The 144,179-nt window shown below is 42.6% G+C and overlaps 1 long non-coding RNA gene across 1 annotated transcript; it reads left to right on the forward strand.

The window, feature by feature from the left end:
- The first annotated feature begins 5,752 nt into the window (after positions 1-5,752).
- Positions 5,753-75,503, forward strand: LOC147602264 (uncharacterized). Its single transcript, XR_015261032.1, has 3 exons — positions 5,753-5,863; positions 73,070-73,191; positions 74,972-75,503. It is a non-coding gene; the product is annotated as an uncharacterized LOC147602264 (long non-coding RNA).
- Positions 75,504-144,179: the final 68,676 nt, after the last annotated feature.

Consider the following 144,179-nt stretch of genomic DNA (forward strand, 5'->3'; position numbering starts at 1 on the left):
TACGTTGGCCTCCTTAGAAAGAGGTTTTGTGTTCTGAGCCCCTTGCGGTTTTCCCAGTATCGCCACTTGAATGGCTGTTCCAAAGCACAAAGAATCCAGTGTCTAACACACACTTTTCCACAACTTTATCTCACTCTTAGAGGAAAAGACAAAGGGATGTTGAGTGTTTTTCTGCTTGCATTTTTCATTAAATAAGTTGTCTTTATTAGAATGCCTAGTAAAGCATCTGTGCTAAGTAGTAAAGCAGGTACTCCATGAACTTTCATCCCCAAGCTTGCCCTGACTGATGAGATTACATGTGGTCTAATACCTACTTTTCATTATTAGCAGCAGTTCTTTTGCCACTGGAGCAAAAGGGCATCTAAAAGATTAAGCGAGATTTTGTTTAAAGATGCTAATCTTTTCCTGTTACAATAGGAAAAAATTAAAAGGAAGAGGAAAGTAATTGAAAGGTTTTAATGCTTGAGAATTTTTAAAATGGATTATATTGATTAACAAAATTGCTGCATCTTATGGTAGAAACTTTTTAGAAGAAGGCAGTAATTGTAATTAATTTTTAGTCTGTGCCACATATTTGATGATAGCTCTGATTCATGCTATTATATTCTCTCTTCCTTCACCCACAGCAAAACAAATTTAATTTGATTCATACCCTTAAGAAAAAAAAACATGCAAAATTACTCACATGGTTATGATTCAGCTCTTGGCATAAAATCCTGTCCTCCTCCATCCTCCCCTTCTCCCACCCAAACCACCCCCGCCCTCACCCACTGTATATTTCTGTCACTGTAGTCTGAAAAAATTGAGTAGCTCTTTAAAAACAGAGCAAACGAAATCCTTCTCCAAGCTGCTGTATTACTTATGTTGATGCGACTCTTTAATAAGACTTCCTTTTCGCAAGTCGTATGGAGGCAGCAGCAGTGCTCTGTTTTTCGTGTTACTTTAACAGTCAACAGTACTGCATTGGTCTGGAGCCGTGCTTGCTTTTGCAGTTCAGGAAAGCTACAGCAAGCGATGCTAAAATTGCTGAAGTTCTTGTATTTGTGAGTCTGTCTTTCCAAAAAAAAAAACAAAAAAAAAAAAGATTTTTGAGGAAACCGTATATAGGGATTCTTGTTGGCACGGAATACCAGAAGAGCTTACCTTAATATTATTTTTGCCTTTTTCTTAGTAACTCTGAATTATCTCATTTTTAGAGCTTAACAAGCTTTTCCCCAAGAAGAGATAAAAGCTGCACTGCTGTCATTACACAAATTTACAGCAGTGTGTCCTGTTTCCTACAGCTTGTGTCAGATACCTTTTTGAGTGGGTGATGGCAATCTTCTGTCTTCACCTGCCGCTGGAAGTACGAATGTTACAGCGGTTCTGCTCGCCGTGGTATCTGACGAGCCGTGGTTCCTAAGAGCTGAAGGCTGAACACAGCTCAGGTTCTGTGATCGGACACTGGAAGCATTCAAATGGGATGTTTTATACATGAAAAAGAGATGTTTACAAAGATTTGGTATGTAGAGGTGATGCTGTACAACAGTCCCTTTGGAAGTTAGAAGCAGCTCAGTGCCTCTGAAAGCTGACATGTGTGTTTATGTATAGAACACTGAGCACAGAGGACTTCCTGCACGCTGATGCTGTGAATCAGTCACAGTAGGTACCACAACTTGCATAAGTTGATGGGAAAGTGTATTTTTAGCCAAGGATGCTAACACAGCCATTCCACTCAAAAAAAAAAAAAAGACAAATAGGTGATACCTGAAGAGTAGGTATCAAAGGGGATTTTTTTTTTTTAAGTTCTCAGATTGCTTGTTTACCCAGAAAAGATAAAGTTACTAACTTTCTAGTTAAATGATGCGTGTTTCATTAGCTCTGTGCTTACAAGCTTTACTTTTTCAATACAGGCATGATATATCCAAAGCAAAGGAAAGGGGATCTATTGGGGAGAAAAGAGAAAATCCGTTTCTTCCTCCTCTCCCTAACATCCTCTGCTTCTGAATAGGTAACTGTAGATATATACGCACATGTCCATGGTCTGTGACTGTGTGCCTGGTTCACACAGGCCAGTGATGCTTGGTGCTTCCCTGTGGGCTGGGCTCTTCCCCTCAGGCAGAGGAGGGCCTTCAGTGCAGTTAGCATCAAGGGTGGTGTCGCTTTACTGTGGAGCTCACTCCCTTCCTGGGGCTCTGAAACCTTGGCTGGATCAGGCTGTCTTGCCTGTGTCTTCAGATGGGTGGCCCCTGCGTTCGATACCAATGACGAGCATCTTAAAAGGAGTCAGGCCATTCACCCCTTGTGTTTGGACCAAGACACAGAGGTGAGAAAGTGAAAAGGGAAAAACAGGGAAACTTCCCTGTTGGGAAAGGAGAATTCCTGAGTATGGCAGGAAACAGGCTCTGCTGGAACAATAAAGAAAAACAGGTTTACTGAGGAAACAGTTACCAGAGAAGAACGTAGCAGAAGAGGTGGGCACTTTTGTCTGTGAGGGTGCATGGAGCAAGATGAAGAGAGCAGCGCCTTCCCTCTCACATTCCTCATTCTCGCCCTTCCTGGTTTGATTTGGTTTCTGTGTTAAAATGAAGTACCTCTCTCCCAAGAAGTCCAACAGATGAAATACCAGCTGAACGTCAGTCATGTTTGCATAGCCAAGTTGCCGAAATTAGACCATCACTGCCAGCAATTCAGTGCTGCACCTTTCTGTGTTCCTTTTCTGCAGCAGGACAGAAGTCTCACCGTCTGACCCTAATCCCTCTAATGAAGGCTAAAATGTTGTCACCATAAAAGATACTGGTAAACCCAAAAAATCTTTCTCAACAATGAGGTCAACAATGCAAGCACGTCTCTTCCCATTAGACACCAGCTGCTGTCATTTTTGAAGGTTATGTTTTAGCCACGTAGAAGATGACTGCAGATCATCCAGCTCGGCACTAGGTTGGAATGAGATGCACAGTGTGCTCCAGGAGATGTGGAGTGGGACAGGGAGCCAACAGCTCCTTAGGTGCAACTCACTTCCCAATGGATGCTTCTGTGATGTTGGTCAAGTCATCTTAAGTATTCCTGGCCTCTGTTTTCTCATTTTCTAAAGGAGAATAGCGTCTACCATTTCACAGGGATATTGTGAGGATTTACCTTAAAATGTACTTCTAAGGTATTTATAATGGTTAATCAGCTTTTCCGTTATGGAGTACTTAGGTTTATTTGGCCAGCTTCAGCCACACGAATTCACACAAATACTATACATAGAATACTTTGGTGGAATATTTTGTGTTTGGCTCATCTGAGTCACAGTTTCCATTCAAAAAGAACAGTAAAATAATTCAATTACTTTAATCTAAATTATTTTAATTAAGAAGCTCATAATAAATGCTTTGGTAAGAACTCCGAGGTGAAGCGTGATAAAATATTAGGCTTAAATATCTCATCAGAGTCAAAGGTGAATGTGACTGCTGTCTACCAACAAGCTGCAGAATGGAGGACTGGGGGCATTTGTGGTATGGCACGAGAAAAGGAAGAGAACTGTGTTAGCAGAGAGGGGACAATGCTGATAATTTGATGTTGTGCAAACAGCTGGCCCTTCATAAGTTTAAGATGGAAATTTTGGAAAAAAAAAAAAAAAAGGTCCGCACCATCAGAAGTGACATCTGGAACAATCTTCCAATTGCAGGAGCTGAGGAGGAGCTGCAGCTTTTTTTTCAAGATGGAGGTACGGTCACGTTCAAAAATATAATCAGAGGTGTTGGCTGGTTTGCGTTCCAGACCCTAATTTCTTCAGCTACACTTGTTGTCCTAGGTCTCTTTTTCAATTCTGTTACCTATCATTAAACTTCCAGTAAGAGTGGGCAGTTCATCTCCTGTTTTTTATGTTAGTAGAAAACCCATGGCCATTTTGAGAGAGATTTATTCACTGTCCGTCAAAAAGATGGAACCTGTAACTCTCCGTAAGCAAACCTGACTCTCTGTTACTTAAAATCACTTACCGGCTTAACGCTCGTGACAGGATAAAGACTAACATTTTGAAGTATTCTGGTGTCTTTATTCTAATCAAATCACTTCAATCAAAGATAAAAAGTACTACCTAAAGGTTAAAACGTATGATCATTTTATTTTTAAAAATTGCAATAGATGAAAGACCGATACGGAGTTTTATATGCACACCGTGTGAGTGTGAAATTTTTATTAGGTCATCTGCCTTTAATTAGACATAACAGGTTTTGTTATCCTCATGCTATTCTAGTATAGGATGTTTTTGTCGTTTTATGGTTTCATTGGGCTATGGAATATTCCAAACAATTTGAAAATGTGGTTAGGTTAGTTTTCCCTTGGGTTTGACCTCAGTAAACTTATCTTGTGGTAAAACTAGATGCCTTTGTCTTCTTTGGGTTCATTACCTTGAGACAGTTGTTGTATCTTTAATTGATATAACATGGAAAGGGGTGGGGGGAGAGGGAAATTGGGTGTTTTCTGTTCTGTTGGGTTTTTTTTCACCACTGCCCCCGAGAACAGCTTTGAGTCATTCCTCCGAGAGGTCCCACTCCCCGTCGCTAAAGAGGGCTGTTGTTCTGTGGAACAGGAGGGTGGGGGAGAGGCCATTTGAGTCATCTCCACTCGTTTGTCCTGGCATACGCTTCCTGCCCAGAAATTGGGCTTGGCAAGGCTCGTCGGTGGCAGGCAGCCTCGCCATCGTTCCGGTTGCACCTCGGATGGCGTTCGCTGCGCCCGTGCGAGGGCCGTGGCTGCACGTGTTTCTTTAGGGGAGGGAGATGGAGATGAAGCACGACACAGGCTGGAGGTGCTCGGAGGTGTTGGCTTGTGAGGGCTCCTTGAGGGTTCCTTGAGGGCTTGTGAGCAGGTGAGGCTTTCAGCATTGCTTTTGAGGGAGAGTCTGCTTCTTACAGGCTGTTCATCCCTTCTTGCAGCGATTCCTCAAAATCAGAGCGTAAAGCGTTATCACGGGTGCGGTTTTTTTTCTTGTGGGGAGCCTTTTCTGGCATGGTGAGCTGCTGCTTGCTAATCGTTCGATGCCTTTTGATAATTAACCCCCCTCCTTTTTATTTTTTTATTTTTTTTTTTAAATTGACCCATACCATCCGCTGCGCACCAAAGTTTCTCAGAGTGATGCCGGCACACCGGTCACCACCGGCCTTTGCTTTGCAAGCCATTTCCAGCTTATACACTGGAAATACGTCTGCGTGTGTATGTGTCTGTCTGTGTGTATATATATATTTAACAGACAGGGCTTCTTTCGGCGGTGAGGCGGGAGGTGCTGGTTTTCGCTTCCCACCCCCCCGCCCCCCTTTGGCAGGGGGAAAGAGAGGGAGGCAGAGAAGCCGTGCAAACCCCAGCTCGGGGGAGAGGATTAGTGTAATGTGCGCCAGACATTCCTCCCGCGGAGATGCTGGCCGGTGCTGAATGCGGCCGTGTCTGTGTGAGGCGAGGGAGTTTCCTGCTTTAAATCACCAGCAGGCTCCGGCTGGGCGTTCCCGCTCCCGCTCGCTGCCCCCTTTTTTTTTTTTTTTTTTTTTTTTTTTTTTTCTTTCTCCTTCCCCCATCACCGCCCCCCTCCTCCCCCCCCCCCCCCCCCCTTTTCAATGAGTGTCCTTTGTGTAACCCCGCGGTAATTCAGAAAAATTCTCCGCGGTAATTGGAACGGCCCCGTCACGTGGCCGCCGCCCGCCGATTGGCCGCCCTTAATTGGCGGGTCGCTATAAGAAGCGGCGCGCGGCGGCTGGCGGGCGCGCGGCCCCGCTCCGCTCGTGTCCGTGGTGCCGCCGCTTCTTCTCCTCCTTCCGCCGCCGCCGGGACCGGTTGCGGGTTCGGCTGGGCCGCAGAGGAGCCGCCTGTCATCGGGGAGCGCCGCTCCGCTCGGCACGGGTGGGTGAGTGGAGGGACGGACGGACGGGGGGAGCGGCGGCGGCGGCGGCTTCCCCCCACCCCGGGGGGATGGTTTGGCCCATCGGCCGTGCGTTCTCGGGTAACCGCGCCGGCTGGAAGGCGAGCACACCTGGAGCGGGGGGGGGGGGGGCCGGCGGCATGTGTCGGCTCTCCCCTCCTCTTCTTTTTGGGGTGGGGGGGTGCGGGGAAGTTTCCCGGGCGTTTCTCGGCACCCGGTCTGAATAAAAAGTCAACTCCAGCCGCTTCCCTGTGGCGGGGAACCCTTCTCTCCTCTCTCTCTCTCCCTCTCCTTTCCCGGCAAGGTGGGAGCGTGGGTCGTGGCGTGCGTGGGGGGAAACGTTGGCGAGCGGAGCGTCCCCGGTTGTGCCGGCCGGGGCGGCCGGCTGCGCTGGGTCGGCTTGGCTATTGTTTTTCCTGCATGGAAAGTGAAGTGACTTTTAAATAGCCAGCTAGGCACGTCTGTGGCCACATCGCTGGCTTGCTGCGTGTTCAGAACGAGATAGAACTTCCCACGTGCCTGCTGCTTAATTTCCTCTAAGTAGTTAGAAAAAACGTCATATAGTTCAGAGATTACTCCGTTCAAGGTTGAAATACAGTTTTATTTCTCTCTCTCTCTCTCTCTATATATATATGAGTATTCAGAACGTTGTTTTTTATTAGCCTGCTGCATATGGCATGATCCTAGAAACTCCAGAGAAACCAAGTTACCGTGTCAGTGCATGTAAAAATGCTTCTTTCAATTATATTTAAATATGATACCTTAGTTGTTACTGTGAAAACTGCCTGCGAGTCAGATGGGAAGCAGTAGTGCCTGTAACGTATTGTAGATGTTGCATATTGGTCAGTAAAGAGTGGATATAGTATGTGGAAATTGTAACTTATCTTTCAAATCTGCTGTTAGCTTTGTGAGCTTTATTTTTACTTTCTTTTTGAGCTGCAACTTCTTCAAGATACAGTTAAAAAGCACTTCGGTTACAGGTTAAAAGGTGTCATCCAGAGTACGCTCATCTCTGTTGGTGCTGATGCATAAAATACTGGTTTTCTTATTTTTAAATATCTTACTTTCATCTGTCTCGGTTCCCCATAGGAAGAATTTTCCAAAAAGGAAAAATAAAGAAACTAGCTAGTGTGGAGGTTATGTTTCTGTTACGAAGCTTGTCTTAATTGTTCAAAGGCCTTTCTCTCTTTCCTAATACAATTTTCGGAAGCTCTTTGAACAATGCTGTATATAAAAATAGAGCTCAAGGTTGTGGTGTAGCTAAATTTATTGTAAAAACGAGTAGGAAATGTCTAATAAGAGAAGCAATAAAAGGAATAGATTTTGAGATAAGCATGTCTTCTAGAGGCACTATGCCTTTGCAGATCGGGAAGAGCGTAACCCAGCTTCTGCTATCGGAGTCTCCTTCTTAGCTCAGGTGTGGCTGGATGCCACCTGAGGAAAAGGCTCAGTTTTCAGGCTTGAGCAAACAGCTCCGAGGTTCTGCGATTGTGGTGGGGCTCCCTGCAGCTGGGTACGTTTTTACTTACAGATTTACCAATTAAAATTCCAGAGGAAGAATTCATAAGGTTAGCATTCTTGCCAGAGGTCCCCCCGCTCCCTTCCCCCGACTCTCCCGAAAATAAAAAGCACATACTACTCTGCTTAAATAGTCACGGCTTGAAAAAAATGTAACTGTACTCGATTTGTTGTCTATTAGTAAAGTGATCAGCCACCTCCCACTGGGTTTCACTTACCTGTTTTGAAATACTTGTATGAGGTGAAGGCTGACTGATTTAAGCATAAACTGAAGTTTCGGGAATTAAACAAACATGTTCCAGTCTAATTCTGTTTAGATCATGTCTGTTACTTGTATTTTGGTTTGTGTCATACTGTTGACTGTTCCAGTTTATTCATTAAAAAAAACCCCTTACATTTTGTAGTATATGATCTCACGCAAACCCACATTTTACGCTCATTCTGTTAGTATGTTTTTGCTGTCTGATTTTTTTTTTTTGTGAGCATATATAATGAAAACATTTGTTCTAAAAGAAAAACACTTAGAATTAACAAAGTGCTAGGAGGGGGGAAAAATCTGAAATTAAAACTGCCACAAGTAAATTTTGCTATGTATCATAATGACTGTTCTTATTAATTATTGCAAGCGATGTTGCTTGATGACTGATGTAGAGAGGGGCAGACATGAGAAATGCATAAAACCAGCCTTTTTTTTTTTTTTTTTTTTTAACACTGACAGTTGTAGTCTGTGTCAGCTGGCATCTTAGATGCTGGAAGGGTTACGTGGCTAGTTTGCTTCTGTCCCTGACTTATTCAGTTTGTTCAGTAGCACTTCAGTGGTGGATGGATTCTGTAAAATATTTTGATTGCGTGGATGGCAAGACAGGACGTACATGTGGAAATGCTTGCGTGTGTGATACAGCAGCGCTGCATAGTGTTACCCAGAATTGTCGGATAGCAGCAGATTCTGGAGTCCTTATTAATTTTGATATTGCTAAACAATGTGCTGGTGCATGACGTATCTCTCTCCTGTTTCACGCACGTATATATATACACACACACACACCCCCCACCCTCACCTCCTGGATACAATAGCCTTTTCCAACCAAATTGGTTTTTGAGTGAGGGAGATCAGAAATTATTGGAATAGCTACGGTGACCTATGGGAACTTCCAGCGCATGGTGTGTGCCCCCCCCCCCCCCCCCCCCACCTTGTACCATCTTGTATTGGTTAATTTACAGAGGGAATTTCAATGTCTAAATAGACTTATTTTTTTCCCCCTAAGCTTTTAGTAGTACTATGATTCACTGCGTCTTACGACGTTACTTTTTCCCAAGGAATTCTTTTTTGGGTTAGCTGTTGTTATACCTCTAATAGCCTTCACTTAGGGATGGCTTTTAATAGGCAAGGAAACATGTTTCCAATCTCTGGAGATATGTTGCATTTATTATATAGTAAGGGGAAGCAGTTGCCCCTTAGTTTACTTGTCTTGCCTGCAGTTCTTTGAGCAGTAGGATACGTTTTCCCCTTTATATTCTTCGTGTGCCAAGGTTTGAAAACTAGATTCTTTACGTGGAAGTCATTCTATATAAATGCAGAAACATTTTGTTCACCCATCTGTAACTTTAGTACTGCAGATAGTTCTTCTGCACCTATACCTGTTAGAAATGCGGAGTAATTTGACTGCAGTAGTTTTCCTAAGCCGTGATCAGGCTATTATGTCTGATTTGATTTGTTCTTACAAATTACTTATCGCAGCAAGAGCTAAAAAGTTGAACTGTTGTTACTGATTTCCTTGGGATTTGTGAGAAAGAGGAAACACCTTTCAAAATACATGTGTAAGATGTGGCACATGTATGAGCTTGTGATAGACTGCTTTAAGTATCTTACTGAAAATTCTCAGCACCAAAAAAAAAGCTAAACCTAAAAAACCTTAAAACTGGATGGGCAGACTGGAGCGTATGTCTCAATCCTTCTGCTTCCTACACATGTAATAAACGTAATTATAGTGGCTTTGGTTCAGAATGCCAAAGCATCATCACTGGCTCATTTCTGTGAATGTCTTGTATTGCTCATAAAGGCTGATGAGCAGCAAAGATATCAAGTGATTTACTGGTACAAATAGCAGTATCTTAGAAGTTCAACAGTCACAGGACAGAAAATCTGCTTTTATGGCTCAGATGGGTGAAGCAAAGTTTAAGAATGAGTTGATTCAAGAGACCTTACAGAGTTGCTGCCTGGCTTTGAAGCTGGTGATGGAAGTGATGACCCACAAATATAAGGTGTGAAAATGAGAGAACTATATGGTACATAGGAGGTTCTCTGGGCCATCATCCTGTCCCCAAAGGGTTAGGCAGACTGTTTTTAAGTGAGTCCTGGTGACTGTATTTCTGACTCGTTCTTAAAGATTACCGACATGGGAATGTTGTGCAATTCCATGCTGGAAAGCTTACCTTCTGAACAATAAAGATACTGCCTAACCTGACTACTCTTAGTGATAAAGTTGAACTGTAGCTGTTTGCCCAGGAGGTTTATATCTCGTTTTCAAGCTGATAGTTATATCCCCCCACTGTCTCAAAAGAATCAGGTCATCTTGTTGCCTGAATAGAGCTTGGGAAAGGTGGAACTCAGTAGGGCTCATAGGAGACTACAGACAGTGCTCTCCTAGAAATTATTCTGTTACTAGAGAGACCATTTTCTTTTTAAAGGTGAAAATTTTTGTCTTAGATGTGTATTATCCAGCTGTTGTATACTATAGTCAAAGTTTAGGAAAGAAGCTGTAGCCATTCTTTTAAAAGAGAACGCTATATTGGCACAGCTCATACTATGTATTGTAAGATGGGGTATTGAACCAGGGAAACTGATGATCTGACAGAATTATTGCATAGAAACACTGAGCAGGCAGTATTTTTTCTGGAGTGGAAATACTCGCCTGCTTGCTCAGATTCTTACCTACTCCAAACATATGCTTTATTTCTATATTAGAGCACGTCATGGCTGATCTGTTCTAATGTTCACTCAAGAAATAAAATAAGTTTTCTACACCGGGGTAGTTCTGTTGTAGGTTTTTCCTCATCTTATTGACCACACTTGGAAGCTGTGGTTTTATCCTAGTGTCATAAGTGCATAACTTAAAATATTTTTGCATCACATCCAGCCATGCCAAACTCTTATTAGTGCATATATCCACGTTGATAATTTCTCGGTGTCTCTAAAGATCTTTGTAGGTGAGGGTGGAAAAAAACCTGCTTAGTTCTGAATGTGTTAATGCTTACTTGTTACAGCAATATGTGCTTGCTTTTAGTACCAGATAGTGATGCAACTCTCCCAGTCAATGTGTGAATTAGAGTTATTCTCTCCATAATGTGAAGTTAAAGTCAACAGCTTGAAGAGAATTATGTTGGCCTTGTAACGGTCATTCTAGATTACATCTTTGCAATAACTATGCCAAGGCATATGTGAGTATCTTTCTGCAGACTTTTGGGTTCCTTCTTGCCCATTGACTTGTGCTGTTGAAAAGCTGTGCTCCGTAGTTGTTATGTGATGAGGCTTACCTGTTTCATAATCATCTTGAACCAGATGTTTCACTTTTCTTCACCATCAGAAATACCTACCATAAATAGGTGCATACTGCTGTGCAATTTTGTAGCTGTCTTGGTCATGGTGAAACTGCGTGTTTGAATCAGTGCTCATATTAAGAGCAACATCTGGTCTAAATTTTGCAGCCAGCTGTTCACACCTTAAGGAAAACATCACAGGTCTGCATGATTTGTGAGTAATTAAATATTTGTGTTTTACTAATATTTTGCTGCCCTTGCTTAACAAGTGTGTGGTTGAGCAATAAATGTAAAATGGTTTCTGGTAGCAAATGTTGCCTGTATCTTCACTGAAAATACTTTGAGTAGTTGTGGTTTTGAGGGGCCTGTTTTGTTTTGTCTTTTTAATTTGTATTGGGAGGGGTGAACAAATTAAACAAAACCCTTAATAATACCATTGAAAATATTTTAAAAGAACAGATTTATACTTTCATAATGTTTGGACACAATCTTTAAATTTCAGGCTTAGATAAAAGCTATGATACGGTGATAAGGAAGGTTCAGCATTCAGAGGTGTACTTTACAGAATAGAATTTGAGTGCTTAGAATGGGAGATGACCATGTGAATATGATCATATGATAACATTCCTAGTTTTGTATAAAAAGGGAGATATTTGCTGGTATCCATCTGCAAGCACAAAAGGGAAGTTAGTGTGCTAGCAAACTGGCAAAACGGGGGTGGGGGGCGGGGAATCAAGTGTGTGTAATGAGATGGGATATTCTGCTATCCTGGTCATCTCAGCAGGTGTCTAAAGAAATTAAAAGAATTTATGATTTGATCTTTTTTGAGCTATTTCCTTAAATTAGTTAACACGTGCAAAGATTAAACTTTAGCCAAGTCTTGCAAGTTGGAAAAGTTGTCACCAAATTCACTAGTGAGTAAGATGACAGCTTTTGCATGGGGGAGATCCTCAAGGAGCATCAGCAAGTACTTAACTCTTCAAACATGGCCTTAGTTAAACTTCTTAATGAATTAATGAGAGGTATAATATGCAAATGCACATAATTAATGGCTACATTTGTAGTACCAATAATCACTTATCAGTGCATAATTCTTTCTAAATCGATTGAATATGTCTCTTCAAAAGCTTGAGGGTACTTCTTTAGGTGCTCGATAAAGCACTGACTTCTCAACAACTGTTCTGGTTTAACCCTAGGTGGCAACTAAGCACCACACAGCTGCTCACTCATTTCTTACCCCTCCAGTGGGATGGAGAACCAGAAGGGTAAAAGTGAGAACTTGTGTGTTGAGATAAATACAGTTTAATAGGTAAAGCAAAAGCTGTTCACACAAGCAAAGCAAAAGAAGGAATTAATTAACTCCCTCCCATCAGCAAGCGGTTGTTCAGCTATCTCCAGGAAAGCAGGGCTCTATCCTATGTAACAGTTACTTGGGAAGACAAATGCCATCACTCTGAATATTTCCCCATTCCTTCTACTTCTACTAGCTTTATCTGCTGAGCATGACATCGTATGGTCTGGGATATCATAGAATCATAGAATGGTTAGGGCTGGAAGGGACCTTCAAAAGTCATCTAGTCCAACCCCAGCTGTCCCAGTTGTGTCCTCTCCCAGTTTCTTGTGCACCCCCAGCCTGCTTGCTGTGAGAAGCAGAAAAGGCCTTGACTCTGTGTAAGCACTGCTCAGCAATAATAGAAAAATCCCTGTGTTATCAACACTGTTTTCAGCGCAAATCCAAAACAGAGCCCCATACCAGCAACTATCCCAGCCAAACCCGATACATTCTCCACCTTTTATTCCGTACCTTTTACATCATGCTCAGGTCCTACTCTATCCAATACTTCCTCATTAACCATCATCTTCCTTCCCATCCTTGGATACAACACACAGATATCATTCCCTTAGTCTATGGACCACCCATGTAAAATGTCTGCAAAATGTCTATTGAATTAATTTAGTCCATGACTTTGGGCTCCATCTCTTACAGTGGTCGCTCAGGACAGGAGAGGTGGAATGTTGCATGGAGTTATTGGGGCACCAAAGCCGCCTCAGATCAGGTCACTGCTGCACTTGCACTGCTTCTTGTACTGCTTGTCCTCTGTTGGTTCAGGTGGTTCCTGTTTATGCTAATTCCTCTAACATTCAGCTCAAATCATGAGCTATAACAATTTAAAGGTATACCCGTTACAATCTCCACCTCTGCTCCCTTTGGACCAGACCATAAGATTTAGCATTGCAGTGAAGTCCTCTCCTTGCCCCTGCTCTAGCTTGGACTTATCTACAGACTGCAGTCCCTTAGGGGTCTACCTGCTCCAAGTCAAGCCTCATCTATGAGACACAGTCTCTTCAGGGATATACCTGCTGCAACGTAGACTTATCCACAGACACAGCCTCTGTGAGGTGCATGTGTTCCAGCATGGCCTTATCATGGGCCACAGTGCCTTCAGAGGTATACCTGTTCCAGCATGGCCTTACCCATAGCTGCAGTTCCTCCAGGGGTGTACATGCTCTGTTGTGGGCTTACCCACAGCCATGTGCTTTGAGGTGCTCCAGCATGACCTTGTGCACAGCCACTGATGCTTCAAGGTGTACCTGCTGCAGCATGGACTTCTCCACAGCCACAGATGCTTTGAGATGTACTTGCTCTGACATGGGCTTATCCACGGCCACAGATGCTTTGGGTTGTCCTCCTCCTGTGTGGACTTATCTACAGGTTACAGTCCTGGCAACTCAAGTTCCAATTTGTCCAGCACAGCAGTAATGCCCTGGCCATCTGCCAGCCCAGGTGCATCGCCATTGCTGTTATCAGAATGTTTCCAGGCACAGCAGAGTAAGATGATCAGTAGTAAAGCAGCACAGCAAGCAGCGAAAGCAAAAAGCAGTCCCTAGCAAGCCCTAGACTCTAATGTACAGTAAGGCAAGCAAGCCCCATGGCAAGCACAGGAGTCAATTAATAGCTAAACAGCAATAATAGCTATAAATTCAACCTAACACTTTCCAATCAAACCTGTTGTTATCTTGAATGCTTTGTGTCCTATGTTGGGTGCCAAAAAGGAATGTTATGGTTTAACTCCAGCTGGCAGCTAAGCACCACACAACTGCTCACTCACTCCCCCTTGGTAGGATGGGGGAGAGAATTGTGAAAGTGGGAAAACTTGTAGCTTGAGATAAATACAGTTGAATAGGTAAAGCAAAAGCTGTTCAGGCAAGCAACGCAAAATAAGGAATTCATTCACTCCTTCCCATCAGCAGGCAGGTGTTCAGCTATCTCCAGGAAAGCGGGGCTCCATCCTGCATAATGGTTACTTGGGAAGACAAACACCATTGCTCTGAATGTGTTGTCCCCCATTCCTTCTACTTCCTCTGGCTTTTTCTGCTGAGCATGACATCATGTGGTATGGAATGTCCCTTTGGTCTATTGGGGTTCAGCTGTCCCAGCTGTGTCTCCTCTCAGCTTCTTGTGCACCCCCAGCCTACTTGCTGGTGGGGTGGTGTGAGAAGCAGAAAAGGCCTTGACTTTGTGTAAGCACTGCTCAGTAATAACAAAAAAAAAAAAAAAAATCCCTGTATTGTCAACACTGTCTTTAGCATAAATCCAAAACATAGCCCCTTACTAGCAACTATGAAGAAAATCAACTCTACCCCAACCAAAACCAGCACATCAAGCAATTCAGAGTAATAGTGTTCTGCTGGATACTGCTTGTGCTTTGAATGTGTGTGCTAGTACTAATCAGTTTGCACCGTGGTTACTAATGAGACTCAAAAAATGAAGTCTCTGCTTGATGTAGTCTCTAGTGAAGAGAAAAAAGTTAGGTTGTTATCAATAATTGGTGCTTCTAGCTTACCTCTAACAATAGCAAAACTGGCCTTTAGGATGCCAGCTCCCTAAACGGATAGGTATTTTGTCGTACAGAATGACCCGTGGGCGAAGTGCCTGATGCGAGCGGTGGGGTTTGGCGGGCGGCAGCTGAAGTCGGCACGCTGCGGCACGGGCTGCTGCGGCTGAGCTGGAGCCCTGGCTGGGAGAGCTCTGCCCCTCTGCTGAAATTCCTCAGGGGAGGAAGGATTGTGGATGGGAGGCCTCCCTCCCCACAAGCAGCTGTGGAATGAGAATGAAATCCAATGTTTATTCTTTCTTCCGGAAGCTATAGGAAATGTAGCGCCCATCTCAATTGCATAATAGTGTTTGCAGTTGCGATAGGGAGAGCCCGAGTAGGGCGCGAGGAGAGCGAGGCGTTACAAACTGGGATGCTCCTGGAGAGGGAAAACTGCAGTATGGGCTATGGAAGTGTTAAATTGCTTTATCAGGGAACTGCTCTGATCATTGCTTAAGGGAATTTTTTTTTTTTCTTTCCTGATTTTTGAGCATCCTTCAAAGGTTTTTGACCTTCGGTTGGTAGGTGCCAGCTAAACCGTGCTGGGGAGCAGTGTCGTTAACCCTCGGGAGTAACTGTTAGTGCAAGTAGACAAGAGGATGTGCACTGTGGCTGGGGTGAGGAACTGGAAGTCAAGTGACTGGTTTGTTTCCACTCTGCTACTGGTCTGCTGCCTAGTGTAGGCAACTTTTTGGTGGAAGTTGTCTGTGACTTTTTTTTTTTTTGGCCCTTTTTCCATTAAGGGAGTTGCTCACTTGAATGCTGTTAGTTGTCCTGTCCCTTCCACTGTTGTCAGCTCCAGGAGTCTCTCTCTGCTTTGTGATGCTTGGATGTCTGAGAGGCTGAAATGACTGGATACCCAAGCTCTCCATCTTCACATATAGAACATAAAAATGCTGCCCTTGGTCAAACAGGTACAATGTGAGCGAGCCTTTCAATAGTAGCACCACTTTAGCTGCGCGATAACCTGCATCTCTGGAACTGCTTAGAAACTGTTAGTTGAGGAATATCAAACAGGTCTTGTTTAGACCTCCTGTAACACAGCAGCTGGAGAAGGCAAAAATCTCACTTCACATTCAGAAAACCGAAGTGCTTTCTTACAGCTCATTTATGGCTGTGGGAAGAATGAACCTCTGTGACTTTCTCTGAAATCCATGTGTAATCTTAGTGAAAGTACAGTGATGTCAGGATGATGCTCAAAGTTGCAACTGCCTTCCTGGTTTCGTTCAGCCATTTTCGGTAGGCAGAGTGATGGGGAGGAATCGTTCGCTTCTGAATATGAAAAGCCATGTGTTGTCTTCTAGTAGTTATATTAGTAATAGCAGCAAGGCTATGGTAGATGATACCTTTAGGTAATGAAAACTGAAACGCGTCACTTGTTTCTTACGCCACAAAAGAAACCTCTTATGATTGTTAACCTGTCTAGATGTCCCTTTCTTGGAAATGATGTATTTTGGTAGCACTGTTATATACCAAAAATTCCTCTGAAAAAGATATATGGATCATGTACTAGAAAATGAGTACAGAAGGTGGCATTAAGTTTGAATAAGAAACCTCTGATTGCCTCTTAACTGTGAAGTACCATGACACATCTTGCTCTCTTCTTAGGCGCAGAACACATCTGCTCCATTATCTGATCTGGTAGGGAGGGGAAAAAAGCTGTGTTAACAAGCTGAGTGCTGCCTTTTGCCCGGGAGTTTCTGCCCAAAGAGTTTCATGCTGTAGCCAGAATGCCCCTCGATAATGTGTAACTTCAGAGATTATGACCGATTTGGTTTGGATACTTTTAATATACTTCTGCTGCCTGATGAATTGGCTTACTGGAAGTTTCTAATTTCTTGGCTGAGGTTAAGAGCATGTAATTCTGTGGTGGAGGAGCCGTATGCAATTCAGTACCACATAAGTACACATCAATTAAAAAGTGCCTAGATATGGGCAGGGAGCTTAGTCAAATATTCCTTTAGGGGAGAACAAAACAAAACACTTATACCTTGTGCATAAAGCTGCTTCTTCATGACAGCCTGCAGAGCCAAAACCATTGGGAAAGCTATTCCTAGTATGTCAAGTTAACCTTTTTTTAATGGGTTGCGTTCAGAAGCCCAGTTAGATGTGAGCAGCCAAGGTGCTAATGGATATCTTGAGCAGCGTAGTTGTGTAGTCAGACCAAAGGTGTTTTCTTCCCGGAATTGAGCATTTGCCTTCCCTAATTTGTTTGCTGCAGAGTTGCTTCTTTGGTATCTTGTGCTGTTAAGTGCAATTTTTATGGAATTTAGGAGAATACATCTTACTCTTCTGGCATGTGTTGATAATCAAAAATTGTTAAAAGAACTTGCTTAGCAGACACCTTGATTTAAAAACAACACACCCACTTCATTGTGATGCTATTCAGGGAAATGATTCAGTGCAGTTTCGGTGGGTTTAGACAATGGGTTAGTGGCACACCTATTTTGTAGAAAGCTGACTTTTAAATGGGATGGCTGTTTTCTGCAAGTCTGTACATAGCTAATAAGCCACTAGTAGTAGACATGTCCTGTACAGAGCCTCCTTCATTGCATACTTATTTTCCCATGCACCGAAGATTGCCAAGTGAATTGGAAATACTGGAGTGGTTTGTTGAATCCTTCAAGTTTGACTGTTTTATCTTGCAGTAAAACATAACTAGGAGTGAGTAGATTCACACACAGTATGTACAGTCAAGTCTGTTTCAAATGGTACACTTGGGTTTTTTTTGCACACTACACACAGATTGTAATAGCGTGCTAGCTCATTTATCTTTATCTCTTTGTTCATGCCAGTTTGAGTTGCAAATAGTAAAATACACTGCGGAGAGCTCATGGTGTTGAGCTCAGCTCAGTCTTCAGTTCTGTGCATAAATTCATCTTCGGAAACAGAAATAGCAGAGCTGACACTGACAGTGAGTGGCAGCCTGTAGTAATAAAGATGCGTTGCGAGCACACCTTCATGCAGAATGCTGGCACGTCGATACAAAATCCCGAACTGAAGTCTGTCAAATACAATGTGAGTTTTGACTGCTTTATCCTTGCCCATGTGCATCTTGGGCACGCATGTGAGAGTGACTGTGCAGTGGATGGGTACTATACAAATGAGTCAGTTCCTGTTCCTTTGGCTGAAGCTTCGTTAGGAGTTCTCAAAAAAGTATTTCAGAATGTGGATGTGGTCAACATAGTCATTTTCCAGGCATCTTAAAGGAAACCCACATCAACTGTGAAAGTGAACTTTGAACTCCTCTGTCCTGCCACTAACAGAACTTGAGCAGTGCCAAACAGGAATACTTGTTTGCTCCAATCTACATCTTCCCTCACAGTTTGTACTTCTTGCCGTTGAGATTAAGCACTCCGTTATTTTTTGGGAGAGTTTCCAATGATGCTTATGTGTACGACTGATTCACTACTCCACTGGTGGTATGCAGCTAGACATGTAGTTAGAAACAGCTTCTGACAAATTTTAGGCCACATTTAATTGTTCAGCACACTTAAGTAATACTGAAAGCAGTTAAACCCACTAGAACCTGTAGTGTTATTTCCCAGTTATTATGGCAAGATGTGGTCCAAAACTGTTTACTTGTACTGTACCTTCTAGGATTTAATAAAGCTCTGGCTGAGTAAGTTCTCTTGAAGGCATCAATTATTAAAAGGGAGTGTCTTTTTTTTTTTTTTGAGATGTCAGATGGATTACTTTCACTGAAAATGTATTTTACTCTGAATCTTTGCCTATTTACGATGGCTTATTTTTAAACAACTTTACCATAGTCTTCCTGACTTATGCAGTGGCCTTTTTGTACATATAGTACTTGTGTTTGTGTGTACATTATGCAAGCTATGAATATGACAGGATCTGGACTCTGAATGGCATTATCTCCAATATGACTGTTTTAAAACACTTCCTTTAGTTACCGATATGTGCAACTCTGCCATCTAATTGTTATCTTGTGCTGATGTTTGTATTCGTATAGTGCCCTGGATTTCCCCGTCGGTTACCCAGTGATGCTGCGTGAGGCATTCTGCCAACAAGAGGGAGATACTTCCCCTGAGAGCCTTTAGAAGGCTACTCCAGTGGGATGGCAAACCAAGTCTCCAAATGGCAACATACACTGCATTTAGAAGAAAACGCTACTATGCAGATGATGGGAAAATGTTTTGAACATGTGTTGGAAAATGTAACTCCCAAGTCTCTTATCTAGAAATATGTGCATTATAAACAATGCTAACTGTGCTGTGAAGGTAGGAAACAATTATAGTGGAAAAGCTGTGTTGTCCATAACACTAAAGGTCATAAATGAGTGACTCTGCTTTATTAGTAATGTGTCAGCCTTCCTTACAGTTTTTGACAGGAAAAATGAGTTGTTTCATCCCTTACTTCATGTGTTCACAGCAGTAGTGAATCTCTTACGGGCAGAGAGATAAAAAGAAGTAAGACCTTGTCTGAAGTTGATCATGCCATTAGCAGACATAGAATGGAAAGTCAAGAGTAGCTGTCATCCTCGCTGCCTATCAGAAGTGTTCGTGTACGCATTTTTATTTTGGGCTTCCCCCCTCACCTTTAGAAAAGAGTGAGGATTAATGAGACTGGCTATTTGATAGTGTTGCTGCTGGGCATGACAAAGTACCAGGCATATCTAGACATTAACAAATGGTTTATCAGGACAAATCTACTTAGTGTTTTTAAAATAGGCTTTAATAATAGTTAAAATTTTAAACCACTATTATACTACAAAGACATCTTTCCTTTTTCTTTATCTGCTATTAAGAATTAAACTATACAGTATGAGATCTAAATTTAATATGACCAAGTTTAAGTTTTCTTAATGTCATCTTGACCCTGTAATAAGAATCTAGTTCTAAAGGTTTTGCTTCAAAGATTAAATTTAATTGCAGTAATGGATCTGACACATTCCTGACTGTTATGCACTTTATTTTGCAGTGACTGTAGCTTTCCTTCTTCGGGTAACCTTGCTTTTTAGATAAACTGCTTTACTGTGAATGAATATAGAACTCTTTGATGCTTCTCTTCAGTGCTTGTTACAAAGGTTGCTACTGACTTTTTTTTTTAAAACACACGGAATGTGTACTGATATGCATATGTCAGTATTTCCTGCAGCTGTAGAGAAATGGAGACCACCTCACTCATTGAACCATCTCTGTTCTGAAGCGCAGCCTTCATTCACGGTGCTGACGAAAATGCACATGTGATATGGTTGCCCTGTATTCTCTGCTTGCTAAGTCATACATGCTCTTAAGTTGGTCTTGAGTTTTGTGCTCTTGAAATGCTTATAGTGTTCAGATGTACAATAGGTTTTTGGTTTGGTTGGTCGTTGTCACTGTCCTGCTTGGATGCCTGATCTTTAAAGCTCTGCCTTTAGAGTGTAGTCTGCCATCATTTCTTCATTCTATATCTTTGGTAAGAAAAGAACTCCTTTTGGGTAGAAAGTTACTGAGTTGGAATGGGCCTGATTCAAAAATGCTTTCTTGTTTACTGTAATGTTCTAAGGATAATGTAGCTACTTGAATACCTTAAAAATACTTGGAATAGAAATGCAAACAATCCCACGGAACTTATAAAACTTCCCAGAGGAATACTTGGGACTTGCTCATGCTCTGCAGTGGTATTCTTAGAAGTAGGAATAGATAATACTTGCATTTAAGATAAGATGTCCTATTAAGCAGCTGAATTTAACAATGACTAATGATTGACCATTGCAGTAAATCAAACTGGATGAAGTAAGTCGGGTATGGATGTTTCTGTAACATATCCTGTAGTCACAGTCTGTTTTGTGTTAGTTTTTTTGAGTATCTGTAAGGAGCTAGGAATAACGGCTTCTCAGCAGAGTTCTCCACTTGGAGACTGAAATCCTTTCTGTGTATGTCATGGGCACTTCACGCACCCTTGAAGTCGTGCTTATTTGGACCAGGTTGGGAGTCCTCATGAGAAGCTCCAGTTAAGGTCTGCTGTTGTAATGCAGGGTTCATAACTCTCCAAAAAGAAATTCTCACATTGCAGAATGAGTTTAATCAATATCCACCACTACTGACTGTAGTAGTAGAGTGTTAATCTCAAAGTTTTGGTATAATTTTGCTTAATATACAGTTCCAATCTGAGACCACCTTGTGATTGGTGTAATCTACTGTTCTGTCGTAACCTGAACCTATTAGCCATCCAGACAAGATTAAATATTCCTGATATTTTGTATTATTCAATAGAATTTCCCTTCAAGAGTCCTTTTTCAAACCTAGTTCTTATCCTTTTCTCAGTATTGTGAATTCCTGTCACCATAGTCTCTGCCTGCCCTGAATAAATTTGCCTCACTTTAGTGAAGGACAATATTGCTTCCAATTTGTCTGTCGTGGATATACTTTTGAATCTCTGGATATCCCTGTGATTCTTGAGGTATCTCATCCCATGGAATTGGATACTCAAGTGAGCTTCTTTGTGGTTCTTTCCAGTTACATTTCATACAATGACAGTTCTTGGCTAATTTTTGTCTGTCTTGGAGGTAGTCTAAAACCAGTTTCTGCTATGGAAAACCTAGAGGATAATCTTGGCAAGATTCTGAGTGGGTAAAACAGCCTGGAGATTCTGTCTGCTGTGGGAGAAGATGCTTCTCCTGCTGGTGCCACCTCTGTTCTGTTTCATGGTAGTTACATCACTTGCACAAAATATTTCCACAAGTTCACTCTTCTCTTCCAGGTTTCTTATTTCTCTTTTTGAGAAAAGGATAAAGTAAAAGTTAAATCCTCATACTACAACGTGGTCACATACTTTTTGACCTATTAAGTTTGTGGCTTTATGGTTTATCTTCAGTATGCCATTTATCTCCCTCTTCTAGTATTAGGTTGCTAAACCATGCCAAAGTCATCTTTGTATGTTACAAGTTGCCTTTAATTTAGCAGCAGTAGTTGTAGTAGTGTTGTCAGCCTCTCTTGCATCCTCGAGACTTGCCCCAGACTTTTGTGCCTTTTTACCTTAGTTATTGTGACATTTTCTAAAAACTTACCAATTAATGGTCAGTATGTACAGAGTGCTTTTGCACTGATGGATGCAGCCACTTGTTTTGCCTACCTCTTTATTATCTGTATGGTGTAGAGCAGCAAGTGGTCTGGCTTTGACTTGTATGTGTCACTCAAATGTTAATAGCCTTATTAAACAACTTCGCTGATGGCCTGTGCAGTACAGTCCCAGATCCAAATAGGTATTTCTACTTAAGTGCTTGAAGAAGGTAAAGTAGTGCTGACAGCAATCTCTCTCCTCTGCCAATGCACTTTTCTGTCCATGTTTACCTAATTTCATCACTCCAGTGCAAGTGTGTGTATGTGTCTGTATATTTATATTTGGGGAGAGGGCAGGAGATCTTCATTTAAATGGTTGTTTCAGTAAGAGACGAGCTTCTTGTTTCCCTGTGGACCCTCTGTCCTCTGTGTATTTCAAAACTTCTCTGCTGGTTAATTTGTAAAGCTATATCAGTGTGACTTCTTTCACAATATGCCTGGAAGTAGCAATTTGGAGTAAGAAAATTTGTATCTTTAAAAGCATTTATCAGCTTTGGTGCCACTGTGTCCCTCACACATCACTATTTCTGCTTTCTCTTAAGTTAAATATAGGATATTACCTATTTAGAACTGTGTGAATTGGTGTTTGCAACCTGCATGTGACTTGCCAGTGTGTATTACTTCATGCAGATTTAACATCAGTAAATATTAGCCTTGGTTCTATAGAATAGATGGCTATTTTAGGAAGCTTTTTAGTACCTTGTACCTGTTGCTTTTCTCTTGGGCATGTTTCTCTTCACCATTTGTGGTCTAAAGGAAGCAAAGTCACGTGAGCTGTGGGATTAAACATATGCGTTTAAGGTTTCTGTGGCATAGCAGCACACTGTTGTCAAGTGATAATCTTCAGGCAAGGTAAAATGTGTCCCTGGCATAAAGATTTCTTAAAGAGTAGCGTTTCTTATTTTTTGTTGTTGTGAGAGACTTTATCTTCTAAATAATTTGGAGAACACTTATCTAGAATACTAGTTCTGGTTTAATTTAAAATCTTCTGAAGACCTTAATTGCATCTGTACTTTAATCTGGGAGTTATGTTCAGATTTCCAGGCTGAATTATTAGGGCTCTAATATTCCCTAATGATTTTTTTTCTTTAGATATTCACCTTAACACTACTTAAGATACATGTTTTTGTTGAAGTTGTAGACTCTGCATTTTCTTAATTTATATGTGAATAATGTAATACTTAGACCTTCCTAACACATGTAACTTGCCCCTTGTGTTTCCAGTGTAAAGCTTGCTCTCGTTGCATAATGTAAGAGGTATGACACCTTGGGTGGACTTGCTCTCTTTTTTTGTTGGGATGGTTCTAGCATTTGGCAGAGGAAGGAAGGTGGCTATCCTCTTGCTGCACGTCTCGGGGGGGAAAGTGGGTCCTTCTGAGTCATAAGGCAAAACAATGCCCAAACCATGCCTGTAGTCCAGGTTCCCCTTCCTACAGGCTTGCAACTAATTGATTTAAAACTCATATCTGGGTGGTAGTTGTATCTTCTTCCCCAGGTCTGCTTGGGGGGCAGAGTTATTTTCCCTGTAGAATAGCAAGGTGATCAGAAACAGTTTAAGTTCACAGCATAAATGCAGTAAACTTCATACTGTGCTTGGTTGACAGTGGGGTGTGGGAAGGTGTCTACCTCTCCCAGTTGAGTTCACTTCAGTGGAAGGCAATTAGGAGGAGAGGGTTGGGAAAACAACAGCAAATGAGTTCATATTGACCACCTTCCTATTCCATATTAGGGTGTGATACAGGACCAGGTGGCTTTGTAGCATCATCTCCATAATTGAATAATCAAATGTTTTATATTGCAAAGTTCAGGTAACACATGAACACTGTTCTCCTCTAAAGTAAGTACTAACTGCACTTGAAAGAGTTATTCTCTTTAAAGTAGATCCTTGAGGACTATACAGAAAGATCACGCTGTCAGTGCTGGGAACTAGTCTTAGGAATTGTTGCCAATCGGCTTGTTATCCAAGTTCTGGATCAAACTTGTCTCATCCCTGTCATGCTTTCACTTATTCACTAGGTTGCCATTTCACATTTGTATTTCCTTTCCCTGATACTCTCTGTGTGTAGGTTATCCACCATGAATAAGTGACAGTGTTACTAGAGATGTGGGCTTCTATTTTCCACATAGACTGGGTGCTGTGCAAGCTTGAACTGCATGGTAGCTTGAATTGAATTGCATAGTAAGGACATAGTAGGCTTACGGAGCCCAGCCATCAAAGATCATGTGCTGTAGGGGTATTGAGAGAGGCTTGTTTGAGTAACTTCAGCTGGCATCAGAATTTAGTAGTATTTAATCTTAAAGTCTCGGCTGAATCACAGCTGCATTAAAAATACAGTATTTTGTGCATTTAGTTTCTACTCGTTTTTCAACTGGATTGCTAGTCAAATTGTTAATATATGATGTACAGGGAGTTGCAAAGTGCATGCATACTGTTTGGAAAAAGAAAATCAAGCTAGCTAAAGATCTGATAAAATAATGCTTTGACATTTGTTAAATCTTGCTTAGCATCTCTGCTACACCAATATTGACATGCTGTGAGCACCAACCATTGGCCGCTTAAATGGCTGGGTGAGCCTCTTCCATAGATATACTATACCCTGATGGGAGCTGCCAACAGTGTGTGACTCTCACCCTGCGTGGGTCTGGGTTAAAGAGGAGCCCAGGGGCACACAGGGTGGGGTGGGGGTCCGGGGGTGGTGTTTTTTGCTTTCCCTTCCTGACTCTTTTCTGCTTGGGCATTTCCAATCCACAGCTTCTCTGGATAACCTGTTCCAGTGCCTCACTACCCTCACAGTAAATAATTTCTTCCTTGTATCTAATCTAAACCTACCCTCTTCCAGTTCAAAGCCATTATCCCCTGTCCTATCGCTACATGCCCTTGTCAGATAGTCCCTCTACAGTTTTCTTTTACCTTGGGGTACTGGAAGGCCACTATAAGGTCTCCCCAGAGCCGCCTCTGCTCCAGGCTGAACAGCCCCAACTCTCTCAGCCTGTCCTTGTAGGAGAGGTGCTCCAGCCCTCTGATCATCTTTGTGGCCTCTTCTGAACTCGCTCCAACAGGTCCATGTCTTTCCTGTACTGGAGGCTCCAGAGCTGGACGCAGTGCTCCAGGTGGGGTCTCACCAGCACGGAGTAGAGGGGCAGAATCAGCTCCCTCGACCTGCTGGCCACGCTGCTTTTGATGCAGCCCAGGAGGCAGCTGGCTTTCTGGGCTGCAAGCGCGCTTTTCAGTGAATGGTTTGCTTTTACTTTGTATCAAATCTGTTTTATTTATGCCTGTATAACTTATTTTGAGTTATCTGTAGGATTTTAAGTACTAGAGTAAATAATTATTTACAGCATCCTGTATGAGTTTTTGCAACCAAGCCAGTTTCTTATCTATTTGTATCAAATCTTTCAAAGACTGTGTCTGTGAAGTCAACTCAAAAATAGGTCCTGGTTAAAGGTAACCGTGTTTGCATTTATCAGCAATTAAGTTTTAAAAACAAGTTAGTTGGCCTGTGAGAATGCAAGTTAGGAAGAATGCCTTTAGGAAGTTGTTTTAGAAAGCTGTGCCAACTCTATACCTCCCTAGGCTTGCTCATACTAGTGTTCTCTGGCAAAGCAATTTAAAAAATGTCTTGGGCAGGATTTTCATAAATCTATTCAGCCCAATCAGAAGCTTCACTTAATGGAGCAATGTATAAATAGTGTGGAGAGTCAAGTGACCATCAGCTGGTCTGAATGGGTTTGACCACTACAGTCACAGGGTCTGAGGTATGCAGGAGCTGGGATCACTGAAAACACGCTTTGCTGCAGAGATATCCTGGTTCCAGTGTAATTATGTAACTGCAGAGGAATTCATGTGCTAAGTGTGGTTTAATTAGACACCTGTATTTAATGCTGGTTTCACCTTCTGTATCATTAGTGTGGGCTTTTTTTAAAAAAAAGTTACTGCCTTGGTTAACTTTCCCATTTCATTAAGTAGTGCATATTGCGATGCATAGTTCAACTCCACAATTATTCATTTCCGTATATGCCTACTCGGTTGAAACAATGCACCGATCTGTTTTACTGAATTCAGAACTTAAGACATAATGGCTCTTTGCCTAAGTTCATATTAGGTAATTAGAAGTTCTTGGCATGCTTGGTAAATGCTGAAATTCCATTGTATTGTGCATTAAGCATGCAGAAATATTTCTTCAATTGCAGTGCCAGTGCACTGAAATACAAGCGTTTTGGCTGTCCCTGGTGATGGCTTTATTAAATCTCGGTGAAGCTGTCAGCTCTGAACTTGCAGAGATGCTGGCTTGCTTTCTTTTTGGGAAGTTACTGAAGCCAAAATCCAGGTAATGACTTCTTTATTGAACGCATCCCCCTGCCCCCTTGTAAGTATCTCAATACAGATTCTAAGCAAACTAGTAAAGAGGCATATGTTTCTTTGTGTTCGGCTCACTTGACACCTGTGGCCACGCTGTCCAGAACATAAAAAAAAAAAACAGAACTACCAAATTCCGTAACTTCATGGGAAGAATTACTGTTCAAACCCAAGTAATTGGTATTTCCCATCTTCCTTGGTCTTTATACTGAATAGTTTTCCCCACTTCTCATTACAGATTTTAATGTTTTGTCAGTGCCATCTGTATCCTTGTAATGTATTAGCCCATGGTGTGACTCTCATAGCAAAGCCAGTTGATGAGAACCTATTTGTTCTCTTTCCTGTCAATTCAACAGCTAGGCCTTTGATTAAAAAATTGAGTTATTTGCTTTATTCAAACTGGAAAAAGTACAGTAGTGTATGTATCAGTTACCTTTCTTGCCTTGATTGATCTACTTAAAGATCATTCAATCGTATTAAACATATCTTGATTCAGCAAGTAAAGGTAGGAGTCTGTTAGGACATGATTCACAAGTGTTCTAGTCAAATGCCTTTGTATTTGATGCACAACACACATTCCAGTAGGTTGTTTTTTTTTCTCATTTTCACTTGATGTGGTGATGGGCTTATTTACCTCTTGCATTTTTGGCACTAAACCTTCATATTCGTACAGTTCACCAGTGTCAAAAGCTTCACCTGTTGGTTTTATAGATGACAGATGGTGGGTTTTTTTCTCAGTAACTTGGTATTTCTTGCTTTCATGAAGCAGTAAGACTCCTGTTTGCACAAATGCCAAACCCAGGCACTGCTCACCTGGATCTGAGGATTCAGGACCCAGGCGTGTGGCACAGCTTGAGATTTCACGTTACGTTACATGCAAGGAGCTCCCACATCTCTGAGGTGTTCTCAAACCACCTCCCTTTCCTTTCCTGCTCCCGCTGACTTCCCTGAGTGGCCACAAGCCAGAAGTGCCTGTGCTGGAAGAGCTCTGTCCCCATTTGTGGTAGGGTAGGATGACCCTTGCCTCCTGCGCGCTGCTAGGCCCTAACTGCTCGCTCCCAGGCTGGGGATGGCTAGCCCTCGGCTGGAGTAGTAGTTGCAGTGTAGTAGAGGGTTGTGTTGGTTTGTCTTGAGGAGGATTGAAGCAACAGCAGTGTAAAAGTGTTGCTTATGAAAGGAAAAAGGAGAAGGGGATGGGTTGCAGTAAACTAATTATGCAAATCAACCTAGGTGAGTTATCCAGCAGAGAAACACCAGTATTTGTTTCCCAGCTTTGGCGCTGCTGCTCTTGTGCTTCAGTGTTATGTATTTATTCCTGGCAAACTCCTGTTTGTTGTGCAAGCTCCAGCAGTTAGCATAGGTACTGTATAGGGATTAAATAATGTTGATTCATGCTTAATAAGTGTTGTTTGTGAAACGGTATTGTGGAAAAGTTCAGCAGGGTATGCATGCAGCTCTTGTGCTTCTCTTACAATGGAGGCGTAACAGCAACCACTCTTTCCAGAAGTATTTGACAGCAAGCTGTTCCAGTTATTTCCTTTCCTATAGACCTGTCTTTAATCACTGATATTATTGCTATAATCTAGTCAAACATCAGTGGTAAAACTGCTAAAAAAACCCTACATGATAAAAATTATGTTAAAACGCTCTTACGACCAGTTATGGTTCTGTGTTTAAAAAAAAACACTTGTCAGGCCAGTGACAGTGTTAAAATACTCTGTCACTAAAGTTGAAAGCCTTTCCAGTTCCCAAGTAAATGTTTTATTTAAACAAATACTTGAAATACTTAATGAGCAATTCTAACTTGATGGCCATTTTTTGTTTGTCTTTACTGACTGACTTCTTGCAGTGTAAAATCTTAATGCTTAACTCAAAGACTTCAAGGAGTTACTTAGAGTATATTTCCATCACCACTGGAAGGCCAAGCTAGGTCTGTATCCACTGAGATTTCTCTCAGATGTGCTATGCTATGCTATAGCAGTTCCTGAGCTGCTGGAGTAGAGCTGGGATTCCTTAATTTGACACCAGAGATGAAAGGATTTCAAATTGCCATGAACGGGAGCTTTTATGCGAAGACTTGAAATGCTACACTGATTTCTAACAGGAGTTAACTCTAAGCAGCTCCCCTCCTCCTCTGCTAAATTACGTAGGAATTTTCTCACTGCAAAGTGGGATACATTTCCCCATTTTAGGATTACCTCTGTGCATTTAAATTTACTTTTATTTGCCTGAATCTTCTTTTTGACAGCATAAAAACAGGCTGGTTTTGAATAATTCACAGCTTCTTGTACAATATTGTCTGAAGATTAAGGAGAAACTTAAGGTGACTTTGGTTCTTCTATTATTCTGCTTCACATTTGCAAGGATCCTTTATTATCTGCTTTTGGGAACAGGTCTTCACTAACACATGGGGATATGAATCAGGTTGTTTCAGAATAAAGATATGGGAACACTGAGTGCTTGTTAATTATAAAAGCTAATGACTGCTAGCTGAGGTGACTCTGTTCTGGCAACACACTTTTCTGTTTACTGTCTACAAGAAACCTGCGTAATACCAACTGTAGAAAATTCTTTAAGAAGGCTTGTGTACAGGACTACTTCATATGCTGATTTTTTTTTTCTAATTGTTTCTGCAGGTCTTCTCGGATTAACGCTGTGGATTGGTCAACCTGGAACCTGTAGTTGCCCATCAATCGCTCAGTAGTCAGTGTAGATTCTGTCTTTACAATCAGCAGCTACATCTGGCTACTGGGTCTCTGATGACATCTCACAGCTTCTGTCTAGACTTTTGGTTGGATTTTTATCTTCTCTCCTGGGTGCAGAGCAAGTTCACAGTGCTAACAAATTAACGTCTGAAGTGTGGCCTTAAATAAAAGATTGGATATCTGTTGGATCTACTTCACAGTGGGAATCAGATTAAATACCTGTATGTTGCATATTGGAAAGCAACAGTATTTTCCATAGCCTAGTTTTGGGGCTTGTAGTAGTCAAAACTGATGAGAATATTTGCGAGTTTGAGCTAAGAAGATAGTTGGATTTCACTCTTTTCAGTCAAGAATCTTTAACCTCTCCTGCGAAGAATAAGTATTGAAACAGGCATCTTGGCTGATCCTATGACTTCTATGCATTATGGGAGGAAAACGTACTGTGAACTGTGATGTGCACTGCTGTTTTTTGTCGTTTGTATGGGAAGACTGTCCAGGTTTGGGGCATGAACCTGGCATACAATGTAGATTTCTGTGTTTGTTAAGCAACAGCTACATTGTCTGCTGGGTTTCCAGCTGCCTGGAAATACAAAGTGGAGGGTTATCTACACTTGTTTTTTTGGTCAAGTTACCTCTGTTGTATCTCTGAGGAAGACAATGCAATTGATGTCTAATTGCTGCCTCCCCCTCTGTTCTGACACAAGGGATCCAGCTGGTGTCAGCTAGAGCTTGGAGCCAGGGTAGATCTGAAACTAGTTAAGGAAAAAAAAACCTCAAAGAATTGAAGTGTTCAGACACCTGAGCATTCGTAGCTCTCAGACAGAAGCTAATGCCTGTTGCCTGTATAACCGTTAGCTTGCCTTGGTAATGGTGCTTCACTCTATATAGTTAGGGAATTCTTTTTGGAGAAGGGAGTAGGGGGGAGCTGTTTATAGGTCTGACTTTCTTTAAAAACACGTGCTGCGCATAGCATGGCTTGTACACACAAAGTGCCTAGAAATAATTGGGAAGGAATAAGATAATGTCTTGAGTGCCGATACCAGCTGGATCTCTTGTTTCTTGAGTGGCATCAAAACTAGTGTGCTTCGTTTGTGCACTGTATCCAGCCACACAGTGACAAAACAGTTTCAGTTTGAGAAGATTAGGCTTGGAATAGCAGGGCACTGTTGTCCTTTCAGACCTGAACTAGGGTCACAGTAGTAAATGGGGAAGCTTGTACAGTGTATGTTTGTACTGTTAACCCTTCATTGGCAAGTTCTGTGCCATTTGCACTTTCACTGTGGAGATCGTGAGAGTTGTGATGGTCACCCAAGTAGCGAAGGAATGTATGACTTGGCTAAGCTTTTCTGGCTGTTGGACTATACATGGGTTGTTTTAGATCAGCAAGCATCCAGAACTCTTCCTCTTGAATGGCAATACTTCAGGAGGCAGAAGGGTTCCTGGGTGAGTGCTGCTGTTAAAGACTGTGCTTTTGTTAAAACAAATAAAACTTAGAGTGTAAAGAATTGTGTGTCTTCTCCTGTTTACTGTATCAAACTAGGTTTGCACCAAGTCTTCTAAGGACCTAGGGAATCTAAAGCTGTTCATTACAGTGTTTAGTGTAGACAGCCCCTCAGTATTTGCATCAACATGACTCTGCTCAAGAAATAAGCATTCACTTACACATTTCTACATTCAGTAAAAATGTACAGACAATTGCCTACAGGCCATAGTTGGCACAAATAATCACTCTCCATTGAGACAACAGCTGTGGATTGCCTTCATAGCTTTGAAAACTGCTTGTTAAGGTTGAACAAGTGTTTGTCCTTTGCTTTATGTGTTGTTTTCCTCAATGCCAGTCTGTTAGCATCTAGGTCTCTGACTTTGCAAAATTGGTAAAGACTTAGATATAGCTGAGTCTTTTTGTTAAATTAACTGGCACTTTCTCAGTGCTGTTACTGATGTTTTATTCCATATGACCTCCTCAGTCTTGACCAGCATATGCACGACAGTCATAAAAATGGCAATCTATTACTCTGCAAAGTTTCTGTGGCTCATTTAGCTTCAACAGTATTAAAATATCAGCACTTTTTATAGCATTGTTTTGTTTCTGTGTTTATAGTTGTTCAGCTCAGCTTTTACGGATTCATGTCAGAATAAGGTATGTCTACCCCAACTGTTTATACAGCAAGCACCATAAAGTAATTCAAAAGCAGATCAACCCAATATTTAGCATCAAGCCCCTCTCCTATTAAGTTTCACTTCCCCACTGTGTTTCAGTTAAACTTACAATGTTGAAATCCCCTTTGTGGGCAGGTACTTCTGGTTCCTCTTATTTTTCTGTCATGCTACTTGCTTTTGTATACAGACACCTTAAAAAAAAAAAAAAAAACTAACCCAACCTACACACTCTCCCCTGTTACCTTATTCTGAGGTTCTTGCTTTATTTTTAGTGTCTAGCATAGCTCATGGAAGCATGTAAAAGTGGTTACTCTATTGTGATATCTATGTTTTAGTTCTTTGTTCCTTCTCTTCTATATGGATTTCAGTAAAACCTGCATAAATAATTGCCTATCCCTTCCTCTCTCCTGCTGAGGGTGCCACTACTACTCCTGATTAAACTGCTGCTAACAGCAGCCTAAAGTCCTCCTTCAGCTTCAATGGAAGTAACTGGATCCTCTAACGTACTGTTTTCCGCATGTCCAACCTTAGCGCAGTCCTCAGAGTTTCCATTTTCTTTGAGCTCTCACTCCCAGCAGTAACCTTGGCCATATTTTTATCATGTTTCTACACTGTGATGCTCACAAGTGCAAGGACTCTGACTCGTGTGCACCTTGTTTCTTGGAAGGGGAGGGGAGATGAAGGCTCTTGCCTGGCCAGAGCCGTCCCTCTCATTACAGCATCTCTGAAGCCAGGTCAAGGCAGAAAGTGGTGAGAACACAACTGCTGAATTAATCAGCTATATCTCTTCTCCAAAAGGCAGAGCTTGGAGTTTGGCATTCAGCCTTGATTGTTTCTTTCCTGCATGTTTCACTAAGCAAATAGTGGGCGCTAAGGCGACAGTAGCAGTTGGATCTGTTTGGACTAAGATTGTAGAAGATCATAGAACTTTCATAATTTTGTATTTTCTGTTGTGTCTCAGATCACATAATACCTTCCCAGGCAGATAATTCTTCCAATCCTCTGATTCTCTTTTAGCATTGACTTGAATATCTATTTAAGTCTTAATATGAAGAAGAACAGTATTTTTACTTTCTGGCTCCGTATAACTACTAGGAAAGCCTCACTGCCTACTATTTCTCTATTGTGTGAAGGATAACTCTCTGAACTCTTAACTTATATTTTCTTGGCTGTGTTTATTCTTTCTATGCAAATCAATATTCAAAGAACTGAAAGGATGCATCTCGTCTGATCTTGATGCACTTACAGCACGTGCTGCCCTGTCAGTACACAGCAGTCACAAGTAGTTGACAAATACATTCTGTAAGTTTCTTAAAAAAAAAAAGAAGTCATTAAGTTTCTCAATCTGTAATAACTAATTTAAAACCTGAGGGGGGGAACCAAAAAACAAAACCCTGCTTTAAATAGAACAGAATAGTGAATGGGTTGCTTTAATTACCCAAAAGTGTGAATAGGCATTCCTGGTGGGAGAGCTCCATCCATTGGGCAGATGGCTTGTAATTAAACTATGGAAACCCTCTGTAATTTGGACCTCCCTTGCTGTCCTGAATAATTGAGCGGATTCTGTGTCTTGTGCGTAACTGCTTTCTGGGGCTGTTTGGTCAATAGGGGCTGACAGGGCTGTGGCTGTCTTCCCAGCTCTGCTCGGCACAAACCAATTCCCTGAGGAGCTACCTTATGGAAAGTCAGGGCAGAAGGAAGGTGCTGAGGGTTTTGGCGCAGTCTTTTTGGAAACCTTCAGCACTTCAGCAGGCACCTTTTCTTTCCCCCAGCACGAGCAAGGAGTTTTCCAAAGGCACAAACACGCCTGGGGTCCTCACTACAAGTACCCTATTAACAATATACTTTGGTGTCTGACTGGAATGACATTGGTGTGCTTGTGCATTTTCACTCTGCAAATACCCCTCTGAATTAACAGTGAAAATTTGTCTTCTGAAATGGTGTTTCAGGCAAGATGGACTGCCCTGGGACCTCTGGGTCTTTCACATAGGATTGTAACACAAGTCCTGTACCATGGAGGTGCTTATACGCAGTGCTACAGCATTTGCAGAGCCTGACTACCATGCAGTTGTTTGTATGGTGACGTGTCGGTTTTTACAATAAACTGGAAAACTAGACCTTGGTTGTGGGTGTTTGCAAAACAAAGCTCCACTAAAGAGATCTTGAGGTTAAGTGGTCCCTGGCATTGGAGACCCCCACAGCTTCTGAATCTGTCCTGTCCGTGCCTAGCCAGCTACTGACGGGAGCACTTAATCAAAATTGTAAAAGTCTTTGAGATCCAGTTTAATAGATATTTTTCTCTTGCTGCGTGGCTTACAGCTTCTAGTAGCAGCTCAAAGAAGAGGCTGAATTGTTTTAGGAGATGAGAGGATCACTCTTAATTTTAAGGAAGTGGCACACCCTTAGCTTGGCTAATACTATAGTTGCTGTCTGTGCGTAGAGCAGTAGCTTTCAGTTCGAAGGCTTTGAAGAACAGTTGCTGCTCCTACACATTAACAAACTTCATCCTTTTAAGTTGGTAATTTTTCTAGCTGCTCTTAAAGTTTTGTTCTGTAGGTTGCTAAGTAACACCCACACATACTCGGTCTTCCATGCAAAACACCTTTCCAAAATTAGCGTCTGTCAAACTCCTGAAAGGTAGTGGTGCTGTGATTCAAGTCAATCATGTTGCCTGCCTGCAGTAGGTGTTAATTCTCCCAGCTAAGGACACTTGCAGAATCACTAATACGATGAATGTCCAATTCTTTTTACCTACAAGAAAACAGTATCTTCTGAAACAATTACATGCTAATTCCAGAAAAAAAGTCAATTGTAGGAGGCATGCCTATAATATAAATTTGTTCATCATGGTGGTAATACATATCTTTAAAGCTCATTTTGGTTTAAAATGCAGAGTTCTGAGGGGAGCTGGGCTGAGTGATTAGGTAGATGGTTTTCCTGTGCCCCAAGGCTGGCTGACCAATACCTGAATGGGTAGGTGCTGAGGATTTTAGGGAGGGGCAAGTATTGGAAAGATGTGAGGGGAAGGGCTGATGAGGAGCAGAGGAAGCTTTCCCTTTCTTTTAATCTGTTTTATCTCCTAGAAGGAAGGATCTGTACCTTCGGTATACTGTTCCACAAGACATATTTGCTCTACCAGACACTTTGGGTATTTTTCTTCCTATGTACACCTGTACTTGTTCCCTAGTTGTTTGCGTAGTCTGGGCAGGTGAGCTGTGCTTGTTTTGGGGAGAGTAGCAGCAGCAGCTGAACAGAGTGTTATGTATGCTGAGTCCAGAAGCTGCTGTTACTTTCCTTGAGCGTGCCTTCTCTGTTTCCTGAAGCTCACTTGGACAATACACACATAAAAGAGTCTGTCTTGTAGACATACACGGAGCACTGAGGTAACTCTAGATAACTGCAGTCTTTCCAAACCATCCATGTAAAAGACATTAAAACCCCAGCAGCTCAGACAAGAATACCTCAACTTTGTAGCTGCAGCCCTTCCAATAAGCAAAAAATGAATGAACACAGAAGTAAACAAACCTGCCACTGCCTTTTGTCTTATTCTATAAGCCTAGGTAACTGCTGCAAAGCATGGTGGCATTGTTTGTCATGGTTACTATGGAACTGACCCCTGAGCTGTAGGTTTAAGAATTGTGACAACCCTTCCTGATGTCTCCCTGTCTTTACTTGTAGATGGATAGATGAGCTAGAGGGATAAAGAGGTGAAAGTAACTTGTACCTGTGGCTGAATGACCTATCTCTGTGCTTTGCAGAAGGTTCTCTGTCCTTTCCGCCACATGGTTAGTCCTGGCTCTGGTGGCTTCCGAGGGGTTTGACTTAGCTGCTGCTCTCAGCTGTGGGTACAGCTTCTGCCAGCCTGCTGTATCGCGTGGTTTGGGATGCTCTTTTTGTGCAGAGTTCGGTGGCTTGCTAAATGGAGCTATCAGCTTTTAGACTAAAGCACATTAAGTTGTTAAGCTAAATTAGCATAGGCATTTAATCACACTTGGTTACCTGCCTGTGGCTTACCTGACACAGTAAGAGAAATATAACTGAAGTCCTGGGCTGGTTGCTGTATGACAGCAACATGGAAGTCACTGGAGCTTCCTGAGGAATAAAGGATGTTCATTGCACACTGTATATCCTGTTGGGTTTGTTATCAGTCCCCTGAAACTTTTCTGCCACTCTCAAAGGATAGTGGTACCCCATTTTTTTCTTCACCTACAGTGGATAAAAAAAAAAAAAACAAAACAATTTGGGGTAGCAGTTAGAAGGTATTTCTGAAGCCAAATTTTCACAGAGGATTTTCACCTCAAGTGAACTTTCTAGTAATTTAGAAAGAGAAGGATTTACATGGTGGAATAGGCTGCCAAGCTTCAGGGTTTCTTTGTATTTAATACTGTTACGAAAAACAAAACCCTTCCAGTGGCCAAACTTCCTTCATTTCTCCCCTAACAACAAGGACAGTGTGATTTAATGTGCTCTCTTGGTTCCAGACTTCTGCTGTGTTGTGGGACCACAAAAGAAAGTTGCTGTCCAGAATACGTCCCAAGTGTGGAGGATCTTCCTCTGCCGTGTAGTGTCTCTGTTTTGTGGATGGGGAGTTGAGGCCCAGGGAAATTAACGGCTAGCCTTTCCCCTCTCTCCCCTCCCCAAGTGAAAACCAAGTTTGCATGGAAGTCTGAAATGCTGCGTCTCTTGAGTGGCTTCTTGGCCCTTAGGGAAGGAAGGCACTTCTACAAAACCTGCAGAGAACTGAAAGTGAGTTTGTTGTCTGTGTTTAAGAGAAGTTGGAAGGTAGAGGATGAGATCTGAGTTTTGGAAGGCTTTGGATGCTGATCAGAAGGGACAGTTCTTACCTTTAATGCCACAGCCTGTATAAATTAGACTACAACCCAAGGAAATGGGAGACCCAAGTTCATTACCTGCAAATTGCCCTCACCCCGAGGTTTGAGACTGCTTGGCAGCAGCAAGATGCGTTCCTTTAATAAAGTAGCATTGCCCTGCCACAAAGAAATGGAAGTTCATACATCCAAAGAGTAGAAACACAACTATAGTTTGGTGGTCAAAGCATACAAGACTGAAATAGAGGGTGGCTTGAGGTAGAAAATCTGCTCCCTGAGACTGGTATGCATGTTGCATCAAAGAGCTACTGGATGCAGCAGCCCTAGGACCATAATTGTTGCAATTGTGTTTTGCTTCTCAAGGACCTCCTCCTAATGGTACGTTTTGTTTTCACCTCTGAAAGGGTGAGATGAGCTTGGTCCCAGTGTTTGTAATGAGGGCGTAGGACTGAATCTTTCTTCTTGTTCCTTGTGGTCCTCTGAACTTTGCTATTCCCTACTGTAGAACAACCGAAGTGGGAGTATGACCTGCCCCCACCCCCAAATTTAGAAGATACAAGAGATTGAACCTGAAAATTCATCAATTCATCAGGTTTTCAATCAGTTGAAAAAGTGAACAAAAATATTAATTTTGACAGTTTCTTTTGCAAAACGCAGTCTTGAGAAAATGTAATACAAAGTTTTGAGCTCAGCAGATAACGCTGCAGGATGTTCTCAGGCACAGCTGATGCTTTGGCTGCCCATAACTGGGACCCCAGGAACTCTTGCTGGAGTTTAATGGGATGTGTTGCACAAAAGCAAGCACCTATATAGGTATTCATTATGTGCAGTACTACCAGAACAAGAACATAAACTTCCTCAGAAAGGGATTTAACTGCAGATAGAGGCTTCCTTGAATGCTATGTTGACATTCATTGTTTATCTGCTCAGACTAGTCATATTTGGAAACACTGGTCTATTCTGACATCTGACTTTTCCCAGGAGCAGCAAGGCTCACAATGAAGATTTCACAATAAAGAAAATTCTGTTCCTCTTTGTGGGAATGTTATAGTAAAGCCATGACAACTCATTTGGCACAAGATTGTTTTGTTTTCAGTAAGGATTCTCCCTCCCCCCCATCCCTACACATTTTTGATGTGTTTCTCTGTGTTGGGGTTTTGTTTAGATTTTTCTATGCTTTTTTTTTTTTTTTTCAGGAGGGTGGGGGTGGATCATTTTACATTTATCCTCCCAGCCATCCACTTAGAAACCATACAATAGGTATGGAGAATCCAAGTCCAGGTTTGTGTGTTTCGGTGTCACCACCAGCAGTGGAGTTGCTCCTAATTTATGACGACGTGAACAAGTTCAGCATCAGGCCCTTAAGAGCTGCTCAGCTAGTGCTTTGCCAAAGTTACACATCCCACTCCAGGCGAAGGGGGGCATGATGGTGGGAAATATTGACAGGTGACACAAACACATAGGCAATAGCTTAAATATAAGGTAGCAATTCCAAACGTGCATGACTGGAAAGGCTGACACATCTGCAGTCACTAGTGAGACCAGTAAAGATCAGATTCAAGGCCAGGTTGGACGGGGCTCTGAGCAACCTCATCTGGTTGGAGATGTCCCTGCTCCTTGCAGGGGGGTTGGACTAGATGGCCTTTAAAGGTCTCTTCCCACCCAAACCATTCTATCATTCTATGATTCTATCATTCCCTGACTCAGTGCTGATGACATGTTAGTGCAGGGTATATCTGGATGTCGGTGGTACTTCTGGAGGGTGCAGTTCATATGTCAAATCTTTTTGGACTTTTTTTTTTAACTGCACTGCATACTTTTGAAGCCAAAATTATTTTTACCCTATTACACCAGATCTTTTTTACAAAATACCAAGCTAATTAACCAGATCACAGTAAGTTACACTAGGGATTGCAGTCTAACAGCTGAAAAGTCATTAGGCTTTTTTGCAACCTACCCTGGAGTTAGAGTGGATATTTTGAGCAGAATAACACATATGGTGAAATCTGGCTTTCACCGTAGTTCTTGGAAATTCTCTCCATGATCACAGTTTGCACCCACCTAAAATTCCTAAGCTATAAAGAGGGCGGCATTTTCCTCCTTCAGCGTCGACTGCCCCATCCAGATCCTCTCTATATGCATTTTGGAGCTGGAGTAGCACAGGGTTCTACTTTCAAAGAAGAAAGGAGAAAGACAAGAGGTTTTCAAAGCTGTGACTTTGTGAAGATAGAAAGTAAAATCACAGTGGCATTGCCAACACCTCCAAAGTGTTTCTGAAAAAGCTGGTTAAGCCAGGCTTAGTCTGAATGTGCTTGCTGCATGTTGCTGCAACTACGGTTCAGGTTATGCTGCTGTTACTATTATAAACCCTAGGAAGTGGGTGTTTATAAGTGCAGTCAACATTCCCTCTGAGCAAAAAACTGGCCTTAAAAGGGAGTTGTCCCAACAGCAAGAAGGATTATTTAAAGAAAAAGAAAATGCTGAATTTTTGCTGTTCAGAGAAAGAAAAAGGAAGCAACACCAGGGATGGAACATTAAAGCATTGCCCACACACAATTTTTTTTTCTTTTCTTTTGTGGCTTTTATCCAAAATAGATTATTCAGTAAAGCCAGTGACAATTTTTGATGGAAAATGAGTGAATTACCTTTTTAGCATGTTTAACTAGTTTTGTTTAATTAGGAAAAATTACAGTAGCACATCAGCAGAAATGCATTGTCACTGCTAGCATTAGAGCATTCTACTGCTCATAGTCACTAAAGTCAAGAGCAGGCCTTAGAATTTGATTTGCATCTCTGTTTTGTTCAGCAGCACCCTAATGCCTTGCTGCCTTAACAGAGAGAGGTGGTAGTGAGTATGCACAGGGGAAATCACCCAACCTGCCACTCTGGGAGAGAGGGATGCTGGATCGCGGCTGGGGTGGAAGGCAGGAAGGAGGTAGGCATGGGCAGAACTAGAACTGTAGGAGCCTACAGAGATAGCTGCCTCCAAAAGCAGGTAACCACCAAGCAAGGTTTGCTAAGTCACAGTTTTTACACTGGCATGGACTACAACACAATTCATAACATAACAAGGACTTGTAGTCCACTTAAACCCTGCTTCAGACCTGGGTTTAATTAACATCGTTAATAAATCACATGCTTACCAGACATCTCCAGTTCCCATGACATCTATTTCTCTACTTTCAGGTCTGACACTTTCTGCCTCTTCTAATCTTTCTCTTGCTCCTTTCCCACAGAGGGATACTCTTAAGGAGGTTATTGTCATCACACAGAAAGTGAAGCTGCTGCTGGGATTTCTCATTCATGCCTGGCATTTCTCTTTCCCTCCCCAGCTGCTACGTATAGCAGATGCTGGCACTTTCTGTCTGCTTCTCCTGGGTTTCTTGACAAATTGGGTGCTTTCAGAAAAATCAAGTGCAGTACTCCAATTGCGTGGGTGTGGGCGCACATGTATTTATCCACCCAGCTATCACTAATGCACGTGTACAGTGCGACAGGATGAAGCTGAGGAACATCTGCCTAGACAGCCAGCACTCAAGTCCTATATAGTACGTGCCTTAAATTCCCAGCACTTGTAGTCCTCTTAACATAACATCCTTTGTAAAAAACATGCTTTGAGCCCTTGGGATTGTAAAGCATGAACAAGCATTTTTTTTCCTTCTTAGACATGAAACAAGAAAAACCCTTCAAACTATAACAACATATTTTAAAATGTATTGAGAAGCATGAGAGGGCGAAGAAATGAGACAAGATTTTTTGCAAAGATCGCTGCAATATTGAAGGGCTGCAGTCAGACTGTTTGTATGGCTGTGGTTGCAAATCAGTCTCTCCTACCCTCCCTCCTGCCATTGCAAATTGTGTTTGCATTCCAATTGCTTAGGTTGTGTTTGCCAGCGAAACTTTTTTTTCCCCAAAAAAGAGAAGAGCAATGGCAGCCTGTACTCACCAAGGCAGGCAGAGCGTTCTGCAGGGCCAGCTCTAGCACCACACTAAGGCTACGGCAGGCTCTCATGTCTCAGCCCCATTGTGGCCTCGTTGTGCTGTGGCTGCAGTTCCTCATGCAGGATGGTTCTAGCAGACAGGACAAAACCCAGGTGAGATGCACCCAGGATTACGTAGCCGACCTTGCTAAATGGCTGCAATTAAAGCCAAGTTGATGCGGCATCTTTGCCATCTTTGTATCACAGTGCTACCTGGCTACAGAGTGATGCTGCAGTTGGAGCTTTAGAGTCAACCCGAAGGAGCAAGAGTGAGCCTTTGTGCCTGTGCATTGAGGTTTCTGTCTAGGTTGCTTTAAGTTTTATAAACTCTTTTTTTTTGGTTTGTGCTAGTCTGCCCATCACAACGGATCATTATGCCTGTTGTTCCCCCAGAGCTGTGTGTACTGGGAAGCCAAAGGATATCATTGAACAGAGAAAAAGTCACAGGCAAGAAATGTAGAGAAATGTAGATCTCTGAGAATATCTTCTCCACTGAATATTGAAAGTGGGGACATTGAGGTGGAGAGGTCGGGGGAGGACTGCAAATTTCCTGTAGTAACTCACAAGGGGTGAGGCTGGAACTGCTACATCGTTTTTGCTCTTTTATGATCAATTGTGATGTAAATGCTGATGGCTGCTTAACAGGCAAAACAAAGCAGGGAAATGATGAGTCATATGTACTCATAGCTTGTCTGAACAAGTAATGTGCAAGTCAAGTTTCATTTTAGTGCGGCAGAACTTTCCCCCCAAGGATTGCGTTCACAAGGCAGGGCAGCAGGAGGCTGGCAAAAGCTTTGGATCGGCGCCTGTGGACCCCTCAAGCAGACGATTTTCATGACAGCGAGATGATGCAGGTTCACACCGATTGTCCTAGAGATACTGAAATTCATATGATAGTAACCTTCACTGGAGTATGTTGTGAATTTTGGATTTTTTTCTATTGCTCTTCAAGAGCACGATTGTATTTCTCCTGATGTGGGAGAATATATCCTCCCTATGGAGAGAAAGCACCTACAGCTCTCCGGCAGTTGGGAAGAACTGGCTGGCTGCCCTACCCATCTGAGAGGTTTGAGGAAGATTCAGTCTCCCTATCCTCACACTGAGATAACCTCAGGAAGCTTTCCACTCCAGTGACTCCAGCTCAGATGGCAAAAGCGCTCTTAACATTTGCCTTTCAAAGCATCATCTAAATTATTTGTCTATTGATTGTCTTAGGTACTATGGCAATATTTCTTTGCTTATTTCCTTTAGTAAAAAGATTTTCTTCAGTGGTAGAATACTTTCATTCTCCACAAAAGGAGGGATACCTGTACTGGCATTTAAAGGTGCAGCACTCATTAGGAAGTTGGTACCACAACTCGCAGTGACTTCAGCATGCCCAGGAACGAAACCCAAAGTCCATGCAAATCACTGCAGGTTTCTGTAAGTGCAGTAGCATGAACCTAAAATGCAGCAGTCACAGCAAGCGTACCCATCAGAAATATTGTCCTTTTCCCCACAGCTGTTCCGAAGGCTGATGTGAAACCTGGTCCAAGCTGCCTGCTCTCAGCTGCTGGGATGGTGTTGAAATAGGTGTGTGGGAAACAAGTCGGGGTTGTTCAAACCAGCCAGAAACCGGGGGAAACCAATTTCAGAAACCAAGGTGCTCTGTGTGTGTATATAGAAAAGGCACAATCCTTCGAAACTGTGCACTGAAAAGGATACAGTTAGAAACATGCTGCAGAGGGAACAAGAACATAGTTTTGCAGTTTTGAAAACTACTGTTTGAATAGGTAATCCAGTTCCCAATTCAGAACTAAAATAGCCTTCCTGTTAGTGCAGTGCTGCAGTCTGTCACAGTTGGCAACGAGAGTTTTCCCTTTCGGTTGACTCTAGGTTTAAGTAATAATGAGGATATGCCTGAAGTGCAGCTTCCCTTCACAAAAGGCCTTTTTTTGCCTGTGATTTATTAAAGGGCTGCCCCATCATTTCAATATTGTGCAGTTACATGTTTTTGTAAATGCCACCTAATATGAGGTGCCATTTGAAACATATTTTCTACCTAAGCTTTGGTAAATGTGTCTCGGGCATCTGCTCTCCCTCCCAGAAAGTCATTTGGTACTTAATCATGTGGCTAATAAAGATTAAAGGTCTGATTCAGATCTTTCTTACAACTGGTGACATAAATCAGTAGGAGCATTAGTGACTTCAGGTTTTTATTTACTTCTAATTATATTACTAATGAAAACTTTAATATTGCTTAATGAAAGCAGATGCCAAGCAAAGCAGTGGGAAATGTCCTATTATTCAGTTAATAGGGCTTCAGTGAGTCAGTCAAAGGCTGCCACTCCTGGAACAATTTAGAAAAAGTTGATTGAGGAACCCGCGGAGGTTTGGACGGACCCAGTGTCGCTGAGCAAGCACGTACAATCAACCAGCATCAGCCAGCAAAATGCCGGGGCACATGAGTGGCAGGGAGGAGCTCTGAACCACATCTGGAGATTTATGGGAACAGGCATTTCGTGAGACACAACTGCAGGGTCGACCGTGGTGCAAGAGACAAGTTTTGAAAGAGCAGAAATAATCAAAAGCACAGCTGATCCCAAGGTGAACCTGGAGCAGTGCAGCAAGGAATCTCAGCCCTCAGCATCCACATACCTGAAATAGAAAAGTTATTGGGAAAAAAAGGCAGCAATCACTGTCCAAGCAATGCTGTGTGTGATGTATGAGTTGCTTATGAAGGAAGCCAATTCTTTCGCTGAATTCAGCTAGACGTGCGAAGCAATCCATCAGATTTGGAACGAGCCATTGGATTGATTAAACACAAGTGTAATTAGTGCTTTCTCTTTTGCTTGATGCTTGTAATTTAAAATGATGAGGAAGCAGGAGAGAGCTCTACTGAAGAACTACTATATTACACTTGTGAAAAATGCATGGTTGTTCTGTTTACAGACTGCTCCGTAGCTGTAATCTTGAGCAACCAATAAGGAACTTTACCATCAGCAAAGCTAAATAAGAACAACCTAGGCATTGTGTCTTAGCAGTTTGCTTATTGCTGTAAAAACACAAAGTGCTTGTATTTATTTATAAAGGATCTAGAGTGTGCTCCGGGCTCCTGTGACTAAAGGAGCTGTCCTCCAGTGTAATTTAAACTTCCTTGCTCATTTGTAACCACAACCACAAGGTTAAACTGACCTTCTCTATTCTTCTGAGTTTCATCCCTGAAAAATGCACTGAACTCCCACCTCTGCCAAAACTAAGGATGTTCCCTTCACATCAGTTTTAAGGCCAGTTCAGAACCCTGTCCCAGGTATGTGACTAAGTGTTAGTCACATAAACAGAAGGTTTTAATCTTGAATAAGCTAGTATGTGTCCTTCCTTCTCTCACCATATGACAGATTTCTCTCTTGAAAACTATATCCTAGTGGTATGAAAATTAACATATCAGCCTCAATCCTTTTCGATGACACTGCAAACACTCAAACCAAAAGAATGAAAAGCTTGAAGGAGATAACATTGTTCTCAGACCAATACAACGGGGAAGCAAAACATTGCACGAGATGTTAGAGCACGCCTCGTGAAGGGAGCCAAGAGCTCCAAAGAGAAGGCTCTGTCTTCTCTGCTCCTTGAGTGTCCGGGATCTTCCAGCATGCTGTCCTCTGGGAAACACCAATTCAGGGCCATCTGACCCAGTGCAGAATTTTTGACTGTGATAGACAGTAAAGAAAGGTGTTTAGATAAGCTTAGAAAATGAGGTTTTAAATTTGGGATTTGGCAAACACTGCTCCAGTTTCTTACTGTTAAAACTCTCTGCTGTGGGACGAGCATCAGAGGTTCCCAAATAAATCAGTCCAGTGGCGTCTGATTCCCAAATAACAGCATTGAGTTGCCACCGCAAGTTAGGTACTGAGGCATACTAAGCCCTGAACAGAAATTATATATATGCATATACACATGCATATACATCCTTGGAGAAGAAGCTACTGTACTGGCTGTGCTGACACATCTCATTTAATGGCTGTCATACAGAAAGGGGAAATATACCCGTGACAAACCGGCACATATTAGTTATTTTCAGGCCCCGTGATGTAATACGTTTTTTCAGGCACTCTTGCACCAAGTTTCTTTTTCTTGAGTTTCTTTTTCCTCTAGGAGAAAAAGAAACTTAGCAAGTGCTACAAAGTACAGTCAATCAATGCCTGGATTGTGTCCAACTTACCCAAGTACATGAGAATGCATGGGAGAAACGGGTTGCTTATTAAAAAGTCAAGCCTTATAGAAAGCGAAGGAAAAATATCAGCAGCTATTTTAGATGTTTTTCTTACGTACTCTCAGTCCTTTAACCTGGCTGTTTAAAGGCACATTAAGCTAAGTGTGAAATGTATTTCTCAGTTCCGTTACACTGCCAATTTAGTGTCAATAGGATATTCATTGTATCAGAGACAAGATCTTCATGGGTTTTTCAGAATAATCTGCAACAAAAGTGTAATCCATCACCATTGAGACTGATAAAGAAATTTAGAAAAAAAATGAGAAGGAAACTTGAAATGCCAAATACCTATGTTAGCACGCTCTAGTCTATGATTTACAATTAAAACATTTGAATGTAAATGGTAACAAAATGGTCTTGAAATATCTCCAAGCACCTCTGTGTCCTTAGCAGATACTGCATGTATGTTGCTCAGTGTAGGAGAGCACAAAAGGTGTTCCCAGCACCAACCTTACCCCGTTCTGACAGACTTGCTCTCTTAAGATGAGCAATATGGTTGTTTTCAATTATCCGTCCTTCTGGTGCCAATTTCATAGTTAAGGCAATTAAGGCTACACCAGGTGGGACAGCAGGGACCATCTGAAGAACCCTGTCTAGCTATGGGTGATGCAATAGGTCCATTTATCAATTTCAGCCTTGGTATCAAAGGGGACAGATAAGGCAGAAGACAAATCACGGTCCTGCATCTCTGCTTCTCAGCCGTGAGCTCACAGCCGAATTTCTGTCCACATTTAGAGTACCCAGCTCCTCATGGCAATTTCTCATTCTTGCTCCACCCCGCACCTTGCCTGCTGAGGTGTTACTGCGCTGTGCACGAGCAGGGCCGTCTCAGCTTGAGCTGGCTACCCCGAGGGACAAGAGCAACAAGATGAGGCCATGCAGGCTTCAGCACAGGTTGCCACCAGAGCATAATGATGAGAACTTGTGTTTTTATTGTGAACAGTGTATTAAAAGCCTATGCTAGTACATCCTCACTGCTGCTCTTACCAGTGCTAGCTAGCACAGATTTGCTCTCGCTTCATTTTACTGTGTAGATAGATTCTTTCCACATCTCCCTTCCTCCCACTGGCCCTTCCATAATGCAGTAGGATTTTCTCACATTCTAACATATTTTTCTCCCCATCCTCACGTTTTTCTTTGAAAACTCTCATCACAGGGAGCGGTGGTGCTGAAGCTTAGTGTGACACCATCTGTTTAGCAAACCCAGCCTGGTTTCCAATAGCCCACCTGAAATGCATGGTTGCTCTCAGCTTCTCCTTCTGCTGGAGCACTGGCTGAGCAAACCACCTTGCTTCTTGCTGGTGGCAGCAGCCATGGCCTCCCTGAGCACATCGGTAGGGAGAAAGCCTTATTTCACAGACAACACTTGCAGAGTTTCTGTCAACTTCTGCAAAGCCAAGGTTTCACCCAGGATGTCCCTGCTTCCCCCACGATGTACTGCAGAAGCACAGATGTAATCCCAAGGTGGTCGGTAGGACTGGTTAGCGTAGGACTCCCCTGTGACCACACTGGCTTTCTCCAGGCCTGAGCCAAACTGCATGCACTACAGTGACATGGCCAAGTCTTGTGTAGCATGGTCGAGGGCAGCAACAGCAGAGCAAATTTTTCAGATGGGCAGCTGGATTTAGCCCTCCCGTCAATGGGACGGGGGGGATGGAAGATGAGGGATATGCAGCTGCTATGACAACGTGTGCCCCAGGAAGCCTGCAATGCGTCGAGCAGTGCTAACCGAAAGGAAGGGCTCCTCAGTTATTCAGCCCACACAGTGTAAAATAAACCCTAGGGACATATAATATGGCCTTCACTAGGAAAGGAAGGGAAAAGATCAAGAGCAACAAAAACTCCGTACGCTAAATATCTTCTGCAGATTCCCCCACAGCCTGGCAAAGCACGGTGCCAAACTGACCCACTAACCACAGCCAAGCCAATCTCCAAGCGCTGGGTACCAATTCATTCTGAAAAGCGACTGCCCCTTGTTTCAGACCAAATATCCCTCTTTCCCATTAATGCTCTGTTGTTGGCTCCGTCTTTTGCCATCATACACCACGAAAAGCAAGCAGGAAAAAATAAATCTCAAGGAAAAGTTAATAGCATGTTATGCTAATTAGCAAGTGTTGCTGAGAGTGTTAGCCCCACATAATAACTACTGACCCGTTTGGGTACATTTTCAAGTACTCTTGCCTTTCTGGTGTTGGCTTGTTCTGCAGCTTCAGATTAAGCAGTTGCCTTAAAGCCTTCATTTTAAAGCCTGCGTCGCACTCACCCATCTGGCAACTTTATGTTGTATAATACAAGGGAGTGCTCAGTATGTGGCATAAATTACAGGCAAGAAGAATGCAATGGCACAGCATGTAGGGTAAATTAAAGCAAGCATTCTTCATGGCCCATAGCAGAGAATGACAGAACAATTTTGCATCATAAATACAGGAAAAACATGTGTTTTAAAATGAGAATTTTAAAAAAATAAATAAAAAATATATGCCCTCGGAGGCAGGCAACCTGTTCCTAGTGGCAGCATCAACCATGCAAGACCACATGAAGGAAGAAAGAAAGGGATAATGCTAGATAACAAGAGGTAACAGATTGCAGTAGGAGGTAAAAGAAAGAAACCAAATGCTGAGATGGAGCAAGCCCCAGTGGACTTTTAAAAACAAGAGCGCAAATTGAAAATGAAAGGAGCAGAAAGCACATGCAGATCTGAGGGTGGAAACCATTCTGGTCCTTTTTGTGGTATGAATGTATCCAATGCACACCTTTTGTTACTGACATAGCACTTAACATCAAAGGGCTCCTAGATGGTATCTACTGACCATGGCCTGATGAACTCAGCATAGCCCCAGGAATCTCGAGTTTCTGCTCTGAAGATCTAAAAATGCTGACCGTCCTATGCCACTCTCCAGCCTCTGTACCATCATGTGGGCACATATGTATATGTACGTGCATACATAGGGGAGAAGGAGTGGGACAAATTGGCTCCCTGAGAAAACTCAGGAAACGTACCAAGGCATTTGCTGGGTGCCTTACCTGTCCAGTTCTAGGTTATCCTACTTGTTGTTGTAGGCAAGGGCCTGATCGTGGCTGCAGGATCCTTCCTAGAGTGCCTTGCTGTCACCAGGCTTTTAGGAGAGGTGAGGTTTGCAGCATGGTGCAGAGCGTGATGTGGTGGCACGGAGCTGTGACACTGCACAATGCTTTCTCCTACTCAGCACTGAGCTTGTAGCGATGGGACCGGTGCAGCCACCCCAACATGAGCTTCCACGGCAGCTTATGGCAACCTAGGGCAGGGTTGTTGCTCTTCCACTGTCCCGCCACAGCCCTTCCCTCCTGCCAGCACTGGTGCTTGTACTGCCACACTGTGAGTCGCTTTAGGGAGGTAACTCTGCTAAACTAACCTTACCAAAAAAAGGTGATTAGTTTCAGAACAGTCCTACTCTTCTTGCGGGATGCAGTTACTCAAGCCGTGAGCCAGTTTAAGCCACTGAACGGGCAGTCGGAGGTCTGGATTGGAGGTGTGGGGCTGTGGCAACTTCAGTTTAGAGGAGGTTAAGCTACCATGGAACAGCACTCTGGCTCTGTTTTCCTTTCCCACCCTGAGTTGTTTTTGTCAATTTAGAGTATGTTTTTCTCAAGGCAGGGAGTGTTTCCCATTATGTGCTTGTGCATTGCCTAGCAAGTTGGAACTCTGATCTGAGGTGGAAACTTGAGGCCCCACCATCGTACAAATAATAAATGTAACACAGTGAAGAACAGATGCGTTCACATATGGTGTATTATAATTCAGACAAATAAAAATTCTTATGTTGTATGTTAAAATAATTCTATATATGCCACAGTTAGCATAAAAACTGAAAACAAAAACAAAACCATGAAGTCAAGGCATCTAAGAGTACATACCCTACTTCTGCATCCACAAACACAGGCTCCTCTGTGCCCGTTCCTCATCGCCACGGAAATCATCATGCAACAGTGTCCTGTAGCTTTAGTGTTGCCCTCGTTGTGCTGTCTTTTTTTTGTAACATTGATTTCAGAATTCCTTTCCAGCCCAAGCAGGCATCTCCCTAGCCAGCCAGCCCCTCAACTGCACATACACACGTATATGGGGCTGTACATAAAATGTCTCCAGCTTCTTCGTTTTGCATAACTCCCATTTTTGTTTTTTCAAGAATGTGGTCCCTAATGGCAGTGTCATCCCAGGGCAGTCTTGGTTTCATTCCCACTGGACTAGGAGTAGGGATCATTGTGACAGAGGGCATTTTTTCATACACTATGCTGGCGTTGGTAATAATAGCAGCAACAGCTATTTGCAAAGAGGAAAGTTATTTGTGGTAAGCTCTGGAATATAGTATTATTTAACTCTTTTGGAATAGGAACCTTCAGATAAAAGAAATAATGAATTTTTAGAGATTTCTAGCTACATTATAATTCTAAGATGAATTATACAGGATGTCTCTCAGGCTGACAAAGGTGGAAAAAGTCTTACAGGATATCTTTAATATTTTTTTTTAAATCACCCTAATTCATACTTTGCTATGTCAATTTCCAGAAAATTCTTTCTGTACATAACAAGTAAATGCTGTAAATTTTGGGAGGTTGCTTTATAGGCTTCAAAAATAATTAAATTGTTTAATTCGTGTTTTAAGTACCAAATTCACATCAAGCTACAAAGTCACGAGCTTTGCCTCCATGATAATTAACATTCATAAATGTAGACTTAGCAAGGCTGTCTTCCAAAAGGATGATGCATTTCAGGAATACAAATTTACATCTATACAAACTGGGTACACCAAACCCAGTATTTCTGACTTCTTGATACTAAGGTTTACCAATTTACCTCCTTTTGCTAATCAGTGAAGCACTAAGAAAAAAAAAGCCGTTTGGACAATTGCCAAAAGTACATCACAAGGAAGCATAAATCAAGGCACTAGTCGCCTCTGCCAAGCATTCATTATTAGCTAATGTCAAATTGAAGTGAACCTTTTTACAAGCAAGAAAAATAGGCAATCCTGGAAATTATTTTACTAGCAGCTCTTTATCCCACTTCTCCTTTCCTTGGCAACTAGAGGAAACACAGCCGAAGCAACGCATTTGGCACCAAAGATCTTGAAGTTTCCACTTCATTAATGGATTTGAACAATGTGCAGAAAATAATATACATAGAGAAGATGCATAGTGCCAAGCGAAAATCATCACTCTCCACAGTTGCTGCCCAGAAGCAGTATATTTATTTAACAGGTATTTGTGATTGCCTTCTTTAGACACAAAAATTAACATTTCTACATCAGTCTCGGCTATCTGCTTGAGAAATCCATACTTGCACTTAGATGTCAAACACTGATCATACAGAGGATCACAAGTAGTGCTTGGAATTAAGCATTGATCCTAGCGTCTTGACGATAAGATAGAGCTGAAAAGCATCTAGTATTTATTCAGTCAAACCAAACTGGTTCTTGCCAATACAGTGAAAATCTGTGGGATTGAGTAGTTGATGAAAAGGGCCAGACCCTCTCTAACCAGTGTATGAACTTATAAGTTTATTTAGGTTGGTGGAGCAGTGCCAGTTTACAACAGCTAAGGATCTGATCCCCACAATTTTTTCCTTTTAAAACAGAATTAACCAATATGAGCTCTTCAGTCCTAAGCAACTGGTTGTCCGAGGAAATATTTTGAAAGGATTCTTGCTCAAAACATGAACATATCAAAAAATAACTTCTGGGCATATATTTGATGTATTATTAAAATTACTGAACATCCTATACAATATGAGCATATCCTGCATCCTGTGTGAAAAAAAAAACATGTAGCCTGCAACTTTCTGGTACTTTTGCAACAACTGCCCTCTTTGCCAGGAAAGCTTTTAGCACGTGCTACCATGCACGTGCTAGATTTATTTTTCCTGGATTCTAACCTGTAAAACTTGGCAACTTTACCTCAGTGAAGGACCATAGGTTCACCAAAGCCTGCAGTCTAGCTGAGCTTTAGCTGTGCTTAATGTGGGGAATACCGTGGTCAGCATCTTGGACCTCTGTGGTCTCCACGAGCACCATGTCAGTACAAATGACCATGAACAGGTCACTGAAGGCCGTCAGAAATCAACCTCCTTGCTTCAGAGGCATTCCTTATAGAGAGCAGACTTGAGCAGGCCTGCTCAACTGCTACCTTCTCCCTCTGTCTCCCCACAGTGAATAGTGGGATGGATTAGTGAAAGGCCAGGGTGGAAGAAAAGCAGATCATGCCCTGCTCTGCAAATCCCTGGTCCAGCTGCTTTTCCCATGTCATAGAACAGGGTAAGACAATTGTTGTATGGCCAAGGGGAACACCAAAACAGATGTACTTCTGAGACACGGCTCCTGACTTAGGTCCCTCCTTTCCTCTCCAGCAAGACATACTCAATAGCATGAGTTCATGGGTTCTGGTGGTACTCTCTTATGCTGCTTAGTTCCTCCAGAACCATACATCAGTTCTTACTGTACCGCTCTGTACAACTCCATTCTCTGTTCTTCATGTCTCTCTGCACTGCTGTTTGGACATCCTTACTCTTGTAGTGAAGGCTATCACCACCCACTTGTCACTCCCTTCTCTGATTTTCTTACAACCATCTTTCTACAGTGAGAAGAACATTGCGTCTCGTGTGGCTCCAGCTCCCATCCAACTAGCTGTATTTTTTTTCCTAATTTCTCTAATCGTCTTAGCTCCTACCTTTTCTCCTGAAGCCCTTTTTTGAACTAAGCATTAATCACCATGAAAAAAAAAAGCAACAGTAAAAGTTTCTCCATCCCTTTTCTTCCATTTGCACATGGTCAGTAGAGTTGCTACAGCTTGGGATCTGGTTCATTTGATGAACTCCTAGTGAGTCACCAGAGGTACATACCGCAACCCTCTGAAGGCGTCTAAGCCACGTGCTGACCTGCTCCAGCCCTGGCGTAACTGGCGAGGTCTCAGGGACTGCAGTGGGTGAGTCCACAGTCGAGGACTCAGCAGCACAGTGATACCTGGGAGGAGCTGTGGTCTAGAATCATAGGGGGAGAACTTCTTCCCTGAGGCTCCTCGGGTGGCAGCAGCTGACTGGGCGCTGAGCAGCCCCACTGACCTTGGGGTTGCATTTCATTTTACATCCATGCGTGTGCAAGGGCAGAGTCAGTCCGTGAGCAGAAGAGCAAAGAGCCTGAATGTGTGTGTGTGGAGAGGGCAGGAGGAGAAGGGGTTGTGTATGGGGAGGAGTTGTTTAAAAAAAAAGAACTCATAACCATGGTTATGTGTTCATACACATATGGATCTGCAGGAGAAGAGAGAGACCAGCTTGTTCACTAGAAGTGATAGAAAAGTTCTGTGATTTTGATTTCGACAGTTTTTCTGAAGATAGCTTACTACTTCTTGAGCAGTTCACAGAGCAGCTGAAGTATTCCTTTTCCAGGGTAGCACTTTGAGAAAAGCCTTTCTGTGAATTTTTATGGTATTTTTCTACTCGCTGTGGTATTCACAGATGTTAAGGAAGGTGGGAGTGAACAGGCCCTCTAAATCCATGATCACTGTATGCAGTTACATTAATGAATGTCACCATTGATAAGTACTGTATGTTATATAACCAAGCAAACTTTACCCAAACACAGAACATTTTTATATGACCCATCAGAGCTATAAGGAGCCATTTTGGTGCCGGGAGAATGTCCTTCACTCCCCGCTCCAGGCAGTGCTTTCCCAACTCCAGAGCTCCTTCTGGCCACCACTGCTGCCTGCAGGTCCTCAGCTTGAGTTGCACAAGAGCTAGTATGGGTCTGTTGTGTTTTCCCCAGTTCAAAGTGCCCCTTGCACCCTGATGTGCCGCTCCTGTCCATGCAAGCTTTGCACCCTCCTGTAAACTGAGTCTTCCCTCTCCTGGGAATGAGTCCTTGGTCTTCTGTTGCACCTATCCAATTTGAACAAGTTCTTTCTCTGTGTGTTTATCTTGTGACAGAAGACATCTGAAGTATCTTCCAAAGATGAACAATCGGCCTCTTCCACTGCAGTGAAGGGTAGATTTGCCAACAGCTGTACAAAAATTGGGCTCAAACCCTCATCTGAAAGACAGATGAATAAAAAATGCAACAGACATTGCCGCTGAAAATAGATAATTTCTAATTCCCACAGCTCTCTCTTTGTGGTTTAAAATAAGCCTTTCTGCATTGAGACTACAGTTTTCAAACCAACAAAATTAAAAAACCAAATGTTCTTTCTGAGTGTTGTTTCAATTACGTTTCCATGAGTGTACATACTTTTGATGTGTGAATTTTCCCATTAGATTCAGATTACTTTGGTTCGGACACCATCGATGAGGCATACCCTGTCCAGTGGCAGTGGGATTAGACTGCTCGTTTTCACATCCGAAGGACCAAAGGAAATGAGTCAGCAAACTGGCAAGGTCCTGTCTGATTGCAAAACTGCTGAGCATTATCAGTCCTCGGGATTCAATACCTATCCCCGTGCCTTGCAGCTTCAGATCTGCTAAACATTCGTGGTTTCAGGGTCATGAATAAGCAGGTAACTTTCATTATACATGCTACTCCAGCACAGGGCTTTTTGCACAGAGTATTGCATTTTAGGGACTGACTATTAGTCTTTATTAAAAATAGTTATTACTCTTGTGATCAAATCAGAAGCATTAATTTTATGCAATGAATTGATGTTACTAGCAATTTCTGAATTAAAACAGACACCACAAAGATTGTCCTGGCCACAGAGAAGCTTGTGGAGGAAATCAGAAAAAAAAAGATAGCTTGGAGGAGTAAGAATTGGGGTAGCCTTTCAAGAAGAAGCAAATCATCTTACTTCTTTTCAGGGTAGAACTTGACTCATTTATGAAAAGGACTCTATGTTTGCACTGCCTGTGGCTGGACTCGATGGCTCAGGAGTTTTCTTCCACTTCCATGTTCCCAGACTTCCACCTCAGATGTGCTTTAAGCCTATATTGTGCAGCAGGGAACCCAAAATGAGCTAAGATGGACTAAGCATTTATTTTCCTTCCTTTCTTCATGCTTCTCTCTAACATTCTTCATCTGCTATGGACAGCGAGTGTCAATCATGTTGAAAAAATAAAATGTCGATACAGAAATAATACTGTTTCTCAGGAACAATGTAAAGAGCAGGAATACAAACTTAGGTCTCAGCAGCAATGAGTGTTCCAAAATTATTCTTTTAAAAGTGCATTTCATCTAGACAAAATGCATGAAAAGTTACAGATTTTAGTATCATTTGCTCCTCTCCCTTGTCAGGTGCATACTGCTTTGCTGACTAGGAAATATGGTTAGGTAAGGAAGGGAAGTTCTCTCTAAGTCAGTCAAGGTAATCGCCCCTGTATTTCCATTCAACCACTCTCCAGTTTTTGACATCCAACCCCTTCCATTATATTATGGCTAAATGAGGTTGAAAATCTATTCCTATGGTATTTTGCTACGGATTTGGGTTGGAATAGGATTTCATCCCAGGAATGCCCACAGCCTGGAAACTAATATTGACTAGCCAGCCTGCGCATCTGGGGCTTTCTATTACCCTGGCTCTGAGGGAGTTAAAAATTTGTATACAAAGAAACAAAAAGAGCTGCTTAAAATTTTATTTCCAGTGCAAGTCATCATTTACCATATGGTAAGGTATTTATCCCAACTACATGTTGTTCAGTAAATCATAGGGTTTTGCGGGGAGTGGGGGGGAAAGGAAGGGGGCTGTTGTTTTGATTTTAAAGTTCTGTGCGGCAAACTGCCTCTGCAAATTGCTGTCATCGCAAGGGCTGTGAACCAGTCTACTGTGTAAGTTTGATTGGAACAAACCACCAGAAGCACTGCCCTTTTTCCTCCCCCTCCCCACACCCTTGCGCTGCGTATGGCAAACACGATCGTCCTTCAAAGCTGGGCTGAACGCTGGGACCTCTCATGCACAGCACCGCCTTACCTGATTTGCAAGCAGACAAGACCTGTCAAAGCAGGCAGAGGGAAGAAAGTCAGACAGCTAACACTAGCTTTTTCAACTTTGTTCCTACTTTCAGTGGTGAAAAGCAAGTCTGCCTTGCAACAGTTAGGCAACTCAAGTTGCCAGAGAGGCAAATATCCAATATACACCCACTGGCTACCTCTATGGGGCTTTATGTTGTTGTTTGTCATTTATTTCTGTGGCTGGTACTAATTTTCAGTTTGTCATCCTTTGACTCATAGAAATTCTTCCTCTTCAAAAAGGATGCATCTCCCTGCCGACCACGGAAAAAATGTGGCATGCAATTCAATCCTTTCCTGATAGCGCTGGAGACGAGGAGAGGGCAAGTTAGAACACCATGATGAGGAAGTTCTGTCATTTCCAGAAGGAAGCATGATTCACCATGCAGAGCATTTTTGGGAGCCTGAATCAGAGCTGTCGAGGAAGTCAGTTCTTGGACAGTTTAATGTTTAGTTTAACCGTGACTTTACCGGTGAAATGTGTGCCTCTCCCCACAGCCAGTGGGTATGGCAAGATCAGATTACAGGCCACCGAGGAGCAGGCGAGAAGATTGCCAAGGAAGTGGCTTTCAGATGTTTCAGATAAAATGAGAAGTGCCCCAGAAAATCCATCCTTAAATATCATTGCAAAGCAAAGCCCTCCTAAAGCAGATTTAGGGGAGAAATATTTTCTCACACTTTTCCTGCGTACAGCACAGGCAGTGGGAGGAGGGACCTGCAGAGTGGCCATAAGGAGACTGTGAAGGGAGCGAGCAGCAGCCAGGCTCCTTCCCAAAAGGTCTGGAATTAGCGCGCTAGCAGAGAGATGGCTTCATTAGTCATGGCACAGACCTGATAAGTAAAGCTATCCACAGAAAGAATGAGCTATGTGTTAGCTGCCAACAGGCTGCAGAATAAATTCAAGTTGGTATTTTTAATCGCCTATGGTACCCTAACAGGATCACGATTTGATTAATGTAGTGTCCCCCTCTCCGCCCGCCACACACATCCCCTCATGCACACATGCCATATTGCAGAAAACAAGATTAGACTGCAGTGTCTTCCCCAGTTCTTTTGCCTCCCCACCTTCCTTTCTCCCCCACTGGAAAGACAAAGACTTATTGGCAAAGTGCTATACATCTGGGAAGTGTCCTCATTTCAGGAACTCGGCATATTCTTGGCCTACCTATTCTTGGTCTGAAGTGCTGTTTGTTTTGGAGCAGGCGGCCAACAACACCTTTTCTCTCCCCGGGTAGCTTAATAAAGTGTGGGGGAGAAGTAAACCTAGGTTATTATATGTTATTATAGGTTATTAGCAGAGTGCTGATTTGCTTGTGTCTCCAGGGGCACACGTCTATCACTGGGGTCGAGCAGAGGGAACTGTATTTACTGTATAGACATATGCATAAGAACCCAAAGCACAGGGCTGGAGGACGGTGTTTATGGCCTACACCTTTAAGCAATCCTTCATACTCGCTCTTTGCACTCTGCTGCGCAGGGATTTACATTTCTGGCCTGATGGATAAGGAAAGACTGAGTATCAGGGAGAGGCAGAGTTCCTATAGGATGTGAGAGGAGAATGGGATACACGGATCATGCCTACGCATCCCTGGAAGACGTCACTCTATCTGGGAGCCAAAAGGTAAGGGAGTGGGTTTGCTGACTATGACACACGGTGGGAGGAGATCTGAGACACAAAGGAGTCATGGGTGTGAACCAGGAAACAAGCCTGTGCCCACCCAGCTTTTTTGTTTGCTTGAGGAGGATGTAAAATATGCTTACACTAGTTGTGCTCCAGCTCCAGCGCTAATTGTTAACAATAAAAGGTCACCAGAAAACAATTGCTGGGAACCAGAATTACACAAGAGGCCTGGGTAATGCGATCACTCCTTCGCGGGAGAATGCCATCCCGCCGGGGAGCGGGGTACGGGGCGATCCCACGGAGGGACTCACCAGGTCAGGCGAGGAAGGGAGGTGCGCGCTTGTGTCAGTCAAACCTCTCCCTTCAGCTCCCCACTCCCAGATGGATGCACTCGCACCAGGCAATCTCTTTCAAGTTTATTTAGACCTTATTTTAGGGAGTTTAAATGTAAGGTGAAGTGCTCTTCTTTTCCCTGTTATCCTGGGAGGAAAACATCAGCTTTGATTCCCCTTCCTAAGGCCGAGTTGGGGCTTTGAGGGAGAGTGCTGGTAGGTTTGCACAGCAGGAATGACGACTGTGGTCTGTGGGAGGGCTGGGGTGAGCTGGAAGGCTGCTAGCACAGCCTGAGGGAAAAAGGAGGAGGTATCTCTCAAAATTTCTTACTACCTCCCAAAATACGTCCATACTTCATGGGGGTGAGTACTGCTAAGGAAGACATTTCTAAGCTAGCATTAAATTCGTCTGCATGAGCATCAGTAACACCAGCAAGGGCTGAAACATCCTGCCAGCATGTTGGGCAAGTACTTTGGCAACCCATCCCATGCCAGCTCTGTGCCGTTATGGCGCTCTGGTCTACTTGCATATGTGTGGTCAGCACACCATGGGCTGCTCTCTGGCCATCTTGCTACTTTAACCTTCATGACTGAGCAAAATTAAAGGATGTTTGAACCAATGAGAGATGCTTTTAGGCCATGTCCTTGCTGAGGAACAGCCTGACTGTCGGATAGAGGCCGAGTCCAGGCCGTCCAGCCATCAGTAGCAGGTACAGCTAACAAAAAAGCTAGCCCCGTGTGGCGGCGGAGGCACCCTGTGACTGAGCAGCCTGAGACCCTGCCTGCTCTGCCTCCACCCCAGGTCCACACAAGTGCCACTATTCCTAGATGGTCCAAAGACAGTTATTTAGCTTTTTGTATACCTTGCCCTCTGAGAAGCTATATGTATCTAGCCCACCCTCACCTGAAGTCCTGGACCCTGAGCTTTGTGTAGCCACATCCAGCCAGAACAGCACAACTTACTCTGATGCCCCCCACAAACTCCTCTCAGCGACCTCAAACCTCCTTTCAACCCTTCCTATCTAACTCCTGCAATCAGACTTTATAGCCAGGGAGAGAGAACACAGATTGTGGAACAGACCCATGTGAAAAGCAGTCGTTAGGGAACAGTGCACAACTGTTTTCCCTTCCTCTAGTGACTGCATGTGTCTGATCCTCCCCATGCAATTTTGAATCTGTTCTCTTTGGTGATGGGGCTCAAGTCTGTTAAAGAAAGCCACTGCCAAAAAACAGTTTCCCAAAAACTCCATCAAGTCTAGAGCCAGTGGTAAGGATGCAATGCTTTGCAAAGAAAGGAACAGATGACCAAGTAGCTGCTTCGTAGATGTTCGGTACAGATAAGTTTCTCAAGAAAGCCACAGGATTAGCATGCAGTATAGCAAGATGGAGGTAAGAAGCTCTCAAGCAGCTGAAGGACACTGAGAGACGTTAGATGATTTATGTGAGGAGAACTTGCTGAATTATCAATCCTTCCGACATGCAGTTCCCTCACGTGAAGGATTTTGCTCTCTGCAGACAAGGAGAGCTCAGTGAATGCCACGGTGCATCATCTTGTCCTGTGTGGCTGTGAGGAGCAAAAAGGGGAAGCTAAATTGTCTGATTGAGATGAAAGCAAGATTATTTTGGGCCAGGTTCTCACACAAAAGTGGAGGCAAGGGGCCTATAGTTCCCTTTGAAGGGATGCCATATATGTGCTAGAGATTGCTGAAGCATGTCTGGGGCCATGCAAATACTATATACAGGTCATACAGTCTGAGGGCTGTGATGTGCCCAGTACCAGTGCTAGAAAAGTTACTCAAGAGATGGAAGGCTGTAAGTAACACTGATATTTTGACTCTCTATGAATCTGATCTCATTGGATTCAGTTTGGTCACAGCACGTAAGAAAGATGCAGATAAGTCTGGGGAGGGTCCAGAGCACTGTAGCAGTCACCAGAGCTACAGCAAACATTACCCGTGGGGGAAAGACTGGACAAACTGTATTTGCTTACTGTAAAGAAAAGGAGATAGAGGGAATAGTGAGAATGTCTTTAAATATCTAAAGGGTTACTGCAAATAGCGGGTGAATTTGCCTGTGTTAGCTTGTGGTGAGCTGGAGAGACAGGAAGAGGTTTAAGCTGAAATAGGGAATATTCTTACGAGACACTAAGGAAAAAAAACCCAACCTTTGTGAGAGTAAGAATATGAAGCCCTGTAATGGATTGGCTGGAGAAATTCTGGAATCTCCAGCACTAGATGCCTTTAAGAGTAGGAAAACACCAGCTAGGTGCTACAAGGATGTAGCTGATGCTCCACAGCTAACTTCCTAAGTTCTTTCCAGGTAGTAGGCAAGTACTACAGTGAAGAAGAGGAAAAAACTACTTTCCAAATTGTCCTTCACTCATTCCCATTTCCGCATTTCATTCCAACTGCATTAAAATGCACAAAATCACTCTTCTGTTAACACATGACTGTGTAGTAAAACCCATGAGCGGTGAAAGAGTAGACCTTTTGAAAAGAGAGGATGTGAAAAATTTGTACTTCTATTATGATGACCAAATCCTCCTTTTTCATAGAGTAGATCATTTTGTTCATTTACTCTTAGCAAGCAGAATTAATGGTTACTGTTTTCTATAAAATGGAGCTTCCACTACTGAAAGAAATAATTTTATAGCACTCACTGTTCAGCCTATAAAGTTTAAAAGCTGTATGAGGAATTTTACATTTTGAAACATTTACTTTTTGGTGAACTATAAAGATGAGTCTTAATGCCCAGATTTCTGAGTCAATAAAAATGCTCAAATGTCTTTGTCAGCAGGGTAGTGAAACTGAAGCCAAAATGCCACTAAACGAAAGATAAAATCTTGGATGAAGTGCCCGAGCCTTTACTGGCATTTGTGAGAAGTGCTGCCACTGAATATAGAGGTATGAGCAAAAAGGGAGTCCTGCCACCATGTCTTACCAAGGGGTGCACTAAGCGAAACGGGCCCTAAATAGGCCAGTTAAAGTAGTGCAGGGTTTGCTGTGCACACCGGGACTTTTAGCACATGCTTTTGATGGGAAGATCTTTATGACAGTAAGTGTAGATACTTACTGTTATATCTAATGTTGAATTCCAGCCTTTGTCCTAAATCCTACCTCCTTCTCCTCTCTGCTACATTTTTAGCTGCTTAAAACTTCTGGCAGCAATTCCTTTTGTGATTACAATTGTCACATTTGCTGTTATCTCTTCTAGGGTAAAAGAATCCGTGTTAGATTGAACAACCTTTTTCTTTTTAGATTATTTGGATATCCATTAGCTGTAATTTGAAATGCAGCTCTGGCGTAGCTCAGAACTGACAAACTAGACACTCCAAAGGGATCTGAAAGAGATCTGTGAAAGAAAATCAGGCCTCAGACGACAACCAGATCTGTAAGGATTCACTACCCGCATCACCTTTTATGGGCTCAAGGTCCACAGTTGCAATGGAGATCTGAGTGAGTAATCTAAAATTGGAAGAAAAGAACTCCATGGTTCGGAGTGTTAAAAGCATTAATGTCCTAGAAAGTGCTAATGTGACTGTGGATTTGAAATCTCACACTTTCTTGTCCCAGAGGGGTATGTGCCCATGTGTGCTCTGGTGAGCCTTAGGTTTGGTCCAAATAAATGATGCCCCATTCTGATGGTGTTCATAGATCCTGCAGTCTCAGATACCTTCTTGTCAGGGGAAAAGTTATTTGAAGCATAATGATTAAACATGGCTTGAAATCATGATGGAGGAAGGTACACCTGTTTGGATTCATTTTTTCAGTTGTATTTTTTTCCTACTATGAGTAGGTAGTATAGTCTATGCTCACCAAAAGCAGCCCTAGCCTTCAAGTGCTGTGTCTGAAGAAAAGCCCTCTCAGTACCTGCAGAGCTGGACTTTCAGCAAAGGGCCGGAGTCCCCCGCATGGCAGCAAGAGCCTCACAGACAAGTCTATGCAGAACTAGGCCCCGTTTAGAAAAAAAATAATTCAGAGCCTGAAATATAGTCCTAGCTTTCCACAGGATGGGATTTCAGGAGCCTGAAGGAAAATAAATTGCTAGATTGGTAGCAACCACGTTCTACATTGTAAGCAGTTATTGTAAGATTAGTGTCTTTGCTAGGAAGTTGGGGGGTAGGGATTACGAAATTTATCTGACACATAAATGTGTGTAGGCATCTATATCTCAGTGTTACCTGTAAGTGGGAAGCAGCCTAACCAAATTCCCTTCCTCAGGGCATAGTGTGCCAAGTGTACTGCCTGTCCCATCAAGGGTGCAAATCTTCATCGTCAAACACGAACTTTCTATGGCTGGAAAGCAGTAACTCATATTGCAAAGCATGCCAGCGTATGTCAGCAGTATTACTCCCTTGGCACTGCTCCTCCCTGTTAATTGTAGAGTAGAAAACATTCTTCTTCAGGCTTTTCCTCTAACTACCCCAGCGCAAGAGCCAGAAACTGTGGACATTTGTGTGGAGGGAATTTGGCAGCCGAAATGCATGGAAGCCTGGCTCTGGCATGAGCGTTTCCAAGAGCAGCATCTGGACCCCTGGTTAACTTCCTGACTGATCTCCTGCCTCGGACAGGAGGCCAACCACGATGAGTGCACCAAACATAACGGGGAGGGCTGGGCAGAGGCTTGGATGTTTCTTATATTTTTAAAAATAGCAGAGCAAATCCAAAGCACATTGGCAGACCGCATGTAACTTCAAAACTCAACTGGAAAGTGCCTCCTCTTGGCGATTATCTTGCAGATTATTCCCTGGGTTGATTTTCTGCCTGTCCCAGCAGCAAAGCCACAGCTGCAACCTCCCTTACACAAATGGGCGAATTCAGAGCTCAAACATGAGGGCATTTCTGGTGGATAGTGAAAAGCTTCTTGGCTCAAATTACAGGGGCATCTGTGTCAAAACTACTGTGATGTTTGCAAAGTCCATCAGCGATTTGGTTGTATGGGGAGCGACAGTAGTTTTGTATATGCCATTTTCCTTGTTCCTCCATTCAGAGAAACTTTATACTGGCTTTCCAAAACAAAACAAAAGGAAAAATGGTCCTGTTCAGGTTACCTCTTAGCTGTGCCTATGTATGTGTGCATACCTGTGGGAGTGTTTGTGCGCATATACGTGTATAGGAAAGACCTTCCTGAAGTGGTGAACAAGAGTTTAGTCTGTGCTGACTCACAGGCTCCAGATGACTGCAAAGTTATTAGTTTCTTCATTCACCCAAATAAATCCAGCTTCCTGACCATTTGACTTATTCATTGGTAGGTGTTTAGACCAAAACATAGTTTGACATTGCTACCTGTCCATTGACCTACCTAAGGATAACACTCTGTAGAAGGAGAAGGCAAAACAGTAAAGCAAAGAGTCTACAGTGGGTGTCAGTACGTTACTCCAGTACCCCATCCCTGCATAGGGCTTGTACATCCCAACCAAAGCCTGGCTTTCAGTGCCACAGTGTCTGAGCATTCAGGCATGCAAATGTGACAATGCTCCTATAACTTCTCTGGGACCAGGGTCAATGACTTTTTCTGCAAACCAATACCTTACACATACACAGATGAGAACATGCAAGTGCTTGCAAACTATATAAACACCATCTAGCACACCCTTTATACAAAAATCACCCACTTTGTTGATTCACCATTTCTCTTTTCATCACAAGGAAGACTAACATTTTCTGAATAATAAAAACAAAGTATTTTGCAAGTGGGAAATAAATGGCATCAGATAAAAACTCTTGATTGAACAACTGATTTTTCTTGTCCTTCTGCTGCTCTTTCTTTCCATTACCATTTTTACCCTGTCATTATTGTCTAAAGGTGAGGAGAAGAACAGAAGAATAAAAAAACCCAAATGCTGTTATCCAAGATGTACATTGCATCCTGAGACTCCTCAGCACAAGTACAAACAAAGTTGATTTCCTGCCGTGACAAGGTAGCAAAGAGGTGTGCCAGAGGAGGAAAATTATCTTTTTACAAAGAGAAACTTGTCAAAGACAACTTTATTACCAGACACAAATGCAAGGAGTTAAAAAACTTTTTAAAACAGTGGTCAGGTGCAGGGTAGAAAGATGAAGTCAGGACTTAAAAGCATTCCTCCAAAATTTGACAAATAGATTCTTAATTCTGATAATGTCTGGAGTGTCAGCAGGTGACTAATTAATCTGCAGCATGGAAAGAAGACTTTTAAACAGTGTCCATACATAGGACATACAGCTGCTTATAGGAAACACTGGAATACTTCAGTCACTTGGCAATTCTCATCAGGCCATGAAGGTATGCTAGTCATGCTCTTACTAACAGAGATTTTGATACTTCTGCTTTGCAGTAAGCAACGAAGCCTTTGTGTCTCAGAGAGACAACCCCCTTATAGATGTCATGCAAAGAGTGAGTCTGTAACATCTTAAATTTTATTCCAGGTTTGTCTGATAAGTGGGCGGCAATAGTTAGAGGCCAATTTGTGCTTTTCCATCACGCTGTCTAGACATATTTGCAAGCACTGCTTTGCCTTAAAGAGGAAAGGGCATATCATATATTACACAATAATGGGTTATTTTTACATGTAATGCATTAAGAGGCTGTTTTCAATCAGAAACCATTTGATATGCGGGTATGTTCTGGACAATAAATGGAAAAACTGGAGCATATCCTTTTTTTTCTTTTTTTCACACAGCAGACAATACCCATACTTTCCATATAGGCAGGAAATGGCTTAGGTTTATATATAGAAGACAGTATATTTTCTATGCATACGTAATGTATTGATCTATTTTAAATGATCACTCTGTAAGTGGTTGAAGCTGAAAAATGGATATACACCTAGGTAAATACTTTAGTCCAGCCCAGAAAAGACAAATCTGGAAACTTTAAGAGAGATTCCTTCCCATCAGACTCTGAAGACGTGACATGCGTGATATGAGGGTCATGTGCCATTCAGCAGTCGCTCAGAACCATCAGATCTGCTCTGCTCAGCATCTGTGTGTCATAACTGATGGTCCCACTTGGCTTCCACAAGATCATCTCAAAGGTGAATCTCCTTACCTCCTCTTCATCCCAGCACTCCTAGCAGGGTACCAGTGCTTTGTTCTTACTGGTACTGCAACCAGCAGAGCCGGGTCAGGGGCCCAGTTTGTCTTAGGACAATTGGGGGTCCCCAGTCCCATTCCCCCTGGCTACCTGGTACCTCTTTTCTCTGGGGCTGTCCACTGTCCTCTTCTGTCCCGGGATCTGGAGAAGGGACCACTCTTAGGAGTGGGGCATCTCCACAGCAGAGCAGTCTTCTGCGGGGCCACATACTGTCTGTGGCCACCCTTTCCCCAGTGGAGCGACACATAAAACCACTTTCATGGGAGAGTGACTGTTCCCAGGCGGCAGTTCAGTTTTGGGGTGGTTTTTTTTTCTATCTTTCTCTCTCTGCACCTGCAGTTTCCTGAGGACACGGATGTTGGCACGGTGATGAGCTGCTCCTGGCTTATGTGTCCAGGCCACATAAGCAGTTAAAGAACCTCTGCTTTACCAGAACTGTTCTGCAGTTTAACAGTGCTAAGTCACTTTTTGACTCTAGCTTCTTGCAGAAGATATTTGGATTGTTTTAAGATGATTTGTCACTAGGTTAAGAGGCCGGGGGTGAGGAAGGCTAAGAGTTAATGTGTTTAAATCTATGTTCATTTCAAATTGGATGAATTCTTGCTCACTAGACTATGAGCCATAGTCAGGCATTATCGTCAGATTATTTAATACATTAGCAAAAGTGCATTTGATGGACACAGTCACCAGCTGGACTGTGATCTGATAAGGCTGTCTCAGAGAAGACACAGTAATAGGCCAGAACAAATATATTTGTTTCTTTCAGGCACTGTAAACAGATCTGTGTTTACTTTATTCCAAAGGGCTTTTTTTTCTTTCTGTGCTACCAACATATAACTTTTCATTTGACTTAATATGTGTTGGATTTTGTTTGTTTGCTTGTTTTTACATATGCTGAAACCCTTAATGGGATTCTTCAGCCTTGCAATTTGTTTCACACAGATAAAAAACTTCTCTGGTGTTTCTTTTTAGATTTCTCAAGCCCCACATTGCCTTCTTGCTCTTTTTAATACATTTTTTTCCCAACTGTTTTTTAATGAAGGAAAGAAGAAGTACAGTGAGAGTACTGGGCTACTTCCAATTGCAACCATTAACGGCCATAGGAGGCGAAGATTCACAAAACTTGTTACAGATAAGTAAATAAATCTCTCTTCCATGAAGCTGTGGCATAAGGACTGAAATGCTCTCTAAGCCATAAAAGTTGAACTTGGAGTGAGGAGAACTCCAGCCGTCACCTTGCATATTTCATTTGTTACAGGCCATCTGTGTGCATCATCAGGGATCTCAGGAAAATATTACTCAGCTGCCTTTTATCTCTGTCTAGTCTAGCTGGAGCGTGGGTAGCAAAACACAAAGAAACAGGTTCCTAACTTCAGTCTGATGATAAAAGATGCTGGTAACCTAATAGAAGCAAATGGTTTGTATTGATTAATAATACAGGGCTATAACACACTGAATCTGCTGCCCATGGAGCACAGTTTAGAAAACAAATAATGAGCTTCTTCCTTCCTAATAAGCTCTTTATTACTTGTTGAAGTGGAATGTGAGAGTAGAAAGTAAAGCTCAGGTATCAAAAAGAAGTAGTGATGACGGGTTGACGGGGGTCACTTGTGCAAACAGTGGAAATCAAATCAATTAGGCCTGTCAGCTGGAAAACATCATGGGGAATTAACACTTGTTTGTCTGGATTCCTGCAGCCGAGCAAAAGGGCACAAAAAATGTATTCAGGTAACAAAGAAAGTGCTGTATGAAAATTGCAGTTTAACTAAAAGAAAAAATAAGTGTGATGTAAGACTTACATCCACTGACAAATGAAATAAGCAAATAGGATAAAACTTTAAAAACAGAAATACTTTTTAACCTTCAGAAGTGAATGCATCTGCTCAGCAACAACGGGCAGAGGTGAAGGTACCACCTCTGTAAACTTTAGGGCTCATAAAGAGTAGAACCTGGCAGGGCGCTGCTGAAAGTGGTTGAGATTTAGCCTGGTTGCCATGAAACTGAAATTACAGCTGGTGGCATAAATTGAAAAGGCATGCAAAAAATCCAGGGAATATTTGGATCATGGGGCTACAAAGGAGGGAAACCTTGGGGGCAGAGGCATTCAGGAGTCTTTGGATTGCAAACTTATTTCTTGTTTATTTTGTTTTCTCTCACTTCAAGGGTGAACTATACTGAAAGGCCCTTCCCTCTACTGCAAGAGTCGGGATTTTTTCATATCACACTCCAGGAGAGCAAAGATGGTGCCAGGGCAGCTACAACCACAGCTTCTACTGGATGAGTGCCTGACTGAGGAAAGCAGGAATTCAGGACTACAGTCTCCAAGGTCTCTGACTAAACTCATTAAAACTTGGACACAAATATTAAGTGGTGAAATGCATTGGCCCCGATCCCTTCTCCTCCCCTAACTATGGCAGGCACCAGGGAGTGCCCCCCAGCCCCTACCTCTGGGGCTGCCAGAGGGGCAGCCATCCCGGGAACAAGGCAGGGATGCTGTCCTGCATCAGCCTGGACCATGCAGAGCACAGACCGGGTTACCAAAGCCAGGAGCTTGAGGTTACCTGCACACAAATTCAAGCCCCACATTGCCAGATAGGCTGATTGCATGAATGCTTTTTATCACTTGGTTATTGCTTGGTTAATTCATGCAGGTTCTACTGAAAGACCCGAAAGACCCAAGAAATATTGTAGGAATAAGCAATAGGATCAAAATGTTTCAACAACTTTCACTTATACTAAAATAGATGGGGCTAGTGAATTACTTCTTTATCTTTTAAATCTGTATGCATCATTACTAATTTGTAAGTGATGTTTTTTGATGCAAAGTAGCTGAGGTAGCATGTGAAGTCTCACTGGACTCCAGAATAACAAAAGCAATTGTTCTTCCCCTGTTCTTGTGTTTTATATACTGACTATGCGTACACATTCTTGGCACACACCACAGTTTTTACAGTGCACAATTTTTCATGCAATTAAAAAAAGAAACAATTTCAAGTGACAGAAATAAATTAAAGGAATGACTTGAAGGTACAATCACAAATGGCTTAGTACTTTTCTTTCAGAGGGAAGTGCCTCAGGAAAAATATTTCTTTGGACTGTCTAGCAGCTTTTGAATCACTCTGTCCAGTGTTTCAAGTGTCTTGGCCATCTCTTTAGCTCTAGTTTGAATTATTTTATTTGTATAATTGTGTATAAACTTTTTTTTTTTTTTTTTTGCTATACTTGGGTGAAATAGTAGAAGAGAGAAGTGTTGTTTAACTTTGTCTTTGTTATTCCAGGCATGAAAAAACCCTGGTCACCCCTGCTTTCACATATTTTATTTTATAGTGAAGTTGGGATATTAAGTCAACTAACCTATACATTTCAGTGCAAGTGAAATATAACAAAGCAAAGGCTAACTTGTGGCCCTTTACAGATCAGTGGTAGGGAAGGTTTGGAAAGCTATTTGGAGCTCCCCTGCTCACCCCTGTTAACACATGCATGTTTCCTTAAGGAAGTGGTGATTACACCTTGTTGTTGGCAGTGCAAAGCTTAGTAAATCCTTACATTTTCAGTATAGAAGAAGGGAATTTCCTCTTACTTCTGTGGGCATCCAGCCAGGGAAAGGTGATGGGAAATACATGACATCCTGTTCTGCCTACCTTTTATCATTCCTGTTCACAGACACATTTTGAGCCTGATGTACAGGTGTAATTAAAAACAGGTTGGTGCCATGCATAGCTCAGCAGATGCACGCAAAATTAGTACCTGCTGTGAGTCCAAGTACGTTGGCTTTTATGAAACAGCCAGGCATTTGCAAATTGTCTCTTGTAACTGCAGTAGTATCAACTTAAGAACAAAATGGATCACATGGCTTTCACTAACATAGATCGGCTCGATGGCTAACACTTTTCTCAGTAGTACTCAAAGTAATGTAACGCTAACTATTCATGCTGATGTTTTTCAGAGACGTTAATAGTATTGCACTGATGCATTTCACACTGTAAAAAAAAAACCCACCCTCTTTTCCTACATTTCCTGGGCATGCTGCTCATGTAGGCAGCAATGCAGCATCTGCATTCTCCAGCTGGCCACTGCTGTGCACCAGGGCTGGGGCTGGAAAGGGCTGGTGTGCTGGTTGTCCTCCTTTGCCATGGTCTTCAGAAGATGTCTCTGAGGAGGATGCACCCCTTCAGCCTGCTCACTGGAGGTGCATACTTGGCGTGCCTAAAGCAGCTACCATACCTCTCCTCCCTAAGGGAGCCAAAACAGGAGAGGGAGAGCAGGCAGGAGGTGCTTGCTCTGCAAGCTACCTTGCCCTGCTCTGCACTGCTGTGAGCAATGAGAGACTATTGCCAGGAGGGGATTCTAGGTGGGCCAGAAGTGGCAGAGAGCAGAGGCCGGGGCCATAAAATTTGATGGCAGCAGAGCTTTCAACTGCGATACATCACGTACATGCCACTCTAGCTCCTCCCTAGCAACTAGCACCAAGAAAAACACAGTTTAAAAAAGATCCATCTCTTGTTGTCTGCCTCACCAGCAGTTCAGGCAGGTTTTGTTGCTTTCAACAGTAGGGCAATGTTGGCTACTAAAATTCTCTCCGCTTTAGTTTAGCGATCCCAGACCATGAGTAGGAGCAGTTATTCACCTCAGACGAGTGTAGCACCATAAATCTGTTCAGCTGCACATTTTAGCTCTGTGGTGTCAGACAGGCATAATTAGAGCTCCAGAGTCCAAGTGCCACCACACTAGACTTACAGCAGAGCAATTGCCCACGCTTTACGTGAGTCATCTAGTGGGAGAGGAGAATTAGGCCCAACATATCTGGGCTGAAGCAATGATTTAATCAAACTGCTCCTTCCAGCTCTGACAAGTGTCTTTTTATGCTTCACGGTGGTTAGTTTGAAGTTGCCAGTTGGAATTTTTCACACCTGTGGTTTATTTAAGCCCTTATTCTGCTGTAGCTCTCACATTTAAGACAATAAATGTGTCCTGTAGAGCTGTGAAGTATTAGGTGAGGGAGACATTTATGTGCAGGTGATGAGAATAGATGAATGATACACACAATGCTACCTTTGCTATTACTTTTCAAATACAGACAACTGCTGCCAACCACCTCCCAACTGAGAAAACTGCTGTTAAATGCAGTGAGGAGCTCCTGGCTGAATCCTCAAAGTGTTCAGGCTGTGTGCTCTGGCTATTCATGCAAGTAAAAGTTTTCATGCCATAGATAAATATCCCCAAGAATGGTCACACGGGCCAATTGTGTTCATCAGGAACATTTAATGAGAGAAAAGGAATGACTTCAATTTAATGTCATCACACCTGAGATCAAAATCTACTTAACAGAGAGGAAAATGGAAAACACTTACAGAACAAACATTCCAAAAATAAATAGGAAGCCTCCAATGGAAAGAACAGGCAGGCAATGCAAGCAGATCAGACTGTAGGAGGACATTGCCATACTTGAAAAGCAGAGATACAAAGTAACCCCAAATCATTTCAGACAGTAGAGATGGTACAGTGGGTTTATCAAGAGCTTAATCTACAGGTAAGCAGAAAAGGACATTTTTTAAGCATTAGAAATTATTTGAGCTTTGTTAATCATTCATTTTGAAAAAGCCTAGCTTCCTCCAGAGGTTTAAAGCTAACCAAAGAATAAGCAATTGTATCTGTTTGAATTACCTTGCTTCAGACACAGTAAAGCTTCCATTGTCAGGGGCAGCAAGAGCCTAACATTTCCAACTTCCATTCTCAGCCGTAACAATTCAAATTGATTATTCAAAAAATAAAAGAAAAAAGAAAAAAAAAAGAAAGCAACATATTATATATTATCTTGTTATAGTGTCTTCTTTGAAGACTTTTTGTTCAGAACACCTGTGGCCCCTACCACTTCCCATCAGTGTCCCGCTCATCTCACTGGCACTATTAAGATAAATGCTTTTTAAATGCACGTGGTTGGACCTTGCATTTAAGCAGGCTGTAATCTCCATGGCCAGAGATACCATGAATAATTGAAATACCAGAGAATAAATAGTTTCACTAACCATGTTTTGCCTTAAATAATCAGAGCATCTGGTAGATCCTTATACATTTAATTAATTTGTTCTTTGTTTGCTCCATTGCATAATTAACTATTTAATTTCATTGCCCTCTGGAGTTGCTCACTAATTAATTAGCCCTTGCTAATTCATCGATCAGCTGCTTGCGCCTCGTCTTGTTTTTCTAGCCACCATGTTTACCTTCTACCCTACTGTATCAGCCCTCTTCCCTTTTCAGAGTCTTCCCAATTTTCGTTCCTCTTTCTTTCTTTTCTCTGCTGTCGTACGCTTGCCTGCCTCAGCAGCGGGCCAGCCCAGCCTCCGTCAGGGCACAACAGCAACCCCCAGACACAATGGAGGTGGTCAGGCACCGCATTCGAGCGTTGCAGAGAGCGGGGATCTCGCTGACAGGGCAAAAGCTATTTGAAGTGTAATAGTCCCAGGAGACAGTACTGTCCTGGTTACAAACAGTTGATTTCCAGTTATTAAGGCAAACATAGCTGGGCTGGGGAGGCATGATTTAGGACAAATGCAGCTTGCAGTTGTTTGAAACGGGAAAGATTTAATGACTTGGGGACTTGCTGTCCCCAGCAAAAACTGCTCACTGGCTGATGTCTTAAACCTACTGTTAACATCTCACAGCATCCTGCAGGTTGCTGAAAACAATGCTATATGCACAATATAAAAAAAAATTATCTAGGAAATTAGATCCTATAGGTATACCCACATCTTTACAGTCTTAAATAAATAACTAATGCCTACAATACGGATTTTTTTCCTCTCCACTAAGAACCAATGTGCTCCTTGCCCAGTCTGGGCTCACTTAATTCTCCCAGAAGTCTTTAAAGCTACTTCTACCAAGCATTTTGGATATTTTTTTTTTTTCACAAACAGCTTTTGTGAACTTGCGCTGTCTGCTACAACCCATTCAGTCAGCAAGGTTTAGAAGTGCGATGGTGACTCTGAATTCAATCTTCTAATGTTAGATTCTCATTATCTAAGTATAGCTGATACGTTTTATTTCTGTGAAAGCTTGTTTGGATTTCCATCTGCTCCGCTCTCTTCTGGTTTAGATTTCTCCTCTGAATGCTGTCCAGAATCCGGTGCTTATGCTACCATTCACCATATCGCTTTTTGCTAATTGCTCCCATATTCGGAGGAGTCACATGTGCCAAGTTGCTGAATTGTGACTGCACTTTCAGACGGCTACCAGCACCTCCCCAAAGAGGCAATTAAAACTCCAAACAGTGCAAGGGCAGGAAAATTGCCTGTGAGAGGCTCTGGGGGTCGTCCGACATTCCTTCAAAAATTTATTTTTTGTGCATTTGACCTTTCTAAAAGAGGGAATATTTTTACTGCTAATTTTTTGTCTTTCTTTCAGTGGACTGAAAGGCTGTTTCAGATGATCATTACTTGAGAGGATCAGGCAATGTTCACTTTGACTGATGGCATGAGAGCGGCAGTTCTGCCCTGATGGTGGTTCGGTGAAGGACTGAAATACACTTTTCATTTCATGCACATGAGGAACACCACTGACTTTTGCAGGACTGCATGCGCCTTTGGAGATAAGTATGTAACTGCATGTCTTGGCGAATTAAGCAATTTTCCTTGAGATTGCTCCTACAGGTTGATATCACTCTTGAAAAGGGGGCTTAGGCAACTAGATCACAGAGACTCTGAAACACAGAGCAAAGTGAGGGCTAGTTACTGCTAAAATCTAGCCCTAATTATGGATGCTGCTTTCATAAAATATTGACAGGATAGAGCTTTTTGTTCCTATTACCAAATAAAAGGAACAAAATCCCTTAATTCAATATTCTAGGTAAGGAGAGCTGAATGTAGCAGGACTAAGGCAGATGACATTTCTGGAAACACAAAGAACCTCCTGTGACTGAAGGAGCATCATTAAAAGTAGTAAAAATGGTGTTCTCAAAATTAGTTCAAACTATTGGGTCATACAGGAATTCATTTGGCTTATATATAACAGAGGAACTGGTGGGAAGAAAGAGGGAAAAAAGCTTTCTACCCTGTGCTGATGAGAATCACAGAATAACTCCCTGTCCAGTCCCACATTTCCTTGGTGGTCTGGGGAAAGCATCTCTGAGCCCTAGAGCACCCAGGCTGGGTCACGTTTCCCTTCACCCTCCAGAGCAACCTCCTCTGGCTACAGAGGGAGCCTAAACACCCAGTGTTAAGATGTGCGTCTGCCTTAAATGTCCACTGAAAGCATCTCTATACGAAGCTTCACTCATGTTACACCTAGACACATGTTTTTTGGACATGTGTCTTCCATTGTAAAACCAGAAGGCTGGGTCTTTGGAGGGGGGAAGGGGAGGGAAGGGATGGAGGACACAGCTTCAGGATCCTTGAACCAGCCCTGCAGCGGTGTCAAGTATGTCTTTCTTTCTCAAGAGCTTGTTTTTATGCTGAGTTACATTTACGCAGGGTCCTTCCTAGATGCAGGGAGCAGCACAGGCCTGGCAGCAGGCACACCTAAGACAAATTGTTCGATGTCAGGTAAAAAGCACAATAAAAACCTCAACGGCCCTTGGTACTTTAGTTTGCACCTCAGCAAAATATGTGTATCCATTCACCCCGGAGGTTGGACTGGCAGTAGAAAGTCTTTCCACAAATATAAAGAAAGCCTTCAGGAAAAAAGAGAAAGGCTATTTTTTCAGCCGAAGTATTCCACTTCTCTATTTTGAACGACAGTATGAGGGAGAAAAATGCAAGCACTCAGTGACGGACAGGGAGGGTGAGGCGTTTCAGAGGTCCGGTCATCCTACAGCAGCAGAAGTGCCCCTGCTTGGCAGGCACCAACCGGCACGTGCAGGCCGTCCGAGGTGTCCCCTGTCAGCATGCTGCCAAAATCCCGGAGGAGGAGGCCAGGCCGGAGCAGCTGAGGGGAAGTGAAGAAGTGTGGGTGTGTGGTCACCCTGATAAGGCCAGCCTGCCCCAGGCTGCCCATGGCACCATCACCTGAGCGCAGCCCTGGGCTGTGCGTTGGGGTTGGTCATGCCCAAGGTACGCACGCTGCTTTCCAAGGGCTGGAAATAACATCTTTTGCAGATTCAGCTCAAGTTTGCCAAATACTTGAGATGCTTCCTTCTGTGTGAGACCGCTTTGCTGGTGACACACGATAAAAAAGGAGCAGAAGTGCTCAGGCACCCCTGCTCTGAAACGGGGGCTCCACATTGCATCCGCCGGGAGCCGCCGCTGCGGCGGCCAATCCCTTTCGCCTCTGCCGACGCCGATCCCGTGAAGGAAATGTCGAGGAGCGAGGAACAAGTGCGGATTTGTCTGGTTCAGTGGCTTTGAGACAGCACCTGGCAACATAGCGCAGAGACAGACGCGAGCCTTCAAAAAAAGTTGGCTTGGGCCCACGCCGAGTGCCGGGCCCTGCCGGGCAGAGGGGACCAGGCGGTGGGTAGTTTCCTGAACGGATGTTTCTGGTGTAAGGGGAACCTGGCTGAAAACAGGTCTGGTTTAAAGCACTTAAAGATATATTTGCTGGGGGAATTAATTCCAGAGAGGGTTGTCTCCAGACCCTTTGTGGGAGCAGGCCTGTCACGCAGGCAGTGATGCTGTGTCTTGTTCCTCCCTGGTTCCAGAACAGATTTCTTCCCCGCCTCTTTGCCCCGACTCTTCCCTGTCCCCCCATCATCAGTCCCGCGTCTGGCTTGCTTTTCCCCGCCTCTCCGTGCTGTCTCCTTCCACTTCTGCTACTTTGTCCCAGCAACTCAAGGCAGGTGAATTTCTGAACTTTTTGGGGAGAAAATGGCCACTGGCGCCAGGCCAGGGACCTCCCTCACCTCTGGCTGCACTCAGTCCCCGACAAGTCTCTGGTGGTGGTGGGGGGGGAGGAGCAGCCAAGTGAAATGCTTCAAGCTGTGAGACATTTTCTGTTTACGTTGCAGGCCAAACCTCTTGGACTTGGACCAGAACGGCCACTTTTGTGGAGGCAGATATATCTGTGGAGAGAAGGAAAGTAGCGTGTATCCTGGTCATGCTGTTTTCCCAGGGAGAACAATAATGCGAGGTATTCCTCCTTCTGCTGCAGGCTGCGTGCTGTCCTGCTTGACTGGAGCAATGGCTGGGAAAGCTGGCGTTGTCCCATAAACAGGGAGCAGCTCTTGAGTGCAAAAAGTCATCTCTGTACAAATGCCACGCTGCTTCAGATTTTCCTTTTGGGGGGCAGATTACTCAGAAGGAAGTAGCAAGGCAAGCCCGGTGTCATGTGGAATAGCTGAAATTCCTCAAGTTCCTTTTTGCCAGGATTTCAAGCTGTGAAAGACACATGATCTCCACTGCTCGAGCCTATAACTGAGGATTTTCCCCAACAAAGATGAATGGGTAGCTGTACAATTTTTTTTTAAGTTTTTTTTTTTCCTACATCTGCCAAAAGCCTTAGTAGATTCTGAGTTAAATCATTATTAGGGCCTGCATTTGGAAGCAGTAACCTCAGATGGAGTTTATCGAAAGGAATATAGTACTCCTTATAGGAACTGATCTGATCTAAGATCACTTTTAGAGAAAAATACAATTAATTCAAATTCTGGCTCCTTTTTTGCCACTCACATTGTTAGAGCACCCCTTGAAACTAGGGTTTGAAATCCAGTGGCCTCAGACACCTTATTGTGGTATTCAGTCCCAGCCTGGGGCCAGTAACAAGCTGTATCTATAAATCTCTCTGTGTGTCTGTAGCAGGAGCTGCTGTCCATTTTCACATTGATAGGTAATGAGGTTTAAGCACTGAACAGCTTCATGCTGAGATTTCCTCATTCATCAGAGGTAGATGAGATGGGAAAAGGAGAAGCATTACTTGTTGCTACATCTGTGATTTGCTAATTATCCAGCCCAGTCCATCAGAGGGCAACTGGTTAACTGCAGAGGCATTGCCATTTTGGGAGCGAAGAGGGCTGTCAATAATCCGTGGAAAGGGATGTTGAAACTGCCTCTTAAATCAAGTTAGAGATCAACAGCCTCTGGGGAGGGGGTAAGGAGATTTGAATTTGCAAAAAAACTGTAGGAGGCACCAAAGGAACACGATGTAAATAAAGGTTAGCATGTTTTACCAAGAAGGCCCTATGACTTTGATCTCCTTGAAAGAAAACTAAGTGTAATTTGCTTGCATTTGTCTGTCACCCATGGCTCTATAAACCTTTGCAATTCTTGTTATCTACTCCAGATTTTTTTTTCAAATAAGTATCTTTACTGAACTTAATTTCCAGATAATTTCCAGACAATTAGCTAACAAAGGGATTTCACGTAGAAATCCTCACTGTGTTTGTGGACCACCCATACAAAGAGCCACCACCTCTGCGAGTTTCTCTGCAGTATCCAAGGTTTCTACTTTGTATGCCTCTGCTTCCCAGGTGAGCTTGAGAGGTGATAGTGCAGGAACAAGAGGGGAAGAAGTATTTCCTGGTGACCCTGTCCTAACCCAGAAAGACTGCAGGGAAGTAAGGAATACCCCTATATCTACAGAAAGTTTGCCACAGATTTCATCTGGAGCCAGGATTTTACCCATGGTTTGTCAAGCTCTTGTCTGGCTTGTGGACTGAGTGCTTTTGGAGCATGTTTGCCCAGCATGAACAACAAAGTCAGCAATATGCTGCTGCCAGCTGAGCCATGGCAGCTGCCTGGGAATGCAAGCTGACCTGCTTGCCTGTGTAAAAATAGGACAGGTAAAAGCAAAAGGCATTGTGATGCTAACACAGCTTATTTCACTTTTACCCATAGCTTTGAACGCAGCCAATTACCGCTAGTGAAAAGCAACTTTATTACTTAATTTGACTTTTTTTTTTCTTCTAATGCAGATATCTACAGCCTTATGTTATTGCCTTAATTTCGGAGATGAGAAAGGAGAGCAGAGAAGGAATGGCACTTGTCCCTGATGATACAGCCACTGGCAGACCCATGCGGGGGGCTCTGAAATGCCTTGCTCTTAGTCTTGTTCTCATTCCTCTGGGTTACAAAGACATGACAGATACAGTACATGTTCTGTTCGTACACTCTGCATAGCAAAATCAGACAATTAGGAAGACTCTTTGAACACGAGAAGTGAAGACTGAATAATCCAGACATGTACTTTCTATTGTTTTCTTTATTTTTTAATGAAAAACGTGTTTATTTAAACTTTGAGATAAATCCCGTCTACCTGCCACCAGGTTACATCTGATTTGATTTCCTGAATTCTTCTCTGTAAAGGCATTTTTCTCAGCTTGTATTACATTGGGTAACAGTAGAATTACCATCACATAATGTTAGTCTAAAAATACATGTACCATTATTATTATCAAATAGAGATAAGTGTGCGTTGCCAAGTAAAAAGAAAGCTGTGAAATATAATGCCGTGTACAAGTATTTTTTTTCATGATCTTCCAGAACTTGAAGGATAGACATAGGCTGCCAGATACTCAGTTCTGATGAATAACTGCAACTGTGGTTTCCATAGCTATGCAAGGTTTTCTATAGCACCCATCACCATGGTATTTAAGCATCTCTTGCTGCCACTGCACACTTTAGTCTGTGGTGTACCGAAGAGAATTAAGTGAAATAAATAAATACGAGGTCCTTGAGCCTGGCCATCCATAGTGTGGAATGACTTGGGCCAGGTTCACTTTTCAAAAGAGATTGTTAGTTTTTCTTTTCACAACTCCCCAGTTGCTAAGCTTCTTGTTTTGGTGATACCTTACGGCAAGGGCATCTCTTGTGCCGTGGTTCAGTGGCTCAGCCGGTGCCTCTTCCACAGGTCCAGGCACACAGCTGTTCAGGACATGACCACTGGGCCTGGTGGAGACCACAAACAAGATCCTCATCTATGCACCAAACCAGGCTGCTCCATTCAATCTCACTGGCTTCTTCAGGACCTCTGGATCCCAAGATCCTACCCACTTCTTTTGCCATATGCTGGACAAGTTTCCTGGCAGAGGGTGGTCACGAGAAGACACTTTTTCCTCTGAGAGTACAATCATTCTACTTAAAGAGAGAAAAACCTCACTATCTTTGGATGTGTTGAAGCCATACAATGCAGATGAAATATTTGTAAAGTGATAAAGGAAAGTATCAAAGCTCAAACAGACCCACCACTCAAAGCCACTGGAAATGCACACATACAATTTTGTGCCTGGCATCAGTTTTAGAGGTTTACTTTCTTAGTCTTTTTAACTGAAGACCTCTTATGCAATTGTTAGGCTTTCATCCTGTCTGCACTACAGGAAGTCTATGTCTTGAAAACTCTATTTTCCCTATGTAATTGGGATCCCTCTTTGGAGATTTATTCAGATTTTTCTTTTATCCAGAAGATTTCCTTTCTCTTTAATCACAGAGCTTTAGGTCTTCCTTTTACCAGACTGTTGTTTGTCCTCTCCATTTTAACAACAAAAATATTTCTTGGGGATGGTCTGATACAGTTTTTATTGGCTCAAATATTAAATAACTGGTGTGCTATCTCATCCTTGGCTATACTCTGTGATGATGCAGATGCTCACTGTACTTGGAAAGCAGTATCTGAACTCAGAGCAAAATTTTCCTTTAATGCAATCCGTACGTTGCATAAGAACATGTACATTGACAGCCCTACTTTATGCATTCATATGAAGAGAATCATGGCTGCAAGCTTTTAACTCAGCTTTGCCTGAGACCAGATAAAAGAGTAACTAATAATTTTGAGGCAGTACCAGGGCCTGAAGTGACCTGGTCCATAGATCTTTCTCTGAGAGTGACTTAATACACTGCTGCATGAAGATGCCAGGATCAACTCTTGGAAGGTGTAGAGCCATATCTGTACATCACTGTCCTTGTACAGCGTTGGGACAGAGGTAAGAAGCCCTTCCTCAGGTCGCAATTTCACAGATGCTTTCAAACTACACAGGCCAGCGCTGCCGCTAATGAAGCAGTCCCACCATCCCCCAGTACCTCTTCCTTTTGCTTGAGCTGGCACAAACCTTTGCACCAAAGTGATTCAGAGAAGAGACAAAGTCAAAGCTAACTCATACAGACACTTAATTTTAAACCTGCCCTGTGCCCTACTCCAGTTCATGGCACAACACTTGTGCTGAAGGAAGGAGATGGCATTAGGCAAAAAACTCATTGGAACTGGAAAGCATCACTTCTCCTGACAGGACTCCTGGCTAATTCCTGGTTTAAGGGAATCATAAAATTGTGGCATTAAGGAAGTGTTAACTAGCTTGTGAGTGCTGAAACAGGTAAGGTACTGACCCCACTAATTGCTGAGCCAGCTCAGGTGTTTCCTCATTAAACCCTGATGTGTGAATCCATCTTACTGTGAATCTGTCACATAACCTCTCTTGAGTCCCAGTGCTCCAGTATTTTTATCCATGGCTTGCAAATGAGCTGCAGGATTTCAGGAGACGGTTCCTGAACCAGCCCTTTCAGAAGGATGTCCATTTTGGTGGGGGGAAATTACAGCAGGTATTTGTAGTACCAGGTTTTTTAGCTGACCTATTTCCTCTAGTTTTCTCAGCACATTGTCACTTGTTAAATAAAACCTCATTAGGAGACCTGGCCTCTCTTTCTGATTGCAATGATCAATTTTATATTCATGAGTTCCTTTACTGTTTTCTATAGTTCCTAAAAACTTCTGGCAGAATTTGGGGCAGGAAAGGGAAATCTGAAATGTTCCCTCTTAGTCTGCTCTAGCAAATATTGTAAAAATCAGATTCTAAAACTTCCTATAAACTCAGATATTTTGAGAAAAGCCTGGAGCCTCTGCTCACAGTCGAGTGGGTGGATGTCCTGCAAGAGCAGCAATTACGGTACAATAAACCAGTCAACATGTCTTGTGTAATTAGCGTGAGTCTTTATTATAGGAATATTGACAGCGCTGACAGATTAGACCAAGAAAGCCACTCTTCTCCACACACACACGCACATGTGGGCAGACAGGAGGGCCAAGAGGCTACACCAAAATAGCACCCCCAAGTTCCAGCCGAAAGCACGCTCCCTTTGCAGTCACCAAGCTCTCACCACAAGGCTGGAGATGGTTGGTTTTGTGGGACAAATGGAAAGCGGACCAGGGAAACAAATTTTCTTCCCCACCCTCTGCCTGCCTCACCCAGGGCCAGAGACCGAACAGCTGCGCCAGCCATGCCTTGTGAGCAGGGGGGCTGCTACCCCTGTCTGAGCTCCCCCTGCGCCGCTTCAGCGCTTGCACAAAGAGCTGTTGATGGCAGCAATGTCCCCTCCACGCGGGTACATAGTACTGGCATCCCCTGGTTTGCTAATGGGAGGGGGCAGACTCCCTATTCGCCACTTGAAATCTCTCTTGGAACTTGAAAAGAAAATGAGTGGGAGAGAGAGAGAGGGAGAGACAGTATTACAAATCGGCATTTAGATTTGTCAGTTAAATCTGCACAGATTCGCTACCTTGGATTTTTGCTGTATCACTCCCTGGTTATGTTCTTTCAGTGCCTCTGTCCTGCTTCCTTCTGCAGGTTTTGCAACAGCCTCCTGTACATATGCTGCCTTCCAGAGCACCACAGATAATTTTCTGGTTTTTATTAGCTTCCCAAAAACACATGGAGCTAGGCTCCTTCACTTCAGCCCCCTTAAAGTTTAATAGGGTCTCTATTGTAAAGCAAACTTTCTCATTCATTTGCTCATACAGGGAATATTTCCTTTGAACAGCAGGCAAGTTCTGCTAGAAGAATCCCTTTGGGAAAATATGAAGCTTTGAGAAATGTTCTGTCCTCCCTCAAAGAGGTCCCTTCTGAACACAGACAACTTCTCCTGCTATTTAACTATCAATAAACCCCCCCTGCTGTACTGGTATCTGCTGAAGTACTAAGCTCTGCAGCAATCCATAACTTCCTGTGAAATGTAAGCAATTAACCTGATTTTAATGTTACGCAGGTATGTTACCAACAGTCATCTGTAATTCTTTAACATTCTTCCCAGTGTAAGTCACCTCGGAGGCAGGGCAGCCCCTTTTCTAAGGAATTTCAACAAATGCTGAGTTAAAAGCCAAGGAGCAGAGAAATAACTTTTACAAGGAATATATACCTCAAGATTTATCACTAAAAAAAAAAAAAAGAAAGGAAAAAGGAGAGAAAATAACAGGGCAAAAACTTTCATTTTAATTTAATTCAAAGTGTAAAAAGGCGTGGTAATATGGCTGCCCAAGAGAAAGACTCCAAGTAAATTGCATAAGATTGCACATGATTATCTAAATATTCCCGCAAATTTGAAGTTTGAAACACATTTTTACTTTCGAGCTCAAATGTTTCAATTGCTCAGAGACCACATACTTGCATGGGATGCAAGCAGGTGCTGGGTGAGAGGAGAGGACAAAAGCTTCTCTTTCAATTGATTTCCAGAATCCAAAATTCAGGCTTTTGCATTTGAGATCAAAACCAAAAAGCATTCTCCTACATGTTTGGGCCCTCCCGTGTACGGTGCCACCACGGCATGTGTTTGCAACAGCAGTGCACGAATTCCCACCGTTCCTCACCCATTGAAGCTATCCCTGAGAACCTCTCTTGCAATGAGAAGGGAGTAGGCCAAGCTCTATTTTCAGTGTCACCCTGGCAACTGCTTTCCCCTCCATCTGGATGTCACATCAAAGAGATGTTCCTCCCACCTCTCAGGTTTAACCCCAGCCTTACAAGTGCTGGGGAGGTCTCACAGCCTCAGCCCTGGAGATTGGAGAATATCTTTCCCCACACCTCCTTTTTAAAACTGTGGAGTATTTAGCTTTCATATAAAGAAAACCAAGAAAATATGGCCTAGTTATACTTAAAAAAATCTGAAATCAATAGGATTATTTTTTTTTTGTGATTCTAGGTTTATCTCTAGATACTGGGATGCCTGAGGTTAGCAGTACTACCCACAATTTAGCCCAGAAATTTGAATTTTTATTTTTGCATCTGACAAGTAAAATAATAGACTTTCCATTATTTTATTGCAGCTCCTATAAGGAAGCCATATTGTCCAGCCAGCACAAATATCCAGGGTAGTGGGATGGGCAGGTCACCCAGTGCCTGCTTGCCCCGCCTTGCCCCAGCCAGCCCCAATCACTTCTGCTCTTGCAGCTGTAGGCAGTCCACCCACACCGTGCCCCAAAGCTGAGCATCCTCAGCCCTCACTTCTCATGCACATGTGGCAATAACACCTCTGCAGGCAGGTGAGAAGAGAGGGATTTACACTGGCATTTTATTTTATATTATTCCACTTTATTTTTGTGACAATGCTTCTGAAGTCTCAATCTCAAGAGTATCCTTTGCTTATAGAGTCACTCAAACTTCACATAAGGTCATTCAAAATACCAGGAGTAATCCTGGGTCAATCAAAATCAGAAACAAGATCTTCACTCGTGGTTTTTTTCCAAGACCAGAGCTGCCCAGCACGGAGACACAGAGGACAACGTATGGCCTCTTCCTGAGGCAAATATAACAGCTGTCCATTGCACATGCCTTAAAGCACTTTCCACCAAGCTCCTCACAGTGTTTTGACCTGGCTGAGTATTATAATACCCATTTTAAAAAGTGAGAACCTGTGGCCCATGGGGCTTCCTAGAGTCGTGCAAATTGTCTAAGATGCACTCAGGACTGCAAGAAAATACTATATGCCTTCAGTTTTGGCTTTTCTTTCCACTTGGCTGTTCTTTATTGTACGCCAGAAAGAAAAAACAATAGGGGAAAAAAGATGAAAAATGGGACCATAACTTAGAAAAAGCAGTTATTTTCCCAGCACATCAATGAAATTCTCCTACAGTTCATCACTGGGTCCACAGCTTCCCATCCACCACTACTGGAAGAAAAAAACAGTAACTATTAGAAACTTGAAGAAACTACAGAACACCAGAGGTGAGAAAGCAGTGTGTATGTTTCTTGCTGCCTGTTTTGGATGATGACAGGAGAGAAAAGTTCTTCTCTTTTGATCCACTGCGATCTCTGTCCAAGTTGCCAGTGCCTGGGAAAGGAATGTTGATACCCAGCTTCCACACACCCACCACCATTACTCCAGATCTCTGAAGGTACTTTTGCCCTTACTAAGAGACATGCAGAAGTGGTCCGAAAACAAGGCAGGTGGAAGGAAGATGTCTCAGATACCTGAATGCAACTGGGAGGTGCCCAGCTGGTGGTGACTCGTGCCAAGCGTGAACAGGTAAGAAAGCCTGTGCTGTGAAGTCCTACTTCCATGTTCCTTGTTGAGGCAGTGTTTTAGGCCACCAGAATAAGTAAGCCTTGTTACAGGCTAATGTAGACACCTGATCTACATCCAAGCTTTCCATGACAATGGAGGAGTCTCCTCTTCCACTCAGTCATGAGTTTGAATGCGAGTGGACACAGGATCAGCTACAAGCACTGTTCTAGACCAAAACGTCACCTCTGTCTCACTTCTGGTAAAAAGAATTTACAAAATCACCTTTTAGAGAATTAATTCACAGAGAGATTGTTACAAACCACAAGTGAAGCCAATAGAATCTGAGTGGAAGAGGAGATAAAAAGGCAGCATTCTCTTAAAATTATTGAAAAAGTCCTAAATCCAAAAAGAAATCATCCTTTTAAAATTACATTTAAGATACATCGCAAAAAATCCCCAAATCAACCTTTGCTGTAAGCTCCTCAATACAGTCGCTCCAGATTAACGCTGATATAACTGAAATCTGCATCCCACCCACGTAAGAAATCTGTAATTAGCAGGTGGGAGATCACACACGGTTCTGTGGAAAATTTATATATATTAAAAAAAAAAAAAAAGCAGCAATGGAACAGAGCTAGTTGATTTCCTATTCTGGGTTTGTTCCCAACTGTACTTTTGTAAAGTTGTGGGTTTTTTCCTCCTCCAGGCAGATTTGGGTTGTGTGAAGCAGTATAACCTCCCCTGGAATACACTGCAAATCAGCAGCAACTGCCTGCTGCAAGCTGCTGGTCTGCAGGTCACTGTTGAACGTGGAGCACCGCATCAGTGGGGACAACAGTGAGCAGCATCCACAGTAAGATGTGCTACCCTTCCACGTCGCTTTAGCGCCGGAGGTGGACAATGTGTGAAGGGACTGAAGAAGTCCATTTTCTTTTAGGCAGAGACAGCTGGAAGCAAGCACTGAACGGAGAGGATGCATCTGAAGTGCTGTGGTCCCACAAAACCCACAGAATGTCTCACCGTGCCAGGATGACACAGAATTTAAAGTGGACGAAAACAAGTGGAGAAACAGGGAGACTAAAAGGTCTATCAGATCTGACACTCTACAAATATGGGAGACAACTGGGAGAAATGTAAACCATACTTCACTCCATGTCTGTAAGCAATGCGTGCTAGTGAAAAAGGTCACAGATCTTACTCCTGACAGTAACTGGGTCTGATACCTTTGATGTGTTTAACAGTTTCCAGTTTTCTCAGGCAGAGGAGGATAGCAGAAATTTAGCAATCCCATACTCCCATCCGAATGAAGCATGTGAGATGTTTGCAAGACGTTTGTAACACGAAGGTCCAAAAATGGAGGAGAAGAGGTTACTGATCGTTTTTTACGATATAAACATGTAAAAAACTCCAACTTTGGGGATGACTGGGAGAGCCAACGTGACCTTCAGGAGAGGATGCCCAGCAGTGGAGGTGCTGGGGAGCACAGATGGGAAGGGACCGTGCTCTGCTGACAGCTCCGCGATCGAGGAGCTGCAACACCGCCACGACAGTGTGGCTCAAAGGCAGTCACAGCTCAATGTCAGATGGTCCTCAACACAGTACAGGCTGTTAGTAGGTGTAGCGATTGAGCTGGCCATAAGGGTCTCTGACTGCCTGCATTTAAACTGTGTGTGCGGTTTGTTATGCTTTCAGTTTTAGCTAGGGACTGAAAATGAATGGTTGGGATTTTTTTCCTGTGAGGGACTTGTTTTCAGGGATAGGGAGCCTGAATAGGGTTGCAGAAACCAGCCAAACACTCGCATGCTTCTTGCATCTCTTGTTCTCTCTGTGGGCTCAGCTCCCCTTTCCTCCTCGGGGGGGGTGCGCTTTGCAGTTTGGGAAACATTGCTGTAGGATAGAAAAGAGAAGGTAGGCAAGGAGCTGGAGGCTGTTACAGGGAGTGTTTTAGTCTGACAGGGTAGGAAAGAATGGAGCAATCTGCAGTAATGGCAAGGGCAAGGTTTGTTTGGTTTGTTTTGTTTTGCTTTGCTTTTACTCTGTGCAACTCTATTGCTATTTCATTCAATTCCCAACCTCTCCCTCTCTGGTATTGCTCCATCCCTCCTCAGCCATCCCCTTATGCCTCCCACTCACACGTTCGTTAAGGATTAATTATTTCCTTTACACTCATCCTTGCCAACCCTGGCCTTCCCCCCATGCTAAGAGCTTTCCCAAGCTCCTTCACCTCTGCACAACCCAGCTTCTGCTCATTTAGAAATCCCCCATTTGAGAGCAAATAAAACCTCTATCCAACCAGCCAGGACCATTTCTTCTCCCCCTCCCTCAGGGTAAACCACCATCCCAACCTTGGAGCCAGACCTTCCCTTGACCTTGACACGGAGCATGTACTGCCACGTCACCCAGAAAGCCTCACATTCCCGCCATCTGTTGCATCTGGGCTCAGAAACCCCTTCAGTTCTTGTGCTGGCTCTGGAAAATTGAAGGAAGCAGCAGGAAACCCTATGATCAGCCTTTATCAGGTCAGTCTGATGTAGCCAGAGGCCAAGGCACTCTGGGCAGCTCAAGGGCTCATGGGGATGCCCTTACTGAGGGGGATGCAACCCAGCTGCCCCAAAGCAGCGTGGACTCCCAGACTGCCATGCTGGTAGTCCTCCAGTGCAGAGCACACTGCAGCTTGCAGGATAACTCCCCTCCAACCCAACTGAGTCCACCTCAGTGCCCAGAGTTTGGGTCACTGCAGTTCTGGCTTAATTGCTGGAGCTTAGTCCACCATCTGTAATGAACAAACTGCAGTGCAGCTACATAAAATATAGCTCGTGTGTAGGGGAAAGCTGGAGGCAGCAGAGGGGAAGACACAAATCATCCAGGCACAGACAGGTAGAGATAATGAGGAAAGTAGGTATTTATAATTTTTTCCCCTGCAAGAACACCTACACCTTAGCCACAAACAAGACTGTCAAACACTCCTATCACCTAGAATTTGGGGGTTTTGGGAGGTGGGATGTTTGTCTGTTTTTTTTCCCTTTTAAAGAAAGTGTTACTCCATCTCACTAGCTAAAATTTAAGGTGCCTCCTGAGAAAGGGGTAGCCCCTCCGCTGTCACCCAGAATGAATACATTCATTTGAAGACAAACCAAATGTGTTTGTCTTTGAAACAACTATGCCGCTGCTAGCTGGAAGAGCTGTTTGCGTTTAAAATTGTATGGCAGCGTGAAGTGTGAAAGATGTATATATAACCCAGACTAGTGAAGCAGACTCTTTTCTCCTTATTAGGAGGAATTTTTTTTTTTTTTTTTTTGCTATTCGGAGCCACGCGTCACTGGGAAAATGGGAACTGAGAGTGTTCTCCCTTTGCGTCCCTAAATGCAGGAGGGTGTTTGCCTAAACATGCAGGCACAGAAGCAGAACTTGTGTATTTTGTATAGGAAGCTGCTTTTGTTTGCTGCCAGTAGGATACACAATGTGCTCTCTACAGGGGATCAAGATGTAGGGCTGTACAAACACCGAGCAGCAATACCTTACATAACTGGCCCTGGGGGAGAGTTACGTGTCATGAGGAGAAACAGTTTTGCCAGGAAAGGTAAAACACAAGAGATGATGTAGAATTCATGGAAGAAAACAAGAGGCCGGTGGAAAAAAAAAAACGCAAACTATCTGTGCAGATTATCACCAGGCAGACCACTCTGAGGAAAACAGTAGCAGAGCTACCACTGCAGATTCACAGTCAATTCACTGCTTATTGCAGCGACTGCATCCGTAACCCTTCCCTCGTGGAGGATTTGGGCTGTTTGCCAGTGCTGGGCAGGTGGGACAGCTTGTCTGACTCTTGCCGCATTGCTTAGGTCGATCAGGAGACAACAGCCTCTCCCAGAAGGGGCTGAAGGAAAGGGATGCTGCAACTGGGACTAGCTCTGGGGTGGGAGAAAAGGTCCACCGACTGCATGGCTTGGGGAGAGGGGACTCTCATGAGGCTGGAGGTGGAGCCAGAAGTGGGTGGTGTCCCCTGGGTCAAGCGCTGGGCCAGGAAAGACCAGGGATGGTTGAGGACCTGCTAATTCACCCCTGCTCCTCCCCAAGGGACTGTCTGGATTGGGGATGAAGACAAAGCACAGCGGGCTGCCACCGGAGGGCTGGCGAGGACCTCTGTGTTTCTGTGAAAAACACTGCAGACCGACACATACAAAATAGTCTAAGTTTTGCATGTGGATAAGTAGACAGGTCCCCCACAGAGGGCTTGGCACAGGAAAGGGAAACCCTCTGGAAACAGAGAGGGATTGGGCAAAAGAGTGAAATGAGCTTGTAATGTATCGACAGCCTGAAACGCTGGTGGCTAGAAGGTCACTCACAGCTGGGCCTCCTGACAAATTTGGCCCACTGTAACCAGCAGCAGCTTTTCTAAACCTGAATGAAGAGAGGGCAGTGACAATACCACCAAAGGTCCCAGGGAGTCCTCTGATATTGCAAATGGTCTGGTCCTCCCTGATGCACCAACACCAATTTCTTCCTTTTTAAGCCGCTCCACTAATACTTACTTCTGTCTAGGAGAGTCAGGGATTTCAAGGGACCCCTCAGAAGCCTTGCAGACCACATGGAGAGCAGGTACATGAAAGCAGCCTCACCGGCATCGTCCATCCAAAAGGAAGAAATTAAGGCTTCCTAGGAAATGAAAACCAGCTCTTCCCTTCTTCATTTTCATGCTAGCATTGCCTTCAAGGACCATGCCCCTCTATACAGATGTCTTGGCAATGTGAGACATTGTTAGGAGCTGAAGGTCTTAATCAAGACATCAGTAAACATCCAAGCCAAACAAACTTAACATGTTCTTTGATGAAGTACATTGTTCCTGCCACTTCAGTGAGGGTCCTTCACCTTCGCTGATAGCAAATGTTCGCCGACAATCACTGCAGACAGAGTTTCAACAAAAAGATGGAAAATGTAATGTAAGCTGGAAGCAGCAGTGAGCTGCTGTACTGTGTATGATGTTAAGCAGGGAAATGGGTTTGATTTTTATAGATGTCTTTTGCACTTCAGAAAAGTACTGTAATTGCAGATACCAAACTGAGTAAGAAATAGCAGTTCTGCTGCCAGTGCAGACGAAACACTCCCCACAGCCTGTTATTAATAGAAAGGCAGTGGCGTTGCCGGCAAGATAAAAAGGTCAGGACTAACTTTTAGCCATTTTCCAATTAAAAAGGAAAAAAAAAAAAAGAAAAAGAAAGTAATTCTAGTCATATTCCAAGGTGAAGCAGAAGTGCAGATTAGACTTATACTGTATTTGCACTATGCATGACCATTAAACATCTACAGAGCAACGGAGTCTAAGGCAGACGGCTGTGTGGGGCTGCGGGCGAGCCGGGATCCCGACTGGCTCTGCAGCCCTGCTCCCAGCCCTGGCCAAGCCGCCCCATCCCAGTTCCTGCAGCTGGGAAATGGGGAGTGCCATTGCCTTGAGTAAGAGGCCTGAGACCTGGACTGAAAGTGCTGTAAAGAGCAAGGGATTTTTAGTATTGTTGATGTTGAAAGCAGTAGAGCTTCACTGAGGGTTCAACAAGAAGTTAGGAAATACTCCAGATCTGCTTGTATGCTTTCTTTGTGAAAAACGGTCATAAGACCCAAAGACTCAGAAATGGCAGAAACTTTAAAAAAAAAAAAAATCCAAAAATTATATCCAAAAACTCACAACCCAAAAATCTGACGGAGATCTAGAGAATAAAAGAATCCCCTTCCTCAAAATATGCATTCAAATTGTATTAAAAAAAAATCAAAACTACAGAAAAAGACCATGCAACAAACCCCATAGAGAACAGATGCCTAAACAGAATTTTTAACAGAATTTCCATTAGAGGACAGATTTTTAAGAAATTATTTTGCCTACTTCTTTGCAAATTTTTTTCTTATGTACAGCCTTGTTAAAAAATAAAAATACAGAATTGACATACCCTCCATCTTTCTCCTAACACTGTTTTTTTTTAAATAGCACTAATTGAACCAAAATAACTACCTGAAACCCTAATTTTAGTCAACTCTATAGAACCAGAGTTCAATCTGCAAACACGAAAGAATGAAATATTTGATCCTGGATTTTGCACATTCACATTTATGCTTGCAGGTCAGACACAACCATTAATTCTTTTTCAGAAGTATTTAAAGCCCTGAGTCTGAAATTATTTGCCGTACTGGTTTAAGTGTTTGCAGAATTGGAGCTTAATATACTTCTGAAAAAGGATGAACCAGTAATCTGTAAGGAAAAGATATTCGAACTACAACTGCAGAACAATTTTCAAGCATGCTGTTCTTTTTAGCATGTAACACTTTTGTATGGCTAATGAGAGAAAATATTGCAAGCGTTAAAGTTATTTTCAGAATTTTACCTGAAAGTCTTGATAATACAGTATTTTTGTTAGAACTCTGATAAAACAGAAGTTCAGTTCTCCTTACCACATGATTTCAAATATTTTAGAATGTAACCTCAAGAGATTATAACTTCAGATACATTTCTTGATTCCTTAGTAGCTTGTAAAACCCATGCAAATATGAAAATGAAATACTGAGAAAACTTCAAAATGTAAAATATCCTTTAGCCTACCAATAAAAATACATAATTATTCTTCCATCTTTTTAAAGCACTGCAAATACATTAATAACTTGCTGGAATTACAGCTTTATTTCTATCATCTCCTTCAAGGCAGTATGGTATAACTGGCAGGGAGAAATAAGTGTTTCTTACATCGATAGGAAAGCTTTGCTCTTAACATCATTACATGATAAAATGGAAAGATAATTTTCTGAAGTGTTATGGTTTAGCTAAATCATTTATCTCTTCCAAGATATATTATTCCAGTCTAAACAATTTCTGATACAATTTAATAGATTACATAAGATGCCAACACATCTTTAAGGGTCAGCTTTCCTTTTGATATAAATCATCACAATTCTATCTTGTAGACTATTCAGTATGAAAAGTAAAAAAATATTTGTGTTGCTCTTTGGAAAAAAAAAGAGTATTTAATTAGCATGTTTTTTATCTCTAACTGTACAACTCAGAAAGTATAAACACAATTATTTTAAAAAGAAGTAAAATGTCAGATGCTCAGTAAATGCACTATAATTTGTTATAATACCATAATTTTATCATATAAGTTATCATAGCATAGCATTTCATTATGGAATAATTTTCCCAAAATGTATTTGTTATTCAATTTTAAAACAATTCAACAATTCAAAGCAAAATTTTAAGTCCTACTTTTTGGAAAAAAAAAAAATCTGTAACAGTAAGTGTGGATTTTTTCCTACTTTTCCTTTACAAAATTAATACTATATTTGTTTATCTTTTTTCTTACTCCTTCCCTCCATGCTCAGTAACAACCTCTCTTTTTTTATTCATAGAATCATAGAATGGTTTGGGTTGGAAGGGACCTTCAAAGGTCATCTAGTCCAACCCCCCTGCAAGGAGCAGGGCCATCTCTAACCAGATCAGATTGCTCAGAGCCCCATCCAACCTGGCCTTGAATATTTCCAGGGATGGAGCAGCCACCACCTCTCTGGGCAATCTGTGCCAGTGTTCCACCACCCTGATTGTAAATAATTTCTTCCTTGTATCTATCTAGTCTGAATCTACTCTCATTTAGTTTAAAACCATTACCCCTTGTCCTATCGCAACAGGCCCTACTGAAAAATATCTCCCCATCTTCTTACAAGCCCCCTTTAGGTACTGGAAGGCTGCTATCAGGTCTCCCCAGAGCCTCCTCTTCTCCAGGCTGAACAGCCCCAACTCTCTCAGCCTGTCCTCATAGGAGAGGTGCTTCAGCCCTCTGATCATCTTTGTGGCCCTCCTCTGGACTCACTCCACAGGTCAACATCCTTCTCATGTTGGGGGTTCCAGAGCTGGACGCAGTACTCCAGGTGGGGTCTCACGAGAGCAGAGTGGAGGGGCAGAATCACCTCCCTTGACCTGCTGGCCACGTTCCTCTTGATGCAGCCCAGGATGCAGTTGCCCTTCTGGGCTCCAAGTGCGTATTACCGACTCATGTCCAGCTTTTCACCCACCAGTACCTCCAAGTCCTTCTCGGCAGGACTTATCTCAATCCCTTCATTCTTGAGTCTGTATTGATACTGGGGGTTGCCCTGACCCATGTGCAATACCTTGCATTTGGACTGGTGGACTTGTTGAACCTCATGAAGTTCACATGGGCCCGCTTCTTGAGCTTGTCCAGGTCTCTACATTTGAACCTCCAGATAAAAACCAGCTAACATTAAGGCATGCAAATTGCCAACAACCTTAGGTGGTTTTCAGTGTTAAAAATCCTGAATTATGAACACTCTTCAAACCCAGAAATTCTTGGATTAGGAAGTGTTCCACACAGGCTGGAAAGAAAGTGCATGTAAGGGTATATATAAGTCTTTTATTCTGTCGACCAAACGGGCATCCATTTTCAGATCTGTGTCTCTCATGTTCTTTGATCTGCTCTTTCCTTTATACTTTAAATAGAAAAAAAGTCCGAAGTAGTCTTAAATTGGTTCAAATCAAAACAGGTCATCTATGCAAAGCTCCTTGTACTCTGACAAGGTCCTCCCTCCTCTCAGCTATTTGGGACCAGTTCCCAGGCTCTCGCAAGTTGGGGCAATTCTGCATTGCCTATGCCAAACTAATAGTGCATGAAGCACAACTTGATGAGAATGTAAGGATGTTTCAAAGGCTACAGCAAACCATATACTTTCAGCACATGAGGCTAAGTAAAAGCCTTACCTGCTTACATGCACGATGTTAGTGCATGGAAGCTGAGGACATGGTCCTCTGTTAGCCTCGAGCTGCAAGACTGCTAGCATACAGAAGGAAGGAGTAATGGAAAGGATTTCCTTACACATGTTGGACACAAAACAATATCTGCAGCTATCAATCTGATTTTGGACTACTAAATTAAACTAAATTAAAGAAAAAAGTTACACGAGGGATGGGGAATTAACAGGTTTCATGTCCTCATATCAATCCTGATGTTAATTTTGGGTGCTGTGTCTATGTCATCACAGAGGGTGAAGTCTGCAGCTGAGGCAACCAGACATCTTTAGGTATTGCAGGAAAGTCTGTTTCTATTCAATGAGGAGCACAGAGAAGTTCCTCATAGCACGTATACTCCCTGAGGCAGTATTAATTCATACTAATGATTATTATAGAATGACTATAATAAAAAAATTATGACTACTAATTAATTAATGATTATCGTAAGCATCTTATTTTGCATGGATGTCAGCCTTGTGCCAGGTACTGTACAACACACAGCAATCAGGGAAGTATCTGCTACCCTGCTGTAACCTACTTAGCATTGTATCGATCTTTATCGTGCTCAAGGAAGTGGCCAACGTGAATATTTTACTACAGCAGCTAACACCAAGAGCTATTCCTTTGTTTCAAGTGCAAGGTGCTCATCTTTTAGCCCTGAAGCTATTGGTTTCAAATCCCAATAATCCTGGGCGGGAAAGACTATATCATGCACCAATACTGTCCACACAGATTTTGTTAGAATGCCCAGTTAAAATACACAAAAAAAAAAAAAAAAAGACCACACTATGAAAACCTGATTTCCAAACACTGAAAAGATTTTAAGCAAACTATTTTAAAATAAGTGTTCTCAAGCACACCAAACCCTCACTTTATCTCTTTTCTGCTTTTAAATTTTAAATTGTGGCCAATTATCAATGATAGTAAGGATGGAGAGAGGTACCAGAAAAGGTTACTTTTGTACCTATACAAAAATAGTATCATATTTTTATTGCATATTTTTATTGTAAAATTTGCAAGGAGCAAATGTCTTTCTCCAGTAGCACTGCCAGAATATTATGGATTTGCTGGTCCCATCCTGCCTGCACTACTCTTCACCCTCAGTGGCTACAAGCTGCCCTTACTGCGGTTCAGAAGGCAGCCGGTAAGATAATTGTATTGATTTCCTTCAGCCCTCCATGTTCTTGGCTCACCTTTTTCTTCCCCATCCAACTTACTCCTTTGACTTCCACAAGGCTTTGCCCTCCAGGTCTGGCCCGCCTCACCCAGACAGGAGCCCAGCAGCAGGGTCAGTTCCCACCTCCCCTCCTGCTCCCTTGCCTGACCCGAGTACTTGTGCATTTTTCTCTGCTGATCCTTGCATTTAGGGAAAGTAAAGCTTCCAAATTCTGTAAACCCTTTAGCTGCTCCTCCTCCAAACGCTCCCTGCTATGGTGGTTATCTTCCCCCGTTCATATTCTGCTCAGTTTCATCCACCTGATTTTGACTCTGAGTGCTGCTTCTTATGGGTTACAGCACGTTGTACCTAAGAACATGGGCAGACACACTGTCCACAAAATGAGTGGCCAAATGAGGAGGCTAATAGCTCAGAAATGGGCACTCAGAAGAGTAGCAGCAAGAGCTGCCTAAAAATATATATATCAACCAGGAGAACTCCAGCTTCCTTACTTCAGTCTATGTCTTCCCTGGCCTCCTTTAAAACAAAAGGGAAATGAGGAAGGACCCATGCGTGCTTTTACTTTCCATGTTAACCATATTATTATTTGGGATACTCTTTTTATTTTTTTCTTGATTATTAATTGTGAGTGGGCTCTCACAGTTTCTGTGAAGATTTAGAGAGTGTGACAGAAAATAAGGGTGTCCCACACGCAGCTGGCATGCCCCATACATAGGGGCTGCTGCCCCTGGGACTGAAGTTGCCCCTGCACAGAAGATGGCAGCAGGAATGGGCTCGCTCTCTTTCCTTGCTGTTGAGAAGTGGGTTTGGGTTCACACTGTCCTCTTGCTTCTTTTTTGGCATCTGATGCTACCACACAGAAAGCTTCAGCAGCACAGAAATAAGGTAGTTTCTCACAAATTTGCATTTCTGATGAAGATGTATTCCAAGAAGATCTCTTTATTTATGCACAAAAAGGATGCTCCTGTAGCTAGGGCTGCAGACTAGGCCATCAGAAATGTGCGTGTCGTTCTGTTTTTCCCCAGGCTTCTCATGTGGGTGGGAGCATGCAGTACCACCATGCCTTACCGTCATGTGTGCAAGGGAAATACAGGAGTCTTTTCATACTCCACACAGGTTCTGGGAATACAAAATATCTGGGAGACACTCTGCTGTCACATCAAGTGCTGTGGAGAGACAAGACTGCAAGCTTGCCATGAAGACTCACTGGAAATCTTTCCATGATACAAAATTTTTGCTGGGTTCAACTAACTTAGTGGTTTACAAGCGTGGCACACAAGCACTTGGGCTTGACGAGCTTTAAATGACCTGGAGAGCACGGGTTCGACAAAAATATGCCTTTTGAATATTTCTGGAGTGTGCGGTACCAGGCTTTACTTCCCCACACTATTTCTCCCATGTGGGTGTCAGCAGGGATCCCATGGTCCTGGGTGTCCAGCATGAATATAATAAATCTCCCAAACTTTCTGTCTATGATCATGGAGCCAGAGCCTAAACCGTTCATAGATGTGAAGGAAAGCTTGTATTCCTGTAATACATGTTTACATATATATGTATACATAGATACTGATATATGTACCTATATATATGCACACATCTTTATCAACTCAGCTATGAAAATATATTGCATCTTCCTGTAAGATTTGATAGCCAACAGCTGCCTAGGTGCAAGAATCTTTTTTTTTTTTTAAGTTTCAGAAGAAGAAAACAATTTGAATGCATCTTTGTTTATGGGAAATAACAATAATTTCAATTCCAAACTTCAACATGATGAAAACCTTGACACAGCAGAAATCTTGAGTTTCCCAAATGTTAATTATGAGATTCCAAATGCAAGTGAGTCCTTCAAAAGTTTACTGAAGGCATGCCTGACCACTGCTTTACCTCCCTGTCCCCTGTTTTCTAGCCCTTTTAGATAGCAGACTGACTTTCCTACTTAGGGTTGAAAATATAAAGCTGGTCTTTCAACATCACCAGTCTGCATGCTGAATCCTAAGCTTATATTTACTGACCTGGAAAAAAAAAATCCCCATTACCTTCTGAATCAGCAGTCATTTCAATGCTGTGCAGAACTCACAGAAGCAGATATACAAAATTTAACACCAGTGCAAAGCCCAGGAGTAGCAATCAGAGCAATGAAGGGCTGGAACAAACAGTTTGACGAACTTGAAATTTTCGTTGGAAGAATACTGACAGTCCATTTGCAAGCGGGAAAACTGCCCGAAACTTCGTAGCTGATTTATTGGCAGGTTTGTGTAGAGGCTTTTGTTTGTTTTGTATTTCACTACAGAAAAATAAGGCGTTCATTTATGTATTTTACAGTCACTTGTGCAAGAATGACAAATGCAAAGCCGCACAGAAAAAGCAGTTAAATGCAGCTCCCTGTAAGAGTGTAAGTGCTTTGAGATAGTAAATGCTTGAGAAAACTGACAAAATCTAAACATCTGATCTTTTGCGTCAAGGCACTATGCAGTGCCCAGCATGTGGTCTAGAAGCACCTGTATTACTCAGGGGAGAGAGAAGCGCATTCCTACACAGAAATTTTAAGCTCTGAAACTAGATGGAACTAAATGATCTCTGGGGTATAAATAAGTCTCTGTACAGAGGCTCAGACCTCAGGACACCAAAGGATTACAAAAGTAATGTGAAAAATAAACAAATGTGAAAAATAAATGTAGACTAACTGATGTGCAAAATCCGAATTTTGTAAACCTTGTAGACCCTGATTAAACCACTCAGTCCCTGAAGATTTGCTGAGGTTGTGTCGAGTATGAATTTGCTCTAACTTTCTATTTTGTGGACATTCTCAGGAAAAAAAAGGGCGTACAGCTGAGGACTCTGGAAGTCAGTGAGGTACCACATTAAAAACACAGCAAGACAGAAAGATGTAATTTTGTGCTAGGCTGCTATAGCATCTAATCATCCCTGAAATGTCTCATTTCTGTCATGAACAAACCTACTGTATGAGTGAGTAAAAGAAGTAGGAAGGAACAAATCATTCTAAAAATTCAATGTGGTTGATGAGGCACCATAAAAAATTCCTCATGTTTATTATAAGCAAACAGACATGACATTATGCCAACAGAAGAACGATGAAATGCTCCATCTGTAGGAAGGAACATGGAAAGCCCACCTGAGAGAAACAGATGAAAAGCTGGAATCACCAAGAAATGGAGAAGAGAGACAGACGGATCCAAAGGTGGTGGGCTGGTACGAGGTAGAACTAGTTTAACTCCAGCAATCAGATAAAATTTGCAAGTCCTGACTGAAATAAACCAGGGAGGGATCGATTCAAATTTTGCATCCAATCCAAAATGGAACCCCAATTAGCAGATGAAACATAAGCAAAATTGCATATGGGGAGAAGCAATGGGGAACCCAACCCAGTTTGTCTTCCTTTCCTTTCACCTCCTCCTCTGTCTTCCTCTTAGCCTTTTAAAAGTTTGAGATAACCTTTGTGTTACCCTTGAAACACTCTGCAACATGGGAAAAAAAACAACATGTGCTCTTGAAAGAACAGCCTAGGTGTGCTGCAAAAGTCAGGTTTTTTCCTCCAAAACAAAAGCATGGGCAGACCCTACCCATGCCTGTGAGGAACCCTCAGGCTGCCTGAGCACCCCGGCAGTGTGGCCAGGGCTGGGCAGGTGCATGGGTGCCTGTGGGATGGCTCCTCCTCTGCAGTGCCCCTGGGCTGGGCGGTGGGAGCACTGTGCGCCCTGGAGTGCCTCTGGACCCAGCCCTCCCTCCTCATCATGCAACATCAGCCTTATTTACACTTAGGGCTGCCATCACAGTGTTCCCTTCCGTGCTGCTGTTGCAATGATGCGATCAAACCGGGATGGTGAGTCAGCTCACGCGGCTGAGGGAGCTGTCTCCTGCCAGCCCCACTCCCCCTCTCACCCGCACCCACGCAGGCGCTCACTGAAGTGGGTCATCCCGGGCCTCCCTGCTTTGCAGGGTGGCTTCTTGGCTTCTGGAGAATGATTGCCTCCTCCGTACTTTAATTTTCCAACTGTTAGAAGCATCTGCCCTTTGCTAGCTCTTGACGCTGGGAGCTCAGGGACATTAACTCATTTTTGAGGATGAACATATTCCTCCCTCTCCCCTTCCACAGCTCCCCATTTCTCTTTTAAACCCACCTCCCAAAACCCCCACCCCAAAGTGCAATGCTTGCATCTCCTGTCTGAAAGGATTATTGTAATTCGATTGCAAAAAGGAGGGGAGGGAAAAAAAAAAAAGAAAGAAATGGTTTCCATGGCAAATTTGTAGGATTTAATCTCAGCACAAAAAGAAGAATTTTAACATTCTTTCCCTGTTTTAGAACATGCTGGATAGCAAATGAAATTGTCTGTTGTGCGTTGGCTTCAAGGGGATTGCGCTGATTTATGTCCACAGAGACTTTGTCCCATTATTTTCTTATTTTGCTCTCGTAATCAAAAGTTGCTTGTCGCTGCCCTGTGAAGAAGATTAACATAATTTAAACCAAGAGCTTTGTACAAAAGCTACTCAGAAGCCTGCAGAGTTCAGTAGGAAATAACCAAGTTTCTAGAGGTTTCTCCCTTCTGAAACTCCCTGTTGAAGCACTGATGGTAATGATATTATTTGCTATTCGGTTCTTCTAGTTGGTTCTGGACACACTCAAGGAAATTACCCTTTTTTTTTTTTTTTTTGTAATGCTCCAAAGCTCTTTTCTATAGCAGCTGCAAATATCTCATTTGTTGGTGTTGTGACCCAAGACACATTCAGTTTACAGATGTAGCGGGACAGAGTTCAGTTTCCACTGGAACATCAATAGTGTCACACTGCTTCTTGCTTCCAACACTTATTTTTTTCCCTAGTATGCATTCAATCAAATGGAAGGGGGCTTATAAGAAAGATGGGGAGAAACTCTTTAGCAGGGACTGTTGTGAAAGGATGAGAGGTAATGGTTTTAACATAGAAGGAAACAGATTCAGACTTGATATAAGGAAAAATTTATTTACAGTGAGGGTGGTGGAACACTGGCACAGATTGCCCAGAGAGGTGGTGGATGCCCCATCCCTGGAAACATTCAAGGCCAGGTTGGACAGGGCTCTGAGCAACCTGATCTGGATGGAGATGTCCCTGCTCCTTGCAGGAGGGTGGACTAGAGGACCTTTAAAGGTCCCTTCCAACCCTAACTATTCTATGGTTCTATGATCTGGGAGAAGAGAGCCTTTCTGCCTGGCACCAAGTTTGCACACTCTCCAGTTTTGCAAGTACAGATAAAAACACATTCAAATAAAACCTGCAAATTATCAAAGATTATTAAATAAATGGATCTTTTATCTTCTGCTTCTTTCAGCCTGGTAACTGTTCTCAAATGTTCTTGATTGATAAATAGCTCCTGTTCCACTCCTTGGCTCCACCTTCTTCTGTGATTCATACAACTTCAGGGGAGATACCAGGCAGTAAATCTTCTAGGTCTATTTCCAAAATAGTAGCATCCATGCTGTTAATAAAACCACCTCTATACTTTATTGATACTTAAGTTTCCTAGCATAGCATCCCTCTCCTTGAAAAACAACAAGAAAAGGAAGCACAAAATCTCAGTCTGCATTTAATTTATGTAAGTGAAACAAGGGTTTTGACCTCTGGTTTTCAGTTGGATTACTCCTGTTACCTGGAGGGATTTTTATGTAAAAGCAAAATTAGTATTTGTTTATTTGTAGAGAACTCATTGAACAAAAACCTATATACCAAAAAAGGTTAACATATACAGGTAAAATTGAGTTACATGGAACCTGATGTATTCTTCAACTGTAAGCACCTCTTCCTTGGTCATGTAAGAATACATGTGCTTCTACACTATGCTAACTTCAAATGTTTTCCTTGAGAGCTTCACCATGTTTAGTATCTGTTTAGCCTCAGTACATTAAGTACGTATGTATGCCTAAAATATCATAAAAAAACATTAGTGATTTTTGAAGATCCTGACCACACTTGCCTCCACAGAGTAATTGCTTACTGCAGAGAAGAGGAAATATATTACAATATTTGTAAAAATGAATATATATGCAGATTTATTTTTTTTTTGCTCTCCATTGCAATTTCTACACAATGTTCCAACAAGAAGTAGACCCAACACGCAAAACTCAGATCTAAACCTTTGAACCACTCTGGATTTATAAAAAAACCCCACACAAACTCAAAAGGATTTGTTTGGACTCTTCTTTGTCCTAAAATACACTCATGCAAGAACTAAAAAAATTTGTCAAACTTTACACCAGGATCAATGTCTGCACTCTAGGGCTATTTATTATTTGTGCAGTGGCAGCTCCTAGAGGCTTTGGTGGAGGTCGGGGTGCTTTCCACCTGTGGGACTAATTCTGTTTCATTATAAGCTTATAAAGGCCTAAATGTAAGGATCCTCTTGGCACTGCCAGAATATAAATAGCAACAGAAATGGCAGTTCCTGCTCTAAAGTGCCCACAGTTAAAGGGTTTGTTGTTTTTTTTTTTTTTCAAGAAGAAATAATATAATAATTCTAGATAACTAGGTATTATACTTTTTACAGGCAAAGGTAGGATTGGCTGCTTCTTATGACTAGTGAATACAAATAAGTATAGCGTAGGCACATGCTTATTTTATTGTGTATGCTTTTAAAATGCTTATGTAATTATGTATACATGTACATTTAATTGACCTGTTGTATTTTTCAAAAGTTGAAATACAAAGCTTAATCAACAGTACTCAAACATTCAAAAGTGCATGTTAAAATAGTAGATGAATGGGAAAAGTTCATGTCAAAATAAAATTTTTCAAAGAACATTTATGACAGAGGCATCTTAATTCTGCTGGGTTGGCTCAAAAGCTGCTCAGAGTCTTTTGAATAGCTTATTCTAAATCTAACAAGTTAAGCCTAAACAGAAGAGATTCCAAGAAGGATCTCAGGATAAGAAAGGTAATTGTTTACAACCCATCTTAACAGGGCTCTAGTGAAACTGGAATCCATCTGTAAATAATTTCTTATCACACTTCTACCTCTTAACTTTTTTCCTCACTGAAAGGAGGAGAAATGAAAGAAGGTAAATAATTTGGCATCAACAAAATATTTTGTTACAACAGGTATTTTTTCAATACATTCCAATATAGAGAAGCTTTTCTTTGGGTATATTGCTTGCAAGTCACAGACGATGAAGTGGAAGATGTAAAACTGTATCAGACGTCGCTTCTCCAAGGTTCCCTTCACATGTTAGCCGGCACATTAACTAATTATTTTTGCAGATTATTCAAATCTACATTTGTCCTGAGTGCAATGCCAACCTTAAGTCCTCCTTACAGAGATCCTGATGGTTTCAGTTATTTCAGCACACCCAAATTTACACGGTGGCTCTAGAAGGCATTTTTAATTGATGGTAATTGCGTGTCAGCCTCCTAATGAGTCAGATGGGCTCTTGCTTTCCTTCTGCATTCCAATGAATTCATCTGGGTGTGGGAGCTGGGGAAAACTTGTTAAATATAGAGCCCTGGCACCGAGACACAAATGCAATGCTGCAGGACTGCTGCTATTTCTTAAGAGTTGGGGCTGGGCGAGGGCTGTCCTTGTTATCTTTTCATATTCTTTCATAACTTTTTTCCTAAATCAAATAGCAGAACTAGAGAGTGTTAAACATACATTAACATTATTTACTTGCTGCCTACCTTTTCACCTTCAGAAATACAAATATTTGTGTGTCTTTTTTTTCAGACAGATGCCACTACTCGTTTTATAGGCACTTGCATTAAACCAGTTAACCCCATTTAAAAGTCTATAAAGCAAAAAACCTACAGGAAAAACTGGAAAAATTTCTACCCATTAATTACTGAACTGGCTTTGCTGAAATTTTTGCAACAGAGTGCTTCAGTGCAATTGCAACTCTTTTTCTTGGTGCATTAAACACAACTAATTTTAATTGAATAAACAAAAATCAGATCTTGAAAATATCCTCATGGAATATCACCATCTGTAATCTTTGCCAAAAGTAAAACTGCACAGTATGTATGTATCTTTACTTCATACATACCGCTCATCTACAAACATGGTACAGTGCATATATTTCTGGAGGTGACATACATTGATTTGAATCATGATTCTACAGATCTTCTGGCCAGTCTCCATCCCTCCTGCCCCCTACACAGAGTACACTCCATATCTCCGTCTAGTTTTGCGTAATTCATCATAAAAACGCAAGTAGGGCTAATCCGAAAAGCAGAGTATTTTCATCTCTATTTGAAAGCTCTATAGGAGCTCTCTGGGCAACCTGGGGCCACCGTCCAAGTCTCTGGACTTTCAGTTTGACATTCATACAGCTGGAAGGCTGCTTTTGCAAATGCCATTTGGTGACAGCACTGTCTATTATGTACCAGAGAATTTAGTTTAGAGATGGGTGTTTTGTAGGAAGATGTTTCAAAGAGCAGAGAGCACTGCAATAACAGAACAGCCACTTAGGAGAGAGGTCTATGTTCTGTACATCAGAAATGTCCTTATGATAGGAAACCAATAAATTTGATGTGGAAAATATGTCAAAGTCATGTTGTGGGCTTCATCAGTAAAGCCTGACCACAGTATACCCACAGTCATGATATGATGGAGAACGTTTCTAGTTCATTTCAAACAACATGCTCTGGCTAAATTGTCAGGATATAAATTAGATTTACCTAATGATTAATACATGCTATACCACCTTAGCACAGCATTCAGTTGTTGCCTTTGGTAACATTTCAGACAGATCTGTGCTAAGGACCAAATCTTATAGAATTCCCGGCAACTATCAAAAAGGTGCCATAGAAAGAAATTTAATTATGGCCAACTTCAGATTATTACTGGTTAAACAAGCTAGATTCCTGGACTTAATTTAGTTAATTGCTCAGAAAACACTGCAAAAACTAGTATGGGACGTAAATGAAGAAGGTAGGTGTGTCTTCAAAAGGGAAAAGAGCTCAGGGTGTTCTTTTCATGGGTTTTTAACTGTACTCTCTTCTTTTCCATGGAGCAGCTGCAGTGGCAGGTGATATACAATGGCTTTCCAGCGGCTTTACAGACATTTGCTGACAGCAGAAAGTAGGACAATGTGAGTGTCCCAGGCTCGAGTTCAGGCTGTGGCAGGGGCTCCTTCTTCCCACTCTCCTCAGGCTTCACCTTCTCTGCACCGATTTGTCCCCATCTCTTCTCGTTCCTGGCACTTTCTTCCGGTACTCATTGTCTTTGCCTATTCTGTCAATTCTAGCCTACAATTCAGGATTTTTCAGCCCTGATCTCCTCATCCAGCCCATCCTTTGTCTCTTCTTTTTCTTTTTTCCATTTTCCCTCTCATGCAGACCCACTCAAATACACACTTCACACCTGTGGTCCCAGGTCCCTCTCTCTGTTTCCTCATCTGACCTGTGTCTTTCCATCCTCTGTCATATCTTGGCTTCTTCTTCTCTTCACCTGATCTGTACACCTCCACTGGGCTGTTCCTCTCCTCTGACAGAAAATGGAATTTAGGATTTATGCCCCATAAAATAGCTGTATGAAGTATTGCACCTATGATCTGCTAGCAAGGGAAAGGGAAATGGTGCAGGGCACTTGCCTGAAAGCCCAGTTCATAGAAACAGGACTGGAGCGAACACAGTGCACATGCAACAGGGTATAGAGCATTGCTTGGGATCAGGCTCTGCAGTAGAAGTCCTTGAACCTTGCTCTTGATTATCCACTTTTCTTGTCCCATCAGTAGCAATAATGTGCCTTTCAACTCCATGTAGCTTTACATTCCCCTGCATGCTTATTATTCGTTTGTATTTTAAGTGCTCTTCCAGTTTTCCCTCTGCATGTGACCACCCACCACTTCTCCACCTACAGTCTCTATAATGTGATTTCTATCTGCTGTAGCTTATAATGGTTTAAATTATGCTAATTGTATTCAGAGATTAAAGTAAAAATCAGTACGACTATTATTCTGCCCATATACTGTACCAGTGCTGGTAGTTATTCACTTCAGAAATGAACATGGCTAATAAGATAAGAAAATTATACTTGCATACAGTTAGTCAGTTTCATATTTAATTAGTGAGGAAAAATTATTTCCATGTCTTCTTGTTGAAGCAAAATTAACTCTTTTGCCTCTGACTATGCTCGATGTCGAAACTCCAGTTCATACCATGCAAAATGCTCTCCACAACACCTTGAGATTTGATTTCATAAATCAGTTTTGCTGTTTCAGTGAACATTTTTTTTCTTGAAATGCCAGGAGCAAACACATCCGCACAGCACTAAGACCATGCCTTAGCAGCACGCACAGGGGGTAGAGCACTCCCAACAACCTCGCTCATTGTAAAAGCATGGGAGTTCTTTCCATACACATTTCCCGGTCTAATTTTGATGATGTGTCACGAACAGACTCGTCTCCAAAGCACTCTCAAATTTAAGATTAAACTTCTTAAACATTTACTGTGGCAACCAAAAAGTGCTTTCAGAATTTAAGATGGCCATGATATGCTGTCAGAAGAGGCCAACACACTCCCACACTCGCTATAAATAACACACCAGAACACAAGTACAGGCTAGATTTAACTGAATTTCTTCAATCGCTGCAAAGTACACTTCGCTACATGTTGAAGAGATAATGTGTCACAACACATTTTGCATAAAGTGAAGAATCTATCTATGAGAAACACTTCTGTTTTGGATTTCCTCCCCTCCGCCAGCATCACGGCAGGGACTAAAAGTGGTCTGAATCCAATCTGAAGCAAGTGGACATCATTTCATGGAGGCAAATAGGGTCTCAGCCATCTGAATACAGGTGGGGTTTGCCATATGAAGCTTAACTCTGGTTGCAGGAGGATGAGCAGAGTGCTCTGAGAGCTCTTGTACTCACCTGCTTCCTCTGACAAATGTTCACAACACCTTTTTAAACCCTCTGGATAGTTTTCGATAAAGCCACGAGTGAGGGCAGAGAACAAAGTCTGTTGGAAGGCGTTTGATTTCATTTGCACATCACCTTTCAGAATATTCAGGGCTGAGGTTTTCAAAAAGCACTTGTCAGCAATGATGCCTTGATTCACGAAGGTCTGAATGCTCTTGGTTACACATGGCAGCCCTACCCATTAGAAGAGGTTGTGAGAGCTGTGATTCGAGAGCTTAATCCACCATGAATGACTCAAACCTGAAGCAGGTTCAGCCACATCAGTGCAAAGTGGCTGTTCCACTATTTTAACAGCATTTTATAGCCATCTCCCGATGACCTCCGATGTAATTCCTATCAAAGATCCAGGGCAATGGAAAATCAATTCCAACTATTACAGACGCTCCTCCTTTCCTGTTATTGGACTTTCATTCTTTATTTTGTTTGTGTCATGCCTCTTTTTCTGATCCTGCAAAATTTATTTCTCTATCTAGCACTCACTATTTTGATATGCTCACTACACCTTGGTGAGCTACAGGCTACATGTCCAGACTGCATATTAAACACTGCAATTTTAAGTAACGCAAAAATTAGTTCTATTTTTAAAACAATTCAGCAGTATATTTATCTCAAAAAAAAAATCTGGAGAAATCATACTTTTCTAGACTCCCTTCCCCAGCAGGTTCAAAACAATATTTTTAAATGCACACACATATGTGTATGTTGTTATCCTCCATGTCAACAGGAAGACTTATGGGCAAAATTTGCATTTTATCACCATTGTAAAACCTATAGTGCACTTGCCTAGAACATCAGGAACATCTAATCCATTAGCACATGCAGAAAACCTTTTTTTTTGTAATAACAAAATCTGGCACTCTGCCTGGGATGTTGAATTTCCTTCAAGCTAGCATGGTTGTGGGGTCTTAAACACCTGATTTATAGCTTTTATCATTCTCCTTAGTGCATTGAAAGTGTTTCTGAGCATGTGACTGATGAAACCAGCAAGAATTTGGAATGGCTTGAATTTAAGAGATACAGATGTGTTACAGAATCATATTCTTTTTATAATAGCTGCAATTAATTTTCCCAGACCATTTCAATTGTTACAACGGACGGCACTTCTGGGAAAAATGTGCAGTTATGTTTATGTAGCATACCCCAAGATGCATAGCTGGGGTAGTGCCTTGGCATGGAATTACTCAGGTAAAGGGCAATCTGCTTCCGTGCCTTCACCTGCTTAAAGCAATTATTTGTCCCTCCCTTTTCCTCCTGTAGTTTCCTGTTTCTGTGGCTTCCTGGACCTCCAGGACTGCTCCGCACCACCTTACCTGTCGCACCCTGCCATATCTGCCTTCTCGCAGGGGTCCTTTCTTCTGCCCTCCACTCCCAGGGCCATGTCACATCTTTGCACATTTCCAGGCCAATACCCTCTGCACTCGCTCTGTGCTCCCAAGCCCAGTGTTAGTCCCTGATGTTTGCATACAGGAGAGGTAGGCTCATCCTGCCAGGTGCCATGGAGAACACTAGCAGGGCAACGTATGATCTCAAATAAAACAAAAAGCCAAAACACTTCTGTTATGCCAGGTGAGGTAGAGCTGGAGAACACAGAACAGCCAGAGAGCTTACCAAAGCATCACGCAGCACTCCAGCAGCAGAGCACATCCTAGCCCAATCTTGAGCTATTACATTCAAGCACGTGCAAACATTCAGCTCATTAGCAGTCTGATGTAAACTCCTGTCCCATTATAGTCAGCAGCAAAACTCTCCAAACTGCAGCGGGGAATTAGAATTTAATGGAACCACATTAGCACAAGTTACCTTCCCTGGGAACAGCAGTAAAGCAACCAAGCTTAAAAATAGTTATCTCACAACAGTGACATTATTTCTCCTTTCTGACACAGTCTGTTTGACGTTGCTCTTCAGGAAAGAAGTTCTGTGCTCTCCTAGCCCAGATAAGTAGCTCAAATAAGTAGATTTGTATAAATCATCCCCATTAATGATTACATCTTCCTCGTTTGGAAACCTTGATGCAAAGTGTATGACAATCATTCTGTTAATAGGGTAACGGGTTTTGTAGCAGTAATATCAACTATAGCTCTAAATGGGTGTCAGCCCAGTCATTATTGGGTACCCTTGGTGGGTGGGAATAGCTAGAAGTTGTAGGATCCCAATCAAGTTTGGTCCCACTGTCACCATGGCAGTGCCCATGTCCTAACTTGGCTTTACCTACTAGGAGTCAGTCAGTCTCTTTAAGTCCTGGACCTCATTTTTAATTTTATCTGTTTACATTTCCTTGGCTCTCTGACACTGGGTCACTCAATAAGACATCTTTGTTGCCCTTAAGAAAAAACATTGAGTTTAAACCCTTCCCTCAGGAGGGGAAGTCAAATTTTGTATCAGAATTAGCAGTGATAGGCTGTGGTCCAGATCTGAATAACAGTTTTACAAGAGATCAAGACTGGGGCTCTGAAAATAAAACAAAAAAAACCCCATTTCTTGCTTTGCAAAAGTAAGCACCTCAGTAGATCTCAATGCTTCTATAAAATGGGCCGGCCCTGGGCTCCTCTCCATCGCAATAACCTCAGCTGGGCACTAGGGATCTCTGCACTCCTCCCACCTTCATTCTGGACTCTTACACAACGGCGCTGCAGACCCTCCATGTGCCTCCTGGGGACCCTCCATATGCACAGAAAGGAAGAGCAGGATCAGGCTTGGCAGAAGACAGAGCCGCACAGTTTTTTCTGCTGATGAAGCAACAAAACGTCACGGAGCAATTTGTTTTTGCCTGAAGTAATGATTGCGGTGTCACAGGAAAGCAACTGGTGCCAGAAAGTTAATCATCAGACCCTTTGCACACTTGCTTCCCACACTCTGAAAATGCAGCTCAGTATGTTAGTGCAAGCTCCTCATATTGCCGTTGCAACCATGAAACCAAATGCCCTGAGGTGACCTTGGCTTTTACCATCGTTTTTCCTGTGATTTGCCTTAACTGGAGTCAAGGTACTGCCGGGTAAATTAAATCCACGCTGGTGGATCACAGCTCAACGGCTCAAATTAAAACACACTGCAATATTTTATTTTGTTACCGCACCAAAGTATTAATTACCAAGCTCATCTAGAGATGGTCAAATGGAAAGCAACACAGCCGCTTATCACATAGAGATAAAGAGATTGCTTGATTATATAGTTAAATGATACAGAAATCCTGACTACCACTTAGGAAAGGTCTTTTTGGAAAGGACTGGAAACACAGGGAAACACACTAATCTTCTCCGTTGAAAGCTCAAATCCTAATTATTCTTACTTAATGATATCTCATAGCATGACTCCATGCAGCTGAGGAAATAAATCCCTTACCTCCTCACGAGTCCAAGAATAGCTCTCTCCGCACACAGCAATTGATGAGAGCCTTGCCCAGATTAACGTGAGTGCTTTCTAGAGCACTCTGCTTGGAGGATCTCATCTTTCCAGTATTTGTTATGCTTATCTGAACTTTTGTTTAACTCCTTTGCTCTTCTGCGTTTCTCTCTGAAATATTGATTTTGATCAGAGGCCAGAAGGAGGGTGGAGGTTTCCAACACTTGAGCCAAGGCAACTGGGACTGCAAGGATTAAAGACATCAAGGACGAGGGAGGCCACTTCTCTAGAATCAGCATTTTGCCGCCACTACTGGGAGGTTTCATAAATGTTGACAGCCACCAGCTAATTACAGACGCTTGAATCACGTCCCATTTCGCTTCTCTTTCACCCATCTTCACCCGTTTGGCTTGTCACAGTTTGGACTTCTTGTTAGAAAATATCAAGAGTCAGAAAGTCAAGGAAGAAGTTACAAGCCCCATGGATCTGTATCGCTGTGTCTTGGAGCAAACTACATGGTGCTGCTCTCTGAGACAATTTGTGGAGCCCAGGGTACGTGTGTTGGGCTGTGCAGCCGGAGCCCAAGCATCTGGGAAGCACACTTGCGGGGCTAAGGTTCAAGCACAGACTCCATCCCCACTAGTTTTTCAGGTGTATTTCAGAACCTGTCTACCCCAAATAGTACAAATTTGGAAAAAGCCTCCAGCTGCATTCCTCCTATGCAGCTTTAGATTACATCCACAGCAAGGCAAATATACAATATAAAAATTATATATATATAATATATTAATTAATTAAAATTAATTATATATTAATTATATATATATATATATATAAAAAATATACAATAAAAGTGTGCCTTCTATCCTCTGAGACCAGAGGCTTGGTTTTCTTTAGCAAAACTTCAATTCTCTTTTCCAGACACTGAGAAGAGCTGGATTCAGCTGCAAATAGCTATTTAGCAGTCGGAGCACAGTGCTGGATGCTGAATTTATCCTTAGTGCTGGTCCCACAAACTCACACTCCTTCCTCCTACGTTGACTTCTCCGCGGCAGGGCCATCATGCAGCGGGACCAATGGCTCTGCCTTATGTACCTTGGATGACATCCCATGTTCTTAACACATCTTCTTCCCAGAGAAAGTCAAATGCTTGGATTATTTGTTGGGAGAGGTTGTCTTTCTTCACAATCTTATCCAGGCATGCAAACGCTGCTGGAAAGGGGAGCGTGAGGTGTTGAACTCAGCTCTGTCCCAGGCTGGACCCAGAACATAACTTCATTTTGAACAGGTTTGAAAGAAGGAGAGCTCACCCATCTGAGACATTCTCAGGACATTTGGATAGGAACAGCTTGTACCTCCCTTGGTAGGTAAAAGTAGGTCAACTAGTATTGTTGGAAAAATAAATATTTGGGTGTAGCAATCTTCTTCAGGTGTATGGTATCACTTCCAGTGACATGACTGGGCAAAATGTGGAGATTTAGCAGTTCTTCCAGTCTAGGAAACATGTGTCTTCAGTCACAGTTAATCATCTGAACTATGCTGTACAAACTTCTCCCTTGCTTGAGGCTAAGACAGGTCTGAAAATCAAGAAATACAATTCTGTTCCTGATAAAATTCGCCCTTCTAGTGTGTTTTCTTCACCTGAAATATATGAAGCACACTGTAAATGTGAAATAGCTGATCTTGGCAAGGTCTTTTTGAAATAGATGAATACCACTCATTTTTATACTGGAAGCTGGGGCATGGGGAAGCTCTATGGACTGACTACTGTTATGTATTAGTAGCATCAGGACATCTGTCTTTTTCATTATAGTTATCTAATAGCAAGTTGTTCTTTAATATTTCATCCATAGGCTTATCTGGTTTCAGTGAGCAGCTTGCATGGCTCTCACTGAGCTAGCTTTAAACTACATAGCTTAGAAGCAAGGTAGTTGTGTTGGTTTTGAATCTGGGTTTCTGCCCTTTCCCAAATATCCACCATTGAGATGATGAGTTTGCCAGTGGTTGCTGATTTTGCAGTTTCCCAGGTATCTTATTTAAAGTCTCATTGTGAGTTGCAGACTACACATCTCAGAGCTTCCCACTTATCCATAGCATCTCCAATAGAAATGCAGCAATTCTTTTTTTCGGGAATTAATAATGTTTTGTATTCATCTCAACAGACTTGAAAGGGAACTCAAAAGCAATGAGAAACTTTCCCACTACAAGATAGTTTCAGCTCAGAGGTGAAACCCCACCGCTGGCTGGTTAGCAGTCCTTCACAGTATCTAAATTTCACAGCTCTAATTCTCCGTTTCCAACAATGAAGATACAGGTGAGATTGGCACACCTTTGCCACTTCATCCTCCCAATTTATGAGTCTACTTAGAATTTTCAGACCTGGATCTCACACTGCAGAAACCAAAAAATGCCAAGCCTGTATGAGCTCATTATGCCACTTTTTTTTTAATCCACAACTTCTGTTGAATTCATTTTCTTCCTGCAGACTTCATACCAGCTTTTCTGGGCCTCCCACAGACCTTTCTGGGGTCCCTTCTTGTCTCCTTCACCTCCCTGAGCACCCCAAACCTGGTGAAGCAGTCGTGACCAGTAGCAAGCGGTGCATGCTGTTAGTAGGGGACAAGCCACCAGGCTAATGCTGAAAGCAGCCAGCAGGCGACTGTGGTGCCCATGTTTTAGAAAGCTCACGTCCTGCTCCCCGTGTGCACCCTCCTTGCAGACCCCCATCGTTTCATTCCCGTTGAATTCTTGCACTTTTGGTTTCTCGGAGTCCTTCACTTTTCAGCACAGCATGTGGAGCAGGGAGGAGGGGGACTGCATGGCCCATGGGATTTATGCACAAGGTAGAGGTCCCAAAAGCTGCAAAGCATGGAGTTGTGTCAGTATGTGAAAGCACAGGAGGAAAAGTGTTTGTTTTCAACTCTTGTCCAGGCCTACAAGTGGTGGCACCTCCATATGGGCTGGTAGGGCTCTCCCTCAGACTCTCAGGTTTTGTGGTCAAGTGAGGATGCTGCAGCAGGGGCGGAGGTACAACGGCAGCCATAAGGTGACGCTAGTCTCTCACTACTGGCACCTTGTTCCTCTTGGTCTCACAGGCATTGCGTGGGGGTCCATCAGGCAAACAGGGTGCTGTGGAAAAAGCTTAGCTGAGGGCTGAGCCTGTCTGCGCAGGATCATCTACACAGTAAGCTGCTGAGGTCCTAAAGGGCAACCAGCCAGGGCTTTAGGGTTCTGACAGAGCAAAGAAAGCACAGCACTGACCCAGGGTGAATCCATCTGACTGTGGAGCAAAAGCCAGGCTCAAATGTGCCTTTCATAGGTAACCTGCACCTCTCCAGAGCACCTGGGACTTAGCGCAGAGCAGTGTCCATCCCTGGCATGGAACACAGTGGCAGTGGCATGGAACACAGAGGCCTGGGAGTCCTCCCTGTCAGTGTGCCTGGCTGCAGAGGGATAATGTATCAGGATATGTATGTCACTCTCAGCATCCATGGGGAATCCCAAGCCTAAAAACCCCACAAAAGTATTTTATATCCCCACCTACGGCAATATTGTAGGCTATAAATTTTACATGTGGTCACTGTACTCTTCCAGTTTGTGTAGGAGGCTGTCAGCTTCCTAATCCTGGATTTATTGGCAGCTATGAGAGGAGAGAGGAAGCTCTTGTCAGGGACCAAGAGGACAAGCCTATTCTCAGCACTTTAGAGGGCTCTCCTGCTGGTGGTTAAACACACTGGAGTCCCCATAGGCTCCCATGAATGCCACCCTTCCCAAACCTGAAGATGATCCACCTCTGCAAGCAACCCCCTCATGTTTTGAGTAAAACCCACTGCCCTCAGCTTTTCCTCCCTTTCTCACACCCACATACTGAATGGTAGGTAATTCAGCAGCAGCACCCTCACAGCCGCTGGTGAGGAGCTTAGGCAGAGCAATCAGCCCAGGCTCTGTCCCCTTGTATGGAGGTGATTTCTCAGGGCAGCATCTGACCCCTGAAGCAGAAAAGGAAGACTCTGGGAGAAATGGCAGCGACGGGGTATGGCTGCGCTCTGCCTGGGGCTGAGAAACACCAGAGGCCAGCAAGTGCCACCTGCCAGAGGTGGGAAGCCCAAATAAGGGCCTCCAAAGACCCTGACTTAATTTCTAGGACTCCTCTGATCCCCGTAAACCCTCATTTTCTAATACAAAGTAGTAGTAGTAGTAGTATGGATTGCAAAACCATGAGCTGGAGTTGCCAGCGTTTTCCTCTGCAGCCAGTTGATAGGTACAGGGGGATTTTTCTGGAGCAGGACAGCAGACCTAGGGTGTCTGCTGACTTCAAAGACACACCTCCATACTTCCAAGTGCTCCCCTCCTGCAGCACAGGAATAGAGCTTAGCATTCATGTGTAGCATCTTCTTTCTGCTGTGGCAGGCATGTAAAGCACTGTGGCAAGCCAGCAAGTAACGACAGTGCTCACAAGTTGGTTCCAGCTGCTGGCTCTCCAAATCACAGCTTCTGGTGCCAGGCTATGATTTATTATTAAATAAATGAGTTTCCTCACTGTCCTCCATGATTTTAGTATTTCTTTCAGAAACAAGAGGATTGTTTGTCTGTTTGTACCTATGAAAAGAAAAAGTGCCTTGATCTGGAGTGCTCTTCTACGAAAGCCAGGCAAGAAAACATTTCAGAAGAAAAGCAAAAGCAAGGAAACCCAGAACTGTTTCCTTACGTTATTCACATGCACCCTGCTACCTAAAGACAGTCAAGCTCAATTCAAGTGCCTCACATTGTGCAAACATGTGAGCATCTGGCAGAAGCACATACCTTACATGTCGCTGGTGTGAGTGAGTGGAACTCTTGCATCCAGCAAAGAGCAACAAGTATTATGCCATAGAAATATAAGTGACAGCTTTGAAAATGAATTCATTCTAAAAGAGTCTGTCAAGTTGAAACCTAGCCCCTTCATAAAAAAAAAAAAGCATTTCAAAACATTTTCAGGTTGATATCTTCCCTGAATTTTTCCCATCTCTCTTAGCATCTCATTTTTGCATCGTTTAAACTTGCTCCCCCTTTTCTATTGTGAAGAATCCACACACACACACACACAAAAAAAAACCTACAGAGGAAAACCAATCATCTATGCAGGTTTACATAAGACAAAACAGGGAATGTGTCATGACTGAGGAAAAAACTAACAAGAGAAATCAGCATGAATATAGCTGGTCAAATAATTGTTTCAAGAACCGGGGAGAGAAAGCAGGAGAGGGTGTTAGCTGACTTTATCCTTGTAAAACAACTCTCTAACATACCTGCAGTAAAACTGAGCCTCATCTGTTTACCAGGACAAGCAACTCCAACCCTGCAAGCTGTGCACAGGTCCCTGAACCGATGCAGAGTTGCACTATTTTAATTTTTTTTCGTTACTGACTAACAGCACAGTTCAGAGCCACCTTTAACGTGCCGTGCCTTGGTGCAGGGACCTGGGTTTTCACAGCGCTGTCTGCAGCAGCACTGATTCCAGGCAAAAGGGTCTCAAAAGGCTTTTTTTTTTTTTTCTGCATTTCTCACTTTGGCTTCATCCAGTGCTGAAAAGCGAGTCTGTTTAAGCCCAACTCACACTTATCTCTTTCTGATCGTCTCTGAGATGTTAATGTACTGTGTTCCCATTTAAAGATCCCTTCACGCTGCAAGAGCCACATGAAGCAGTCTCTGCAGACAGCAGCGCCCAAATTAAGCTAAGGTGGAGGAATAACCAACCTTCCCCAAAGGGACAGCAAAATTCGCCCCGTGCCAAGGTTAGCCACGGGCAACGGTGTCCGGCCTGGTGCCAGCGAGCTTCTGGGCTCCATCCTACCAACCAGGCAAGACGTGACTGACTCACCCGCTTTGCTTGCAAAGAAGGAGGACCATCTGCTAGTCATGAGCAGATGACAAATTCACTGCATTGCGTCTTGTCGCTACTTCCAAATTTGTACGTAAACACATTTTGTAACCTCTCGCAGGATATTTGAGAGCTCCGATAATGGAAAAGTTTAAATTTATGTAACGCACGGCGGTGGGGGCGTTCGGGGGGGAACGTTTTATTCTGAATGAGGTTCCAAAGCACCCGCTCCAACGTGCTGCCCGCTCCCGCCAGCTCCCGCCTCCCGCGGGGCCGGGCCAGGCCGGGCCGGGGCGGGCCGGGCGGGGCGGGGCGGGGGGCGCGGAGGCCGCGGCGGCGGCGAGGGGCGGGTTGGCGGTGCGGGCGCTCCCCCGGGCGGCCGCCGCCCCGCGGTGCAGCCCCGGGCTCTGCCGGCTGCCGGCTGCCTCTCGCCTCGCCCTCCCCCGCCACCCCACCGGCATCTAGGCCTCCACCGGGGCTGTAGCCGCAAGGCTGGCAGCGCGGCGCCCCGCATGTGTCTGTTGGAATTGGGAAATCTCTGACCGCAAAGAGGTAACGCGAAGAGTAACCAGGAAAAGCTTTTATTTGGCTTAGCAAGGGCATTGTCCAGATCATAGAATCACAGAATAGTTTGGGTAGCAAGGGACCTTCAAAGGTCATCTAGTCCAACCCCCCCTGCAAGGAGCAGGGACATCTCCAACCAGATCAGGTTGCTCAGAGCCCCGTCCAACCTGGCCTTGAATGTTTCCAGGGATGGGGCATCCACCACCTCTCTGGGCAACCTGTGTCAGTGTTCCACCACCCTCAGCGTAAAAAATTTTTTTCCTAGTATCTAATCTGAATCTACCTCCCTCTATTTTAAAACTGTTACCCCTCGTCCTGTCACAACAGGCCCTGCTGAAGAGTTTCTCCCCATCTTTCCTGTAAGCCCCCTTTAGGTACTGGAAGGCCCTCTGATCATCTTTGTGGCCCTCCTCTGTACTCCCTCCAACAGGTCCATGTCAGTGATGAGGTATTCTATTGCTTTTTGAAGGACAAGAGCCTATGGTAAACCAAAAAAAAAATATGCACTAGTTTTTACCTGTGGAAGCTGTACACTAAATGCAGACATAAGAAGGCCCAAAATCATAGGATTGTCCTTGTCTTATATGAGTCCAACCTCCACTGCTCTCAGACGTGTTACACTCTCCATTGAGTGTGACTTTATTGTTTTTGGGGAGGGAATGTCCTTTTCCAATCGATCTTGTGGTGAATAACTGTTTTGCTCTGAGCGTCTGCCATCTGGACTAGATCAACAGGAAGACGAAGGACTAACCATGCTGTCTCTGAAAACAGAAATCGGGGGAGTAGGGTGATGATAAGTCTCATGGCTGTCCAAATCACATGTTAGCTAGCCCAAGGAAACCCTCTGTTGCTATTCTGCCTCCTTGGTCTCACCTCTTTGTACTCCATGGTGCATCTGCCTGTATGATTTCCTGATATTGGCAGCTTTCAGTAACTCTGCTTCTTCTAGGTTTCAGGAATGCTCATCTTCCAAACACTGGAATATGATGCAAGACATCTCATTGTGGCCTCAGTCTCCTTGGTGTTTGTTCACACCTGAGCAAGGAGAGCAGAGCAGCTAAAGATAGAGGAACAAAGTCAGAGACCAGCAAGAGACCTCTGCAGACCAGCTTGTGCAATCGCAAGGAGCGATGCACAGCCCTAGGGAAAGCACCCGAGTCTTCCACCAGCCAGGCACCCATGAAGCCATCATCCTCACTTGGTAGTTCACTGACTTCTCCTCCTTGCTCCAGTCTTCCTTCTTTAGATGCTCCTCATCACCCACTCCACTTTCCAAGGACTTCTGCAGCTGCTTATCTCTCCTGCTTCTCTTCTGTCTCTTCATGCTATCTCACCTACAAACACAAATTCAAATTCCCTTTCCCTGTACTTGGTGACTTACAGATGTGCTTCCCTACTCCATCTGTCTCAGTGGAGGCCTGGACCTCCAACACCACCCAAAGGACACCTTCCCCCCAGCTGAAGCCCAGCGTGGTGGGAACAGAACTGCTCAGCTGGCAGCCCTGAGATGTACTGCATGGCCTCAGGAGCGTGCTGCCTGTCCCACAGGCACCCCTAGGAGACATCTTTGGCTCAGACTCCTTACTTCCTCAGAGATTTTTTCTTTTTCTGGATACCATCTTCATACTGTGGCCTTTAATTTCCTTTGAGCTAAAATTCCTGTGCAAGCTTCTGGCATTTTGAATCTCAGCTCCTCCCACCTCCTTTTCCATCTGACCCCAACAAGCACTGTTTCATCCAACTTGTACCCAGCTCAAACACTGCTACGAGCATCCTTTCCTCACAGGTGGCTTGGACTCTGCTGCTGCTGCCTCTGCCTCCCCGTCCCCAGCTCTGCCACGTCCAGCAGAAGCCCCTTCCCTCTGCTCTCAAAGCCTCCCAGTGCATCACTCACTAATCAGATGTAATTTCTGCCTTCAGCTAGCCCTTAATACGAGCCTCGCTTGCCTACTTGATAGATTTTCAGACAAGCACCTTAGCCTGTTCACTCCTACCACTCCTCAGGCATGAGACGGGCACACTACAAACACCTGCATAGCCACTCCCTTGTCTTCTGTCAAAATCACCATTAAAAGCCTCCAGGATGCTCTCAGAAAATCTTTACTGTGGACTGCTCCTGTGCTGAGCTTATTTCTGCTGTGCCTAACGCTGCTGTTCTATCATTTCTTTCTGCTTTCCCTTCTGTTCCCCTACTTTGTCATTTCCCCTTGCCTCTGATTTGGTGTTAAGCTCTCTAGCACAGGGCCCATCTTTTTTCCTTAACCATTCAATACTCAGTAGGGTGATGTTCTGGTCCTTGAATAAGATTCCTACAAACTATGGTGGTATGAGTCGTAAATCATTAGGATTGATGCCCTGGTGCTATACTGTCCCTCTAAGCATTCACTACAGCTCCTGGTAGTAATTTGTATTTAACTTTGCTTTGGGACCTCAGTTCTGAAGGTAGGAAATGTATGATTTTAGTTACCTCTAATCATTGCTGGCATTAAAAGTACTGGTAGATAGCCCATAGAAATAGGTGCTATAATTCCTTGTCTCAGAATGAAGATATCGATTTCTCTAGTGTTCCATTTTTTTAACCCATTTTACTCAAATTTAGTGTAGCTATTTAACTTTCATTTTCTTCCAGCTGCTAACCCCTCACCTAGTTCAAGTGATTCATCCTTACTGCATTCACTGCCCAGGAATGTTGGCTTTCAACAAACTACAGCAAATAATGTAAAATAAACACGAGTGTGCTTTCATCTCACAACAATCTGGGTTAAGTACATATTTCACACACTGCACCACAGGATATGTTAAATTAAAATCAGAACCACCAGATTTAAAAATCCAATGCCAATCCAAACCATTGCCGAGTTATTTCTGTATTCACTTATATGTAACAGTGGGCATGAGTAACAGTCATTGCTTTGTTAACCCTAAAAAGTGCCATTCAACAACTTTTTTCTCCATTAGCTGAGGAAAAACAAGAATTTGTATTTGAAATTGCTCTTGGTAGAAACTACTCTCATATACTGTCGAGTATCCTGAGCTCCTTGGATAAATCTGAGAGCCTACAGATAGTTGTGTCTCCATCTTCCTCTTATTTTAGTGTTCTACATTCTCAAAATTACTTTCAATCACACTTTGAAAGAGCAACCTGGAATGGCTTCCTTGAAATGATAAATGCAATTTTAAGTGTCTGCTGCTTCTTGTTGCCAGAATCAAGCAGTGTGGGTCTTGCATGTATTCATTTTCTAGTCAAAAGAGGTAAGGGAGCTGCATTTCAACTAAATACTGTAAAAAAAGAGGTTGTGGAGACTGGGATCTGACAGAAAAATATCCATGTGCTGGGCAAGACTCAGATTTAATGCACTCTTACTCTAGATTTCCATAGTGTAACATTTTATGAATCTAGCTTCTCATTCCAACAACGCTAGGATAGGAATTGTGCTTGGTTGCTGATTTATTTTGAAGATATGCAGAACAGGCACTGTATTTCCTTTAGACTTTAAAGAGATTCCCTGAAATTTAGCAAGGCTCTCTTTCAATGCCATGTTGCTATGTTTAGACTTCAGTGGAGTCTAAAAGCCAGAAAATAAATTCTGAGATTAGCAAGAGGAAAAGTGAATTACTGTAGTTCCTCTCTCTTCTTTTTCCATATTACAGCTTGATTAGGCTACTGCTTTCCCTCTGCAGTGTCTGCTTGAGGAGAAGAACAGGGACATTTTGGGGAGCTTTGCTAACGCACTTCTTTGACAGCACGACTCGGCTTTCTCTCCATTGCTTGGAAGGATCCGCGCTTGTGGGAATGACTGAAGTGTCCTGGGGACAAAAAAAGAAACAATTTCATTTTAATAGGTTAATGGTTCCTGGATCCCGAAGGATCTACCACTTGCCAAAACTTCTGCTTGCTTTTCTCCTCTCAACTTTAATGCTGCTGTAAAGCTAGACAACAACTTTCCCTGACCAAGGAAAAACATTGACCTTTACTGGTGTTGACAAACACAGCAGAAGACAAATCCAGATTACAAATATTTTTGTCCATTGCCACAGAAACTCTTTGAAAGCCATAGAGCCCTGTCTGGTCAGCTGAGATGTGAACGCAGCCCTTTGGCTGAGAATGGATGGAAAACCTTTCTTTCACTAACAAAGCAGCACTATGTGCTCTTCCACCCAGCATGGGAGGAGAAACATCTCTATTCCCGCAGCCCCGCTTTGTTTCTCTTATAGGTCAGGTTTTGTATAAGAAGGAACATGATGAAGTTTACTCTTATGACTAGAGGAGCAGAGGAGTTGGTTTTAAACTGGATGTGCAGACATTTTGTCAGACATTTTGTTCTAGCTGGGACTTTGAGAAAAAACTGAATATTTGTATTGCCAGAATTAGAATAGCTTTCCTACAGCTCTACAGCTTTAATTTAGGTTTAGAGCTCAGTTCAAAACCCAGTAATACCACAACTGGCACTGGTAAGGAAAAGAGGATAAATAAGCTAGTAGTTTTTCCTTCTTCAAAATTAAAAAAAAAAAAGATAGATGTCAGGGTTTTCAAAATTACAGGAAAATTCAGCCCCAGGGATTTTCTCAGTTGGCTTCAATGATCTTTGAATCCAGTCCTTGGAGAAAATACTGCTTCTAGAGCAAAATGTAATAACAAGGGAGAAGAACACTGAATTTTGTACCCACTGTACAGCAGAATTAGTTCTTACTATGTTCCAGTGAAGGTCTTTATACTTGATTAGAACAGATTTTCAGCTTCTTCCAATGGTTGAAGCCCTTGTTCTCCACTATGCAGTTGTGCCTGTTACAGGTTAGGGGAGGGCTTGTGTTAGGAGATGAGGAGCAGAGGCAGGTCCATCATCAGGAGTGGAGAAGGCCGGGGAAGACCCTAGTTTGACTTTTGGTCCAAACAATTCTCTTTTCTACCACCGATTGGTAAAGCATCCACAGCACCTCCACAGGCCAGCCCACTACAGAGCTGCATAGAAATCTTCCATGGTAATTTCTGTTACAGTTTTGTTAAAAACAAAGGGTTTTATCTAAGTGGGACAAATTCAAAGATAACTAATTTTGCAAAACGTATTTTTATATAAAGTCTTCCAAGAAGGTCTCGTCTGAACTTCATGAAAGCAAATGCTTCAGGTTTTCATTTTGAAAAGACTGTTTATCACGGTTTCACTTATATTTTATAGTATATGAAAAATATATTTCTTTTCAAGGTGGAGTAAGCATAAGACACTATTTTTATCAAAATGAAACCTTGAGAGTGTTTCAAAAGAGATTGCAGGGCCTTTTATAGTTGTTTTGTGGGGATTTAGTTTGGGCTCATAGGAAATTTGGGAGCAAATGGAGTGCCTTTGTTCTGTTCTGAGAAAGAACAATTTTTCAAACCTATTGCTTTCCCTCCAGACTGAAAAAAGTCCAGCTCTCACCCACCCCTCATGGTCAGGAGCCTGTATCTTTTGCAATGGCAGGGCTGGAGTTGTTCTGTGGGTGCCTGGTGGGAGCATAGCCAAAGAAAAGCAGCATGCTGCCAGGGGTATAGAAACTTCAGCTCGTGGGTAGGGGTGGGTGAGCCTGAGAATTACCCATGCTTGTCTGAAAATTGGCAGCCTGGCTGGAAAGCATCCAGGATCTCCAAGTGCCCAGCGTTTGCAGGCCAGCCCAGGAAGCAGCCTGCTTTCACAGCTCTGGGACACCGGGAGGCCTTTTTTGGTTAAGTGCAAACCTTTACTCATACGCACACGCCCCACCTTAAGCAGCAATCCAGTCATTCTCAAAGAATGTCTTAAAAATAATTAAATGGCTTTACATCATGTTCCAAGAGATTAATTTTTTCTGCTTTGAATTTCTTAAAGCTACCAGCTTATAAGGTAGCATGTCGTACGTGGCAGTACTTGCTGCCTCCAACAAGGAGGAGTAGCCTGGTACCTTATTACCCCTTTTCTTTGGTAAGAAGAGGAAAGGAGAAAATGGCAACAGTCTTGGCTTAGGCTAGGTAGTGTGCCCTAGCCTCTTTAATACAAGTGCAGGGTGGTGCACTTGGGATCGCTTTACCTCCTCTTAAGTTGTGGATGTCTTCCAAACATGTGTTGAACATCAAAAGTATGTCTTCCACAGGTGGAATTTGGAGATTCCCTTAATTTCTCCAGCACTTGGAAAAACAAACAAACAAAACCAGATTAAAAGTGAGGAAAGGCTCTAAATAATGCCACTATGCTATCACCTGCTGGGCTTTGGGGGACAGTTCAGTTTTCCTTTTCAGTTTGTTCACTTTCATGAGACTTAAATATCTGTATTTTAAGACTATCTGTGCTGGAGAAAAAAAATGTGTCATCAGCACTAGGCAGAAACAGCTGCTAGAAACAGTTCTTGGAATAATACATTGCAAATAAATGCCTCAATCTCACAGTTAGGCAGAAAAGAGAATAAATGATGGGGCAGGTCATCTGGCACCTGCAGAGAGGTGCCTTCAAGGCAGGCTTGGCTTGCTCACAGGCAACGTGGTCATCCCTGCCCAGCCTGCCTGGCCCTTGGGCTCACCAGTGGCTTGGACACCCCTGCACCAGCGACGGCTGGGCCACCAAGTCCTGGGTGACTGCCCAGCTCTGACAACAGCAGCATGAGAGTTTGATGCAGCACTTCTCCACACTTCTTTTCCCCTCCCTGTTATGCCACTGTTACAAGCTCCTTTTTTTGTAAAGCTTTTCAAGTCAACTTAACCGTGAGTCATAGGAGAATTTCAACTTTCTTTTCTTATTAGGATAACAAAAAATATAGGTGTTTTTTTCACAAAAATATAGTGATCATTGTTGATCACTACTCTACATCTTAACTCTGTGTTTCCTTCCAGACTCTGGCACCCCAAACCACAGTACAGGTGCAGCTCTAAAAACCTCTCCTGGGCACGTTGCTATCCTCCTCCGGTGCAGAAAGGACATAAAGAAGAATAAGAATAAATATCTCAGGATAAATGAAAAAGCTTTTCCGAATTTTTCTCTCTGTGTTTGATGAAAACGTTACCGAGGAGGAAATAGGGACTAAAAGAGAAAATGACAGTCTATGGACTTTGTGTCAGGCTCCGAATATGAAAGATGAGAAAGGAAAAAAAGAGACAAAAGAAAGGGAAGAAATAATATGAAAATGAATGAGAGGAAATGGCCAAGATATGAAAAGAAAGTGAGAGACAAAGTGTCTGAGAAAAGAGGGAGAAGAAATTTTGAAGGAAACATGTGAGGCTGCAAAATAGTAGCTTTACGTGTCTCTAGTGGAAAATAGTCGTTATGGGGCACGTATAAGCAAATATGACATTAAAAATTACATAATAGCAGATAAGTAAAGGCTGTGGGTAGGTCTGGATAGTCCTCCTCCAAATAAGGCTGCTGAAAGTCAGCGTTCCCTTATTACAGCTATTGTGAAGCTAAAGTTCACTTGTACTGAAATGTTTCCTTACTTTGTATCATAGCCTGATAAGTGATTTGTTCCACTGGGAGAAAACCTTTTATCACCACGGCCCATGTGTGTTTTGTTGGCACAGTATCTGAAGTCCAATTATTCAATATACTTTTTCAGCTGGTGGGTGTTTGTTTGAATTTTTAACAAAGGCGAGGTAAAACAGTGTTTTTGAAAAAAAATCTATTTTGCACTTTCTCAGCTCTGCTTTTGCTATATTTTTTTTCTCCATCTACAGCCAAATCCACTCCCTAAAGCACTGAGATACTGCAGCCTTTAAATAAAAAAAAAATCCTTCAAGTGTCTGTAGTACCCTACTGACCCACAGACGTACCACTTCTTCCAGTGGCTGTTCCCGCTGCTGCTGTGCTCTGGACAGGCCAAGCTGATGGGCTGATGGGCTCTGGACAGGCCAAGCACAAACAGTCACTTCTGCTTTCATCAAGGGACCACTGCAGGGACTGTGCACGTAGCAAAACCAAGTGCCATAGCTGCAGCAGTGCAACTGGTTCTTCCAATGCTCGTGTAATCACTGCTTGGTCATAGCTGTGACAACACTCTCAGACTTGTTAAATTCCTCCTCTCCTTGATTTCATATGTTGAATGATAGCCAAAGCCATAATCTGTGATCTTTCTACCTTGCAAGCATCTTCCAGCCACATGGTTTAACAACCAGGTGTCCTGTTACAACTAAAACTATCTGGAAATGGCACAGAACTTTTCCAAAATGTGCCATGTAAACAGCATGCTTTTTTCAAGATGGCTTTTTTTTTTTCATCCCAACTCTATTTACACAGGAACTTTTATTTTCCTGGACTTCTGTCTCTTGGGTTCTTGAATAATACAGGTTTTACAGTAAAAAAAAAAAAATGCTATCCCTTTCCTTTGCCTGGGCAGTCTAAAATGAAGAGCATCAGAACTTTATAGTATAAAGCATCTGATGTTTTACGGTAATAGTACATTTGATCATTTTGACCAATGGTGTTTGTAACTGAAAAGTACATAAAAGTTAGGCAAAGGTTAGGCAATATGTAAACATTAGGCACCGAGAGAGGCTGGTAATAACTGCTATAAATCACCGACTTGGTAAAAACTGATGGTGGACTAAGCATTCTACATTCAATAAAGAAACAATTTTCTTTCTTTGCACCCCCCAGCATCCCTCCCATTTAATGATGGCTGAAACAATCTAAACGATCCCCAAACCACTGACCACATGTCTTGAGATGTGCCCATAGGGATTTCCTTGGAGATAAGTTGCAGATGAAGACAGTGGAGTGCTGCTTGGCTGCAGCTCTATTAAAAATCAGTCACAGAGTGAAAGTAAGGAGAAAGCAATCATACGGCAAAAAAAAAATAGTGTGGCCCTGGGCAGAAACCAGGACCCAAAACTTATTTCGGACAGAGAACTTACTGAAAAGTCCAACCATCATTTCCCAACAAGGAAATGAACATGTTGTTTGTTCCCACTGGTCCAGGAAGAAAAACAACACAGGATAAATAAACAGGATTGCCCCAAATAAATATTTGTCTCTGAGTATCAGTGTCAAACCAGCATTCTCCTGGAAACAAGCTGGCAAGATCCTGAATGTTGTCTCTTCTGCTGGAATGAGGGAAATACTGCATGCAGTCACTGGACAGCGCATGAACTTACGAATACAGAACTGGGGAACTGGGACATTGCAGTAAAGACTTGTTTCTCCTTCATTTGCAAAAATCCTCAGGTCTAGATAAGAAAATGCCAGTGAGAGAGAGAGAGTAGCATAAGGTCAGCCTCACTTCTCCAGGGGACATGCCATCCCCTTTCTCTGAGCCAGTGCTGCTGCCCTGTTGGGCCCGCTGAAAACCGAAGGGAGTTTTGGCATTTGAAACAGTTTACATTTCGAACAAAAAGACTTTCAGATTTTCTACCAAACAGAAACTTCGTAACTCTGGCAGTTGTGGAAAATACTTAGTGCAGTATTCTGAGACTTCATTTAAAATGTTGTTATATCTTAATGCGTGGGGGTTTATATTTCAATTTATTAAAGGCCTGGCAGCAGTAGTGCTACTCAGTGACATGACCATGGACCACTAACAGTTCTTCTGAAACAGGGTCCCTTCCAACCCGAACTGTTCTGTGATTCTATGATATTTCAGTGCAAGCATGTTACAGTGATCTCAGGATAGTGAGAAGAACCACTGTGATGTTCGATGGGTAGCCAGCAGGCACAACAGGGTGACGGCATCGCACTGCTGACGGATCCGTCCTTCTGCACTCCTTTCAACAAGGGGACACTGTGAAATTGCAGTGCTGCTCAGTGTACAAGTTGTAACTCAAATTTGCACAGACACAGAGAAGACACAGAAACACAGATTAGCTACAGCTCATGTAAAAGCTTGGATATTGGCACATCTTCGTATCTCCTCACTGCCCCCTTGCATGACAATCCTTCTTTTTATCCAGTTATTACATTTTAGTGGTATAGAATGGGAAAAGATCTCTTGAATCACCGTTCCTATTCCACTCCTACCACAGGTGACTATATCCTATGAGGATCTTCAAAAACCTGCTCAAACTCCACTTTAAAAATGTTTTTTGAACAAATATTGAAATTCAAGGTCCTGATAACATTTTGACTGCAAGATTTGAAGTAACCTTTGAAAGTAGCAGAAGGGGGTTATTTTCTGCCATCAGATGACATGTTATTCTGCAGTGACATTTGCCTTCTCTCTGAGTGTGGCACACTCAGAGTATGTTGTTTATCTTCTGTTCACAATTGCTTGTAAAAATCTTAAATACCCGTGCCACATCGCCAGCCATCCCTCCTATTCTCTGCTATGTCGTCATTTAGCTTTATGCTCAGTTTAACATTCTTGAGCCAAATCTGAATGTGTGGGACAGCATAGTACTAGTTCCAGACTCGTTCAGTGAATGCTGAGGTAGGATTTTATAAGCATCTCTGAAATCCCATGCTACGTTCTCTTATGATCCCTCCACCCAGAAGTTTTATGAAACAGTCAAGTTTCAAGGCCAGGAGTTACCATCATGATCATCTGCTCTAACCTCCCGCGTAACATCTGCAGTATTTCATCCACTCAATCCCTTAATACTCCTAAGGGAATTATTGTTCCGTCTTATGTGAATGAACTCTCCTGAGCCAAGTAACTTCTGTTTAAAGTAAAAATATTCCTCAAGAAAAAAAAAAAAGTCCAGTCTTGCTTACATCACCTTTCAATATCAAGTACCTTCTCTTTACATAAGAGCTAATAAACTCTGAGTAAGCCGTCTGCTGACTTCATCAGTAAACTAAAGAAATGGAGCCTCAACTCTTTGTGAAGCATATTTTTCCACCTATCCAAGGCTTTTTGCACACCCTTCTTGAACTCTCTCCAGCTGGTGACATTCATTCTGAAGAGGATGCCAGAGCAGACACAGCACTTTGGAAAAGGTCTTGGAGTCTGGCTCAGTCCAGATATCCAAAATATGGGTGTCTATTGCCAAGGCTATCCCAAGGGCCAAACCTCTTCTCTGGAAATCTATAGCACAACTTCCCTGTGCTGCCCACGAGGAGCTGCTTTAGGGCCTGGGAAACACGAAACGTTTCTTTGAACGTCCATGAGGAATTCAGGTAAAAGGTGAAGGTTACAGAACAAAGCTCTGGGGACGGGAACAAGGGAGAGAGCCTGCTTTTGAGGTAATTTCTTTCTCACGAGTCCTGACACAGTTACCTGTTTAGGAGACAGGTTTTTTAATGTACATTGTCACAGCATTACAGTGCAGATCAGGGTCAGAGCCCCACTGTGCTGGACATTACAGATCCAAAACCTAAGGCTGCTCCCTGCCCTGCAAACAATTTCTATCATTTTTTTTTTGCTACAGAGTCAGAGTACCCATAGGGCTTTTGTTTCCTGTTTGTCCCACTGTGGTTCAAAATAAAAAACATAGTAATGATCAACCTAGTTCTTCTGTATTTTTTTTTTTAATCACTGCCTCATTTGCTTTCTTCCAGTCCTCCAGAAGTGTTTCCAGTGGTTCAAAGGGCTTGTAAGCTAGGACACCAGAAAGCAGGTTGTCAAGTCTAGCAGACATATATAGTAAAAAATAGTAGTAAAGACTTCATTATTTTTCTGAATGTTTTCATTCCTGACCCATATTAAAAAGATGTGTACCAATATTGATAATATAAGCAAAACAGGGAGGATCGGGAGCTTTCTACAGGCATTAAAAATAATGATTTAGCACTTCATTAGAGATTACTTTCCTATCTAATTCTCAGTCCCAGCTCTACTTCCCATGCCTGGCTAGTAAAGGTGTTCAGTAAAGAAACTGGGACTAAACTCAATAGGAAGCAGTTGTGGAATGCTTTTATGATAGAGCAACTTTGTGAAAGCAGAGATTGTGTTCATTGGTTTCACTGTGGAAAAACAGTACCGGGATGTGGATGAGGAAAAATTAATTTGATACACGCTGTTACTCTTCACTTTATTCTGAGATAACTGAGATGAATTCAAGCCATGTCATTCAATTCTGAATTTGTTTAGAAAGAGGTCAAGAGTGAAGGAGATGGCATCCCATCTGAGGTTTGACTTGCATCTCATAAAGAGACGGGGAAGATGTAACTGAACTTAATTCCTATTTAATATGGTGGATTTTGTTTCAGTTCCTCTCTAGAAATAAAAATGTGGTCTATCCTTACTTAAGAAAGAAAGACTGTCATAAAAATATGAAGCAAGAGATAGAGGCTGTAGTGGGAAGACTGGATCCTGATGGCCTTTCTTCTCTAGTTGCTCTCCTAACTCTTGGTTTTGTCCTGTGAAGACTCAGCTGGCCTTGGATGTGGTTGCTGTTTGTGATTTAGCAGATGGATGGTGCTGTGGTCAAAGCACCAGCCCAGCATTCAAGAGGAATCTGTTCCATTTCAGGCTTTGACACAGGCTTTCTCCATAATGTTGAGTGAATCAATCACCTATACAAAGAGAAAGCAGAAAGGTAGTTAGGCAAATTAATTCAAGTCAGTGCTTAAACAGTGAAGATTATAACATTTCAACTTCAGAAACTCTATGGTTTTTAAAAACATATATATGATTTTTAAAAGAAACATAACATCAAGATTTTCCCTCTTATCTTGTGATGAGAGTTTTCCCCAAATAACAATTTGGATTATTTTGTTCTTAGTAAAACCAAAATTGAATCCTTTAAAAGCAAAAATAGCTATTTAGGAAAATAAAAACAAAACCAAAAACTAAAACATCAATAAGTGTATGTCATTACTGCACTTCAGAAATAAAGCCCATCTGCAATCTGCTCTCTGAATCTTACTTCACCGAGTTAGTGTGGGCACACAGACCCTCAGTGAAGAGAGAGGAAGAGGTGGCAGAGGAGAAATGGATGAAAAGCTCAGCCAATAAAATCCAACAGCAATGCACAATAAAATCGGTGGAAAACAGTGAGTGCGAATGTCAAGCATGAGCTAAAGAAAGCCACTGAGGTAATTTTCCTCAGCCTGGAGGGAATGGTTGGTTACCCATTCAAAGTTAACTGTGAGTCCTCAGAAAGTGTGATCTCCCCAGAAATTGCTCCCTGCACCAGAAATTGGAAGGTCACCTCTGCCAACCCAAATCTTAGGACCATTTCATCACATTACAGAGATGCATGGAAGTATCTGCCATCCTCCCAGGCACCATATGGACCAGAGCTTGTGGCTCTTCTCACACAATTCAGAAATCATATTGTCATTTTTCCTCTTGTTTACTGGAGGGAAAGATACTATGAAATTTTAAAGGACCAAGTGGAAAAGTAGTGGAATAAAAGGAAAGGGAAGAGGCTCTGGTGCTGAATTACTGAAGAATGGAAGGAAAAATAACCCACCTTCCAAACCTGTAATGCTTCCAGCAAGTGGAAAGAGCCACCCAAATGCAAAGAGCAGCAGGGAAAACAGCAGTGGCTTCTAAGGTCTAAACCTCTTCCTCTGTGCTGTATAACTTATGCATTTTTGGCCTGTGTATGTGTGTGTACACACACACACAGAGGAACAGAAAGATCATCTCTGCTCTGAAAAGTTAAATTACTAGAGAGCTTTGCAACAGCAGAAGGCAAGCAATCTGGGCCTTGTAATCACATAATTGGTAATGGATATTATGGGACATGTTCTCTAAAATTTGCTTCTGAATTAAGGAAATCAGAGGAGACACAGCAGCTCCACCTTTCTTCTATAAGACAACACTGGCACCGCAAGGGATATGAAGGCCATGGAGAGCTTACCTTTCATGGTAATTGAGTACATCTGATGTGTGCCAGCACCGTTCCTGGTGCCCTGTAGAATACAAAACCCACATAGCTCTTGCTGAAAAGGATTTCATGTAAAGGCCCAACCCAGACCCCCCAGGAACCAGTGGGAGGGCTGTGAAGTCAGTCACAAGAATACAGGACTTCTGTTTTCCAAAAATGCCTTCCTAACGTGGAAATGTCAGTCCATGATAAAAAATGACCTGGACTCTCAGGATTGTAAATCCCACTGAAAGTCACCTTAAAAATGCCTCTGTAGCTAATGCCTCTTTGGAAGATGCTGTGCCCAAGAACAACTGAAGGCAACTCACCCTGTGGAAAGCATACTGAGGGAACCACAGACTCCTTGAATGTCACTGGATTTAGAAAGCAGATCTTTTAGCCACACAGTGTCCCCAACTTCCTGCTTACAAACTGCTTCAGTGTTGACTCAGTAGGAATAACACCATCCACTGAATCACCCACCCATCTGCAACACCTGCTTCTTCCTTAGCTATTACGCCTTCCCTGGGATGACTCAGTTTGGCTGCTCTGGGCTTGTGAGATGGGAGAAGACCATGCCTTAAGACACATGGGCTGAGGGGTATGCAAGACCCCCTACTAATTACCAGCTTTCTGCAATCTGGGATGCAATAATCCCTTGTCCACTCCCTGTGACTCCACGCAGTTGGGGGTTGTTTTGTAATTTTTCCAACCCTGCCTATCTGGAACACTTTCCTGCTGAGACACTGACTCACTTCCTCTTTAGGAAGCTCACCCAAAATCCTTTTCACTTTAGCTTATAAACTATTATTAACTCCATCTGTAAAGCAAAACTTTACTCATCAGTAGAGCTAGCTGGGAATTTTCCAGTGATACACACTTTTTTTATTGGAAGATGTTGATTTGTTAAAATATAAATCTTTTTAGTAACACACCAGTTTTGCTTAGACTTTCATTACAAAAATTGCTTGCATCCAAAGAAAGAGAACAGCTCAGCTTAGGCAAGACGCTAGCAGTTAGGTCGCTGACATAGCAAAACTGGGCTTTTTGGCAAGATAGGGACCTGTATCTGGTTCCCCTATCATACACAGTGCCATAACATCTCTTAGGATGGAGCAAGTTCATGGCCTTTCATTGATGCTGTTTTATTAAGTGCCAGTCAGTGGCACAAGGACTTGGTCCGGATAGCTTCTCCATTTTCCATCAGTGCTTAATCCCTAGGGAACTGGTATTAAGTTCTGTTCAGGAAACTCACCTTTTTTTTTTTCTCTTTCTCATTTTCCTGAGAAACTTCAAAAAGTCTCAGGCTGTTCCTACTGAGGAGCAGGATGTTTTTAAAATTTTGAAAGTTTTCACAGAACAGGAGAGTTAAAAAATATTCCAGATCAGTTGTACTTACTGTCTGTAGCAGCAGTAGTCCCAAGCAGCAGGTTACTCCCTTCGCCTTACAAGCACGCAGATTGTAGCCAATGTGCAGTGTTTTTTCTTAGGACTGTTGGGAAATTTCTTTGTGATGTACCTGCACCAGAAAAGAGACCACATCAATCTAAGTGTTTCCTCTGAAGTGCCTCATATTTATTAAATTCTTGATGAGTGAGGTGATGGGTTTCTGTGGCTAATGGACACTCCAAATTTGTTAGAACAAGGCACAATTGCCCATCTGGATTTTGCTACAGATAAAACATGTTTCATTATCCATCTGTCTATGTTTATTCATGGGCTAAAGTAGCAAGACTCAATTGGCAAGTGTGGCTTTTTCTTCTTTATTTTCCACCTGTGTGTCCGGATTAATGTCTTTCTGAAGTGTCTTGAGATACTTACTAAAGAATAAGGTCTGATATTTAGATATATATTTAGTAGTTTACTCTGGATCTGTATTTCTGTCTTTTTGAACATATGCCTTTGTGCAGTAAGAGGAATGCCTGAACCATATCCCTATTTTGTACTCCTGTAGTATGGCTCTGTAGGAATCATGGGGCTAATGGAAATATTCCCACTCATTTTGGTTTTGTAATCTGTTATTCATCAAGTGTCGAGCTTCTGTTCCTCAGCTTATGCTGGGCATCTTGCAAACTGTAAGTTCCTTCCTGCCTCACAGCCAAGAAATCCTGGAGCTGCTGATCACCATGGTCCTACAAAAGCAGTCATGTGCTGTCCAGCATGGGTGCAAGCACCCATTTGATCAAAGCAACCAAACAGGATAGTATACATCTGTCTGTAAAGTAAAGGCTTTGGTTTCTATTTAGGCTGGAATACCCTGCTGTATGAGGACACACTTTCTTCTCATACTGTTTACTTAACTGTGAGACTCCATAGTGAGAAAGGGCTTATTTCTTCTAAGAGAACTTTGTCACTGAAGAGAACTTATTTCTAGGGAAAAGGCTTGTCATCTATTTCTAAAAAAGATATTATTTCAAGAAGGTTTAGCCTTGGCTGTGCCTGCTTTCCACATGCCTGCTGTGGACTCATGTTTGCTGCTAGAACAAAAGGACAGGGAAGGGAAATGTCTGTGCAAATGAAATTTTCAACTCAAGAGTGAAGAGTCTCAAAGGGTTTTGACTGCAAAGGAACAGGAAAGAAAAAATCCAAGCCAATCTGCCTTTTCCACCCCCTCTATTTGTCAGTTGCTCCCCCTCCTTTAGACTGTCAGATTTCACTCCCATTCTACTGTATGGGCACATAAATCTTGCCAGAAAAGCTTCACTCACTTAACACCTACCTGCTGGAGCTTAGATTCAGAGAGAGGGGGAAAAAAACAACCTCAAACCCTGGCAATTCTTATAAGTCACAGTGTTGCTAATCTCTTTTCAAGAGAGTCAAATGTAAAGTCATGTTCCTTCTTGTGAAAACATTACTAGCCTGTGGGTGTCAACACAGCCCTCTTTTCCAAGAAATCTGTTGCATCCCACAGCGACTCTAGAGAAATTGCACTCTGATGACAGTGAAGAGAGACTGCTAGAAAAACATCACACGTCAGTTCCATACAACAGCAATCTCAACAAGCACTTATTTTTGTTAGATCAGCTCTCTCCAGTTTCACAAAAAGCAGCACCGAGCTTCACCATGATACGTTTTAGGGGGTTTGTTTTTACAACATCATTGTTGTGAGCTCTTTCCCCAGAATCACATTTTCAGCTTCCTTATTCATTCCATGCCAAGAGACATTACCCCATTTCTTTACCACACTCACAAAGAATAGACAACAATTTCAGCCACCTGGCTACTACTTTTCCACGTCCTTCTACACCCTATCTTCTAACAGTGGGACTGTCTTTTCTGGGAGGACACCTCTCGGCACCAAGTAGGTCAGCCCATAGCAGCTGCCCTGTCTTGGTAAAGGTCTTGTCCCCTCCTGATGAAAAGACCATCCCCAGTCCTCAGACCCCTGCAGAAACCCAACTACTCATGAGATGCCAGGGAGATCCCATGCTGCTCCCATGCTCTTTCCCAGATTAGTATCTGGAAGGTGTCCATAGAGCACTTGCAGGGAAAGAGCCTTTTCCAGGAAGCATTTTTACAACTAAGTAAAGGAAATAAGAGATGCTTTATGAAGAGAGGTCAGAGCCTCAGGCAATCAGCATCTAGTATGTTACTGAAAGACAGCACCCATGAAGTACTGTAGTTGCCCTTGAAGTCACATGGAATATGGGACTCTTCTGTGTTAGAAGTTCCTCATTATTAGAATGGGAAGGTTTTTTTTTGAATTCATGTGCATGCTGAGGAGCACCATAAACTGACCTGAGATCCTTCTAGCTCCTGCATTAACCATTGGGATTTACAATGTGTGTGTGTTTTGGTTTTATGTATTCATTTATTTGGGTAGAGAAAAAATTTCGTATATCTATTTGCGTGTGTCGGAGTAGTGTTTAGAGCTCAGACCACAACCTTGCCTTGGCTGTGTTTCTGTCCAAAATAATGACTCGGCGTGTGACAAGTTCATATGAAGTCATGGGACTGTCTGAGAATGCTTCGCTCTAGACGACACTTAACCTTTCCCATCCTCCCGCTTCCCTCCCAGCAGTTACCCTGCTGCCAGAGTGAAATCAAGGCACCACCTTTCCAGACCGCCCTGGATAAGCAACAGCGCATACCACAGCCTGTGTCTGTCAGCCTGTGTGTGCACACCTTAGGCATGAACAGGCACAGCTCCATGCCTCATAGCTGTTAATGGGTGAGTTAGCTGGCTGAAAGATGTACGTGTCACCATGTGATAGCGCGCTACAGGAAGGTTTGTCAAAAAATAAACAAACTTCAAGCTACCAAAAAAAAAAAAAGTTTGTTCAAATGCAGCTATTCACATGGAAATCAGTGCCTGCTCAAGACAAGAGAAAGCAATGAGCTGGTTCCACTTAACACATTGTTCTTCACTTTCACCTCCAAAACAGCAGGAGAAAGAGGCCACCTCCTCCTAAAGTTCACCCTCTCACTTCATTACGCAGTGGGGAGGTCTGGGGAACTACTGCTCTAGTGCTGGCTTTGGTAAAATCTCCAACTTTTCTCTCTCCGTTTTTACGATTCCCTTTCTCTCTCCCAGGTTGCAGCCTGTACTCCCAAGACAAGGAAAAAGACAGCACAAGAGCTGGCTGTGCAAAGTGGTTCGGAGCAGCAGCCCTACCAGGGAGCCCCTCAGGGAACCCACCAGGACCCCCACCAGAGTCACCACCTTGCAGCGCCAGCTGGCCCCACTCCCTGGTCTCATCTCACCTTGGCTCCCTCTATGGCTCACCTGTCTCACAGTCCTCTCCCAGATCTCTTTCTCTTTTGATCATCTAAAAGTCTGGGAACATCTGAAAAACCTTTTCAAAATCCATCAACAATAAGGCAGGAAAAAGGAATAAGGGGGAAAGTCACTGGAAAACAAATGAAGCAAAAGACAAAAAAAAAAAAGCACTTAGATGTTTTAGAATGACTATTTGAGGGATTTGGAAAAAAAAAATCATACTTCTGTTAATTGTTTCCTATTAAAAATTTGTAGCAAATTATGATCCCAATAAGAGCATTGGCAAGCTGGCGTCTGTTTGGTTCTGGTTCATTAATCCATTCAGAGAGATGACAGCCCATATCATGATTTCTTGGCAAGGCAGTTCTTTGGGTAAATCGTAGCTCCACTGACATCACATGTTACCGTGATAATTTACACCACACAAGGGCCTATTGCACCATCCGAATTCCCTTACCCATCACATTACAGTTTGAATCCAGGTCAGCTTTACTTTTATGGTTAGCATCCCCATCGTTTATTATTTACACTACAGCAGAAACTTGAAGTCACAGGATGCTGTTTGCAGAGCGTTAGATGCTGTGGCAACATGTACAATCCTATTCCAAAGAGCTTTCATTCTTACTCTGCTGCTATCTGACATATTCCTATGCTGAGTCCATCCAAACAGATTTTCGCCAAGTGCTTAGATGGCTGAGCTTTGGCCAAGAAGGCACCGTGGAATTACTCACAGTGGCAGGCTAGATGAAATGTAAGCATCACCAATTCATCCAATTATTTTTCAATAGAAGCTGGGGCCAGAAGGGACTTTGTACATCATTACTCTTGATATTCCAGACATTCTTGTTTGGAGTTTGGTTCTGTGGAAAGAAATAATAGTTTGTTTCATTGACAGCAGAGGACAAGTAAAAATTAGCACATTTTATTGGACATAAAAAAGTCCATTAGAAAATGATGTTTAGAGAGAGGCATTTTTCATCGTACAACACAACTCTTCACCATGCTTCAAAATAAAATATTGATGAAAAGCATATGATTGTACTTACCAAACATTATTTTTGAGTTGTCTGTAAGTTTAGAGAGATAATAGGAGAATAATATTAGAATGTGATGGAGAAAAGTAGGGGGAAAGTAGGGGTAGTTTAAATTACATCTCTTTTTTTGACTCTGTTCACTGAAGAAGTTAATAATGGCTTACTGTAAGTTGATTCTGGTAGTGATTCACTTCCATGCCTTAGTTCACTTATTGCTCCTGTAAAACTGAACTTCAGCCCAAATCTAAACCATAAATATGGGCACCTGAGGAATTCTGGATTGCTTGAGATCTAAATCCAGGTCTTGGTTCTGTATATGAGCTGGGACAAAAATCTAGCTCTGAATGCCCTCCAGTATTACTGCTCTACTTGTGGATCCACATATGCTCAGCTGGGGCTTCTCTCCACTGGAAATGCAATTATTGTCCACGTAACAAGGAGAGGACAATCTCTTTAAAAATTCTTACAAAATGACAGTTGAATGACTTAAGCTGTTTCTTGAATGCATGTGGAATCTGCCTGGAAGAAACTCTATAAACAGAACTACCCGTGAATCCAAAATATCTTTAAATTTTTGTTGTAACTTGAGTTAAATTTCTGGGTTATTCAAATTTATGTGAAATTGAGATAAACTTCCAAGATTCAGTCACTTTTAATAGCATGGGATATAGACTTCTCAAACCTGCTGTGAAAGCTGAAACCTGGGCCAGCTTTTCATCCACAGACTCAACCTAACATTGGTAAAAAAGACATCGTTCTCTTCTCTCACTTCCTATACTGTCGAAGGAAAAAAGGAAGAAAGAAAAAAAAAGAAGGAATATCCAGGACAGCTAGAAAAATTGGTTCTGACAAACATAGTCCTTTCTCATGCTGGCACTTCCACTTCGATCAGATGCTTTGTTTTACATACGTACCAGCCTGCATATGTATGCCAAATCTGCAGGGAAGACACGCGGTCTCTTTACAAGCAGGGCTAACTTCAGAGGTGACCCTGGAACCTGCTCAGTGAAGCACTTGCCTGCCACCCATCAGAGGTTGAGCACAGCTGAATTGGCACCTTAACCCATACCACGACACTGCTGCCAACTCCACACAGGATTTTTCTAACTCCCTGTTCCAAAAAAAAATATCTCTCCAGCCAAAATCCCCTCCTGCCCTGCAAATATGTTCAGGCATACACCTCTGTGCTGTAAATGAAGTATCTGACGTATTGCAAAACTATACTGAAGGAGCCAACTGGAACAGAGCAGAGCTAGCACTGGGAGAAGGCGTTTGAGCTGTTGAATTCAGTGACTACGCATATGTCACATCCAAAGGAGCATTACACATTTCACTTTGATAGTCCTGTTGGTGGGTATGAATTTATCACCTGGTCTTTTGACACCTGATAACGGGTATTTTGAGGACTTCTTTAATTGCTTTATATGGAGGACAGCTATCTGTCATCCTCTCTGCAAAGGAAAACAAAGCCCTTGTGCCGTTTGCTGGCTTCAACAATAAGAGATGTAAGGGATTTGAGATGTCCTGTTTAGGTCCAGTATCATAGTTAATGCAGGAAATTTGTGCCCAGACCTCATCTTTTCAATTTCAGGTCAAAGAAAGTGAGGCCAGCCTTTGAAACTGCTGTGAATACTAGTCAGAAGGCTGCAAATTATGGGTGCCTTTGGATATGCAAAACATTTGTAAAGGGATTGGTATGAACAGTTTTAAATCTGATATTATGTTTTTTCTGCTTCTTAGACTTTGGCACCTTTTAAGTATCCACTTTAGTAAGGGGAGAGAAAAGGGACAAAACAAAAATTCAGTACAAGGGATTTTGCATGTTTCTTAATGAACCAGGAGAAAGACTGAACCCCATGTCATCTGGGACAATGAAAAGATCAAAGCATGAAATCATAAACTTTAATGCTAAGTCTGGTACTGAGAACTACCCGAATCAGTGCCAACAGTCTGATTTCTGACCTTTGGTATATAAGCTTCCAACTTAATACATGAGGTATTACACAAAAGTAGCCTCAACTAATGAAGTAATACTAAATTTTCTTAGATAGCAGTAGTAGAATATCTAGCAGTCCTGAAATGCTGGGCCTTGTTTATAAAATACTGTATCAAACATTTACTGGGCAGAATTTAATATTATCATCATTTTCGTCTAGATTTTGCTCTCTGAAGAAGCCAGCAAAGAAAAGCAGAAAAGAAGGCTGTATGATTCCTCAGGAATCATTGGTCTGTTGTTTTCCTGAGGGCATGACTCTCTACACGCAACAGACATCTGTCTGGTGCAGTATCAAAAATCCTTACCAATAAATAATCTGTTAAGCTCTTGTTAAACTTAGCACACGGTAACGCAAAGTAAGTTCATCAGCTTAGGAAAGCATAGCGACTGTCTGTACAAGTGAGTAACCGGCTTTCCTGGGCCACCTTAAGCAGCAGTCTGTTAATGTAATTTTACACTTTTCATGTGTGGGTGCCCAACAGGTGAATGCAACTTCTACACATCATCCATGTGCATCTTCTCACCTTCCACACATCCATGCCCAGCAGACTCTTTGCCACTTGTGGCCATGTTTCCAGTGGTCAGTTCTCCCAGTGCTCAGAGTGTGTAGGAAGCTTGCATGGGCTCCCAATAGCTTAGAAAAAAACTCTTCCATCCCAAAAGTTTTTTGGAGCCCACTGTAGTCCACTTCTAGCTGTCATGATTTCCCAACTGGCCTGAAGTTTTCTTCAGTTTGCTTGTGTGGAGTCTCTGCGTTCGGGCTTTCCCTTCATTCACCAGAAAGGTGAGTGAAGGACACTTTTCTCCTTGGAGCTTCTGGCTGCAAGAGTTACAGTCTGGGATCTGTCTGGTATTTTTTCCTCATTTGACGGCCAGGTCCTTTGACCCCTTACGTACCATGCTGTCATAAGTCCCCAGGGTCAAACCTGCTGTGATGCATTTTACTTGACACACAACATAGAGAGCCCTCCACCCTGAGGTGGAGCAGCCTTTTCAGAAGAAAGTGCCAGTGCCTTTCTAAAATCCTCGAGCAACTGTTGCCACATCCAAGCCCAGCAGGTATTGCTCTGTTACTCTGTGAATTTTAGGGCTGCAGTGTTAGAGGGCAGAGAGGGATGGCTGCTCCTTAGGGAAGGAGAGCCAAAAGCCCAGCCTCATAACAAGGCATGCATCAACTCCGGGGCTCATTGGACTCACTGTGAAGTTCCCTGACCAGGAAGAAAAATAACCTATCAAAAAGAAAGAAAAGTGTAGTTGTATCCCGACTGAAGGAGCCAAATTAATTCATGGCAGCAGCTGAAGAGCACAAAGGAAGGGTCAGGACCATGCAGGCAGGAGTGGGGATGGCGTACAGCATGAGTAGAGGAGGAGGGAGAAGGATGCAAGGTGGTGTTCTTGGAGGTGGCAAACTGTAATATTGGTTCACCTGCTGTAGGTAAGCACACATTGAGTGCACGTTGTGCTATGCAGCAGGAGAAATCCTGGCTAGCAGCTCCACGGAAATGGGAGCTGAACATCCTCCCCTGTTTACCACTGCATAATAGCAAGAAATGTCTCCTCTCTGAAGCATCTTTGTGCTTACAGCTAGATAAAAAGCAGTCCTACGCTTGTTCTTTCCCTTTTTACCTATGGATGGGAGTAAAGAGCTCTCTACCTATCAAGTTCCGAATCACTGGGCTTATGATAAATATATCAAACTCCACTTTAAGAAAATGTAAGACATAGGAAGTGTTCGCAACAGTCAGAAGGGATAGATTATCACATCAAACAGTCTTGGCAATATTTATAATTTTCCATGCATTTATACATTTCATGTGGTGCAGCTGACTTACTATACAACCCAGAAAAAACAAGTTGGCCCAGCTTGGAAAAATCTCATATGCTTCCAGGTATTTATCTGGGCGCACCAAGCTCATTTTTGGTTTTGCTTTAAAATTCTACGAGAACACAGAACTAACCACACATCAGCAATTTCAGACAAGGCAATGGGGTATTTAAAAGTTTTATATTGTAATCTTAAACCTGTAACTTGGGCCTGCTCACCCTAACATATTTTCCTTGGAGCAATCTTTTGTGATTGTCTTTGGGAACTGCATATATGCTGTGCATGAATCTTGTCCTTAATCTTGTGTTTTCTATACAATTTTTAAAAAGCTAAAAGAAAAAGTAATAATTTTACCTGTTTAAGTGCAATATAAACTCCAAATATATGTATCTTTAAAATCTGCAGCAAAATACCCAAGCAGATGGAAAATGGCAGCATATATAGAAATGAGATAATGTTTTCAGCTTACTGGTTTTTTAAATGCAACTGTTTTGGTATAAGAGTACAGGTAGAGGTTTAATACTCTTCCAGATAGGTTTTATGCTTTTTGATATGACTGACAAAACATTTCTTTCAAGAGAATGAAGTAAAAGCTATTTTATTTTTCTCCCTAGTGCACTCTCTTTATTCTAGGTAAACCACATCATGATGAAGAGTAAATGCCTTTGTCTGATTACTTGGCTAAGTTTGCAGAGAAATTTGGATCCTGTCCCTGCCAGGTGAGTTTCTGGACCTGTTGGGATCAAACCCCCAGCAGATGCACAGAGCTTGAGATCAGTTATGTTGTAGGCAGTCTATGCCCCATGCCACTTTTCCGGCACAGCAGGTAAGTAACTACAGAGCCGTGGCACACGTACCCTTCTGGTTTCATCCCCAGATGTTTCTTTTCGCAGCTTGCCTAAGGAACTGTCTGTCTCATGCCCTACCTAGTCTCCCCTTCTCTCCTCTTTTTCCTTCTCTCCCTGATGAAGCACGATGTTTCTGTGCAAAACGTGCTTCCATTGTTTCCCCCGCAGCATGTTGGGTGCAATGTAATTCGTTTCCCTGGTTCAGTTCAGCTCAGGAAGAGCATTGAGCGAGAGCCTTGAAGAGTTCTATATGTTTAGCCTGTCAAAGAGAAGACTGAATAATGTTTTATTACAATAAAGTACCTTATGTACTTTAATCGAGCAGAAGCCAAACATGAATCAATATCTGGGAGTTAAATCTGGAAAAATTCAAATGAGAAATGGGGCACAATGTTGTAAGATAATGATTAATTATTTGCACAAACTACCACATGAAGAGGTGAATCCTTGATCTCAAACCCAGGTGCCTTTCTGGAAGACGTGCTTTAGGCAAACATAAGATGTTGAACCCAGGTTACGGGTACCTTGGTGAAATTTTCTGGAAGGCGGACAACTAGTTTAATTGGCCTTGAAGTGCAGATATCTGCTAATCCCCTGGTTTTAAAATCTATTTAACTTGAATACAAAGGATTCAAAGCAGAAAAATATGCCAAAAGATTAAAAAGTCAGTCTGTAGTTTGTACCATTCAAAGCCAGTAAGCCACAAGAAAAGATGATAATATTCTCTTCACCATGGAAACATAAACACACTGAAGAAATCAAAATGTTGGTTGTTGTGTGATGAAAGACAAAATGGGACTTGAGGGCTCTGAAGTGAGTTGTTAAAAATTAAAACAAAAATTTAAAAGAGTTGAGGAAATCTGGGTGACTTTTTGTTACAGACAGAGCATATAAAGACACAAGCATTCAGTTCGTAAAATGCATCCTGTAATCACAATGAGAAGGCAGCAAAAGACACATTTCTAGGGAAAGAGACTGATAAACTCCAAAGATCACACTCAGAAAGCCAGACACGCAGTAGCAAGTCGAGGAGGAAGGTTGTAAGTTAGCATGGCAAGAAGGAAGCTGATGAAAAATAAAAATTAAGCTATCCAAAAAGTTGGGTCAGCAGTTAATAGATTTTAAAATGTATGCCATTTCACAAATCTGAACTGATTTTAGAAACATCTGCTTCTCCTTGTGACAATGGAAGGACAACAGTGTGAGGTTGTTGGTGACCATTTTCAATTTAGCAATGTTTTCTGTTGCTAAGACACAGATGTGATTTTCCTGATTGCCTGAACCTGGTTATCAGTGAGTATTCTATCAGAACCAAATAAATAAGCTGACTGGTTCACTGTGGATATGGAGATCAATGTCACAAACATCAGGGACTACATATAGGGAAGGACAGCTATAAATTCAGAGCTACTGTTTTGGTCTCTGGGAGACAAGGGTCCCAGCTCCTGCTTCCTGCTCCAACCCCTATTCCCAAGAGCCCTTAAGCAGATATTTTGGCTGGGAAAGGCCCATGTGAATTCAGCCCTCTACAGTGAAAGCATCTATGTATGAGATAATGATTTAGATTTCCTTTACCATTCATGGGGAAATGGGCACTGTGGCATGTCTCAGCTTATTTACATGCCTGAAAAAGGTTAGACGGGTTGTGCCCAAGAAGTATCTCTGCTTCTGCTGACCCTACTGTCCAGATGAGACATATAAAGTCATGCAGGATGAATCCTACGCTTAGCCTCTGTGCTTCAGTTCCTTGGATGCGTAGCAATATTTCTATATCTCACTGAAATATCACTAGGACAAGTCCACTAACAACTGTGGGAGTGTTCCTGAGCTGTGGTCTGGTGAAGCTGGGTGCTGCTGACACCATGAGAGGAAGGAAACTAGAACTAGCAGTTCTCAGAAAGAGATGGATCACTACCTGTTCATTACCCTATACGCCTGAAGTCTTTTGGTATATAAATTATGAAGTTCTACAGTCTCATTTCTCTCCAGTAGCTCCAAACTTCCAAAGGAAGCTGACGGCAGCTTATCTCCAATAGTCCTCAAATTCCAGTACATTTTCGCTCTCCTTTGTTGAATATTTCTCCTCTTTGCACAAATTATCTTCATCCTCTTGGATACTGTTTCTTCTCTCCCTGAAGTAAATTAGGAATAAGTTGGAGTAAGTAAGGGCTGAGGTCTCTTTCGCTCTCAGCAGCTTCTCGAGGGCTTCCCAAAGTCACAGGATACTGCAGCCGTTACTGAGGGATAATGGGGATTAGGTAAGTACCTTCTGCTTCAACTTTTTTTTTTTTTAATTCTGAGAAAAAGCAGTGTTTCTTTTTTTTTTTCCTCAAAGCAACCACAGCAGTTAGACAATATTGGGTACTTTGAGGATTGTTTCTGTTGGGAAAAGAAGCTGGAGCTGGGTGCTTTGTGCAAGGTTGATTATTGAAAGAGGATGTCAGGAGCCCTATTTCCCTGAACTCAGCACGGACAGACAATAAGACGCAGTTTCTATTTCAAGACTCTTTTCAGCCAACACAGTCCATAAAACAAGTTCTTTTTCCCCTTGATCCCCCTCTCTCCACAGCTTTATCTTAACAGCAGATGACAAGTAACTTTTTGGTGTGTCCTCATTTTCCATCTCTCTATTTCTTTTGCTGTGGATAGGACACACATACTTGACTGATACAAATTCAGTCCCTAGGTCTTTTTGTTATCTGTGTTCTCATTCAGGCTACCATTTAGACGTGTTTTTCTCATCAGGAACAGAGAGGGCATTAATTTGATCACTGTTTCACTGACTAGAATGTATTATGCTCACCAGATCCAAAGCAGAGACGTGACTGCATATGGATCAAAGACAAGGTATGCTGAGGGCCATTCACTCATCAAGATAATAGCGGCTCAGCTGCAACTTTTTCAGCCTCTCCACTTGACTTGCTGGCACGTGCAATGACAAACCACTGAGAACAAGTTTGTTTCCTAATACAGACTAGTTCCAAGCCAAAAACTTCATGTTCTGAAAGCCGTGTCATACCAGTTTATGTCCAGTTGAGATGCAACTCTGTATGGGTGCAAAGTCAAAAAAGGGAAATAGTTCTCCCAAATATGAAAGGGCACTTATATGAAAATGCTGAAGTACTTATGCATTTCTCTTTCTATATGAAAAAGACTACTTTCTTTTGTTGTTAAATTGCTTGTTCTTGTGTGGTATGGCTTATAATATATTTCACGCTAAACCACATCCTAGCTCACTGTTCTGGAAGGCTATGTATAATCAACAGGTGAGCAGTGAGTAGACTCCCAGCAACTCATAACATAATGTGAGACAGAGCACACAAGAAAGCATACACAAAAGCCTCTGTTCAGTTCCCATCTGAGCAGAAATCACGGCTTTGTTTATTACTTATTTTCCAGGTTGACTTGCAAGTAGGTTGATTCCTGTCAAAATGAGCCTCCACATTTCAAAGTGTCTCCTAAATCAGACTTGTGATAAAGTAGTATATAAAACTGAACTGTCCAAATACAATTTTTTAAAAATCAGGTCAGAGAAATCCTGTCTCTGAAGAGGGTCAAACAGGAGATAGAAGAGGAGAGAATAGAAAGATTAAAAAAAAGGTATAGATATCTTTCCTGGTCTCATTTAGTCTGAATAAGAAATTAGGGAGGGGAGGAGGGAGGGAAGAGGAAGACATAACTGGAACAAAACTATTTTTGGCCTTTATGACTGACAATCCTTAGTATTTACATATAAAACCAGACTGGACAAAGCACTAAAAATACACCGTGTCTCATTGGGAACAATCCTATACCAGCAGGGAAATGTAGCAGTTGACATAAGTGGCCTTTTTCTATCATTAGCCTCTGTAATTCCATACCCATTTCATCCACAGCATGTACACTTCTTACAAGTCTCTCTGTAATAATAGTACCAGAAATACAATCCACTGCAGCACTCGTTCTCTACAGTACTGAGGAACTGGCACTTTTTAATGCTTGTCATATTGGTATAGACATTGATGACAGATGCCCTGATGCTCCTTTCCTATTCCACCAGTTTTATGACCAGCATAATTCAAATGGAAAAAAATGTACAAGCAGAATATCTCATGCAGGTTTTGAGGTGATTTCTACATGCAAGAAAGATGACAAGTCGTGCTACGAAGCTCCTGGAGAAGATGAACACTGTTACCTGCCATTGATATACACACAACTTATCACCCATTAAACAACTGCCTTGACTTTTCCACTTTCTCACAGTTCTCCAGGTCTAGAGTTACCTGTCTTGATTATACTAAAAGTGTCTTGTCAGTCTTGCAGTAGAAACTATTTTTACAGGGCAGACTTCTCCAACCTGATAACAGTAGGGAATCTTCATTACCAAAAGTATGATTCCTATGAAGAACTTCAGTTAACACCAGATTAGTCCCTTACACACTCTCTGGGAAGGTAGAAGGTCATACAAGGCACCTACTGTACCCAGCACTTGAATAACATATGCTGTCTTTCCCTTTTGAGGTCACCACTTGGCAGGAGACTCCAGCTTGTTTAAGTACGTGAATACTGTAACTGAAGCCAAAGTACTCAGGAACTTTGTTCAATCAGATTTTTTTTTTGTTTCAGGCTCTTCCCACTGAGGTTATCTGAAGATCACCTGTGATGTGGCTTTCTGGTTTCTCTGTGTTATTGAAGAACCGACCTGGCATGGCGTGCGGGTTTATGCCAGGCAAGTATTATCTAGCTTGACATTCCTCTCCATGCGTTCAGCTTCTCATTGCAGGCTTGTGACTTTGTTGTTTAGTGTGGCCAGTCCTCAGGGAGAGGGGGACCTTTGGGCTTAGCTGGCCCACATTTGTTATTACAGATGCTCTTGCAGCTCATTGTGAAGTCCAAACGTCAATCCGAATAAAAATTATGGTCTTAGAGACATTTGTAATTCCAAGCCAGCGTCATTTCAGCTCAAAGTAGAGGTGTGTTCTATGTAGATTGACCAAGAGTTTATTTAGCCCCTTCACTCAGGTGGAAAAGAGTGACTGTTATGTCAGAGTTAGAGTAGGTTGCCCGTAGCACATTAATCATGAATTCACTTTGGTTGTTTCTGACTCAGTTGTATTGGTTTAATAAGAGAATAAAGAGTACTCCTCGTGAAAGCGTACACTTCCTACTCAAGCTGTCTAGTCTGTGATGTTTAGCATTCAACTTGACTGATGATTATTGCAGCGCTACGTGCATGGATGGGTGTATCAAATGCCTGCTGCTTCCTCCACTTGCGTTTCAGATTCCAGGCACCCAAAATGCCATGGCTTAACAGTAGGAGCAGCAGCCAAGGCAACTTGTGTGAAAGTCCCAAAATGCCTTGTTTTACAAGCTGAAATACGAAGTGATAACTTCAGGAAGTTTGTTCATACTTTGGATGGGTGAATGAGGGAGGAAGCAAGTGCATGGATATGGAACGAGTGAATTATTTAAGCCAACAGTTCAGAGATGCAAAGCAGAGATGTCAGGTCTCTGAAACAAGCTGAACTGGACGGTACTCCATCACCAACAACAGTGTGGGTGTTCTGAATGATACCAAGTACTGGATTTTGACATGACATTTTAGGCCACCACAAAAAAAAAAAAACATCTGTTCAAATTCATCTTCACCAACACTTCCGTAACTTAGCAACTCGCCAGTTGTGTAATAAAATGAAACTGGGCATGCTGCCTTACATTTGGCACTTCGGTTTATTTACATCTCGCATAGGTGCCCAAAGATCATTGGGCAATTATGGATGAGAAATTCACACTGTTATTGCAGATTCTTAGAGTATTAGGGGTTCTTGGACAACTGAGTTATTGTCACACAAAAGCTGAGAGAGACAGGGGGTTTTTTTTAACTTGCTTTTCAAAGATAATGATGTTTGTGTATTCCTACTGTATGTTTATTTTTAGTTATGTGCAAATATGAGTATCTGGCAATACTTTTCAAACCTGTTCATCAGCTTGAAAGAAAGAAAATCTAACAGGAAGAGGGGAAGAGATGTCATAGATACAAATTTCAGATGAATTCATTAAAACAGGCAGAGAAAGAGCTAATTAAAATCTACATGAAGAAAAGAGAAAGAAAGGGCAAGAGGGAGATAAAGAATGAGAGACTATAAATGTCTAGCTATGGGAAAAACTTCAGTAATGGTTCATATCTTTGTAGAAATTAAGTTGATCAAACTCAAACCAAAAATCACAGTAAACTACGTTTCCTTTATTCCAGTGCTTGAGGAGTTACCTGGGGGTTTGGTTTCTTTATGCAATGACATTTTCCTGCATAGTATTCCTTACACATTCTACTCGGCTTCATATAAAGGAGCTTTAAGCAATAAGAGGCTGGAATATTTAAAAGACTAATTTAGAAGCGAGGGAGAGATTCTACTGTACCAGTTGAACTTCACTACCTCCCTTTCCTTGGCATCTAAAGAAAGCTCCATTAGAAAAGCAAGAAAGCATGTCAAAGTAAACCACAATTTTTTCCCTACTGAGAGCTTCAGACATACAAATGAGTTCTTGCCAGATAGTAAGTGAGATTTTATCATTTCCAAATGATTGACTCAAAAAAAAAAAAATGCAGGCACCTTACAAGTCCTCTCAGATTCAATACTGCAGAGATCATTTTGCAGAAGCAAGCTTTGTTCTTGGTTTACAAATGTTTATGTCAAATTTCAGTTTCAAATGCTTTTGCCTGTTTGTGAGTATGTGTGAAATTATTAATCCTTGAAAGCAGAGATTCATAATAGTGGAGCTATTGACATTTTCTTGGCTCTAACATTGCAGATGTGATACTAAGGACAAGAAACATTCCCACTGCTTGATGAAAGGGGTTCCCAGGAAACACTAGCAGTAATCATTCTTCCAGCAGAAGATGTTTTCTGTCATCTGGTTCTTGACAGCTGTAAATAAAGGACTCAATCTGATTTGTATACACTTTTTCTACACCATAAGAGATGGAATGATATATCACACAGTTTGCAATGAAATCCATCTACACATGGATAAGATTATAAACAGAGTATGTATGCACCACAAACGTTTGTGTTTTAAGCAGTGTTGTGAAGCAGAGGTTCACAACTGCACTTGATGGCCTTGGTTAATGCAGAAACTCCATTTCTTGTGCTGTAGCTGAAGGGTTTCAGAGACAAAGGCAATACATAGGCAGAGGATGAAACTAGTATGTTTGTTAGCATGAAATAACTGTTATTAAAAGCTACCAATCTGAAATGCTGCCTTTTATTTTTTCTCCTCAGCTATGTCGAACTAAGCTATTTGAAAAAAGAAATACAGACAATAGAGTGTGGTACTTATCCTCAAGCATGCAAGATCTGTAAATGAAGCACCAGCACTCCCTCGGAGAGCGGGGGAGTTGAAGAGCCCTGGCAGTGTACGGTCCTTCTCCTTGAGCTCACAGCTGAGCTTTGCTCTGCGAGCTCAAGCTCTTTTTATATTCTATGGCCTGAATCAGGATGGGCTCCCTCATTGTCATCTCAGAGTTCCCAGGAAAGTGCTTTTGTTCTCCCTCCTTCCTTCTTGCTGCAGGTTTGCAGCCATATGGCCACATAGAATCCATCACCTCCCTGGGTGCAACATGAGATAGGCCAACATCAGATAGAGAGTAAAAAATAAAAACTAAGAAAGTTATAACTGCCAGTGTTGGCATTACTGAATCAGTAATGAGCATAAATCTTCATAATGGTACCCAAAGATGATGCACATCTTTAAAAAGCAGATTTGGCCCTCTCTCCATTCCCCTCTGACAATCTGTATTGCAGATTTGTGGCAATTTTCACACGAACAAGGCCCTCACTACATCATAGTAATGTCTGTTTGCAAGCGAATGACCACACCGGGAAGCATGAGTTCTCAGGCTATCTAACGACTGTATCAGCATGGATGTGTCATGGCTGTTCTCACAAGGCATCACAGAGCCTTGCACAAAGTCATGTGAGAGTGAGTGAGAAATCAGCTGAATCTAATCAGAAGGACTGGGATAATTACTACAAACCCTGTGAGGAACTAGTTGTAAAGTGAGATGCAGGGTTCTCTGTTTAGCGGCTCATTATTCAACCAAGCCCTAGTAAAGCTTCACTGTCTCCACAGAACATAATGCAAACAGAAAAACAGCTTAATTTTTCCCATCCTGTAGTCCATAATTTAAGCTGATCATACTTTTCCATTTTTTC

Source organism: Chlamydotis macqueenii, chromosome 1 (assembly GCF_036417535.1).
Source record: "Chlamydotis macqueenii isolate bChlMac1 chromosome 1, bChlMac1.mat, whole genome shotgun sequence".
NCBI lineage: Eukaryota > Metazoa > Chordata > Aves > Otidiformes > Otididae > Chlamydotis > Chlamydotis macqueenii.